The sequence below is a fragment of the Bolinopsis microptera genome, chromosome 6 (genome assembly GCF_026151205.1).
Source record: "Bolinopsis microptera isolate Bmic1 chromosome 6, MBARI_Bmic_1.0, whole genome shotgun sequence".
NCBI lineage: Eukaryota > Metazoa > Ctenophora > Tentaculata > Lobata > Bolinopsidae > Bolinopsis > Bolinopsis microptera.
The window spans coordinates 2,612,432-2,743,174 of record NC_087077.1 but is presented as its reverse complement, the minus strand read 5'-3'; the positions used below and the strand labels follow the sequence as shown (position 1 = coordinate 2,743,174).

General features: G+C 39.3%; 11 protein-coding genes and 1 long non-coding RNA gene across 17 annotated transcripts; 2 read left to right on the top strand and 10 right to left on the bottom strand.

Annotated features, from left to right (window-relative positions):
• Nucleotides 1-29,978: 29,978 nt before the first annotated feature.
• On the bottom strand, nucleotides 29,979-32,137 carry LOC134816694 (trifunctional enzyme subunit beta, mitochondrial-like). The gene has a single exon (XM_063825651.1). It carries the CDS (start codon nucleotides 32,113-32,115, stop codon nucleotides 30,838-30,840), a length of 1,278 nt encoding a protein of 425 aa, XP_063681721.1. The 5' UTR covers nucleotides 32,116-32,137; the 3' UTR covers nucleotides 29,979-30,837.
• Nucleotides 32,138-32,286: 149 nt separating this feature from the next.
• On the bottom strand, nucleotides 32,287-33,624 carry LOC134816391 (protein archease-like). Its single transcript, XM_063825220.1, has 2 exons — nucleotides 33,557-33,624; nucleotides 32,287-33,415 (listed from the first exon to the last, which is right to left on the bottom strand). Exons 1-2 carry the CDS (start codon nucleotides 33,561-33,563, stop codon nucleotides 32,751-32,753), a joined length of 672 nt encoding a protein of 223 aa, XP_063681290.1. The 5' UTR covers nucleotides 33,564-33,624; the 3' UTR covers nucleotides 32,287-32,750.
• Nucleotides 33,625-33,746: 122 nt separating this feature from the next.
• LOC134816390 (transcription initiation factor TFIID subunit 6-like) lies at nucleotides 33,747-57,084 on the bottom strand. Of its 2 annotated transcripts, none has more exons than XM_063825219.1 (11): nucleotides 56,946-57,084; nucleotides 56,658-56,791; nucleotides 55,749-55,842; nucleotides 55,208-55,310; nucleotides 54,788-54,875; nucleotides 54,395-54,560; nucleotides 42,367-42,481; nucleotides 41,522-41,698; nucleotides 41,278-41,347; nucleotides 40,845-40,970; nucleotides 33,747-34,045 (listed from the first exon to the last, which is right to left on the bottom strand). In XM_063825219.1, exons 1-11 carry the CDS (start codon nucleotides 57,072-57,074, stop codon nucleotides 33,952-33,954), a joined length of 1,296 nt encoding a protein of 431 aa, XP_063681289.1. In that variant the 5' UTR covers nucleotides 57,075-57,084; the 3' UTR covers nucleotides 33,747-33,951. The 2 variants fall into 2 exon arrangements, with proteins under 2 accessions (XP_063681289.1, XP_063681288.1); XM_063825218.1 differs by having other exon boundaries at nucleotides 33,748-34,045; nucleotides 40,797-40,970.
• A 774-nt stretch (nucleotides 57,085-57,858) lies between these two features.
• Nucleotides 57,859-65,885, top strand: LOC134816386 (dnaJ homolog subfamily C member 22-like). Its single transcript, XM_063825212.1, has 10 exons — nucleotides 57,859-58,006; nucleotides 58,202-58,302; nucleotides 63,019-63,122; nucleotides 63,408-63,543; nucleotides 63,714-63,851; nucleotides 64,266-64,385; nucleotides 64,585-64,718; nucleotides 65,005-65,135; nucleotides 65,459-65,558; nucleotides 65,726-65,885. Exons 1-10 carry the CDS (start codon nucleotides 57,864-57,866, stop codon nucleotides 65,849-65,851), a joined length of 1,233 nt encoding a protein of 410 aa, XP_063681282.1. The 5' UTR covers nucleotides 57,859-57,863; the 3' UTR covers nucleotides 65,852-65,885.
• LOC134816388 (peroxisome assembly protein 12-like) lies at nucleotides 58,388-62,950 on the bottom strand. The gene is made up of 2 exons (XM_063825217.1): nucleotides 62,751-62,950; nucleotides 58,388-62,513 (listed from the first exon to the last, which is right to left on the bottom strand). Exons 1-2 carry the CDS (start codon nucleotides 62,837-62,839, stop codon nucleotides 61,709-61,711), a joined length of 894 nt encoding a protein of 297 aa, XP_063681287.1. The 5' UTR covers nucleotides 62,840-62,950; the 3' UTR covers nucleotides 58,388-61,708.
• Nucleotides 65,886-66,517: 632 nt separating the features above from the next.
• LOC134816955 (high-affinity lysophosphatidic acid receptor-like) lies at nucleotides 66,518-67,273 on the bottom strand. Its single transcript, XM_063826014.1, has one exon. It carries the CDS (start codon nucleotides 67,271-67,273, stop codon nucleotides 66,518-66,520), a length of 756 nt encoding a protein of 251 aa, XP_063682084.1.
• A 272-nt stretch (nucleotides 67,274-67,545) lies between these two features.
• Nucleotides 67,546-80,819, bottom strand: LOC134816387 (sideroflexin-5-like). 3 transcript variants are annotated; one of them, XM_063825216.1, is made up of 9 exons: nucleotides 80,734-80,819; nucleotides 80,442-80,535; nucleotides 80,136-80,226; nucleotides 79,755-79,858; nucleotides 79,443-79,487; nucleotides 78,639-78,771; nucleotides 78,311-78,420; nucleotides 77,875-78,043; nucleotides 67,546-67,624 (listed from the first exon to the last, which is right to left on the bottom strand). In XM_063825216.1, exons 1-9 carry the CDS (start codon nucleotides 80,803-80,805, stop codon nucleotides 67,618-67,620), a joined length of 825 nt encoding a protein of 274 aa, XP_063681286.1. In that variant the 5' UTR covers nucleotides 80,806-80,819; the 3' UTR covers nucleotides 67,546-67,617. The 3 variants fall into 3 exon arrangements, with proteins under 3 accessions (XP_063681286.1, XP_063681284.1, XP_063681283.1); XM_063825213.1 differs by lacking the exon at nucleotides 67,546-67,624 and adding an exon at nucleotides 71,094-72,571; XM_063825214.1 differs by lacking the exons at nucleotides 67,546-67,624; nucleotides 79,443-79,487 and adding an exon at nucleotides 71,089-72,571.
• Nucleotides 80,820-82,052: 1,233 nt separating this feature from the next.
• On the bottom strand, nucleotides 82,053-84,366 carry LOC134817174 (uncharacterized). Its single transcript, XM_063826311.1, has 4 exons — nucleotides 84,290-84,366; nucleotides 83,969-84,098; nucleotides 83,539-83,707; nucleotides 82,053-83,143 (listed from the first exon to the last, which is right to left on the bottom strand). The coding sequence occupies exons 1-4, from the start codon at nucleotides 84,362-84,364 to the stop codon at nucleotides 83,011-83,013; spliced, it is 507 nt and encodes a 168-aa protein (XP_063682381.1). The 5' UTR covers nucleotides 84,365-84,366; the 3' UTR covers nucleotides 82,053-83,010.
• A 420-nt stretch (nucleotides 84,367-84,786) lies between these two features.
• Nucleotides 84,787-89,448, bottom strand: LOC134816232 (TBC1 domain family member 19-like). 2 transcript variants are annotated; one of them, XM_063824974.1, is made up of 10 exons: nucleotides 89,288-89,448; nucleotides 88,950-89,090; nucleotides 88,518-88,802; nucleotides 88,202-88,330; nucleotides 87,675-87,829; nucleotides 87,205-87,395; nucleotides 86,745-86,924; nucleotides 86,346-86,477; nucleotides 85,995-86,116; nucleotides 84,787-85,535 (listed from the first exon to the last, which is right to left on the bottom strand). In XM_063824974.1, the coding sequence occupies exons 1-10, from the start codon at nucleotides 89,438-89,440 to the stop codon at nucleotides 85,428-85,430; spliced, it is 1,596 nt and encodes a 531-aa protein (XP_063681044.1). In that variant the 5' UTR covers nucleotides 89,441-89,448; the 3' UTR covers nucleotides 84,787-85,427. The 2 variants fall into 2 exon arrangements, with proteins under 2 accessions (XP_063681044.1, XP_063681045.1); XM_063824975.1 differs by having other exon boundaries at nucleotides 84,880-85,535; nucleotides 86,745-86,915.
• Nucleotides 89,449-93,560: 4,112 nt separating this feature from the next.
• Nucleotides 93,561-107,025, bottom strand: LOC134816607 (uncharacterized). The gene is made up of 14 exons (XM_063825536.1): nucleotides 105,895-107,025; nucleotides 105,652-105,786; nucleotides 105,334-105,491; nucleotides 105,004-105,138; nucleotides 104,501-104,623; nucleotides 104,161-104,290; nucleotides 99,582-99,707; nucleotides 99,164-99,362; nucleotides 98,608-99,026; nucleotides 98,246-98,402; nucleotides 97,891-98,076; nucleotides 97,503-97,654; nucleotides 97,154-97,306; nucleotides 93,561-96,945 (listed from the first exon to the last, which is right to left on the bottom strand). Exons 1-14 carry the CDS (start codon nucleotides 107,023-107,025, stop codon nucleotides 96,823-96,825), a joined length of 3,327 nt encoding a protein of 1,108 aa, XP_063681606.1. The 3' UTR covers nucleotides 93,561-96,822.
• A 2,327-nt stretch (nucleotides 107,026-109,352) lies between these two features.
• LOC134816389 (uncharacterized) lies at nucleotides 109,353-110,886 on the bottom strand. Its single transcript, XR_010160402.1, has 3 exons — nucleotides 110,091-110,886; nucleotides 109,794-109,926; nucleotides 109,353-109,505 (listed from the first exon to the last, which is right to left on the bottom strand). It is a non-coding gene; the product is annotated as an uncharacterized LOC134816389 (long non-coding RNA).
• A 6,091-nt stretch (nucleotides 110,887-116,977) lies between these two features.
• Nucleotides 116,978-130,361, top strand: LOC134816462 (replication factor C subunit 1-like). 2 transcript variants are annotated; one of them, XM_063825314.1, is made up of 13 exons: nucleotides 116,979-117,506; nucleotides 117,651-118,049; nucleotides 118,241-118,378; nucleotides 118,499-118,661; nucleotides 118,803-118,893; nucleotides 119,024-119,119; nucleotides 119,242-119,379; nucleotides 119,602-119,762; nucleotides 120,232-120,382; nucleotides 122,840-122,991; nucleotides 123,118-123,388; nucleotides 128,488-128,649; nucleotides 129,311-130,361. In XM_063825314.1, the coding sequence occupies exons 1-13, from the start codon at nucleotides 116,990-116,992 to the stop codon at nucleotides 130,112-130,114; spliced, it is 3,243 nt and encodes a 1,080-aa protein (XP_063681384.1). In that variant the 5' UTR covers nucleotides 116,979-116,989; the 3' UTR covers nucleotides 130,115-130,361. The 2 variants fall into 2 exon arrangements, with proteins under 2 accessions (XP_063681382.1, XP_063681384.1); XM_063825312.1 differs by having other exon boundaries at nucleotides 116,978-118,049; nucleotides 129,311-130,359.
• Nucleotides 130,362-130,743: the final 382 nt, after the last annotated feature.

Genomic DNA, 130,743 nt, shown 5'->3' with positions numbered 1-130,743 from the left:
GTGCTGTTCAATAGCTTTGTTTTTTTAGTCGTATCCTCATAGCTGTCAAACTTGAGGCAGTGTACAGTACATTGAATTGATGTGATCCACCAGCTATGATTTACAGAACATGTGAACTCTACCCTATATCTAGCCCAGTTTAACTCCGTACTTTTGATTTAAATTAACAAGTCAATAGACATCCTTCGCCTCTTAGCGGGTGTCTTGCCAACACTCAACCTGTCGATGTGAAAGTCAGTAATGACTTGCTGCTCTTTGATAGCTCGCACATACTCTTGAACAGAGGGCTTTGGGCGATGCACTCGGGATTTAAATCCTCTGTGAAAGCCCTCAACCATCTCCGACAGTAGATGTTTCCATCAGAGTCAAGTAGCTGTTGAGATCCTGTCCGACCAGAGATGAATTTGGAGAAGGTAGGCATGTTGATAGAATGTAAGAATGCTGTTCTATGGCATCTCGAGCTAGAAAAGTGGCAGCCTGGGTGCTCAGTGCGTTCAAGTGCAGAAATAGAATCACAATGTTGACACTTTACAAGTCACTTATCCGAAGTCATTTAGACTTAGAGTACTGCTGCCCTCTGTGGAATACCAGTAAAATCTCAGACATCCAACAGATTGAAGGAGTACAGCGTACTTTCACCTCAAGGATTTGGGGTGTTCAACATCTTGACTATTGGCAGCGGCTCAAAGCACTAAATCTAATGTCGATGCAAAGGAGGAGAGAGCGTTATATTATCATCCACATGTGGAAAATCTTACATCAACGCTGCCCAAATGACCTTGGGATTATTTTTTCTACTCCATCAAGACACGGAATCAAGGCCACCATTCCAAGTCTCAGCAAGAGCAGTACTCAACGTCAACAGTCATTGTATGATGGTTCATTTGCAGTAATGGGGCCACGTTTATGGAACACCATTCCATCAGATCTTCACCACATTGAAGACCCACTGCTGTTCAAAGCAAAACTATCAGCATTTCTTAAACCGTTTCCAGATAACCCACCTGTGAGCAATTAAACCTGTCCTAATGGAAATTCTTTGCTGGACTGGAGTATGAATAAGGCAGCAGCGATGCCCAGTAGAGGAATCTACGAATCTCTCCAAAGTATCCAAAGTAAGTAAGTTAAAAAGTGACAGAGTTCAAACACAAGGAAAATTAATAACATAGATCGTAATAAGAAATATCTCCAAACGGAGTTTTCTGAGAGGGTGAGATGTTCTTTAATAGGTCCTAATGATTAAATGAGAAGGTACCTAGAGATACTAAATTAACCGGACTGCTAGCGAGGAGTCGAGAGTGGGAATAAAATAAAAGCGGAATAAATTCTAAGATAACGAAATACTGGTACAGAAAGTTTAAGTCCGATCACAAAGTCTAGGAAAAACCTGTGAACCAAATAAGCAGAATCACGTGGCGAGGTTATGCAACAGCAAAAATTATGTTTGCTTTGGTTCTTGCTCGATATATATATTACGATTAATCCACAAAACCATAATATTCACTGTTTTTCACATGACACAATTTATTTGGGGATCTCAGGCTTCAGTGTTCATATTGATTGAAGATATGGCGCGGGATTATGACAGACTAATAAAAGGCCAAGGCTATGCCTATAAGGGTAATACGACATTTGTCCGACAGCGACTATTGTCCGACCCTGCGACTCTTGTCCGACTAAGAAAAAACCGACATCTGTCCGAAATTGTGATCTATAAATTTCAATACGACACATTTATAATTGGAGACATGATCTGAACTATTACTAGCTACTTTGTATACTTAACATTTCCAATTCGAGATATGATCTATTGATCTGAGCTGAACTCTTAAACTCTACCATAGTTTATTTTCATTCGATGTCAATTAATTGGACAATAGTTTAAATTTATTAGCTAGAACGATCCTGTCCTCAAATAGTCAATCACTTATCGATGGATCAGATCAGCACTAGGACAGTGGGAGCAACTTCACAAGATTACCCGTGAGCTTGTGAAATACGAATGTGATCCGAAATTACAAATGTGATCCGAAAGTCGGACAGATCACAGATGTCGCCAAAAACGACTCCTGTCCGAAACCGCTAATTCGGCTGTCGCACAGTAAAACACAATTATAGCATATCACACTTTGCTTTGTCGCAGACTAAAAGTAAAAGGTACACCCCTCTGCATGGCTCTTACTAATTCGCTCGCCCAAAAATTTCACGTGACTTTGGTTTTTATGGTTTTGCAGCCGTACAAAACGGTTTTACATTTATTTTATAAAACCCTAATCCCAACCCTAACCCTAACCATAACCTCGAAGCTAACCATAACCCTTACCACAACCATAACCCTAACCCGAGCCCTAAACAATCGAATTCATGTTTTACTAGCCTGTCACGTGACCAAAACGGTTTTTTGCCCATAACTCTCCAGGGAAGCATTTTTACCCTACGTCATGGGGGTGATTCGGAATCAGCGTCCAAAAATACACCGATTCATATCAATTTCATACCCAAAGAGCCTTTTCACAAGAATTTTCTTAAAATTTGGGCGAGCGATTTAGTAGGAGCGCCTCTGCATAGTGCATACCCATCATCGCATCGGGCAGGGGGAGAGGATGCCCGGTGCACACGAAGCCGCACAAATACAAACTGAATTCAGAATTATGAATATGAGGAAAACCTTAACTTTGTCATTTGAATTGTTCACGAACTTATAATGGAGCATCAAACTACGGTCAGCAAATCGTTGTCCTCTTTGACCTTATTCAGTTCATGAAGTGGTCCTTTAAACCTGAGCTTTATGGCCAATCTTATGGCCTCTTTGTGTATTTTGAATTTTCAATCTATAACAAGAGAATAGGAAAGAAGAGTGATAATGTATTACTAATTGCTATTTATCCCTTAGGGGTTCCTTACGCCAAATGATGTATTACTAATTTGTTATGTATAACGAGATACAATACGGCACAATACGACACAATAAAGTTCCCATATTGTCATATTCTGGACAAAAAGTTCGAAGTGGACAAATTTTTGAAAAACATTCAACGGACTTTAACTTGGACGGACCTTAAATGAACGGACTTTATTTGAACGGACATTAAGATGAAAGTTAGGGCCTCCAGCGATCAATTAATATCCATCCAAATAAGGTCCGATAAGGTATACAATGAAAAATAATTATTTTTTGAGCGTGCTAAATCACTCTACAGTCGATCTTTGAGATTTTTCTAAAAGGGCCCCTCTACAGTCGATCACCCCATCGCATAGGGTTAAAATGCTCCCCTGGCGAGATATTGGCGAAAAACTGTCTCGATCACGTGATATGACCCTTTAATGAAGTTAGTCAAATTTCTCGTTAGGATTAAGGTTTCAGCATATGCTTTTGTTAGAGATTAGGTTAGGGTCAGGGTTGGGATCAGATTAGAGAGCTATGATTTCGAATAGTCATTCAGGGCCACCAAGATAACGTGTTTAAAAAGTAACGTGACAGTCGAGTGATTAATCATCATCCATTATTTTTATCAAAGCTTATGCTACCTCGACCGAAAAAACTCCCCTTTCTGGTAGCCCAGAAAAAGTTTACAAATAAATTTGTATTCCCGTGTTGTCATCCGAGTGGTGAGTCTCAAGTTCTCTTTTCCCCAGAAACTAAAACTGAGACAAATTTAAACAATATTTGCAAATTGATTCATTATCATAATTAAAGAATTAAATAGGAATTGCAAAAAGAATGAGCTACTTTTCTCTTTGATCCGCCCTTCAATGACGTCACATTTCCTCATCTCCTAATTCAACAACCCTCTCTACCTCTCTCTCTACCTCTCTCTGATCAGTCTGATCTCTCTCAACATGACAATTGGGACTAGCCCGACCTTGTCACATTAATACTGTTCTCTAACTAAGTAACTACTGTACTGTCACATCCTAGCTAAATTTATAAAGGAAATACAAATGTTAGGCAAAACGGACATGAAATAAAGTATAAATAAATCTTTGGAACACTATTAGTATTACCTTATCACTAAAATATGTGATGCTAGAACATAATATGGCCTGTGCCCTGTATATATAAAGTATTTGTTAAAATGAAATATTCTTACACATACTTTGAGATCAGGTTTTACAATAATAAAACCAACCAAAGCACTGATTTAAGATTTTTGGTCATTCCGTTTTTGCGACAAGTAAAAAATAAAAATGCACTTTTAATGGGAATATTCCTGAAAAAGAGCATTTTCATTTGTCGCTAAAACGTAATGATCAAACATTTTGAATCAGAATCATCACAATAAAGCGACTTACAAACAACTTTTCGATCCGGATATTTTAAAACCTCTACTCTTCAAAATCAAAACAAAGCAAAGAACCAACAGATACGTATGAACCAAGTCTATATAGTACTAAAGTAGTCTTAGACACTAACCCAGAGAACTGAGAACGTTATATTGTCTTGAACTGGTACGTATTGAATGTAGGGATTATTATATTGGGCAGGTGCAGGGTGGACCTTTACAAGTTTACCGACTTGACAATACGGGAATAGTTTAAGAGTTTTGTAAGCGCTGTCTGGATCGCAGTAGAGAGGCATTCTAGTAGAATTCCAGATTCCTGCTCTATCGTAAACGGTTTTACTAGCGTAGACGTACAAATGGTAGTTCCCAAAAGATTTATCACAGCTAACTTTTGGGGTTCTATCCTGGTACAGAGTAACACTAACAGTAAACTGATTTCGTCCAGATAATGTCAATAAAATTTCTTCGCCGAAGGTGGCTGCGGTCAACATTACATTGAAACTTTGTCGATCTTTCGGGATCTTACTGATTGCATTATACTGGTTTGGTAGAATTTGCAGCATATCAATAGCATTATTTATATAGACCGTGCAGTATGCTTGAACGTTTATGTTAATCGGTGGGTGTCCTGACCAATGATGAATAGCCTTTGAGAGAATTTTTTGGACAATATCCAAGTCAGAAGATGATTTATTGATTGCAAGCCAAGACAGGAGACACTCTATGACACAAAATTGGTCTGATTTATCTGTAAATGCTGTAGAAAGCACACACATTCCATCTGCATCAAGGATCTTCCAGCACGAATAAAGACTTCCACTTTCTTTCATGAATCTTAATGACTGTAACACGGTTATTTTTTCATTAAGTTTCATCTTATATCTGTTTAAATGCTTATATTCCTTCAATGTTATATTGTCAAAATCTTCCATTTTCTCAAAAAGGTCTTCAAATTGAGTGCGAGGACATAGGGACATTGCATTCGAAATTTCGGAGTTTTCAAACGAATCCAATAAAAGTTTGTAGTTGGACTGGTCTATAAGCATATTGACCCACGGAATATAATCCGGGATAAGATCTTGGTGAAGCAGTATAGTGAGTAGTTCCTTCTTGTCTACAACTCCTGAGATAACATCGTCTATGGCACTGTCAAGGTTTTTGTACCTTTCATCAGTGCCCTCTGGTACGATTATTTTGGGTAGGTGTTGTGCGAAGAACAACCTACACGGTTTGTAAATATCTTCTTTTGAGCACGTCCACTTGCCTTCAATGGCCTTGGTGGCAACCATAGAACCATTGATCAACAAGCTTGCATTGTCCAAATTCCATCTATTTTCGGACATCCAATCCAAGACTTGCTTTCGAGCTCCAGGAATGTCAAAAGCTACCATGAACTTGAGAATATCTTGGAAGTTTTCCTCAGTCAGACTGACTGAACCACCATAAAGAATGGTCAAACATTCTCTGACGTGTTTGTTGTCTGTAAGGAATAATTCATTGTCCTCTTTTATATACTCTCTGAGCACAGAACTATGTTGGGCTAATAACACTGCACTACATTTAATGATTTCAGATTCCGTTACAATCTGAACTGAATCATTAAATTCATCCTTTTCCAGGAAGTACGTGAAATCATTGTTGAACTCGAGCTTCACTGTCATCTCTGCAGCGGTTATCCAGATTTTTCTGCCTTCAATCTAATAAAGGACGGGATTATCTGTTAGTGTTACATTTAAAGATTTAATATTTACCTGATTGTGATATAATTTTGATGTTGCCACTATTTATAGTGGCAACACTATGACCATCATCACATCTACCATCACATCTACCATGTGACCACCATCACATCTACCATATTCACGATCACTCCACAATTAACAAATAATTTATAATTATTATTCATGATATCATACACGTTAAGACTTAAAAGTAGGTACTAGGTAGATAACAAAAATGACCACCCTTATAAAAATAAGATTAGGAAGAAAATCTGGAAAACATGGCAGTGGAGCCTATTAAGTATTACTATTGGATACGTATTACGTGATAGGTGCTCAGAATTACATTTACTCTAATGCAGCCAGTTTTAACTGAGCGAGTTTATACTTTTGCACCTTTCCTCTTGCGGTACAAAAATTCGGTACAAAAATTCGGTACAAAAATGGGAAAAATTTTAACGTTAAATGTTTAAGTGACGAACTTATACTGCATAAAGCTAATAGATGATAGAGCTTATTTCATAATATCGTGATTGAACAAATACTTTAGACTGTCATGCCAGTTAAATAATTAAATTTTGAATCAGAGTGAACATTTCAGAACAGCAGAAAATGTTTAACTCGCCGCGATTTTCGAAATTTAGCTAAATTGTGACTTTTGTACTTTATGGCTCAGTTTCAAAGGTACAGTAATTTTTTTAAAGGTACGTACCGTACGTGCTTCTCTTCTAAGGACTTACAACGTAAATTTACACCCAACCCTTGAGTTAGACCATCTACCGTTACGAGATCCGGGGCGGTATTATAAACAAAATTACAACAACAAAAACAAACAAGAGTAGATAGATAATACAAATGACTACCCTTGAAATATATTTGTTAAGAAGGAAACAACAAAAATCGTAGAAACTCAAACACAATTAAAAGTAAGAACACAATATAACTACACTGGTTCAACATCATTCCTTGCAAATGTGTGTAATTCGATCAGCAGCTCAATGTTGTATCACATCAGCCTCTTGTAAGTTTATACCAGTAACGTAAATAAGAGCCCTTCATTAAGATTCATGAAAGAATGTGGCAGATCATTGATGTAGAATGTAGATGGAATGTTTGCAGTTTGTGCCTTCTACGGCATTAAGGCATTAAAAACTATATGCCCATATTTGGGCATAAGCGCCTAATTTGATCGATTTTGGCCCATAAATTGGTCAAATATCAATATTTTTGAATCAAATCAACTTTATATGAAAGGTAAGCCTGAACTACACATTCTCTATGGTTGTCAGCTCAATATCTACCTAACTGTGGATTTTGTGTTCAAATAATCGCAAAAAATGAACAAAATCGCCCATATCTCAGTTAGTATGGACTATAAAATATCACAATGCTACTCGCTTTTGATTCAAACTAGTTAAAAATGACACCTCACTCCTAAGTCCTAAAGCAAGTAAGTTAAGCAGTGAAACGCAGTGCACTCTTTTAACTAGATTGACGATAACTTGATATCGTGTGGATGATGACAAACACAAAATCACAAAAACCTTTTAGATAGAAATGGATCCGCCCAGTTATTGGTCATTTTTATTTTCAGTGCTCAGCCTACTTAAATTTATTTTGGATATTTGTGTTTTAGAAAATGTAATAAATGCCATGAGTTGGCACAGAATTCGTTTCCCTGTCCAGAAATGTAATACCACTATAATACCAGACAGTAAATTTTACTGTCAGCACAATGAAGAGAACAAGATCCTGTTGGATTTTTAATTATACATCTCCCACCGGTAGTCCCTACAGTAAAATTTCTTCGTCAATCAAGGTGACTTTCCTGGCCTTGTGCTAACATCAAGAGAGGATTGGTCCTTCGTGATTCTTCATTCTACTGATAAGGATAGAACTGTATTGGTTTTGTGGGATTTTAAGCATATACCTACATGCCTCACGTAGTGTAATATTCTTTAACATTGTTCTTCTCCAGTGAGGGATAGCCTTTGAGAAAATTTTATGAATAATATCCGAAGTCATACTCATAGGATGATTTGTTGGCGACAAGTCAAGAAAGTAGACACTATATGACACAAAACTGGTCTGATTTATTTGTTAAAGTGTTAATATTGCCTACTGATTTGCTTGGTTTGGACAGGTTTATTAAAAAATAAAATAACTTGTGATCTTTCCTTCATTAAATACCAACAAATCTGAGCTGATGATGTTATTAAGCCCCCAATTGGTGTAATATATTTAAATCAACGAATCAAATTCGGCAATATTATTCGATAAATATTATGCTCTTCATAAATTCAATACCAAACCCAAATCTTTCAAGCTTCTGTATTCTATTACGATACTGATATTGGTATTTGATGAGACCAGGTGATGGTTATTGGTTATTGGTTAATAATAATAATATCCCTTTATACGATTGACTATCGTGACAAGTTTTATAGATTGTAGATGGCTCGAGCAGATTGCACGAAAGAAGAAAACAATTTTACCCTGACCATATGTTGGAAATTATATAGACTGTCTGTAGGGACATATGTTTCCAATTGCGAGATGTTTATTTCGATTATTATTGTTACTTTGTCATAATATTTTAAAATACAATTTGTAAATATCCCCAAAATCGAATAAGCAGGACCCCAGTATAATTCAACACAATTGCAGCAATAATTGACAAACTTGCAATAATAACTTGTTTACAATCAGCTGCCGCTATTTACTAATCAAACCCCAGAATCACAGTCACGCGCCAAAAAAATCTATTTACTGATTTGTGTATTGTTGAGTCACGGAGGATGATTTTTCTGTCAATTTAATTGCCAGATATCAATTGGTTTGTAGTTGAACTGAATAAAGCAATTTTTAAAAACAAAGGCAACAGAAACATTCGTTTCTTTGTATTTCTTTGGTTATTAGCCGCATCTGGTAGTCACTCAATCACTGGAGCCAATCAATCTAATCACCTGCAAACTTCAGGCTTTGTTGTTGCTACACTTTGCTCGAGTTATCATCTGATCAATTTATATCTAGGAGGGGTCGGATTACCAAGCATCGGTTGCTTCTTTGAGTTGATTCTGCGAAACGTGGCTCTGAGTATACGACTTGCTAGTCGGGTTTGGGACTCTAGAACGTGAGACTCTAGAGTTCGGATCCTATGACAACGGGCATTTAAGCACGAATGAAATACCACAGGTGCAACTATTTATTAGCTCGTATTTACTCATGCATTAGGCACTTTTTATGAATTATAACCCTCATAATTTTAAAACTTTTCCCGATGTCTGACCTCTGAACCAGTTCTACTGATCATTTGATTAAGTTTTGGAAGTTTTTCTCGGGGCCTTTGTTTATACTAGTTAGTTGATTGTATAAATGTATAGTAGTCATACTAATACTGTTCAGTATAATACTGAGCTCAAATATGATGAACTAGATCTATTTATATCGCAGTTATTAAATTCACTTTAGTTAATCCTCGAAACAACAGCCACCTAGGCAAAACACCTGTGTCCTATTGTTGTTTGAAACTTGACTATCTAACACTTTAGAGTCAGACGGATTTTAAGACGGACTGTCGTTGTAAATGAGCCATAATCATTGTACAACATCAAATGATTGAGTACTTCGCTGTTTATCAGTCTCATGATTTTTCATTTGTCCTTGTCTCTTCCAACCTGATATTATCCAACTATCAGCATTGTACAACATGGCGCAGTATAAGTGTTTATCCTAATCAAACCAAAAACAAGACATTCTTCTAATATAATTTAAATATATCGTTCAAAGTGTCTCTTTAGTCTTTGAGTTGGTAATAATTTGAATCGTCTTTTAAAAGTCTGACACATTATTCTGTCAATAAAAAACCCAAAACTTCAAATATCAGGAGTTTAAATGGCATTACAACAGTCTGAAACAGCAGATAAGATAATCGGTTATTCTCTTGCGATAATCCTTGGTGTTTCGTTGGTGGGCAACGTGTCAGCATTCTTCTACTTCTGGTCGAATAGACGCAAATCCCTCCCAAATAAACTCTACATCCTGATAGTTATTGTAGACATCGTCACCAGTATCTCATCTGTTCCTGTGATATCTTCGCTTCTGAACGACAGGAAACCATCGCTTTTTTCTAGCTCTGCTTTATGCTACACCTATACTATGGCTGCTAATTATGCGGTGAGAATGTCAATGTTCCTGGTTGCTGTTTTGAGTATCACGAGAACTATCGCTATTGTCTTTCCACATAAAGTCAAAGAAATCAAGACAAAGTTAGTGGTGATGGTAATAGGCGGCTATGCAGTTTTTATGATAATCATTGATGGGGTATTCCTTGCCCAAAGCTGGTTCACAACTGAGTACAACCAATTTACAGTTGGCTGCACACTGGAATGTACGGAGACTATCCCGCTTGGAGCTAGAAATTTGTACGTTACCAAAGCTGAAATTGAAATCTTTGCACCGTCGGTAGCTGTTTTTGTGAGTTTCATAATTGGAATAGTAGCTCTGATGAAAAAGAATGTTTCCCCAATTGCCTCCAACAAAGCTGTTACAACAGCCAAAATATCAAGACAAGTTTCCGTGACAATTGCTCTATTTGCAGCCGTATTTCTGGTGTGCAACACGCCTGCTATCATTGTCTACTCACTTTCATATTCGGTGGCAAAATACTCAGCAAAAGCAAGGGAATTCATTGGAGAAACAAAGTGGTACGGATACTTGATGATGTTTTGTTCCCCCTTGTTCCTTAATGCTGCACTCAACCCGTGTCTTTATCTGATTAGAATGCCGCGGTACAAGGACGTGACTAAACAGAGGATCTCCCTGTTTGCTCTTGGGGTAAGCAGTACTTTGATCGGAAGGCGTAGTGCTACTAGAGAGGGGAGGGACTCACAGCAGCAGGCTTTGGAGAATATTTGTACTTTACGGACGACTGGCTTGTACGGACAATCTCATTCTGGATCGGACAAGGTTTCTTCTTTACGAATAATTTGTTAATTATTGTAATTCAATGGGTGGTAGAAAGTGGCATAAGAAATAAGCATTGTAAATGATAAAGGCCAAAAACATTGTGGCTCAGTACTCGTTGATCTTTTGATAATGAAACAACAGTATTGACAATTTGTCTGGAAAGCTTATCCCAATGTTCAATAATGTACACCATAGTTGGTTCCTACGCACTTAACGCACTTTTAAAACCTCACGCACTTAACGCACGAAACAAGTCAAAAATACGTACGAATAAATACCGTTTTTACTTTTTAGAAGATATTCAATATATTGAATAATAACACTTTTTAAAAAATAATCTTAGGCTACCATACTACTACTTACTAGTAGTAATATTTGGTTTACACTATACAGTGTACATTTACACTAATACTGTCACCATGAAAGTCCATCTCTTATTAACTGATCTAAGGAGACTATAAAAATAGTGGAAGCTTATTGTTAGAATGTATTTACATAACTTACCTGCAGGGGACCCCAGGCTATAATGTTCATAAACAATAGAGATTCGGCGGAATGACCTAGGCTGAGCGCCGCCCAGTAATTACATGACAAGATAATAATAATAAATAATAACAAATGATAATAAAGATTATGGCCACATAGCCATCTCTACAAGACTCAAGTGGAAGCTTATTGTTAGAATATATTTACATAACTTACCTGCAGGGGACCCCAGGCTATAATGTTCATAAACAATAGAGATTCGGCGGAATGACCTAGGCTGAGCGCCGCCCTGCAGTAATTACATGACAAGATAATAATAATAAATAATAACAAATGATAATAAAGATTAAATGGCCACATAGCCATCTCTACAAGACTCAACCGAACTGCACTCAACTCGATTGCAGTTCACACAATAGTGTTTAAAGATATCTTTCTAGTATGGAAAGTAACTGTTTTTCATAACCTTTGTTTTTAATTTCTTGCTAATATTTTATGATCTGTTGTTTTAATTGTGTTAATGTGCCTCCGGAGAACGCACTTCACGCACTTTTCCCGAAAAAAAATGACACACGAACCAACTATGTTGTACATTTTTGAAATGTCTCCATAACAATGACGGCTAACAACTATTTATAGGAGACCGATTAAAAGTAGCTGTGTAAGTATAATTGATATCACGTAATATTTCGTGAAACAGGTCCTACTGCAAACCACGCATCCATATCACTATCAGTGATACCAAGATGTTTGTCATGTATATTTTAAATTTTGTTACTTGAGCATCGTAAACAGAGGGTTCTTGCTTCAAAGGGACAAGCAAAATCGTTGATTTATCGTAATATTAATGGCATGACTCATGATGATTTAGATTATTGATGTCATGATGATGCTAAATGCTAATGCTCTAATGGTATTGGTATTATCATGACAATACCAAACGTATAATTCTATTATAAAGCTTATTCATAGTCATTAGCATCGTCTAAGTTAATGGGTGGCACACAGCCTGTAATTCCGCCGCATCATCAATGAACATTAAGCCTGGGGTCCCCAGGTAACCATTAACTTTTTAAGCGACCCCATGCGTACGACCTCGTGAGGTTCAGAAAGCTGAATTTCTTACACTCTCTGAAGTTTTGTTAATGTGTTCACACAACGGTTACATTTTCATGTTCTATCACTATTATAATTCAGACGTTATTTCCTGTGTGGTATGTATGTCATTGTCTGTGAGTGTGACTGTGAGAGTGTCAGACTAGAAGTAGACTAATGGAAAACTGGATAATAGATAAAAATATTAAACTCTTTCACATTTACAGCAAAGTAACGCGCAGGTGCTGCAAGTGCATGTGCTAAGATCATTATAGTAGCATTCCTTTTTCTGTGATTGCTTTGTTATCAGTTTGTACTACATTTAAAATTTAATCGCACATATTATCAGTTGTGACGAGAGTTGTCTGATTCTGTAACATCTGGCTCCGAGGATACGACTATTCGGGTACGGTTTGGGACTTTAGATTCTGGTCCTGACTAGCTCGGATCCTATGACAACGGGCTTAATACCACAGTCCACATGTGCGACTATTCACTACTACTTGCTTGTTCTTACTCATAAATAAGGTACTTCTTATGGATCAGAAATCATCTGCCCTTATGATTTTTAAAAGGTTTCGCTATGTCTGGACTCAGTGCAATAGCCAATAGTTAAACTAATACTGTTCAGTATACTCAGTAACATTTTTGTTTTTCAACTTTTATCGCAGTAATTCACTACGTTGTGAGTAATTTCCTAAATCAATAAAACCTAGAGTCTAGACACTTGTGTTTTATTGCTGTTTGGATTGAATTTAGATTATCTGGAGCTTAAGAATTTCAGACGGTGGTGTTGTATTTTGTGTTTGCACAGTCGTTGTGCATGAGTTCATGAAGTAACTATGAACATGGAGTAATTATAATCAAACCGAAACGATCAGAAGATGTTTATCAAGTGAATGAGATATTTTCCTAATATGATTTAAATCTTTTGTTCGATCAATCACAAAATTGTCGAACTTTCTTTTCAAACTATGTTCAATAGCCAAATCTATCCATAACTCCAAATGCCTCTTTGAGTTGGTAATAATTTGAGTCGTCTTTTAAAAGTCTGATCCACTATTCTTTTTATCAAAATTACCTAAAACCAGTGATCGACCGGGATCCCGGCCCCGGCCCCGGATACGGCCGGGATTTGTGTTTTTTCCCCGGCAAAATAATTTTAAAAATCCCGGTCCCGGCCCCGGCCAGAGGCCACCAATCCCGGCCCCGGCCCCGGCTGTTTTTTGTCAATTTTTGCCGGGATTTCTCGTATTTTCTGCCTCAATTTAAACCGATAGATTATCAGAATCTATCTTGATTTTTAGACTTAAATTAAACACAAAATTTTCGGTAACATGAGATCGAGTGAAAAATCTAAATACGAGGACTTGACATCATTGTAATTATACTTAACATTGTGTAGCTGCCTTCTAGGTTGACCTTGAAGCTAGCTTACATTGATACGAGTTTCCGGAAACTTACAAAAATGTTCAAAATTAGATTAAAAAATCCCGGCCCCAGCCCCGGCCCCGGCATATTTTAGCCGATCCCGGCCCCGGCCCCGGCCTTGGCAACATTTCAAAATCCCGGTTAATCCCTGCCCCGGCTGATTCAACTTGGTCCCGGCCCCGGCCCCGGCTAAATTTCGTCCCCGGTCGATCCCTGCCTAAAACTTCAAATATCAGGAGTAGAAATGGTATTGCAGCAGTCCGAAACAGCCGATAAGATAATTGGAGCTCTTCTGATAATAATTCTTGTTGTTTCGCTCGCGGGAAACATATCAGCTTTGCGGTTCTTCTGGTCAAACAAACTGAAAACCCTCCCAGATAAACTTTACATCACAATAGCTGTTGTAGATATCATTACCAGTATCTCATCTCTCCCTGTGTTAACATCTCTTCTGAACAACAGGAAGCCTATGCTCTGTGGAATCCCCGCATTGTGTTCAACCTATCTCATGACAGTATTATTTTCGGTGAGACTGTCCATTTTCCTGGTTGCTGTTTTGAGTGTAACGAGGACCATCGCTATTGTCTCACCACACAGATTCATTCGAATCAAAACTAAGCTAGTGGCGTTTGTTATTGGGGGTTACGTTGCTTTCTTAATTTTCACTGATATAATATTTTTAGCCCAAGGCTGGGTTAAACCGGTATATCTGCAACTGGTATCAGCATGCGTATTGTCGTTCACGGATAAAAGTCCTTCTTGGGCAACAAATTTTTACTATACCACTTTCGACACAGAGTTCGCTGTGCCGTCAATAGCAGTTTTTGTAAGTTTTATTGTTGGTATTGTGGCTCTGATGAGAAAGAAGGCGGCACCAACCTCCAACATTGATGCAGAGAAAAGATCAAGACAGGTTTCCACTACAATAGCACTCTTCACAGCCATATTTCTGGCGTGCAACACCCCAACTATTGTGCAACTGCTCTTTTCTAATGTGAGATTAAAGAACTTACACTCAGAAATAGTGAAACAATTCATTGATGATACGAAGTGGTACGGATACTTGATGATGCTTTGTTTTCCAGTATTCCTGAATGCTGCACTCAACCCGTGCTTATACCTGATTCGGATGCCTCGGTACAATGATCAAATCAAACAGAAGATCTCGTTATCTAGGCTGCCAGACTTTGGGGCCGAAGTGATATGATCCACCATATACGTCATCAAGTAATTAACATGCAAGCTTGAAGCTTGTGGCGTATAATTAGTGATGTGATCCATGGATTGAATATAATTGACCTAGAAATGGGCTAGATCTGGGGTAAAGTTCATATGACAACTCTGCACACAGAAGCTACAAATTAAGAAGTGAACATGTTTTAAATTGAGACAATGTATTGGCTGGTTATAAAATGTTAAATCGATTAATAATATAATACTTCAGAATACAACAAATTACTCAATATTATTACCAAAGTATTTCGCAACAGCGAACAAGTACTCAATCTTTGTTGGGTATGTCGTGTAGAAGGAACAAAGGTCGTACAGAATACTGCTGGAAATCCTCTTCTTTTTGGAAGGAGTCTTTCCAACAGCAAGCCGATCCAGATGGTAATCTGTAACAACCTGTTGCTCCTTGATAGCACGAAAATATTTTTGAACAGAGGGCTTTGGGCGATTCACTCGGGTTTTGAAACCTCATGTTGAAACCCCTCCACCATGTCAGGATAGTTAGATTGGATGTAGAAAGTTATTTCAAAGAAAGCCTCCTCAACATCAGCTATTGGGACAAAAGCTAAAAAAGCAACCAGCCTTGCGGCTCTCGCAAAAATCTTATCCTTAAAATATCAAACTTTAAATTTTTTGCTGATGTTCTTCTGAACAGACTGACAGCTTTCTCAAAATCTATAAGAACAGTACCAGTGTCAGTTGGACAATTCTGGTCAAAGAAATACTTAATCACACTCAAAACATAACTATAGGTGTCTCCTTTCTTATCACCAGTCAAAATATAAACTAATGGTAGACATTTGTTTTCTATCACCGAATGTATGGTGTAACTTTGGGGAAATATCTTCGGAGCGACATAAAATGTCCCGTCAGCAATCCAATTGTTGTATTCTGCGAGGGTGTGAAGGTTCCTGTTGGTGGCGAAGGCTATGATTCTCACATCTCGGTCAGTCTTCCCATCAAAGAGGATAAATGGTTCGTCTCTTCTCGTAGATGTGCAGCTGGGAGGAAGAACGAATTCAAGAGAAGTCTTCGACTCGGTATGTTGGGCAGATCCGGAGGCAGAAGCTCTGGCTCGTTGGACGACTTTTCCAAGGGATTCCATATTAGGTAGCGTCTGGTTTACTTCTGTTGAAGCATCAGCAAGGACTTCTGATATCAGGTTCTGAGTCGCCGACAGGGGTTGTTCTGCAGCCTTCCTCTTGAGCGTTGTAAGGAGTTCGAGTCTCTGTGGGGTAGCCAGATCTGAATCGTGGTTGTGTGGTTTACTTCCAAGGGAAAGATTGTTGTCTGTGAGAGCGAGATAGCACTTGGCAGGACATTTAAGGGATTTGTTCTTCTGGCAACGCCAAGCAGAGGAGAGGACGGTGTCATCATTTTTCTTGCGGCTGTAGATATATCCGTCAGAATCAAGCACCTGTTTACATCCTCTGAAACCGTTGAGGAACTTGGAGAAGGTAGGCATGACTGTTGATAGAATTAAATGCGATACTACTACCTTCTATCACCCAATATTTATACCTAGAACACTAGATCGGCTCACTCCCCTTGCAAGCCTTTGACACGTACGTCTCACATCCCTTGATACGAGAACCCCCCTTTAGCAAGAGCTCCCGTCCCTTATGTGATCTACGAGTCGAGCAGTCAGATCATGTTTACTTCTTAATGAACAGCTATGTTGTACAGAATTGACATGTGAACTCTACCCAGTATCTAGCCTATTTCTGGGCCAATTAAATTCTACAGATGGATCACATCACTAATTATACGTCACTAATTGGTGACGTGATCTGACTCCTCTTTGGGGGCCGGATCAGTTTTCGGCCCCAAAGTCTCCCAGTGGTTATGGCTGCCAGACTCTACGAGTCGAGCAGTCAGATCATGTTTACTTCTTAATGAACAGCTATGTTGTACAGAATTGACATGTGAACTCTACCCAGTATCTAGCCTATTTCTGGGCCAATTAAATTCTACAGATGGATCACATCACTAATTATACGTCACTAATTGGTGACGTGATCTGACTCCTCTTTGGGGGCCGGATCAGTTTTCGGCCCCAAAGTCTCCCAGTGGTTATCTACTAAATGGGTAAGCAGTAGGTGGAACAGTATGCACAATACCATCGAAGATATAAGTGGAAGAGACTCTGAGCAAGCTTTGGAGGATATTTGAACTTTACGGACAAACTTCAAACTGAAAGACTTATTTGTTCGGACAATCACGATTGCTTTGGGTTTTTTTTGTGTGAGTTCAGATAGACTACGTTGTTATACATAATATGTTGTTATGCAACTTAATGATTATTTGTACAGAGCAATGCCAAAACATTGCAGCAATAATTTACGGATTTGTTGCAATAATTTACGGATTTGTAGCAGTAATTTACGGATCTGTAGCAATAATTTACGGATCTGTAGCAATAATTTAATAAGTCGCAGTACTCATTTAAAAATGTTTCCTCTGAGTTCTGAGTTCTGATTTTTAAAAGAAAGTGCACGACGTAAATTTCGACAGTAGATTTATATTTCAATACTTCTTCAACTATGTATACATTTTAATTCGAATGGAATCAGACATGTCCACCGTTAAGCAGCTTTGTACAAACATGCGATCTCTCTACCCCTCCTCGTCGGCTGATTACGTAATATGTGAACGACCCCTATTTTCAAAACCAGGCCCAGGAGCTCAAAAATCATATCATATCGGCACAAAAAACAATCCAATTTATACGAATTTACAGTTAAATGAGTGAGCTATTATGAGTATTTAGAAAACCCAGTTGGGCCTGAACCCTGAAGCAAGAGTCCTAGCAGTGCAGTGAACTGTCCTAGCAGTGCAGTGAACTGTCCTAGCAGTGCAGTGAACTGTCCTAGCAGTGCAGTGAACTGTCCTAGCAGTGCAGTGAACTGTCCTAGCAGGGCAGTGAACTGTTCTAGCAGTGCAGTGAACTGTCCTAGCAGTGCAGTGAACTTTCCTAGCAGGGCAGTGAACTGTCCTAGCAGTGCAGTGAACTATCCTAGCAGTGCAGTGAAATATCCTAGTAGTGCAGTGAACTGTCCTAGCAGTGCGGAAGCAAAACTTTCGGTAACTTGGTTACTAGGTAACGGTAACTTGGTACTTACTTTGATATTAGACTCTGATAACTAAGTTACCTCCACTATCTTGTCAGGAATACTTATCATTGTGCCCCTCAGGGTTGCCTTCTCCCCTTAATTATGTTGACTTTGAAATTATCTACATAATATACAAACGATACATGTAGATTATGGTTATTGTTAAATGAACTCCATTCCACAAATTTCCTTAGTTTACATTTTATGTTTAACTTCAAGTTCAAGTAATTTCAAACATAAATTACTGGTAATGTCCAAAACATCGATGGTAAATACGTCAAAAAATCGCCTGTAAATACGCCGTATTCAAAAATTCTAAGAAATACGTGAAATAGGCAAAATTTGGCGCTTAAATTCTTTGATGGTAAAATTTCTCAAAATACGCGCGTATCTCTCATTCTGAAAATCTGTTTTTGTTTTGCGTCAAATTTCTCTCTCTTCGTTTTAACACTAACAGTACTGCACCCCTTGTACTTGTAACTTGATGCCCGACCATATAGCCAAGGCGAAGACGGCCTACAATGAAATTGTCGATATATTGGATAGTTTCCCGACTATAAATAAAAGCAACAGATCGAAGGAAGACAGTCAAAAGGCGTTTGATAATTCAAAGCTGAAGATTTTCAACCTCATGAAGACAAGCATTCTGCCTGTTATCACTGATAAGGGTGCTACATCATACACTTACATTGTAAAGGAGAATGTGCGAGTATCGGCTGAGATCAAGGATTTTCAGCTCAAAATCAGAGAGTTACAAACGGAAAACGAAAGCTTGAATGCCCGAGCAGACACGCTAATTGGGACCTATAGTGACGTTGTTGGTGAAGTCAAGACTGTTTTGGAAAACTGGAAGCAAGATCTCGATGTATCAGGTATAGATATGAAGAAAGAAGTGAAGCAGGCCGTTAAAGATCACCTGAAAGAGATTATGACCGAAACTGTCTCCACGATAGTCAAAACAGACAAAATGACAAAAACATTTGCTGACGTTGTGAAGAATACAGAAAGTATTATTGGCCGCGAGACGAAGAAATGTTTCGAGAACAGTTTAGCCTCTGCGCTTAAGGAAAGCCAGTCTGAGATTGTATCTCAGACCACAGCTCGACAGGAAGCTGATGTGTTCGACAAAGAGAAGGGTATCAGGAACGTCGTGATCACTACTGTTCCCGAGAGCTCACTAACAGAGATAAAGGACAGGATCGCAGCCGACAAGCTTATAGCTGCCATGGTTCTAGATGTCACAATCGACCAGATAGAACGCTGCTACAGAGCTGGTCCCCCTCTCGGGTCTGGCTCTAATAAGGAAAGAACAAAGCCACGACCCCTTGTTGTTGTGCTTGCGACACCAGATCTTGCCCGTAGCAAGCACAAGTACGGAAATGGCTGCAAGGTTTTCAAGGATGGTGAGGACTACTGGATAAATCCAGACTTATCCCAGGCTGAAAGAAGAGCGAACTACGAGGCGCGGCAAAGAAGACGGGAGCGGACGAAGAACAGTGATTTCAAGGGACTATTGACAGGTGGTACGGAATCGGAAAACTCCGACAACGTTGCGACCGGTTAGCTGTCTCTAGTTATAACTCTAAACTAAGAAACAATGCTAGTCATTTTCTGAAAGTTTTTTATTCAAATGCAAATGACTTGAAGAATAAAATCAGTGAACTGCAAATTGTAGCCGAATCCAGCGACTGCAAGGTTTTGGGAATTACAGAAACAATGTTCAGTGCAGATGTGTATGATGCAGAGGTAGCATTAGCGAACTTTAGGCTGTATAGAGTAGATCGATTAACGGGGAAAGGTGGTGGTTCTTGTATATATGTGCATGATTCTATCCAATCTCACAATGTAACAATAAATGTACCTGATTGCATATGTGTCATGCTAAATTCTGATTGTATTGATATTGCGTTATTTGTTATATACCGATCCCCTTCATTAACAATCGATAAGTGTCAATCTATGTTATCTAATCTGTCCGTAGCGATTGAAAATCTAGCCCCTAATACCGAACTGATCATGATGGGAGATTTCAATCTTCCTGATGTTGTGTGGGATTTAGGTGTAGTTAAATGTCCGAATAATACAATTAATCAAAAATTCCTGATTCAACAGTGTTATCTTGACTTTTTCGCAAAACATGATCTCAGTTGGGTTATCGGAGACGATGTTAAAACTCGCAGAAGGAAGGTTTTAACAACAGTGCAATCGTCAACTCTTGACAATGTTATGACTTCAGACCCCGCCATATTTCAGGAAGTTCAAATAACCGCACCGCTGGGAAAATCAGACCATGTGGGAATTATCAGTAAGTGGTCAATTGCTAACCATGATGAATATGTGACTCAACAGAAGAAGAATTGGTCAAAAGCAAACAAAGACCTAATCATTGATACAGCAGGGCCGCTGCAATGGAGTGCTAATCATGACTTGACTATTGAAGAGCACTGGAATCTGATTCAGGCCAATGCCAACACCATTGCTGAAGCTGTTCCAGTCGTCAAATTGAGGATAAATCGTGCAGGTACAATAAAATCACGATCGGTCTGGGACAAACCATGTCAAATCAAGGCACGGAAGCTAAAAGAAAAACTGTGGTCTATTTTTGAAAGCGACCCGACATCAAAAAACCTGAATCATGCACTACATCAGCAGGGTGCTTACGAGAAGAAGCAACAGCAGCTCATGATATGCTATGAGAATAAAGCAGCAGCCCAGCTAAAAATAAATCCAAAAGCTTTCTACAGCTATATGAACTCCAAGCGCAAGATTAAGGCTGCAATATCTGGAATCAGAGATGCTAGTGGGGATGAACTCCACTCAGCACATGATATGGCTAACCAACTTGGGATTTTCTTTGAGAGCACGTTTGTAAAGGAGGATCAGGCCTCAATACCTGACCCACTACCCGGAGACAGCGCAAAGGAGACGATTCCTGACCTGAAATTCAATACAAGTGAAGTTCAAGATCAACTTCGTAAAGTTAACATCTGGAAATCCGTTGGACCTGATGATATACACCCCAAGCTTTTGAAAACACTAGCCGAAAACAAACAGTTTGCTGATTCAGTCACAGCACTGTTCCAAAAATGCTACAACGACGGAAAGATTCCCGAAATCTGGAAGCAAGCAAATGTCACTGCATTGCATAAAAAGGGGGATAAATCCCAAGCCAGCAACTATCGCCCTATTAGCCTAACGTGTGTTCTTTCCAAGATCTTTGAGAGGTTTTTAAGAAACCATATTCTAGCTCACGTATCCCCCATGATTGTGAATGAACAACACGGTTTCCTACCAAAAAGATCCTGCGTCTCGAACCTCCTGGAATGTATGGACATTGTCAGTGAGATACTAGAGAAGGACGGGTCAGCTGATATACTGTATCTCGATTTTCAGAAGGCTTTCGATTCTGTACCACACAAACGATTGCTGAGAAAATTGCAATCCTTTGGAATATCTGGCAACACCCTTGCAGTCGTGGAAGACTTTCTAACAGGAAGAACATTTCGCGTCAGGGTTGGATCATCATTTTCTAGAGTCTTTGCTGTAACATCCGGGGTCCCTCAAGGAACCGTGCTGGGCCCCCTGCTCTTCCTGCTCTTCATAAATGATCTCCCTGATGGAATTGAGAGCTTCGTATCACTCTTTGCTGACGATCTTAAGCTAGTAACGAGCACAGCTAAGCACAGTGTTGCACAAGATGATATACTGAAACTCAATGCGTGGGAGAAGGAATGGCTCCTAAGATTCAATGTGAAGGATGGCAAGTGTAAGGTTCTACATATTGGGCGTAACAATCCAATGCATGAGTACTTCATGAATGGGGAATGCCTCCCCCAAGTGAAGTCAGAAAAGGATCTTGGAGTTCTAACTACCAGAAACCTGGACTGGAGTGACCATATAGATAAGTCCGTGAAAAAAGCAAAGTCTGTTATAGGCTGGATCAAACGAAGCTTGATCTGCCGTAACAAATTTGTTATGCTAAATGTCTACCGAACTCTAGTTCGACCTCACATCGAATACGCTGTGCAAGTGTGGAATCTACCAGCAGAGCACGGAAACTGGAGGACTATTAAGAAGATAGAAGATGTTCAAAGAGAATTTACACGAATAATCGACGGGATTGGTATCCTACCATACGACGAGAGACTGAGAATCCTCCAGTTAACAACACTACTGGAGCGCCGTATGAGGGGTGATCTTATTGAAACCTTTAAAATAACGACGAGTAAAGTGGACTATGGACAAGATCTTTTCAGGATATCACGTAGTGGTACCAAGATCCTAAAAGATAAAAGAGGAAATCAGGTCCTCAGTAACCGGGTTGCCAATTACTGGAACAAAGTACCAAGTTCGGTTAAAGAAGCCAGTTCAGTAGACGCATTCAAAGCTCGACTTCAATGTTATAAAAATGAACTGATAGCGAGTGGAGCATCGTCAAAGGGTCACTTCTGGGATCTCAGCGAAACCTTGATGTCAAAAATAAATACATGTGAGCATGATTCATATGCATATTTCATGTCTAATAACCCATTGATTGCTAAATACCGAGGAATCAATGTATCTTGATTAATAAATTCAGAACTACATGTTAACGTCCTTAAAATAATTAATCATTACATGTTCCGGATAGGAACATTTTTCTTTTTGAAAATATTGTGCGAACTGCAATAGCGTAGAGTGCAGTTGGGTTTCAAGTTTTGTCGAGATGGCTATGTGGCCATAATCCTATTATTATTATTATCTCTTTTGAAATACGTGATTACAGATTAGTGATATTTGCGCGTGCGTCGCTGGCCCAGTGGTATATTAATATAGCAATACTGACAGTCGTTTTGGAGACTTCACGGTGCTCGAATGAAAACGCTGCAGCGACTTGCTATTCTTATGCTGAACTGCAACCAATCAGTCGGTCTGCTGCAGAGCAGAGCTTCTCAGGTTATAAAGCAGTTATGCCTCCCTCGAGGAATAGACTTTCAACCGAGACCCAGTTCCAGTGCATTTTTATCTATTACAATATTCGCAGACTAAGATCACAAGTCTCTCTTGCTTGAATTTTGAAACCGGTTACCGGATTAACACGGACTTCCCAGTGGCATAAGTTTAAAAAGTGACTAGGAATCCAGCCTGGAAAGAAAAAACGGCTATAATAGACTTTTAAAACGGCTATAATAAATTTTTCGGCCGGATGACGATTTCATTTCACCTTGCTAGTTATATTACAAAGGTATTTTTAGTTATTCATTAGTTATTCATAATTGCCAAAAAGTATGGGAAAGAATGATCCTATCCGAGTCTCGAACTCGCAATCTGCTGATATGGAGCTAGCGTATTAACCAATTAGGCCACGATTCCATATACTGTAATGTAATATTCATATATAGATGTTCGCGCGTTACTGCAACTTAATTTGAAATACGTAATTTATCATCGGGAAATACGTATGCGTAGTACCTAGACAGATCCTTGCGTCCACTGTCGTTGTAGGAATAAAATGTAAAAACACCGGTGGACCTTATGGCATCAAGGTAAAAGTTCAAGACGCTGCTGGTGAGGACGTCATAGAATCTCAAACTGATAATTATTGGAAATGCTCAAATGCACATCACGAGGACTGGTCAGAAGCAAACTTTAGTGAGGATGATAGTTGGAAGCAAGCTACTAACGTCGAAAATGATTTCTGCCAGCCCTGGCCGTCCATTTTACCAGATAAAAAGACAATCTGGACCAGCAGACCGACGGATGAAACGGGTTATTGCCGAATAAAATTACCCAAACCACCAGCAGGTAAAACGACAACCTTTACTTCAGAAATAGTTATGTTCGTTGCAGCTTACCTTATGTTTTTCTTCTGCCAATGAAATGCAAAATGGCGCCAAGAAGTGACTGTGGTGTCGTTTTAATTGATGCAAAAGATTTTTTAATAATTTAATTTATGCTATTTAATTCAATTTTTGTTCACCCCAGAATCGTGTTATGTTAAATTCTAGTACATTGTAACGGCATTGGATCCAACGTGGAATAACATGACCACTGTAACGAAGTTTCCGGTGATACCGGGGACAGTGCTGACAGTAAAGTGTGTAGAACCGGACCATGATATTGTGGGCAACAATACGGTGACTTGTTTGAACGATTCTCAGTTTGAAGCTGACCCGGAACCATCTTGTAAAGGTGAAAACAACAAATATTCGCTTATTTCATATTTGAAGTAAAATTCCTGATCCTCGACTACTTCTTAAAAAATGTTTTAATGTATTCACAAATCATTTTAAAGGATTTATCTATGACTATAGTAGTGTATATAAACATTTTCAATATTTTCTCAGCGAAGTGCACCGTAATGGATCCTTCATGGAAGAACCTGTCAATTACGGAACCTGAACTACCAGTGAAGCACGGCGAGACTGTCCAACTAAAATGCAAGAGAAAGCACACTAACCGAGACTGTAACAAGATTGAAATGAAAGCGACCTGTCAGAACGGGGGGCTGAATCTGACTAGCTGTCTCACCAACTCTGGTTGTGTAAAAACAGGTACAAACACAACCAGGTACAAACACAACCAATTAATATCAGATTAAAGAAAATAGGTCAGTTGTTTCCAGAAATGGTCGGGGTCCCCAACAAAACTATACGTTTCCCAACATGTATAACAAAGTTATTATTTAAATAGTTTATTAGTTATTAAGTTCATTAATTAAGGTGTGATATCGTGCAGCAAAACTCATGGGAATGTTTTTTGTTCACGATGTTGCTTTAACATTTAATTATTATCTAGATTACTCACAATTATGTTTTTTTATCGCCTAAAATCGTTATTAAAATAATTTACAATGTTAATTGTATCATGCTTAAGAAAAATGCAAGATACAATTAATAAATAGAAAATTGTAAATGGTAATCATGAACTACAAAAGCTCTGACGGGAAAAAAGGAGAACCTTTTAATTAATCCTGTCTCTATCTTGACTTCCAGGTAACAAAATTTTAAATAAGTGATTCTTAATCTTGACCATGGTTTCGTAATTATGGATTGGGGCAGATGAAGCAAACATCTGACATCTTCGATAAATCAACGGGCATTCTTTAAATAACGATACATCATTTTGCACTAAAATTTACTTATGACATTTTCCATCAGATTTCTGTGCAGCGCATGAATACTGAACCAACAAAACCACCAGAAGATCCGTCATTGCTCCTGCTCACGTAATATTCGATAGTCACAGCTTAAGAAAATGTATGCAATAGATTATTAAGTTTTTCAAACCTATTTTCTCCTGTTGCTGTTAGTGTTAGAACAACTGTTGTGACTCTTAACTCATAATATCATATCTTGTTAAGAAGTGGTCAACTTTATATTAAGCTTAATTTCCTCTGCAAATAGATCGGAAAGAAGAATTTACTCACAAATTCTACATGACATTACTTTGGTATTTCATTTACAGAGCTCTACTTCTTTCAGATATCGATAGTTGGCTAGAACGACAGAATATCAAACTCTTCCAACTGTAGACTGATTTTAGGATAGGAATAAAAGGAATATGAATTCCTTACTTTTTGAACGATAAACTGGAGTATAAACAATGAATTTGCCCATTGGCCATGTTTTATGGACCATGTCGGACTTGTCGGTGTTCAAAATGTTATTTTTCGCGATTATATTTTATAAATGGAGTTCATTTCCTACTTCTTTTTCAAGACACCGATAGACTTCGCCCTTTGGAACGTTTTTTCGTCATAATATCGCAATTATTTTCTAATGTTATCTCACCTGGGGACCTCAGGCTATTATATGTATATTAGTATTATATTTATATTTATGTTCATAATCATCGGCGGAATGACAGGCTGAGCGCGGCCCAGTAAATGTTATCGTACACAAATATTATTTTTTTAATATGATCTGGATTAGGATGGGAGGTTGGAGGTGAGACATATTTGTTTTGACACTTGACAGTGCTTCTGGGATTAAATTGGTCAATGAAGGAAGCTGATTCGATTTATTAATGCCAGTCACGTATCAGGAAAAATATCTTTATATTTATGGAAGCTTATTCGATTTATTAATGATTAATCGCTGCTACCACTACCAGTACCAGTCACGTCTCAGGAAAAATATCTTTCAATCCCCACCAAAATCCAGATTTATTGAGAGGTAACCAATAATTAAGGGAGAGTAGAGTTTGAATTTTTTTAATCTCACGCCTCTTAATTCATAATGGATATATTTATATTCTTTATTTTCATTTCAAAGTGCTCATTTTATTTTACAGTCTCTTAAATGCGACATTTTATCAATATTTCGTGATCAAGCAGCACTGATGATAATATATACCAAGTTTGACTTTTATGAAAATGTATATTGTATACCAGAGTTTAATTTCTACTTTTCTACCGACTTGAATGAGAAACTAGATTGAGTAGATTTGATAGTGATAAGTAAAACGAGCAATTTATCATAATTTTATTAAATTGAATATTATTAAACAAAAATTTAAATAAAATGAAATAAAAGTCAAGAGTTTTTATCCTTAAAATGAATATCAATACATCGTTGAAAATTAAAACCAAAAGAATATGTCAAATATCTATTCATTAGAGGAAACCATCTTAAATCTTAAGACACTGGGATGTGTGTCGCACTACACTACGGGGACTCTCTTAATGGATAAAGTGCTCTGTAGAGACGCTGGTAGTAAAGCCAAAGCTTTCTTCGCATCACCCGAAGTAATGTTGACGTGCGGAGCCATGCTTAGGAGGAGGGTCTCAAGCGACTGTGATTGAAGCACCTTCAACAAAACGCACACGAAGATAAAGGATCTGGTCGATGTTTTCTCTTTCAGCTTTTTTGATGTTATCTGTAGGTTCATCTTGGGAAACACTGACGTGAATAGTCTGTACTACAAAGTTCTCATCAGGATCAGTTTCAGGCCCAGGATTGGAGTTGTTAAATGTTTCACAGACCTTGCCAAACCAGCGAAGCGCTGTGGTGTTTCCAGACACAGCCGATAAAACAATGAAAGTGAGCACGTCATTAGTGAAGTAAGGAAGATAATTTAGTTCAATTCCATTACATACATCTGCAGATTTTTTGATAGCCGCTGTTAGATCAGATATCTCTCCTCTGTTCACGAGAAAATGGGTAAGATTTAGAGTTTCTTCGCTGAAGCATTCGTCCAAGAATCTATAAACATTTTCCCATTCTTTAAGTGATCGCGTAGAGATTTTGCTGAACTGTGTGAAAACAGAATCAGTAATAGAAGATTGGTTTAGATTAGAGAGTTTAAACTTAAGAGATGAACTGGAATATTTGGCAAGCTGTAGGAGACACAGAGCAATAGAAGCTGACGGTTCACCTCTCTCGTCCCTGAAGTCACCCTCTACAAAACCTAAACAGTCCATCAAAACATGAACACTCAAATCCAAATCTCCAACCATCTTTGGGAGCTTGATTTTCGGGCTCTTCCATTATTGATGCGAACCTCAAACCCGCCTTCCAACCCCACCCTTGAGTCACCATCTTCAGCATCAAGTACGCTTCTTTAGGGTAATCCATGATCTGAGCGCTGAGATCGTCCAGGATGTCTCCATCGTCAAGCAGCTCTGAACAGTTCCCGTCTAGATCTGGGGTAGCCCAGATTCTAACCAGCTCATAGAAAAGAGAGAAGTTGTAGAATGGTTCCCGTTGGAGGTATAGCTGCAGCCAGGTTAGAGTGGTGAATTGGTTGTCCTGGCAAGATTTTATGAGCGGTAGAAGAAGCAATTTAAGGATTGTTTGATGGGAAACGAGCGGTTTGAGGGTCTCAATGAACCCATCAAACTGTTTAACCTCCTTCAGCGTCTTGAGGAGTTGAAACTCTGTTTTAAGGGAAAGGAACACGACTTCTGAAGTAGGTATCAATGGATTTAGAGTAAAAGGTAACGAATCTTTCAGAAATACAGCCACCGAGGAAGACAAAGCTTTGTTGCGAGTAGCCTGACCGATCAAACTTCTTAATAGTTCGTCTGGCATTAAAGTGAAATAAGTTAGGAGTGAGTGGTAAAGTTTTTCTTTCCACTTTCCAGCCCCTTTGCTGCCCAGCTGGTTGATCGTTTTAGTCATATTTCCATTATCTCCGAGTATAACATCTTTGGTTTCAGGAGAAAACTGGTCGAGTTGAGAGAAAGAAAACCCACAATCGTTGTACAGAGATTTACTAAAACTTGAGAGGTTCTTCACAGAAGACTTCTTTATAGTGTCAATAATGTTCCGTACGATAAGTATTTTCTGTTGCAAGGGGATAATGGAATTGTTAGCCCCAAGAGTCCTCGAGAACATTAAAGCAAGTTGAGAAGTATTCAAAACATTCACTAGACTGATACAATCTTCTATCATATTGAACTCTAAATCAGTGGTGTTCATCATAACATCAAAACTCTCGTTTGATTTTGACAACCCATTCCGGACTTGGGTGACTAACTCTCTCCATTCCGCAGTAATCGGGTCAAAATTGAGAGCTTTGTAGATGGGAGAAGACACTATAATCTCCAAGCTCTCTTCAGGAACACTCTCCACCAGGTTCTCCAAATACTCTACATGTTCCGGTGTGTAGAGAGCACGTGACAGTTGGTCGGACAGCAGGTACTTGCTCAGAGAATACAGGTGTATCAGTTTATTTGGTTCATCATCACAGACACAGTGTACGGAGAGACTGTCCAGGAACAGTCTACCAGCGTCATATACCGGAGCAAGGTGAGTGAAGTGGGTGTTAAGGTTGGTAAGCACTTCGAAGTGACAGCAGGTTGATTTTGATCCGGTATGAAGTTCCGCGAAGACAGAGTCCGAGGGGTGAATCTGATCAAAAACAGAGGAAATGTCGGTGTCGTGAGATGAAACTTTGTCGATGATGTCGCAAGTCTCCGAAGTTGTCCTGATAACAGTCCCTGTGCCCGTGTAGCAAACCATGTAGGATATCTCGGAGACATGTTGGACTAGTTTAGTTACAGATGGTTCGTCTAGTGAATCTAACCGCTGGGTGGCATGTTCCAGACATTTAATTGAAATATTACCAGAACCAATACCTGTCTTACACTTTAAAGTGTCAACTTCTAAGATGTGAGGTACTAGTTTTACGAAAGCTTTGTTATTAATGACTATCTGAAGTATCCTGTTGGACACTTCCTCAAACAGAACATCTGGTAGTGATCGAAGCTCGGCGACGAAATATTTCTCCAGCTGAAAATCTCCGACAGCAGTCAAATAGTCTGACAGTTTTATCGGCAATGTAGCGGTGAATCCATGACACTGGCGCCAAACATTCGCCAGAAGTTTCGACAAAGCTACAGGATAGGTTTCATCCGACAGCAGGGCCGAGTAGAATATTTTAGAGTTGAAAGACGAGATGTGAGAAGGAGAATTCTTCACAGATAGGAAGAGCTCGTGGAAGTCTGATTGCAGGGTAGGGGGAGATTGTTCGAGAAGAAGTCGATCATACAGGGTCTCAAGTCCTATCATTCTGGGATATTTTCGGTGTGAATAATGAAACATGATTTCGGTTTGATTAGAAGAAACTTTCTTCTCATCTTTCAAAAAAACAAATTTAGGTATTTGCCACAGAGGATACTTTTAGATTGACTTTAAAAGACAACCTACATAGAATTTTGTACTGAACCATTATCCAAATTCGTTTAATTTGCTACTGTAAGTAGAATAAAAGCAGAGATACAAGTTTTGAGATGAAAATAAAAACCTTAAAGTTTAATTCCTCAAGTTAACACATTAAAAATTGTTTAAGAGAGGCCACGAATAACAAACTCCTATAATTCGCGACCAGAATGCAAAGTGGCACCACGGTACCATTGGCCATTAAGCCTCAAAAACATACCATATCTTAGCCATGGTCTTAATCATGACTTTCTTTGAACAGAAATAGTTAACATCTCACATTACATTGTAATAAAACTGGGACCATTACCATATCATAATCTTTTCGTTAGATAAATGGGTTATTTAGTATGGAAAGCCTGTAAATCCTTATTCAACCAATCAACCAAATTTGAACAGCCGTCATTTATTGACACAAACCTCCGTTTAAATCTCTGTTTAATCATTCGCTTTGGTAATAATGCAATTTTCCTATAGTCTAGTAGTCTAAACTCTAGAAAAATATGACACAGAATAAGCGATACTACTACTGATCCTACATAATGTAATAATAAAGGATAAGTTACTCATAAAGTATCAAAATCAAAACAACAAGCTACCCCACAAATTACTCATGTATAAAGGACAAAGCAAAGGTAAAGGTAAAAGAACTGCATCAGAATCCACTTCATAACAAAGTCAACACTCATATTTACATTCAGTTTACGAATACTTCAAAATCATTTTATGTACAAATAACCCAATCACGTGGTAACGTTTGGTGACGATCAATCAGTTATCATCATGGTTCTCCTGTGGCACACTGCTCACATAAAAGGGCCACATCAGGGCCTCTTGCTCCACAACTGTCGAGCAAGAGAGACTCTTATCCACCCAGTCTGATCCTGGTAACAGTAAATGCGGCTCCCTGACCGCCCCCAGCACACCCTGCCACCACCCCCAATTCCCCATCCTCTTCCTCCAGCCTCCCCACAGTGTGCAACAACAACCTGATACCAGTAGCTCCGAACGGGTGACCTAGTCCTATCGTACCACCCCACAGGTTCAGTTTATCAATATCAAGATCTGCTATACATGTGTCCTGACTGAACACGTCTTGAGCGTACTTAGTGCTTGAAAGAGCTGAGAGTTGGGATAAAACTTCACCTCCGAACCCTTCATAGAATTCTAAAACATCAGCTTTCTCGAGGTCTACTCCTTTTTCTAACTTGAGTCTGGCAAGAGAGTGAGTGGTACCCATGAGTAAGTCTGTTTTTGGGGAGCAAGCTGCGAACAACACAGGAGAAAGTTCCGCACGTGGGGACATATTAAGGCGCTGAGCCGCGCGCTCTGAAGCGAGGAGGCAGACAGCAGCCCCATCACAGGGTTGATTAGCAGTAGCGATGGTAACAGAGCCGCCGCGCAGTACGGGCCGTCTCTTGCTCATTTTCTCTCGAGTCCAACGTCTCAGCGTACCGTCTGTACTGACAGTTTCGTTAGTTTTAGAATGTTGTACGGCACAAATAAAGGGGAACTTCTCCTCTACTGCAGCTTTCTTAGAGAGGCGGTGAGATCTGTAGCCGTACTCGTCCTGGTCCCACCTGCTGATACCGAACCGGGCAGCTATCTTGTCGCCGTTGTGCACGAAAGTTTCTTTTGTTTGGAACTCGACCACTTTGAGGAAGTCTGGGGCCGCGTCACGGGGTCTGATTTTGGAGAGGAGAGCTAGTTTCTGTCTTCGGGTCAAGTCTGGGTTCTTACATTTTATGAAAGTCTTCCGTACCTTTTCGTTGACTAACACAGGTAAATCAGAGAGGTACTCAACACCGCCAACTAACACTACCTCAGCGTAATCTGAGTTTATCATCTCGATACCCTTCGCCAGAGCAGCCTGCCCACTAATGCACGCCATGGATAGAGAATGAGAAGGCACATTAATACCTGACGCCACAGCGGATACTGCCCCAATGTTAGGGCTCTTTATTTCGTGGAAAACATTGCCAACTACCATGTGGTTGATTTCGAGTTTGTCTATTTTAACTCGGGAGAGAAGGCGGCGTATGGCGGCTGAGAGGAGGGCGGCGCCTGTCATGTTGGCGTAACCGGTGTGGGGGAGTTGGAACGGCGTCCTGATACCGTCAATAAACATCGCCTTCGATACCATCTCATAGCACTACCTATACCCCTACAAAGATCAAAAAATTAAGATAATTAAAAATTTACCATTAAAGAATGTTGTTTATAATAATATCTGACTGGATTTTGTCATATCACCTTATTTATTGACAATAATTCATAAAAAGGAAAGAAGAAGATTTCCACACCAGATGATTGTAGAAATGTAAGTAAAACTAGCATATATCACAAACAATTACAGAAATAAACTTCAACACAATTCTAAAAATTGATTCAACCAATTCATGTGAAGTCCACTAAAATCTGCGTAAAATAATAAAAATCATCTAAGAAAGAAACGAGTCGCCACAAATAGTAATTATTTATCAAATAATAATAATCAAGATACAGTAACATAAAAAAGTGCAATGAACTTCTGTATAATTTATGTACGATATTAAGTAATTTTATTTTGTGGACTGGTAATATAACCTGCTTCAGTGCTTCTGAATCTGCCTGCTACATAAAACTTAACGGGTGATACTCGTAAAATATTTGTTCCAACGAGTCCAACTCGGCGCGCGTCCTGGTAGGTTATAAACCTACAACATAAAACTGTCGCTAACCCAAGTCCCGAGCTAACAAAACACCACCTTAAAAAATATCTTAAATATGTTAAATATGTTAAATATCCACAATAACGTACACTTCGCAACCCTTATCATGTTGTTTAATCTGCATAGCACTATAAGTTATAGCTTTCACTTCCGTCCCCTGGGGGTGCTTCTGAAGATCAAACGGCTCACCGTACCCCTCACACTTTATTTTAAAATTCGCCTCGTCAAACTCAAGGATATTGATCTCGTTAGGGGTGAAGTAAGGTTCAGCACTGAACGCGTACAACCACTCATCTAAGAAATGGAACAGTAAGGTGTCCATGTCATGCCCCTCAGCCTCCAAAGTGAAGGTATCTTTAGGTTCAACAGTTGTGAGATCTGTAATATACCCAAACATTCCCACGCAGCATTCCTCGAATGCCTCCTTGAGGTTTACTCCCCAGGAATGCACCTGGATATCTGCGGTGTGATCACAGTATTCGTAGCCGCGGGAGGGTCGGTTAGGGTCCTCCGGTCCAGTGTGCGGCAGCTGGTCGTCTGATTCAAGGGCCCGCCGGTTTGCAGAGTTCTCATTGTCAGCTATTTCTGTTGGTGGCGCGCATTCGTCCCCTAAATGTGAAACTGAGATGTTGGTTGATGGATGGGATGGGTTGGTATTTACGTGCTTCTTATATTCTGGTGGGGTATCTGACTCGCTTGTTTTGTGTCGTCTTTTCTCTGACCGCACCTCCTCTGAAAAATAATTGGCATGATAATTAGATATTGTGCTAATTTTAACCAAACGTTGATGGAAATAAGTCACATTTTGGAAATCATACAGTAAGTAAAGATGTTAAGAAAATATGTTTACTCCAATGAGAGTATATTTGTTACCTTCCATATTGATCTTTGTTTCCAATTAGTTCAAATCAAGTTAACATCTCCTAAGGTAAATTGTTTTAAAAATGCTTATTGATTACACATAAAGAATAGAGTATCGGTACAAATTTAGAGGATACTAAGAAAGAACATGGATTGATCCACCCACGATGGGTAAGTGAAACACAAATATCAACTGTGAATATGAACTGTGAATATATATAATACAATACGTCAAACGTTATGAAAAACATTCGCTCATAAATTTATCAAATATAGAGAACAGAGATGAAATAAAATGTTATAATTTAAAAAGGATAGCTCATCAAAATGTTGGGAATATTCAGTCCCAGAATCAAAAAATCTCTTTACGGCTGGCCAGAGGGAAGGAGGAGTAACATTCCTGTTAATTATTTCATCATTGGCATGTGAGAAGTAGGTCTCATGACCTTGTAAAACATTTCACGTCCTATGTCACCAAACTTCTGCTCGTAGTCGTCAACACTGGGATGAAATGTATTGATAAGTAAGAACAGACCGGTGAAGAGGGCTCACGCAAAAACCAAAAAAGGACCAAGTTAAAAGTGAATATGCTGATTAATTGCTAGTAAGCAATTTACCTGTTAAATAACGCGAACAAACTTGAGACAAGCACACCTGTGACCAGAGCACAGGTGCCAGCATAAACGAATAAACCAACAAATTGTACCTGAGGAGCTCTGGGAGATGTTCAAACGAACAGACCAACAAATTGTACCTGAGGAGCTCTGGGAGATGTTCAAACGAACAAACCAACAAATTGTACCTGAGGAGCTCTGGGAGATGTTCAAACAAACAAACCAACAAATTGTACCTGAGGAGCTCTGGGAGATGTTTAAACAAACAGACCAACAAATTGTACCTGAGGAGCTCTGGGAGATGTTCAAACGAACAGACCAACAAATTGTACCTGAGGAGCTCTGGGAGATGTTCAAACCAACAAATTGTACCTGAGGAGCTCTGGGAGATGTTCAAACGAATAAACCAACAAATTGTACCTGAGGAGCTCTGGGAGATGTTCAAACCAACAAACAAACAAATTGTACCTGAGAAGCTCTGGGAGATGTTTAAACCAACAAACCAACAAATTGTACCTGAGCTCTGGGAGATGTTCAAACGAACAGACCAACAAATTGTACCTGAGGAGCTCTGGGAGATGTTCAAACGAACAAACCAACAAATTGTACCTGAGGAGCTCTGGGAGATGTTCAAACGAACAGACCAACAAATTGTACCTGAGGAGCTCTGGGAGATGTTCAAACGAACAAACCAACAAATTGTACCTGAGGAGCTCTGGGAGATGTTCAAACGAACAAACCAACAAATTGTACCTGAGGAGCTCTGGGAGATGTTCAAACGAACAAACCAACAAATTGTACCTGAGGAGCTCTGGGAGATGTTCAAACCAACAAACCAACAAATTGTACCTGAGGAGCTCTGGGAGATTTTCAAACGAATAAACCAACAAATTGTACCTGAGGAGCTCTGGGAGATGTACAAACGAACAAACCAACAAATTGTACCTGAGGAGCTCTGGGAGATGTTCAAACCAACAGACCAACAAATTGTACCTGAGGAGCTCTGGGAGATGTTCGAACGAACAAACCAACAAATTGTACCAGAGGAGCTCTGGGAGATGTTCAAACGAACAAACCAACAAATTGTACCTGAGGAGCTCTGGGAGATGTTCAAACCAACAGACCAACAAATTGTACCTGAGGAGCTCTGGGAGATGTTCAAACCAACAGACCAACAAATTGTACCTGAGGAGCTCTGGGAGATGTTCAAACGAACAAACCAACAAATTGTACCTGAGGAGCTCTGGGAGATGTTCAAACGAACAAACCAACAAATTGTACCTGAGGAGCTCTGGGAGATGTTCAAACCAACAAACCAACAAATTGTACCTGAGGAGCTCTGGGAGATGTTCAAACGAACAGACCAACAAATTGTACCTGAGGAGCTCTGGGAGATGTTCAAAAGAATAAACCAACAAATTGTACCTGAGGAGCTCTGGGAGATGTTCAAACGAACAAACCAACAAATTGTACCTGAGGAGCTCTGGGAGATGTTCAAACGAATAAACCAACAAATTGTACCTGAGGAGCTCTGGGAGATGTTCAAACGAACAGACCAACAAATTGTACCTGAGAAGCTCTGGGAGATGTTCAAACAAACAAACTAACAAATTGTACCTGAGGAGCTCTGGGAGATGTTCAAACGAACAGACCAACAAATTGTACCTGAGGAGCTCTGGGAGATGTTCAAACGAACAGACCAACAAATTGTACCTGAGGAGCTCTGGGAGATGTTCAAACGAACAGACCAACAAATTGTACCTGAGAAGCTCTGGGAGATGCTCAAACGAATAAACCAACAAATTGTACCTGAGGAGCTCTGGGAGATGTTCAAACGAACAGACCAACAAATTGTACCTGAGGAGCTCTGGGAGATGCTCAAACGAACAGACCAACAAATTGTACCTGAGAAGCTCTGGGAGATGTTCAAACGAACAAACCAACAAATTGTACCTGAGAAGCTCTGGGAGATGTTCAAACGAACAAACCAACAAATTGTACCTGAGAAGCTCTGGGAGATGTTCAAACGAACAGACCAACAAATTGTACCTGAGGAGCTCTGGGAGATGCTCAAACGAACAGACCAACAAATTGTACCTGAGAAGCTCTGGGAGATGTTCAAACGAACAAACCAACAAATTGTACCTGAGAAGCTCTGGGAGATGTTCAAACGAACAAACCAACAAATTGTACCTGAGAAGCTCTGGGAGATGTTCAAACCAACAAACCAACAAATTGTACCTGAGGAGCTCTGGGAGATGTTCAAACGAACAGACCAACAAATTGTACCTGAGGAGCTCTGGGAGATGTTCAAACAAACAAACCAACAAATTGTACCTGAGAAGCTCTGGGAGATGTTCAAACGAACAAACCAACAAATTGTACCTGAGGAGCTCTGGTAGATGTTCAAACGAACAGACCAACAAATTGTACCTGAGGAGCTCTGGGAGATGTTCAAACGAACAGACCAACAAATTGTACCTGAGGAGCTCTGGGAGATTTTCAAACGAACAGACCAACAAATTGTACCTGAGAAGCTCTGGGAGATGTTCAAACGAACAAACCAACAAATTGTACCTGAGGAGCTCTGGGAGATGTTCAAACGAACAGACCAACAAATTGTACCTGAGGAGCTCTGGGAGATTTTCAAACGAACAGACCAACAAATTGTACCTGAGAAGCTCTGGGAGATGTTCAAACGAACAGACCAACAAATTGTACCTGAGGAGCTCTGGGAGATGTTCAAACGAACAAACCAACAAATTGTACCTGAGGAGCTCTGGGAGATGTTCAAACGAACAAACCAACAAATTGTACCTGAGGAGCTCTGGGAGATGTTCAAACGAACAGACCAACAAATTGTACCTGAGGAGCTCTGGGAGATTTTCAAACGAACAGACCAACAAATTGTACCTGAGAAGCTCTGGGAGATGTTCAAACGAACAGACCAACAAATTGTACCTGAGGAGCTCTGGGAGATGTTCAAACGAACAAACCAACAATTTGTACCTGAGGAGCTCTGGGAGATGTTCAAACGAACAGACCAACAAATTGTACCTGAGGAGCTCTGGGAGATTTTCAAACGAACAGACCAACAAATTGTACCTGAGAAGCTCTGGGAGATGTTCAAACGAACAGACCAACAAATTGTACCTGAGGAGCTCTGGGAGATGTTCAAACGAACAAACCAACAAATTGTACCTGAGGAGCTCTGGGAGATGTTCAAAAGAACAAACCAACAAATTGTACCTGAGAAGCTCTGGGAGATGTTCAAACGAACAGACCAACAAATTGTACCTGAGGAGCTCTGGGAGATGTTCAAACGAACAGACCAACAAATTGTACCTGAGGAGCTCTGGGAGATGTTCAAACCAACAGACCAACAAATTGTACCTGAGAAGCTCTGGGAGATGTTCAAACCAACAGACCAACAAATTGTACCTGAGGAGCTCTGGGAGATGTTCAAACAAACAAACCAACAAATTGTACCTGAGGAGCTCTGGGAGATGTTCAAACGAATAAACCAATAAATTGTACCTGAGGAGCTCTGGGAGATGTTCAAACGAATAAACCAATAAATTGTACCTGAGAAGCTCTGGGAGATGTTCAAACGAATAAACCAATAAATTGTACCTGAGGAGCTCTGGGAGATGTTCAAACGAATAAACCAATAAATTGTACCTGAGAAGCTCTGGGAGATGTTCAAACGAATAAACCAACAAATTGTACCTGAGGAGCTCTGGGAGATGTTCAAACGAATAAACCAACAAATTGTACCTGAGGAGCTCTGGGAGATGTTCAAACGAACAGACCAACAAATTGTACCTGAGAAGCTCTGGGAGATGTTCAAACGAATAAACCAACAAATTGTACCTGAGGAGCTCTGGGAGATGTTCAAACGAACAGACCAACAAATTGTACCTGAGGAGCTCTGGGAGATGTTCAAACGAACAAACCAACAAATTGTACCTGAGGAGCTCTGGGAGATGTTCAAACAAACAAACCAACAAATTGTACCTGAGGAGCTATGGGAGATGTTCAAACGAACAGACCAACAAATTGTACCTGAGAAGCTCTGGTAGATGTTCAAACAAACAAATCAACAAATTGTACCTGAGGAGCTCTGGGAGATGTTCAAACAAACAAACCAACAAATTGTACCTGAGGAGCTCTGGGAGATGTACAAACAAACAGACCAACAAATTGTACCTGAGGAGCTCTGGGAGATGTTCAAACGAACAAACCAACAAATTGTACCTGAGGAGCTCTGGGAGATGTTCAAACGAACAAACCAACAAATTGTACCTGAGAAGCTCTGGTAGATGTTCAAACCAACAAATCAACAAATTGTACCTGAGGAGCTCTGGGAGATGTTCAAACAAACAAACCAACAAATTGTACCTGAGGAGCTCTGGGAGATGTACAAACAAACAGACCAACAAATTGTACCTGAGGAGCTCTGGGAGATGTTCAAACGAACAAACCAACAAATTGTACCTGAGAAGCTCTGGGAGATGTTCAAACCAACAAACCAACAAATTGTACCTGAGAAGCTCTGGGAGATGTTCAAACGAACAAACCAACAAATTGTACCTAAGGAGCTCTGGGAGATGTTCAAACCAACAAATCAACAAATTGTACCTGAGGAGCTCTGGGAGATGTTCAAACGAATAAACCAAAAAATTGTATCTGAGGAGCTCTGGGAGATGTTCAAACGAACAGACCAACAAATTGTACCTAAGGAGCTCTGGGAGATGTTCAAACCAACAAATCAACAAATTGTACCTGAGGAGCTCTGGGAGATGTTCAAACGAACAAACCAACAAATTGTACCTGAGGAGCTCTGGGAGATGTTCAAACGAACAGACCAACAAATTGTACCTGAGGAGCTCTGGGAGATGTTCAAACGAACAGACCAACAAATTGTACCTGAGAAGCTCTGGGAGATGTTCAAACGAATAAACCAAAAAATTGTATCTGAGGAGCTCTGGTAGATGTTCAAACGAACAAACCAACAAATTGTACCTGAGGAGCTCTGGGAGATGTTCGAACGAACAAACCAACAAATTGTACCTGAGAAGCTCTGGGAGATGTTCAAACGAACAAACCAACAAATTGTACCTGAGGAGCCCTGGGAGATGTTCAAACGAACAAACCAACAAATTGTACCTGAGGAGCTCTGGGAGATGTTCAAACGAACAAACCAACAAATTGTACCTGAGGAGCTCTGGGAGATGTTCAAACCAACAAATTGTACCTGAGGAGCTCTGGGAGATGTTCAAACGAACAGACCAACAAATTGTACCTGAGGAGCTCTGGGAGATGTTCAAACGAATAAACCAACAAATTGTACCTGAGAAGCTCTGGGAGATGTTCAAACGAACAAACCAACAAATTGTACCTGAGGAGCTCTGGGAGATGTTCAAACAAACAAACCAACAAATTGTACCTGAGGAGCTCTGGGAGATGTTCAAACCAACAAATTGTACCTGAGGAGCTCTGGGAGATTTTCAAACGAACAGACCAACAAATTGTACCTGAGGAGCTCTGGGAGATGTTCAAACGAAAAACCAACAAATTGTACCTGAGGAGCTCTGGGAGATGTTCAAACGAACAGACCAACAAATTGTACCTGAGAAGCTCTGGTAGATGTTCAAACGAACAAACCAACAAATTGTACCTGAGGAGCTCTGGGAGATGTTCAAACCAACAAACCAACAAATTGTACCTGAGGAGCTCTGGGAGATGTTCAAACGAACAGACCAACAAATTGTACCTGAGGAGCTCTGGGAGATGTTCAAACGAATAAACCAACAAATTGTACCTCAGGAGCTCTGGGAGATGTTCAAACGAACAAACCAACAAATTGTACCTGAGGAGCTCTGGGAGATGTTCAAACGAATAAACCAGCAAATTGTACCTGAGAAGCTCTGGGAGATGTTCAAACGAACAAACCAGCAAATTGTACCTGAGAAGCTCTGGGAGATGTTCAAACGAATAAACCAACAAATTGTACCTGAGAAGCTCTGGGAGATGTTCAAACGAATAAACCAACAAATTGTACCTGAGAAGCTCTGGGAGATGTTCAAACGAACAAACCAGCAAATTGTACCTGAGAAGCTCTGGGAGATGTTCAAACGAATAAACCAACAAATTGTACCTGAGAAGCTCTGGGAGATGTTCAAACGAATAAACCAACAAATTGTACCTGAGAAGCTCTGGGAGATGTTCAAACGAACAGACCAACAAATTGTACCTGAGGAGCTCTGGGAGATGCTCAAACGAATAAACCAACAAATTGTACCTGAGAAGCTCTGGGAGATGTTCAAACAAACAAACCAAAAAATTGAACCTTAGGAGCTCTGGGAGATGTTCAAACGAACAAACCAACAAATTGTACCTGAGGAGCTCTGGGAGATGTTCAAACAAACAAACCAAAAAATTGAACCTTAGGAGCTCTGGGAGATGTTCAAACGAACAAACCAACAAATTGTACCTGAGGAGCTCTGGGAGATGTTCAAACGAACAAACCAACAAATTGTACCTGAGAAGCTCTGGGAGATGTTCAAACCAACAAACCAACAAATTGAACCTGAGGAGCTCTGGGAGATGTTCAAGAACAAACCAACAAATTGTACCTGAGGAGCTCTGGGAGATGTTCAAACGAATAAACCAGCAAATTGTACCTGAGAAGCTCTGGGAGATGTTCCTGAACCACGTGGGCACATTTCCGCACTAACAGTTCCTTTATCCTCTCCTTAGCATGCCTGTCTATAGGATCTTGGGAGGTGGCACACTTTAGTTCAACTCTCCTGAGACAGGTATATCAGTATTCAGTTATTATTATATCGGTTGTTATTATTGGTTATGATTCCTGATTAATATATAATCCAAGCGATTATTGCCGATACAATTTCTTTACTAAGCCGATCCAGAAGTGGTCTAGAAAAACAAAACAGATGAAGGATCCGTCGCAGTGTGCTACATCTACTTTCAGATGAGCTTATTTTACCCAACTCGGCTCCTGAACGCTGTGTATATTAATATACATACAGTAGAGACATTTTCTAATCAGAAACATATTTTTCTAATTTTGCTTACTATTACGTCATAGTGTACCTGTAAATGTTCCGTATCTCAGGAAGAACTATCGTGCTGATTGTTAACGAACCCAGCTCACACAAACCAGCTGAAATATATAAGGTTAGATTATTTTCTAGGGACTCAGCTCTCGTCATGTGACTGTTGAAGTCTGTACGATCCGTGAGAAAGTTATCATATTTCAATAACTATTTTATCATACGAGTTGATACTGAATACTGATAGGTAATATGATATGTACAATCTCCCGAACTCATAATACCTAGCACTCCGAAAGTGGATACGAGCCCAGAGTTCTGTTTATCCAGAGCGTGATGCAGCATCTTAATAACCCTACTCTGGATCTGGTTAGTTCCCAGGTTGTGGGACCGGACCAGTCCTGCTAGGATCCTGGAGGCAAACCCTCGTACTGACCAGTGGTCCTGTTCGAGGGGTCGACCTGGGAGGTTATTAGGTGAGGTTATTTTCTGGGGTTAGGTGACGTTTTTATATGAGTTAAGGTGAGGTTATTTTCTGGAGTTAGGTGAGGTTATTGGTTAGGTGAGGTTATTTTCTATGAGGTTAGGTGGATCTACTTTCTGAATTTAGCTGAGGTTAATTGTTTTTAACAGGAATATAACCTTACTTGTGCGCTTTTCATTTTGAAACTACATATTGAGAGTTTTCGTGAATATTTGATGTTCCTCATTTATTTCAGTGTTTTCGAACACACGTTATTGAAAAGAACTTATAATTAACTTTCCAGCTATGAAATTAAGTAAAAGCACCTCCACGATCCCTAAATCTGATAATCATCGGAATTGAAACTGAAAACCTGGATCTTTACAATTAGTTTTTAATGAAGCCTGCAAAAGTAGGGCAAAGTGTGCAAAAGCACGTCTTCTTACGATTTTTTTTTCTTCCTATTAATTTTTAAAAAGTTAACACAAACTGCGCTCAAATCTTAATGTCTTTACGAGATTTTGTCTAGTTCGCACTCTTGCTGATGTATCCAAAATTATCTTATCTTAACCACTAGTTATAATAGAAATCCAGCAAACTATCGCCCGAAAAAATGTACATATCATAATATATGCATTATGACCATCGACAAACCATTTGACTTACCACATATTTGGGTGCAAACCATACAGCTGATAACTGATGGAATGATATCGTGTAGAAACTTCTCCAGCCTTATCGCCTTGTTTTGTAGTAGATTATCCAGCATCTCTAACATATACTGAAAATATGTGGATATCAGAGCATATTCTACATCTTTCGTGCATTTTAGAGCTATAACAAGTAGTAACATAGCATATCTGTGACTCTAAATTGTTCCTCATTATTCATTCATTAGATTTAAATTTCGTAAGCCAATTTCTCACAGCTTACGTCGTCACATGACTACTTTTAGCGTTTGCTTTGGCTACTTCATCCCACCCTGATTACCACCCTAAAGTCACTTGGTGTGGTGGGACGGGGACTAAATCCCACAATTATTGATCACCTGTCAGCTGGACCTACCAGCTGGAACTGATCTGCAATTACATGCTTTGACGTGAACTATCCCACACGTCACTATCACAGTATCTGTACTTATATTTACCTGTAGTTTTACTTAGATCTGCGGTTATGCAGCACCATGTGTTGTGACTTATATAATAGGTTTAGGGTATGAAATGTGTGGTATGTGAGTATGGAGACCAACCAACGGCCGCTTTTGTCAGGATATCAAGATTCAGGTGATTGTAGGTCATTACAATCCGCCTGAATGGAGCCTAGGTCAGAGTCAGGGTGATGTCGACCAAAGGGATGGTTCATGCAGAGCGGACAACATCCGTCAAATTTGCTGTGGTATTTAGTCCAGTCGGGAAGTTTATATAAAGTGAGCTTGTCGTCGTTTTTGAAGCCATTTAAATTTCAACACTTCTTGAAACTTTCGTCTGCGTTTATTGCGAAGGATGTCGAGCGTTTTTTCAACCCTTATACTTTGGACTCCTCATTTTAAACTTTCATAACAAAAAAGGAAATTAACCTCTCCTAATTTAACCAGTCTTTCTTTCAACAGGTGTTGATTTTCATGACTACGAAGATTACTGGAACAGCCTAACAATTTCCCCCTAGTTTCCCACCACAGCAAACTCATCCCTTTCAGCTAATTCGTCTAACTTCTCAAAGTTTGTATTGTTTCAACAAACCAACTCAGCACCAAGTATTTCCTACAACATGGACCCAACCCCGATAACCTCCCCAGAGAAGTGGCTACTAGCAAGCTGGAACCTCTGCTCTGCCCTTATCTCAACAGTAGGAAACATCACCGTCCTGCTCGCCACCCTCAAGTACAGCTCTATAAAACTAGACGCCGTGTCCGTGATACTGATCACTAACACAGCTCTAGCTGATCTTGGTTTCACCTTCACCTGCATCATCCCCTCCACCGTCTACATCGTGGCAGAACGCCAGATATTTGCAGATATCATCAGCTCCTTCTTCAACCTGGCGGACGAAGTGTTCCTCTGCGCGGACATCTACCTTCTATGTGCAATGAACATCAGCAAGCTAACCAACCTGTTGTATCCCCTGAGGACCCGGGCCCGTTCCAAGAAAACCGGCTGGATTGTGGCGGTGGTGGTGTGGGTGGCAAGTGTGCTGGTGGCTCAACTGGTGCCCTACTGGTTGTGTAGTCCTCCGCAGTCCTTTGATTATGCTACATTTCAGTGTAACAGTAGTTATAGAGCTAAGTGCGATTGGATTGTAATTTATTTTGCTCTTCTCATCCTGTTTGGACCGTTTCTCGTGATTCTGGTAACTTCGGTATGGCTGCTGGTGTATGCTGCGAAGAAGAGTACGACCGGACTACAGATGCAAGGGGTTGTGACAATAATCTTAGTATCTGTCAATTTCTTTATTTCAAACATTCCATACTCGGCATTCTTTGCCGTGATGGCCACTGGAATTGATGTGCGGAAAATTCTTTATTTTCCTCAGATATACCGGTTTGTAGTTTACATTTTAAATCTGAATTTCGTGGCCAACCCTATCATTTACTATCTTTCTATAGCAAGTTTTAAACGTTTTGTTGACACTAAGATATTCTGTAGAGGGAATGGGACGTTAGCTAGAACAGTATCCAGTCGTAGACCAACCCAATTTAGTCGACCAGATACTCTTTCTTGATTTTATTTTAATAATATGGAAATTTTACTAAATTATTTAGATGTAGCAGATTGTAATTCCATAATGTTATTTTAAAATAATAGCTGTTGTTTGTTTTTCAAGATTGAGTCTTCTTTTATCAATTAGGATATTAAAACACACGCGATGATAATAATGGAAATTCCTAATGTATGCAGTGCATATTAATAGATCGATTAAAATCTATAGCGTACTGAATCCAAGATTGGCGTACTCCAGTTCGACATAATATACTTTAGTTCGACGACTAAAGTTCACCAGAGATAAACCCTGTCGAACTTCGGTACGTGTCGAACTAGAGTCCAGGTAGCGTATTCTAGTCCGACAAATATTTTCCCTCCATTTTCTGCTTGTGATCCAACGTGTCACGTCATGAACAGATCACGTGGTATTAATGAGGAGTGAGGTCTGATTTTCTACAGGATGCACACTAGAACATATTACGTGTGCGATTGTCGTGTCGATTACACATACAAACAGTGGCGAGTGTTGCAAAATATTCAAAATGCGTGTGAATACCTGATCCTGAATACCTGATCCTGAATACCTGATCCTGAATACCTGATCCTGAATACCTGATCCTGAATACCTGAACCTGAATACCTGATGGCTGATCCTGAATACCTTCTCGCGTCCAGGGGTGAACACCCTCTTACATAATTTTAACTCTGTTAATGTTTTTACGTTAACTTGTAGCAGCTGTGCATGTTGATAAGTGATCATGAAAGGCCCAACGTTTGCTGTAAAGTGTCATTCAAATTATTTCACGACTTATCCACGAAAATCCTATCAAACTAAGTCGGAGAAGGTAGCATTTGTTCGGTTGAAAAGAGCGCAATTAGATTCATTGAACACGAGTTCATGGCTATTGTTCACCAATTTGTTCGCTGCTGGATTTAGCGGATTATCTTTATCTTTATACCATACAAGTGGAACACTCGAGATAGTCTGACAAACGGATAGTTTTGAATGGTATAATCACGGTATATCAATGCTATAAAATACCAACCATCGATGCTGTGTTTTGATTGGTTTTGATAAATTCGTGTCCAATGAGAGTGCAGCGGGTAGTGTACCGTAGTTCGACAGTCGAAGTTATCGTGTCGAATTTCAGTACATGCCGAACTAGATTTCAGGTTGTGTACTGAAGTCCGACAGAGTCGAACTTTAGGGTTTGTCGAATTAGAGTGCATGTCGAACTAGATTAAATGAAAATAATTCTGGTGCGCCACAGGCAACATCTTTTTATTTTGAAGCTCGAAAATTGCTATTCGCGCTCTTTTGGACTTTTTTAAACAAATACTCTAATCATGGTCCAGATTCCTGGTTGTTTTTCCTGGTTTTCCTAGTTGAGATCTATTTTCCTGGTTTTCCTAATTTTCCTAATTTTCCTGGGCTACGGCGAAAGAGTGAAAAATCGAAAGTGTGGAAAATTAGATCCGCTACGCCAATACTTAGTTAATATTTAGTTTCGGTGAGCCCAACTTTTGAGCCAGTGAGTCAGAATCTAAGCCAAATTTTACACAGGAGTCTTGGCTTACAAGTCAAAAACTCAGACGTAAGAATTCTCTGTTTCGTAATTCGTGGCCTAGAGAGGAATGCGAAATAGAGCAATTATGGCAGTAATTCCGCTTCAAATTCCGCGCATGTGGTCAACGTTTAGAAGTATAATGAAGCAACTTAATTCTTTAATATTTCAAAGTGCGCTTATAAGTATTTGCTCCGATTTTAGTCTCCGGTCTTGGTATTGGTATGACGGTAGGGTGTTTTATAGCGTTTGGTATTTCTTTCAACCCACATGTTAAAGTTATACTATCTACTGTTCAAGAAAAATTAGAAATTTTCTTGTTCTATCAAGCAGATTTTTGTCAAGGAGAGAAGTCACAAGCTATCTCGTACTGTTTTTTAAATAATTGGAGATCATTATTCAAAGAAGTTGTTAACACTTATTCCGTAGTTCTCTATCCTTAGCAATATGGGAGAAATATGGGCCCCTTCCAAAGATGACAGTCTGTTTGAAGACGGGTGGGTTCTTGACAATGTAAACCCTGTTTTGGCCCGTTCACTCTTCTCAACAATTCTCCTTCTTGGTACACTGATTGGACTGACTGGAAATACTGTCATCTTAATAGCTACTAAACAGAGAGTAATTAGGGTGGGCAAGATAACAACTGCGCTGATTCAACACGTTGCAGTTCTCGACCTCTTGACTACACTCGTTATTCTCTTCCCCACTTGCTTTGCTGCCATCACGGACCGTTGGTTGTTAGGAGAAAACTTCTGTGCTTTACAAGCATATTCCAGATGGTTTCTGAGCTGTTCTACTGCTCTTTTGACTGCAACTATAAATTGTTCCAAACTAGCGTCTATCCTGTTTCCTTTCAGAGGTGCAAGATGGACTTATCGACAAGGACACATTCTAGCAAGCTGCATGTGGGCTGCCTCATTAGCCCTTTTATTACCTATTTTTCTGCAAAAAGATAAAATAAGCGTTAAATACTCTCATCAGCAGTTAAGTTGCGACCTGATAATTATTATGGAATTGTTTATTAAATCAGCAATCGTAGTATTCAGTGTAACACTACTCTGCACTGTCATAGTAGTGATTTCTGGCACATGGCTGATAGTGATCGCTGTAAGGTTGAGCCACCGACAAGGGAGATCAGCTAATCTTCAGGGAATCTTAACTGTAATCTTGATAGCAGTTGTGTATTGCACCAGCATGTTGCCCCTTTTTGGATATTATGTCCTGAAGGTGATTTATGATGGTAAACATAGCTACGTTAAAACGAAAATGTTTTGTAAATGTATTCCATACTTGAACAACATTGCAAATGTATTCATCTACACGGTTTCCATAACAAGCTTTCGGAATTTCATCAAAGCGAAATTCTTTGCGATATTTTCGTGTTTCGTGACCCAGAAAACAGTAAGAAGGAGGCAAGAGGAGGTAAAGGAACAGTTGCAACTCAAAGTAAGAATAGAAAAGAGGTTGATGAAACAGCTATGTAGGCACATATCTGGGAACAGACTGTTGAAGAAATGACTGAGAGCAGCTTTAAGTTGAGTGGCATGATAAATTTTTAATTTAATAGTAGTATTATCGTATAAATTTGACTTTTCTACCGTCCATTTATTTCTTTTTTGTCCTTTAATCTTTTATCTCTTGTCCTCGTCATGATACGTGATTTATCTATTTGTTTTCATTAGAACATTGTCATCACTGAGTCTCTTCAGAAAAAATCAGAAATTTTCTTGAAAGAATCGTCAAATGAGACCCAATAACACTACACGACTTAATCAGTCGAATAATTGTAAAAATAAGACCTCGGGTAAGTTTATCATTACGACACTTGTAAAACTATATGAACGCTATCTTGTACCCACAGCAAATATGAGACACCACTATCAGAAGTCTCTTAAAACCTCATCCCTGCCCCTATGATGGAGTAGATGTGTATATATATCTGATTGTCGATATTTCATATTATATAATATTGGTAGCATTGGACAATTTCCGTTACCTCTGTATTGTGCTCTGCCAATTGCAACACTTGAATTACTTTATCGTATATATACTGTTTGACACTTTTATATTTCCATCTTGTACCCACAAAATGTCTCGACTACTCTTTATCCACGACAGTTCAACCAATTTAAATCGACCAAATTAAATCATAGCCTTTGTTCACCAATTTGTTTGGTGCTGGATTTTAATACCATACAATTGAACACTCTAAATAAACCATGGTATAAAGATGGTACAAAATAACCAATCACAGATGCTTTGTAGCCACCTAGACAATTGACAATAAATTACCATCTAAATACCATCTATAAATTTGTTATTTGGGTCAAAATGGTGAGTACATCAGTACTTCTTTTATATTCACCATGCCCACTGATGGTCCATTGTCTGCAATATACTAATCTGCCAACTCAATATTAATTAATATCAAATATTGATTAGCCTCTAGTGTCTAGACCCATCACTCTCACCACAGCTCTTTGTTGTCGTATAATGGGTAAAGAGCTCCTTAACCCTTAGAAAAGCATATAAATAGAGAAGTATTTCCCCAGATTATCTTGTATCCAAATAGTCATCGTGCGTATTTTATTTGTGAAACTTGTTTTTGAGATGGCAGTCGACCAACAAACTAGGACCCTTGAACTGAGATAAGGGTCCTAGTTTGGTGTTCTTATGGCCCAGGGACAAAAGGATTTCGCGGCATGTACGAAACCGCGAAATTTCCCATTCTCCGCAACAAATCGCGATTTTTTACGTTTTCCGCGACAGATCGCGAAATTTCCCATTCTCCGCGTCAAATCGCGATTTTTTCAGTCCTCCGCGAAAAATCGCGCATTTTCCTTTAAATCTAAAGACCAAATTTGCGCATTTTGCTTTAAATCTGAGGACAAATTTGAGCATTTTTCTTTAAAACTGAGGACCAAGTTTGCGTATTTTCCATACAATCTGCGGGCCAAATGTCACGTTTTCTACAAGTATTAAGTATATGAAACTAATCACATTTACAGCCTTCCGTGAGTTCCGATTGTAGGTACATTCTCGATACATACCTCTGAAGGCGGAGCTTCCGAGCTTCCGGAGCTTCCGAGATCGTATTGCGAAGGGAAGGCCTGCCTTCCGAGATCGCATTACAAGGGGAGCCCTCGAGTCCAAAATCGTGTATCGAAGCGTATGTGTGACCTTTGAAAACCGAAAAATATATTTTCGGCTCATAATGATCAGGGTAGCATGAAAACTTTGAAAAATTTTGACTTAGAAGATTTTCGGTCCGAGTCATTCTCGATACGTATCTCTGAAGGCGGAGCTCCCGCTTCCGAGCTCGTATTGCGAAGGGGAGGCCTGCCTTCCGAGATCGCATTACAAGGGGAGCCCTCGAGTCCAAAATCGTGTATCGAAGGGTATGTGTGACCTTTGAACACCGAAAAAAATATTTTCGGCTCATAATGATCAGGGTAGCATGAAACACATGAACAAAAGTAGTTTCCAGAAAAACTTTGAAAAATTTTGACTTAGAAAATTTTCTGTCTGAGTCATTCTCGATACGTACCTCTGAAGGTCACATACCCTTCGATACATGCTCTACAAAATAGCTTCCCATTGTCAGCATAAAACAATGATTTGCCAAATTCAGCCACTCTCGTGGAAGCTGTTACATTGCCCTGTTTAGCCTGTTTCGAGCGTTTGCTAGACGAAGGTCCAGCCGGTTTGTCGGCAGGCCGTTTGACAAAGCGGTCCATTATAACAAGCGAATACAATACCAAGCGAATAACGATGACGAAATATCTGACAAGTGACGATTCAATAACAACACTGATTTAACATACAGTTCGATTTCTTAATCCATTGTATGTCTTCTGGTCAACTTTATGTCGTTTGGTCAAGTTTTTTATGTCTACTGGTCAACTTAATGTCGTCTGGTCAACTTTATGTCGTTTGGTCAAGTTTTATATGTCGTTTGGTCAACTTTATGTCGTCTGGTCAAGTTTTATATGTCTACTGGTCAACTTTATGTCGTCTGGTCAAGTTTTATATGTCTACTGGTCAAGCTTCCGAGCTCGTATTGCGAAGGGGAGGCCTGCCTTCCGAGATCGCATTACAAGGGGAGCCCTCGAGTCCAAAATCGTGTATCGAAGGGTATGTGACCTTTGAAAACCGAAAAAATATTTTCGGCTCATAATGATCAGGGTAGCATGAAACATGAACAAAAGTAGTTTCCAGAAAAACTTTGAAAAATTTTGACTGAAAATTTTCTGTCCGAGTCATTCTCGATACGTACCTCTGAAGGCGGAGCTCCCGCTTCCAAGCTCGTATTGCGAAGGGGAGGTCTGCCTTCCGAGATCGCATTACAAGGGAGCCCTCGAGTCCAAAATCGTGTATCGAAGGGTAGCAAACGCTCGAAACAGGCTAAACAGGGCAATGTAACAGCTTCCACGAGAGTGGCTGAATTTGGCAAATCTTCGTTTTATGCTGACAATGGGAAGCTATTTTGTAGAGCATGTAATCTCGTCGTAGACCACATAAGGAACAATCATGGGCTTCCCTCGGGATGTGGTTAGAAAATCTAGAAGGTTCGTGCAGGAGGCCGGGGTAAGGATGTCGTCCAGGTTGATGTAAACTTCAAGGGGTAGAGGTTGGATACTAGATGGGGATAGACTAGGATATGGGAATTGGATTGAAAAGTTCGTAGTATTCCATTGCTATAGTTGTGAAGTGTAGATGGTCGAATGATGATGTCTCCTGTCGTCTGTTGAAAGTTATATAGTATCGATAACGAGATATGTCATACAGTACGTATGACATTGCAACATTTGAGATCATGTCAAAAGTTATGGCAGCTCTTGTTGTTATGGACCCCCATCAGCCTGTATCAGATCATATGATGAGATCACATCCTCATGGGACATGTGCCGATCAAACAGAATAGTCAAAGAATATGTGAACTCTAACTAAGCACTGTAAATACATTATTTTTTGCCGCGTTTTTTCGATTTTTTTGCCGCGAATATGCCGCGATTTTCGAAATTCCCGCCGCGAATTAGCCTAGTTTGGCTTGTCGGGGTGCCGCGATTTTTGGCCAAAATAACCGCGAAATCCTTTTGTCCCTGTTATGGCCTTAGTTCCACCTATTTCGTTTTGCGGCTACCAGTCCGCCTATTCTGATGTTTCTTGGGGGTGAAACACAGTTATAACTGCGAACAAACGAACCACGCTAGTAATCACACCACAACCAACCAAACACCACACCAATCAAACTCCCAAACCAGCTACTCTCTCACCAAAACATCTCTCCCTCACCGGAACTTTCATCGGAATCATCAGCCACAAACCTGGTCCCCGTTTCGGGGCTTTAATCGCAGGACGGTTCTGTACCAGGCGCCCCAGCAGTCTGATCTTAGACCACTTTCCGACTAGGCAAACACTTGAAGATGTGATAATGTGTTATGAGGAAGAAAAGTGGTAACGCTAAATTTTTGTCAGGGAGCATTATCAAAACAGGTATAGCCATAGGAACAGCGAGAGACCACTTTCATTTCTCGTAATACGTTTCCGGCTCCACAGTTAATTAGTACACCTCTACGAAAATTTGGAATGACCTCTACGAAAATTTGGAATGACCTCAGCCCCTATGTATTCGAAATATGTGATGCTAATGTAGATGGGATAATGATCCCGGGTTCTTCCAAGAATTCAGACTTGTCAGCCTCGTCAGGTGTTATTAAATCTAACCTTAAAAAGCACTTGCTATCCCTCCAAAATCGAGATGACCCTAATACATGGTAACTAATTTATATTATATCTCAAATTCTAAATCCGGTACGGCTCTGCACACATGATATCTCTCTCTGCCATGAAACATGGCTAACCTTTTAAACTATAACTTAAAACTTAAACCTAAACTAAAACTCAACTGGGCTCTCCTATGTCACCAAACTAAACCAATAAGTAATTTTAGATTGTTATATTTTTCTATATAGTTTATATAACAAGTATATTGACGTAGTGGATGGTTGAGGGGGTTTCAAGCACAGGTCACTCTCAAATCCTAAAGATAAGCAGTGGCCTTCGGCACTTGAAACCTCTTCAAACCTCCCCTGATATATTTATTATTGATATTGTTTGATTGTGCCGTAAAAATAAATATTTGTTTTATTAAATATTTGTTTTATTAGTACTATATTGTATCATGCGCACGTATCACATTACACCCCTTCCTATCGGAACCGTCGTGCATTATAAATATAACTGATAATACTCTCTCACTCTATCAGGCCGCGCAAACACCCTCACTACGTTCGGGCGTTATCATGCGCGGCCCTCAGAGCGCGAGAGTATTATTATATTATAGCGTTTGATATTTCTTTCAACCCTTCCCACATGTTAACGTTATGATATGTACTGTTCAACAAAAATGATACATTTTCAAACAGAATTTTTAATCAAACATATTTTTTTACATTTGCTATGTCAAGGACAAAACTCACAAGCTTCGTCTTACGGGTTTTTAAATATTTGGTGTTCATTATTCAAAGAAGTTATTAACCCTTATTTTTTAATTCTGTATCCTTAGCAATAAACATGGGAGAAATAAGGGCCCCTCCCAACAATTACAGCCTGTTTGGAGGATACGCGAAGAACTGGTGGCTTTATCACAATGTAAACCCTGTTTTGGCCCGTTCACTCTTCTCAACGTTTTTCCTTCTTGGTACACTGGTTGGACTGATTGGAAGTTTTGTCATCTTAATAGCTACTAAACAGAAGGCGATTAGGGTGGGCAAGATAACAACTGCGCTGATTCAACACGTTGCAGTTCTCGACCTCTTAACTACACTAGTTATTCTCTTCCCCACTTGCTTGGCTGCCATCACGGACAGTTGGTTGTTAGGAGAAAACTTCTGTGATTTACAAGCATACTCCAGATGGTTTCTCTTTATCTGTACTGCCCTTTTGACTGTTGCTATGAACTGTTCCAAACTAGCTTCTATGCTTTTTCCTTTTAGAGGTGCAAGCTGGACGTGTCGACAAGGACACATTCTAGCAAGCTGCATGTGGGCTGCCTCATTAGCCCTTGTTTTAATATTAGTTGTGCAAATAGATAAAATTAAGGTTCTATACCGTGAACGTCAGCTAAATTGCGAACTGATGTTTATTTCTATTTTATTGTTTATTACATCAGCATTCGTGATATTGCTTGTAGCACTACTCTGCACTGTCATAGTAGTGATTTGTGGCATCTGGCTAATAGTGATCGCTGTAAGGTTGAGCCACCGACAAGGGAGATCAGCTAATCTTCAGGGAATCGTAACTGTAATCTTGATAGCAGTTGTGTATTGCATTAGTATGCTGCCCCTTTTTGGATATTATGCTCTTCAGGTGATTGATGGTAATCATAGCCTCTTTAAAACGGTAATGTTTTGTAAATGTATTCCATACTTGAACAACATTGCAAATGTATTCATCTACACAGTTTCAATACCTAGCTTTCGGAATTTCATCAAAACTAAATTATTTACGATATTTCCGTGTTTTGTGACCCATAAAAGAGTACACCCCATCAAAGGCTCAACAAACCACAAAATCGATACAAATGCATCTCAAAGAAGGAGGCAAGAGGAGGTAAAGAAAACAGTTGCAACTCCAAGTAGGAATGAAAAAGAGGTCGACGAAACACAAATGTAGGCCAATACCTGGGAACAGACTATTGAAGAAATTACTGAGAGTAGCTTTAAGTTGAGTGACGTGTTGATCCTTAATTTAAAGAATCATCAAATATCGTGAATTTATCTATTATGATGTAGACATTTAACCGAAATATGTTTGCAATCTTACAGATGTCAATGTTTTAATTGGTCTTGATGGAAATAATCTCGCTATCACTTTTTGTTGTGTTAATTTTTGTTTTGCTTTTACAACCAGATCCAAATCATCTCGAATAATGAAAAATCGTGGAAATTCACTAAATTTCTTAAATCCACTCTACCTGGCCTTGCCTAAGAGACAGGCAAGGCCAAAGAGGGGGAAGGGGCAGAGAGAAACCTGAGAAATCGAATTATATTTTTCGTTATCCCTCAACTCAGATATCTTAAACCCCATTATTACATTTTTACAGATTTAAAACAATAATGTACATTGTACATAAACAGGAACCACTTGCACCCTTTTACTCTTTTAGGGTGAACAGACCGCAGAAGCTTTCGAAAAAAGATTAAACCAAACCAACTTAATGCAAGGGTTATGACTTATGATAGAAACTAAACTAACTATAAAACTAAGTTTTAATACTTTCAACACTACTCAAATAATTTGAGCATGAATACGAAGTTGTTACTTTGAAACGTCTTTTATCCTAACAGTGCAGTATCATTTGTCGCAATAAATCAGAATAATCGGAAATTATTTGGAACTCCCGAAAACTGTCTATATAAAACTAACTTGAATATAGTACATCTTGCAGTCACCCAGGCCAACACGTATGCCCTCTATTATAAAGACAGTGAGACGCGGCAAGACTGCTGCCAGACCAGGGTCTGTGGACAGACTGTGAACTGCTTCGTCTCGTACTTGCTTCTCGTTTGATATACACTTTGTGGTCAGTTCTCTGGGGGGGGATGTTGGGGGTTAGGTGGAAATGGATGGGAATAGATGTGGGGGGGGGGGGGGGTATGTGGAAATTTTATTTAGAGTACTGTTGAAGAGTTCGTTGTTTGTTTTCATTTTTGATGTGTTTTTTGTTTTTAAGATAGAAAATAGAATGACATTTTGGAGCACGAGAGGTGAATATTTCTTTTCGATGATGTATGTAAAACAGATTTAACATTTTCTAACTTGAAATATAGTTGCTGTTCTCTGGAAATTTCGTGTGGGGCCACCGAGTTTACTGCTTCTACGTTGTCTATTGAGACTACTGGAGCGTCTGAAAATGTAACATAGATTATTGTATAACAGATGTATGGCGAAATCGAAGTTCATCACAAAGAGTGGGAGGGACTTATTTCTTCGTATTATTTCATCACTCGTCCAGTCCCAGTTCTGACCCGAAAAGTTTAAATTCCACGTAAATTGGACGGAAACGTCTTAAGGGGCCATCTACTTAGGACGTCCGGCAAATAGGGAGGGGTGGTTTTGGAATTTCGGACAAATCCGGGGGGGGGGGGGGGGGGTGGTTCGAATATCTGCGATTTTGCGGAAATCCTAAGTAGATGGCCCCTATTTGGAATGAAACAAAAGACGCATTTTATTTTTTACCGATAACAAGTTTGTCGTCCTCCATAGGCGGGTTGTCCGGAATAGTTGGGGTCGAACCTTCGATAGTCAGCCAATGCACCTTCACCTGCACATCTTGCGGTACCTTAAAGAAACTTGTCTAAATAAATCTCTAAATTCATGTATTTTGGCATCAACTGATATTTGAATGCATGCCATGTGATTCAACAAATAGACCAGTATAACAGCTAGTTCCACTACATGACATCAAATTTGTTAGATAATTTGCTAGTACGCGCACAAATAATCACGTGACTATCACAAGTTTTGCTGAGCGCCCGACGTTTATAGTAAAATTTGCCACACAGTAGGTGAGCCGCGCACACCGAAACTGGTGATTTTGTAGACGAAACGGTCCGAATGTTTGCACGTGTAAGATACCAAGTGTCGGACCTCGTTATGGTTTTGTTGCACATCACGTTATCAATCTGATTGCTCCTAAAATTCACGTCCTTTCACTCGGCAGAATATCACTTTGATTGACAGAATAACATTTAATCACGATAAAACTTGAGTCCTGTACCTTGGGTGGCGGAGCTGATAAGATAGTATCCAGATCGACTTCCTCGTCCTGAGCTCCGTATATCTCCCGACCTCTAGAGGTCGCCATACAGTATCTGGAAAAGAAGTGAAATTACGATATCAGATGTCAAAGAAGCTTGATTGCGGAGAGGAAAACTGATTTTTATTTTGAAAGTCAATAATTCCAATAGCAGCAACAGATTAATTTTGCACGAGCACAGTTTACTTTGGTTAGCTGACCACGGTAACCAATAACTGCCTAATTTTACCCCTAATATATTCCCTCCCCTCCATTAGCTATACTCTCTGGGCTCCTTGCCAGATACCGTATGTTTCATATCCCCGGCCGCGGCCGGTAATAAGAAATAGTAATTAAATTGGTAAGTTTTAATGAAAGGAGTTAATGCTGTTCTGCAAAGTGGCGAACAAAAACCCCTACACTAACACAACACGGGATTTGGGTAGTTTCTACTCTCTTTTAATTACTGTAGTTTATCATATTATTATTAACTATTAACTGTTATCATACGTGTCCACAGGTGGTCCGCGAATTGCGTGACGGCCGTAAAGATGCCCACTTCTAAACCTCTAAATAGGTTCAATAGGTCTCTACTTGTAGTGTTTAGTCTTTCGCTGAACTCTTGACGATACACATTTTGTTGGAATATAGTTCAGATAACAGACTCAGTTGCTTTATTTACTGTATCCCGACTTTAGAATTTGACATGACGTGAAGTAGCCTCATAAGATCACGTAGCATATACAAAATCACACAGAGATTGAGAGGATGGAATTTCTATTGATCTCAGAGCCAAATTTAATAAGTTAAATTACTTACAAACTTTTTCATTCTCATTAGCTCATCTACATTATTACAACAAAATGTCACAAGAATTTGCTGAGCACTTACTTCCTAGGTTTCTGGCCAGTAGAGGCGTAGATAGGGACAGGGCGCTTGTTAGCTCGCTCCATATGATCTGTCGTCAACTCTACCGAGTGCGTCATTAGCTTGTACTTGAGAGCATCTCGCAGTATCGTTCTAGCCTGTTGACATAACATTAGCCAACCCAAGAGATACCTGAGGCAACTATCAAATATCTGAATACTTCTGAATGTTCAAAAATAGGACCTTCCAGAAGAAAGTGTAACTTAACACATATTAATGTGAAAATATGATATAAGCCTTCTCTCCACATACCTGAAGAAGCGCCTGCTTGGCAAGATAAGCTGTGCAGTCCCCATTAAGATCTTTAACACCCACACTTTCAGCGATAGCTTTAATACTCTCACTGCCCAGTTCGTTGTCCTGCTCCGCGTGCTCAACCATTACTCACGCTATAACAGTCGGTGTCTTTTGTTATTGTTTTGTAATTAGATAATTATTAGTTTAATAACATTGTGTTTTCAAATTAAGGATTTAATTGATCATCATTTCAGACAGCAAACTAAACCGTATTCTTGTACTAGAACTAATTCAGAATATTAACACCTGGTTAACCAATGCACTGTTGTTTAGTCTTATTTGACTGAGTCTGATCAGAACCAATCTTGAAAGAATAATTCAAAACAGCTGGCTTAAAACTTTAAACGGCATGGTGTTTCATCACGTGGCTTCTCAGATAAGATGTTTTATCATAAAGGAGCACAGTCTCATGATTAACAAAGCTTTTATATATTATTGTAAAATTGTAGCACAAAATGCAGCTCGACTTTTAACTACTGAGTTTAAATCAGCAGGTACCAATAGTTGGCCAGCTGTTGGAGGTGTTATTTATGCTCAAATATGGAATAATTGGGGGCCGATTGAGCAAGAAAGTAGCTGAGCTGTAAGCCTTTAGGATTCCGGACACGTCAGTATACTTTGTTTTCTAAATCAACTTTGTTCCTGTTTCTTACTTACTTTGTCTTTACTCTTTTACTAAGTTTGGGTCTTAATTACTTTTTCTCTTACTTACTTACTTTGTCACCTCTAATTGCAGCAGGTACCTAACCTGTCGAACCAGACATTTTACCGTTTCATTGATTGTCATATTGTCACTTTACGGACTATTTTATCTGTATTCTGTAATCGGGAATAATTTCATTTAACTTAAGTTTTGACACGTTTTAGATTTTGATGGCGAATATCGACCAGTTGAAAGTTTTCAAAGATGACCCCTTCAAATATGAGAAGCGAAAAGAAAAAATGTCGGACAGTGAAAGCACTGATGATGAAGTCAAAGTTAAGGCCGAAAAATCAGTTTTCAAAGCTTATCTTTGGTAAGATAAGAGGAGATATTTTAGTATTCCGTATTGCACCATTTCCAGAAATACTTTCATGAATATTGTAAAATGATATATCAACTTTCTTTAAAAATAACAGCTCGCATATAACATGACAGTCACCATGATAACACCTTGAAACTCTCACAAATAACAACACAAGGGTGAGAACTAAACAAGTTTCCTTTACAGGTTAATATTTGGAGGATTTGTGGGGGCTCATCATATTTATCTGAATAACGACTATCAGGCTGTTCTTCTGATTGCTAGTGTAGGGGGCTGCTATGGATTGGGTGAGTTAACCGGATTGGGTAAAAATTAAATAGTTGGAATTTTTTTGTTATTTTAAGTGTAAGTTTATAAATCTTTTTTTTTTTTGCATAATATTATTGTAGTTATTAAACTATTGAAACAAAAAAAAGTAACAATAAATCGACAACACGAAAATATCTAGCAAACTTTAACTGCAGTTTGAAAACTAAAACACAGAATATTTTTGGAATCGTAATTTGTTGGAGCGCCTACATCAAAAGCTTAGGCAGGTTCACATTAACAAAAGTTACTTGACCGATGTACTTAAGTCTAAATCATGTTGAAAGATAACAATGATACAATAATATATTATAATGAAACGCAATCGTGCAACTTTCAAGTATGTTCAGATTTACATCGCATTATTAAATAGCATTCAGACGGAAGTTCTTAAAAACATCACAATAACCTAAAATAAACATTCCCAAACTTAAAGAAAAATAAAACAGAATATACAATATATCGAAATAAAAAGATCTGATATAAACCTCCGAACTAATACAAGACCACAAACTCTACGCTCTAAGCATTCATAAAGAATAATTCTGACGTAAAAAACACGTACTAAAGCAGAAACAATTTCCCAAACGGATAAAGTCACAGATCTCCAAGATCTTGAATCTTCCAATATTATTTAGAAATACTCATCTAATGTTCAACTTGATTAGTTCAGTTGTACCCACCGGGAGATGGGAAACAGGACACACCCCACTTTTTTGCACGTGCGTAAAGATACACACATAAAGACATAAAAGTGCACAATGCCCGTTGGATGGCACTGTGGTGGAATCTTCTCTTCTTTGCATAATGTTATTGTACTATTTGAATTATAAAACAAACAGTAAATCGACAACACAAGAATTTGTAAGCAAACTTTAACTTTAACAGAGATAAAAACTAAAACACAGAGTAATTTGTTGGAACACCTACAATACAATCTACATCAAGAGCTTAGGCAGGTTCACATATTTAGACCGAACATCGGAGGAATATAACTTTTCCGAAAATGAATAATCAGTAAACTTCACTTGAACAAATGGGGGAGATATTGAATCAAAATAATCCATTATCAGCGCAGAATCCTTGTTAATAAACATTTGATTTTGGAGGTAAATTTTCATCATGCTAGTTCTATTTAGTGTTTTACACATTTTCACAGCTTCAGCAACGAACTCGTACGGTTCACCACCATCTTGAGATTTCGCTGTCGTCAAAAATATTCCTTTAAATTTCGGACCAGCATTCTTCAGAAACTCAAATAATTCATGCCCTTGTATACGCCTATCCATGGTTGTATCAGTCCAATAGCTGTGAGTCAACGAAAAATGCTCCAATTCCTTCAAATGGGGGATAACAAAAGTTGCTATGTTCCAAAAACTGGCTGCGTAGTCATAACTTGGTAAATCAAAACACATCTCAATCTTTGATTGGCAATGGTCGAGATCTAGTCTCTTGAGAAATGATAATTTTTGTAAATTCACAAGTTTTTCGGCTGAAATCCAGCAACATCCCAGGAACAGTTGCTCCAGCAAAGGGCAGTGGTTCGCCAAAATTTCCACAATGTCAACTCTATTAGAGGTCAGATGTAAATTGTAGGTCAAATCTAGAACACGGAGATTTGGCATCAGTTTTAAAACTGATACAAGCTGATGAGTGCATCTTGTCTGATCTGGTTGTCCATTATCACCGATAGGAGTGTCCGATATATCGATAGGAGCAATGAACACTTTCATATTTACAAGCTCTGGCAGTGAAATAGAGCAGTTAGCAAGGCCCTGAAGATTTGTGTACGATAAATCTACGTACTCTAAAGTTGCAGCGAAGTTTTTGAAAATGAAACTCATTGAATCTGGGTGTAGATGACTGAAACGTTGAAAGCAAATACACATCAGGGGATTGTCCGTAGAAAAGAAGTCTGTTAAACAAAATTGGTTTGGATAATCATCGTCATCAGAACCAGTAATGCTCAAAAACTTCAAATTCCTAGCATCTTTTAGTAACAATTTCATATTATCCGCATGCCAACTTTGCACCATCAGGCACTCTAAGTTTTTAACGAACCTTTCCCCTATAACTTGAAAAAAAGCTTCATCTAAATCTAACTCCCAACAAAGTTCCAACTCCTTTACGTTTAGCAGAAAGTCTGCTATAGTGGACAGTCTTTCAGCATTCAGACCCACGACTTTTGACAATGATAAGGACTTGAGGTGATGAGTAAGACAAAGCACTGACATAACGGCATCAACAGAGGTAGATGCAAGGATTTCATATCGTTTTTGCCAATCAACATTATAATTTTTGAATGTTTCAGTAGAAAAATAGTTGCTGCAGGAGATTTTATAAATACATAAATTGTACCATCGTCTACAAACTAAACTGAGTTGAAATAACTCGACAAGATCGAAATAAGACAGTATCATGTCCAAGCAGTCATCATTCAGAACATGGACAGTGGGGAGATTGTCGTTATCACCACATGCATCCACCTCGGTAAAAGGCAGATGATGAAAATGTTGCAGATTCATCGAAGGCCTTTTTGTGCCAGAGAATTCCTCATCAAGCATGTCATATACTATATGGAAGATATGTTTTTAAAATATTACACTTTAATGATGACTATGAAGTATGATCTCATATCAAGAAGGTTTAATTCAGCTTTATAATTTCTAAGGAACTTAATTCATCTGAAGATCGAACACCAAAATTATCGTTAAGTACAAAATTTGACAAAGGTACTCCATATCTAACAAAAATAGCAATTCTCACGATACATGAAGCTAGATTAATTAATGTACTGTATAATAAAATTCTACGGACCATAGGCAATTTACCAACCAAAAAATAATTGAATAGAAATATCAAACCTTTTTTCACCGGAGATGACTAAAATTTGCTTGATATTAATTTGCTTGATATGAATAAACCGCATCACGACATTCAAAGTGCGTAGCTTACTAGAGCAAAATTGTTTACTCAATAAACAAGACAACACAAGTTACTTGACCGATGTACAAAATCATATTGAAAGAAAACACTGATACAGTATAATATCATAATGAGACGCAATCGTACAACTGTCAAGTATGTTCAAATTTACATCGCATTATTAAATAGCATTCAGATGGAAATTCTTAAAAACATCGCAATAAACTAAAATAAACATTCCCAAACTTAAAGAAAAATAAAACAGAATATACAATAAATCGAAATAAAAAGATATGATATAAACCTCCGAATTAATATAAGACCACAAACTCTACGCTCTAAGCATTCATTAAGAAAAAATTCTGACGCTTAAAAACACGTACTTAAGCAGAAACAATTTCCGAAACGGATAAAGACACAGATCTCCAAGATCTTGAATCTTCCAATATTAATTAGAAATACTTATCTAATGTTTAACTTAATTAGTTCAGTTGTACCCACCGGGAGATGGGAAACAGGACACACCCCACTTTTTTGCACGTGCGTAAAGATACACACATAACAGTACACAATGCCGGTAGAAGGCACTGCGGTTGGTATCCTGAACTTCTCATCACAGATCGGACAAATGTCGGGGGTTCCACCCCCTGTTTTGTAGGGGGGTGGGGGTTTGATGGTAGCTTCGTAGGGAGACACACCTTCAATAGAGGACCACTGTTTGATGAACTGAACGTAGAACATTGAGATTGGAAAGAGAAGTTCGATAAGTCCACGAAGGAGGCCCAGTTTAGTGCGGGTCACAGGGGTGGAACTGTTGTATTTTATGCCGAGCAGGGATGTTGCGATGGAGAAACTCTCAGTGTAGTGAAGGAAATACCCGAGCTTAATAAGAGCATTGGTGACAGTAACGGTCAAGTTCAAATAAGGGTACACCCGTGCCAGGACCTCTTTAACCTTGGTCAAATCATCACCATGATACTGATCGTTGTGAATGTTTCCTAGCTTTTGGTTTATAAACGGAACCAGGACAGTCTCCAAACATCCCAACACTTTCAGCACTTTTATCAAACGGACGGGCATAGCGTGAGACTTGGGTGTAAGGCTGTCACATGATACTGGCATTGATGATTTTGATGAAGGAGTAAGGTAGGAGCGGGAGACACCCCAGTAGTGCTCTGTAAGAGATGAGTTGTAGTGGTAGAGGTAGTAACTTTGGAGGATGGCTGATAGCTTTAGGTAGAGCACGTCTGATGTTAGTGTTGACAGTCTGAGATGTGGAGAATGTTGGGGTTAAAATCCAGTCAAGTTATCCAATAATTAATATCAAATTTTCAATATATATATATATTATAATCGGGATTTTTATCTAGGCGGTATTATTACAACACACAACTCTGCAAAATATTTTTTATGTTTGAGATTTGAATGATGGCACTGACATGTTTAAAATTATATTTTAAATGTTTAAAAAGTTATTATTGAAACACAAATTAAGGAAACGTACCCGAGACATTTAGTAAGATGTTGAAAGGCAGGGTAGAGTGCTTTGTTCATCTCATCCGCAGATATCAGGGATAATAATGAGGGCCCCATCTCGCAAAACTATTGGCTATATATAAAGGATGTTTGTTAGCAATATTTGGTATTGAATAAGAATTTTCATACTTAAGTGAGTCACTTAAATAATTTAACGCAGCTGAGGGAGCAAGAGTGTAAATTAAATGTAAAGTATTTCTAAAATATTTCATATTATTATTATATTCATATATCAGGACTTATAATGGATTTCTTCTACATTCCACGATACGTCGAACAAGCAAACAACCACCCTTATTTCAAAGATTTGGTAGAGTTGGAGAAAAAACACTTCAAAAAGGTTAGTGTTTCAGTATGTCAGAACTCAATGTGCTGTGAGTGTTTGATGGAAATTGGAAGTGTGTGATGAATAATGAGTGAGATGGAAGGGAGAAAAAACGTGACACAAATGATCCAATACATACAATTTTATATATAGCGATTCAAAAGGATAAACAAATAGGTTTATCACCTGATTTTCAACATATGGGCTGATAGTTAGCCCATTAAAAATCAGTCGATATCATTTCTCAATCGCTGATGACTGATCTATCAAGTTAACCTTACTAATTTCTTATTACTTCAGCCTAGGTTGCACGTGGGTATGATAATAATACAGCTAGTGATAGGAGCATACAGCAGAACTCTAGCGACCAAATCTATACCTTATAACGAGTACACAGTGTTTAGAAACTTCATACTACCACTGGCTTCAACTATCGGTGAGTTATATACGAGTAGTATTGAACTATTTTCACGACTGCAATTAAATACATTTATTGAGTATTATGTAATGGGATGGAAATGTTTTTAACTTTCCACGGTAAATCCGACCGTATCTAAAGCTTGTCTCAACCTGATAAGCATAACACAATCATCTCCCCGGCCCTAGGAGTATGGTTGGTAGGAAAGGTGTTCCACGCTAAAAGCAGTTTCAAAGCCACTCTTCTTGGATCCTACCTCTCATTCTTCGTGCTACAGTACATTCTACACATTCCCATCACATACTTCCCCTTCGATACAACTCTAGGTATGTGTCCTGACTCCATAGTCCACATGTTACTGATTATATTCATTAATCCTTGACGTAGGTACACGGAACACGCACTGTACGTGTTTTATCTATTTCAAGATAACAATAAAAAACTGGTTTCTGTTTACGACTGGAAAAACAAGTTTGACCAAGTTTGACCAAGTGAAATACACAACATATAATATATATGAACATGTTATTATAGCCGTCCACTGATACTCTGATTATTGAATTAGGCATTTTTCAGTTTGACAAGATTAAATATCATATAAAAAGTTTGAAGCCGAAGGTAAGGAGATAAATCTCCATTACCATTGCATACAGACTACCGCAAACCAAACTGTTGATTTCTCAAAATTGGTCCTAGATTCTTAGATTACAAGAATTTTTGAGCCGAAACAACAATTCCAGGAGCGGTGGTATGTTACGCTAGATATCAGTCGTATAACACGAGCCCGAGTCCTGGCAAAATACTGAAGCACAAGAAGAAGATATTCTTGGCAACACTTGTTGTCATGGTTTCACTTCAAGGTACGTGTTTCTTGATTATATTCTTCAGATAAAAATAATTAATTTTCATTATCAATCATTATATCATTTTATCTAGTAACTTTGTCATCCGACACTCTAATGTGTGGTATATATTTTGAAAATGTTCCTTCAAAAAAATATTATACGTCCCAAGTCCCAACCGGATATTTTCGACATAATAATAACTGTACATTGACAGGGTGTTACTACTACAATAACGCGACAATATCAATACAAGGAATAGATCTCCCTTTGAAGGATGTACTGATAGAGTTTTTCAACTCTTCAGCCTGGATTGAAGCTCGGATAGCACTGGGGCAATTTTATGAAGAGGTACAGCAGCTACTGCTAGTACACGATTCTGTCTTTTGATTTGATAATAATACTTTAATTTATTGCAGTACCTGCAATTGCCATTTTTTTTGCTGATTATTACCGAGTTTCTAACGAACATAAAACTAAAAGTATTATAACACTAGCATAAATGCCAGTTAAACGACACAATATTATTGGATTTGGTTTTGACTCCGTATTACTTGTAGGTTCATTTTATTACCGCATATTACTTGCTGGTAATGTATAATGTACAATGTATACTAGTATTCCATATTACTCGTAGGTCTGGGTGATAGGAGTAATGCCAGCATTGAACAGACTCCAACTCTTCAACACAGACTCCTTGTCGGAGGAGGCAGCCTATGTTATAATCGGAGTTGAGGAGAACATCACTAATGCCGCTCTTAAGAAGAGGTCAGTACTTGCTCTTACGGGTAGAATTCACATAATACACATATTGTATCTTCTGTTATTGTAATGATAGGCTCGACATGCCACACTGCCAGTTTAGTCAGATTTTTAGGAAATTGCTCGCTGTGAAATCGGATGTTCCTCACTTCTAAGAAGTGGGTTCCTCCTAGAAAACGCACCCTGATTTCCACACAGGTAACCAGTAATTACAAGTTATTAATAGTTATTACAAGTTACTACAAGTTACTACTAGTTACTACTAGTTACTACTAGTTACTACTAGTTACTACAAGTTACTACTACTAGCTACTAATTACATTGTCCAGGTTCAGAGCCCTGACACTGGAGTACCACCCTGACAAACAGTCCCCCGACAAGAGGGAGATGGCTAACAAGCACTTCATGGAACTCAAGGCAGCTTACGAGGTAAGTTAGAGTACTAATCATGTATAAAGATCATAACAGTTACATTGATTAGGGGTTCAAACAGTTTAAAACTATATCTCTGTTAGTAATGAGGAGGTAATCTATATGATCTGTGTGGGCTCAATATCTTTGATAATACGTTTTTAAAACTGATTATTCTACATCAGGTGATAATAAAGATGAGGTCCTATAAGACTAAGATTGAGGGTGCTAAGCTACTGAAAGAGATATCAGACAGACTCAACAAGTACGGGAAAAAGGAGAAGAAACTGAGAAACACTGTGGACCTGTAGATTCAGAACACTTTTTTGACTTTTATAAGATATTATAGTACTGGTGTCGGTTATATTACTATATTATATATTATATGTTGTTTACAGGGACATCTTCATTGTAACTGCGACACCAGATTTGTACACAAAACATAAAGTGTAATTATTTTGTTCATACTTTAATTACGATAGTATCATGATTCAGTTCTGATATTGAATATTAACTGATACGTTAATAAAAAGTCAGTTTTTTGCTTAACACTCAACAGATAAGAAACTGTTTCGAGACGAATATACGTACAAATCAAAGTACACAGATTTAAATAACAATAAAATTGGATAAGAGCTTACTTTCATTAGGAGCAAGTTCACCTCTCCTTTTTGTCAGCTTTGCTTAAGAACACAACAACATTAAACATCGCATCAGGTATCATAGGTAAGCGAATATGGCACAATAACTGACTTTCGAAATAAAATCGTAGCATTTGAATATTTCATTGTGGAAACATGCAGCAATACTCATAAACCACTGTCACTAGTACAATTGTGACAGTTGTGACAGTTAGTTGTGACAGTTCGATAGTTCGGTTCCCAAAACAGCAGTCATTCCAGTATCAGCCGAGGAAGCTGTTAATGTATGTCAATGTAACACATCAGTAAGATCTATAGATCAGAGGAAGAGTAGCTTTATTTTACAGGAGACTTAACATGGCCTCCCTCACTCCAGCAACTATCACCCCTGGTCCTGTTCAGCATGGGAACATGAACTGCAACTGCATTCACACTATTCCTCTTGTAGTCCGGATATACCAGCTGTGCGAACGCTTTCGTCTGCACCAGAATCTCACGGCGCACTGCCTTGAGCCGGAGCGCGTAAATAACAGGGTTGAGAGCAGGGGAGAGGTACTGGATCCACCAGACAGATGTACGGAGGTTGTACTCCACCAGGGTGTAGTAGAGAGGGGTGTCGGGGAGGAGGTACCGCAGGGTTGTGGCAACGTACTGGGGCAACCAGGTGCTCGTGTCAATACACATCAGAGTCAGGATTGTTGCTGTCATGATCATCTTCGTTTGTGACGCGTCCTTCGCTTCCCCCATCTGAGTTTGAGCTTTACGGCGGAGTTTGAGGAGAGTGAAGAAGGTGTAGACACTAGCAACAATGATGATGAAGAAGCTGACAGAGTTAACAGCCATGCTGGTCCAGATGATGAACTCAACATCATTAGCAGAGCCGTAGCTAGCAATGCACTGGTAAGCAGGCATCATGTAGACGGTGACGTGCTGAGAGAAGATCTCCTGAGCGAGGAGACAAGCTACAATAACCCAGGTTAGGAGCAGGACGAAGATACACCGCACGTTAGTGATCAGAGTCTCACTCTTCAAAGGGAACCTCATTGTCAGGATCCGCTCCATCCCTATCACAGCTACAGTGGATATAGCCATCTTGAAGAGAGGCTGTACCAGGAAGGAGGATATTTTACACCAGGTCCTGTTATTTAGGATCTGATGATCCCATTTCTCAACCAGATCACCCGTGATATCCAGCCATCTGCCAGTGAAACAGGCTATAGCTACAAACAGCACGTGGAAGAGACCGATGAAGAAGTCCACAATGGACAGGCAGCAGATGAGGGTAATGTGGGGCCTCTTCAGGGACCTGGCCCGGGACTTGAGGATTGCCAGGACGGTGATGAGGTTACCGATGACGGTTATGATGGCTAGAGTCAGGGTGACAGTACCGAGGAGGGGGTTGGTGATGGGCTCCACGGAGCTGGTCTCGTTAGTAATCATCTCCTGGTTTACTGGAGGTTAGTTTACTAGAAACTATAAATAATAGAGATGTTATTTAAAGCATTTAATAACCTAAACGTAGGTATTAAGTTAATCCTTTGATGGATGTTTGGATACAATTATACTATGTATTGAATATCGATAAAACGTTTTAAAGCCGCAAATTAGTATCTGACGCAAATGGCACGTGTAATTATTGAATTAACGTAATTTTGAACAAATTTATAAAATAAAACTCAACGTTGAACAGATGTTCCACGTCAAGCTTTAATATAAGCACAATCTAGAAATGATTCTGTTGATTACAGCAGCAATGACCGTAGTGAAGATTAAAACAACGCAGAGCTGCATGCTTATCTTACTAGATTAAAGCAGACCAAACCACAAGACTTAAACCTAATGATACAATGGCGGACCACAATTTCGGAGCAGCTCATATTAGAGGTCATGGGACAGATTGCGCTCTTAGGGGGCTTCTCTATTGCAAGTTCGGATAATCTTACTATGTTACATGAAGATAATCAAACTGAGTATCAAAACACAAGCTAGGAATAAAATAGGAACGTCCGCAGTCTCTGATGCATTATGAGGGTGTAATGTATCGCCTGCATCGTTGCACAAAATAATGATTTACAAGAACAGCATAAAATCACTGTTCATTAGGTACCAGGCAGAAGGTAACCCAAACGAATGGATGAGCTCGAATAATTTCCTTAACAACTTTCCTTAACAACTTTCCGGAACTCCGAAAATCTCATAGAATTTGAACGCTTAGTCATTGGAACAGAAATCAAGTACTCACTTACAAAGTTACAAGCTGAGTCGTGTAAGTGAGTTGTGACTATTTCATTCATATATTATATTGTTTTACGTATTCGTATTACGATATTTAATTTTGTGTCGATTTTTAATATCTAAAATAATTTATTTTGAGTAAAAATTGTCTGGTTCTACGGACTAGTCCCCAAGGAATCATTTGTAAATGTTACTGACATTACAAAGCGGATCTATGCAATATTAAAATGGCCCCCAGTTAGAGTCATTAGCTGTATGCTACTGGAGTGATCTATGTTACTGAATACTGGACTCCCAAATCGAGCGCAGTGATTTTACAATACCTTGCTCCCAACCATTGACCTGATCATTTTAGCAGCCTAAGCATATATTTCACAGTTATGCTATGTTTCAATCTTATTGTCGTTTGTATTTGATGAAAGTTTCAAATCAAATCTAGAGGATGGTGCAAGGAAAGCTTTATTTCCACTCTAGAGTCTAGATGTTATACGTGAGATTAATAAAGAGGTGGGTAACAACCTAGATATCAAGATTATGTAGAGAACTCTGCTGCATTGGGGGGGGGGGGGCCAATGACTACCAATGGAGACTTTTGGGGACTAATGGGGACTAAAAATCATGGGGACTAGAGGTCAACTCGTTGACGTAATTCACCATTTGTCCCCATAAGTCCCCAGAATTTTTGACAGTTATTTATGGTTTTCAAGTTAGTTTAATAACGATACGATCGAGATGTTTTGTCCAAGATAAGAGTAGGATAAATCTAAATGGGGACTAATGGAGACTTTTGGGGACTAATGGGGACTAAAAATCATCTAAATGGGGACTAATGGAGACTTTTGGGGACTAATGGGGACTAAAATCATGGGGACTCGGGGTAAAATCGTTGACGTAATTCCCCAAGTCCCCAAAAGTAGTCATTGGCCCCCCCCCCCCCCCCCCCCCCCCCCCCCCGCTGCATTTATACTACCTGCAAGAGAATTGCATAATATTTGGATTGGTACACTATCAAAATTGTCTACCGCTCATTTTGCATGCACACAGCAGAGAATTTCAAGTAGAATTTGCAGGTACGTCGACGCGACAAGATTAAAAGCATGATGAATTCATTTCAAACGAAACGGTTTGGTCTATTTTAATAATGACACTTTTACTATTTAATGGCAAAATTGGTTAATTTACTAGGAAACTAATCATGTACTTAATATACACTTCGGGAGTTAAAAATATCCAGAGCAAGTAAAAGAAGAGCAAAGAAGCCAAACACGAAGTTATAGGACCATTGAAGCAGAACCGCGGTTTTAAAGAGTAAAGAGTATTATAATCTACATATCAAATCGTAATGATCACTTAATTTTGATGATTCAGCAATCATCATGCATCTTATGCCAAAGCAGGATATGATAATAAATCACTAATCATTAAATTATCCCAGTTTAGTGTTTAATCTATGAAACCAGAAATCTCTATGTAAGATATTTTTATCACGAATTTAGGAATTAAGGAATAATTTTATTTGTCCGTCTTCGTCCGTCGAAATAAAGGTTGGTTGACAATTTTGTGGAATGAACCATTAACAGCAACCATTAACCATTAAAACAGCAATTACTATATTTTGGCATAACAGTAATTGTTGTTCATCTATCTCGGCAGTTATCATAGTTGCTTATTGCTGGATGAAAGTACAAGCCATGACCTATACTGACCAAATATTATGGGATTTCTATCATTATTCTACCCAACTTCTCAATAGAATGATTAAAATATTCTATTTATACGAAACCAGCTTTATCTATGGACTAAATAAAATCGTCGTATTCAGCGGAATCCACAAGAGGAATTATATTAGTAATTTCTAACCCGCAAAGCAGCTTAATACTTCAAATAAACGTGAACAATAAAGGAAACACAAACTGAAGTAGAACCAAACCATTAACTTTATTCACACTTCCTGTACAGTAATAGAAGCAAGCAGTAGTCTGACAATAGAATACAGGATGTGGTGATATCATTTCACTTCTTCATACATTTATTCAATATTTTGAGGTATTGTTATGTTTTATTTAAAAGGATGAACGTAGTACTAGGCACTAATTAGTTATTGTAGTCTGCTGATTATTTAGTATAGTAGTGATTGTGCTGGATGAGTTAAGCGATGGGTAATGTGATACAGTGTAATTATTGTGTAATTAGTGCAATTAGTGTGATACAGTGTAATTATTGTGTAATTAGTGCAATTAGTGTGATACAGTGTAATTATTGTGTAATTAGTGCAATTAGTGTGATACAGTGTAATTATTGTGTAATTAGTGTAATTAGTGTGATACAGTGTAATTATTGTGTAATTATTGTAATTAGTGTGATACAGTGTAATTAGTGAGTAATTAGTGTAATTAGTGTGATACAGTGTAATGGAGGTGATCAGAGTTCTGACCTCTGCCCTCTTATAATTGCACCTTCAGCTCCTGTTATTGGCCGGTTACAATGTAACCATATGGCTGCTGAATAAAGTAAAATGAGCATTTTAAGAACGTGATGTTACTGGTTGTTTGCTTATTAACTACGTGTCTTATTCCTGAGTCCTGGGTTAACCTTTTTATCTGCTTCTTGTCTAATCGACCGACTTGGCATAAAGCCAAACGAGCAATATGATTTACAGCAATAGAAACAACAAACTGAACATAATTTATTATAAATTTGAAGCCAATCTTAATAATTGAAATTACAAGTACACTGATTCAAGCAGTACATCCGGCGCACGAAATGCTGGCCCTAGATTTCGAGATATGAACGCTTCATTGCGGTTATTAAAAGTTACAAAAAGTAAAAACATTGACGATGAAACGCCAACAAATTTATCAACCAACTTAAAGTGTGATAACTTTTAAACGCGTACGTAGATAACAATTCCAGGGCAGTTTTTCGTGCATCGGATGTATGTTATAGTATTTACAATCGAACAACATCTAAATAATATGTCACAATAAATCAAAATTACTTGACTAAAACTTACTTTATACAAACATGGTGCATCATCAAAACCGTGATGAGTCTGAACTTAAGGAAATTATAAAACGGAAAAAGCAGTTTAAAAAAAGAGAGAACCCAAGAAAACGTATACAATTATTAAATCTAAATAGAGCAATGTCTATCTTGTCAGGATATATTTGATTATTAAGTACTAGTACTATCAAATATAGAAATATAATTAATTCACTCTATAATATAAACCTAAGAATCTAGAAATAATTGCGTTAAGTCTTCATAATGTATAAATAAAAGTCGAGGTATACTTTTCTAAAACATTATATTCTCCGATACAATGTAATTTGGAAAATCAAAAAAGCAAAAATTCACAATATTTATTTCGCAGAATCAAATCATTTTAATCGATTAGACTAGACACAAAAAATCAATAGACAATTATGTTTAATACAGACAATAAAACCTCTGTGAGGACCATAACGTGCAGTCTGGAAAATAACAACCGGAAACTATGTAAATGTATCTATTCTTAAACATAAAACGAGCAAAACCCCCGCTTCATGCTATAGTATTTTGTAGAGGACGGGCTATCACCAATATCCGTGCATAGAATGCTTCTTCAAGAATTATATTCATAATCACCTTAGTTCAGCCTTTCCTTCAACAAAATATCAATAGAAATGAAGATTCTAACAAAAGCCAAAATGACAGTACAAAACGTGCCCTGAATATCTTAACACTTCCCTTTGCTGAGAGATGAGCTGCAAGTTAAAATGTTTGTATAGTCTATACCTCCCATTATGTTAAAAACAATCGTTAATTAAAAGGTCCATGCTGCAGTAGAAACTGTGATATATGTGTGTCTCCCTAGCACCTCCGGTATTATCATAAACACAGTTTTAAAGATCAAACATTACAAACCCTAGCTATAATTACAATTGGGTTTCAGATCATCGCGTTACAAACCCTTGTTACGCGTTACAAACCCTTGTTACGCGTTACAAACCCTTGTTGTAATAAACAAAACTCCCGGTAGGGTTACAAGTAGGCTCCAGCTTGTCTACAGCTAGGATACTGGTTTGAGGGAAGCACGCCACTGCTAGCGGTATTCCAAGGTAGAGTCCTAGGGTTGACAGGGCAACGGTGATCGGGATACGAGTCTTTGGGAACCTGGGCGAATGGTGTAAATATATCTGGCCGGTTAAGATCTGGATTCTTGCGAGGGTGGACCTTTTATCATATTATCTGGTGTATTGACTCTGGTGTCTGGTTTAGCCAAACCTACTCTAAGTCTAAGACATAAGTGCTGTAAGTATTAAGTAAGTATACTGACGGGAGATAAGTATACTGACGGGAGGTAAGTATACTGACTGGAGGTAAGTATACTGACGGGAGGTAGGAATACTGACGGGAGGTAAGTATACTGACGGGAGGTAAGTATACTGACGGGAGGTAAGAATACTGACGGGAGGTAAGTATACTGACGGGAGGTAAGAATACTGACGGGAGGTAAGAATACTGACGGGAGGTAAGTAAACTGACGGGAGGTAAGTATACTGACGCGACCAGGAGGGTAGCTGTGTATCTGTGTATTGTGTGTGTTGTGTACTGTGTTTCTTTACGGTTTCATAATTACAACTAACGCCAATCAGCCTAAAGTGCGATGTCTAACGATAAAATTTAGCGCAACTCCTAAGAGCGCTCGTTTGTTCAACATAATTATTATTTTGGTGTCTCAAACTTTATTTCTAAGTTAAATGGTCTTTCACGAATGACATTTTATTGTTAGGGAGGGACACCAAAATATTGCGATGAAGACCTTAATTTATATCAGTGGGAATTTTCAAAGGTGAAAGAACAAACCCTACTCGTCCAACGAACGCGGCATAGAAATAAAGACTATGAAAATGTTACTTCGACCCAGGGAAATCCTGACTTGAAATAAATTGCTTTACCGCGGCCACTTCTGCGGAGTTAAACACGATGTGTCCCAATAAGGTGATTGAGTAGAACACGACGTGCTGAAAATGCGAACTTCTGCTGCGACATATGTTTGAACTTTTAATCATTCTAATCCCAGCTTGGGTGACCGGCTGAATAACATAATGAATAAAGTAATAAGAAGTTTAAAAATCCAATGAAATTGCAACATGAAGAGTTGTAAATATGATGGAGGCTCAAATAATACAATAATAAGTCGGACACAGTTCGCTCGGCCCGTGAAGCAATGATCATACAACTATCAGCTCGTATATACGACTTCATAACAAGAAAATGACATGTGATTAATTGAGAAGCCTCTCCGAGAGGGTGTTAATAAGTCAGATGAGGTCAGGGCGGACAGTGAAATCTGTTTGGAGTTGATCACAAGACTAAAGATTATCTGTCAGGGACTAGGGACTGCCCTGAACCACAAGACTAAAGACTATCTGTCAGGGACTAGGGACTGCCCTGAACCACAAGACTAAAGACTATCTGTCAGAGACTAGCTACTGCCACTTAAAAAACTGAGGACCACTTCAATCAATAGCCCAATAGCACAAATGCGATTATTCATGTCCTGGTTTAGCTGAACACCTAGAAGCTTCAGTTAGCGCAACATATCTAAACCAGGTATTTTAATGATAAACGATACTAATAATAATATTTATTTTATTAAACCGATACCAGAATATTGTGACCAAGACCATGATTCCTAGCTGTGGGAATATTTTAAAGTTACAGTTAAAATATACTACATGAAATGAGTTAAATACAAATAACTTTCTATTTATATTGTGACCACTTCTGAGAATATTCACAAGGTGGTCCCAATAACAGAAGAGTAAAGTCCGTATTATATAATCTGGAAAATTCATTAATAACAACTCCAGTGAAAATGTAAATTCACAAGCAATCTATAGTAGAGTACTTATCCCAGCTTGAATGACTGTCCAAGAAATACGTTAAAAATGAGTGATGAGGCGAATATGATCAAATTTGAGATATGAATAAAGTGACATTAAGGTGAATAACTAAAAAGTAAAAACACGTACTGAAAATGCAAATTTCTGCTGCAATATAAGTTTCGATCTTTCTAATGCCAGCTTGAGTGACCGGCTGAATAATATAATTACAAAAGTAAGTTGAAAACTTCAATAATATTGCTTGATAGAGAGTTGTAAATAAGATGGGGTTCCAATGATGCAATGTTAAATTAGACACATGTGCACTGTGTAGCTCTCCCGCCAAGCGGTGATCATCATCAGCTCGTAATATACGACTTCATAACAAGAACATTACATGTGATTAATTGAGAAGCCTCTCCGAGATAGTATAAAGTTAGCTGCTGGGCAAGAGATGTTATTAACCATTAAGATGAAATAATAGTGAGACAGTGAGATAGTGAGATAGTGAGATAGTGAGATAGTGAGATAGTGAGATAGTGAGATAGTCAAATAGTGAAATAGTGAGATAGTGAAATAGTAAAATCTGTGCAGGAGTTTTATATAACTGCACGTGTGAAGAACTACACGTGCGAAGACTAACTACCAGGGACGACCACCAACAACCATGATAACGTAAACCATGATAACGTAAACCAAACCCACTCAAAATGCAATGCTCGAACACTTAACGGTTAAGTTTAAGTCCTGACAACTCGGGTCTATAAATGAGCTGTATTTTAAACAGTATCATTAAAAGCCGCTAACAGATGAAATGGTCCTCTGAATTAGATTATATCCTATATATATGCAATACGCCATAGTATCACCCCAGAAACCTGGTCACTAAAAGGGTGAAACTGTAATAGAACTGCGCTGAGAGCACGAGATGTTGTATACTAGAACCCCCTCAAAGAATAAGGTGTGGTCAGGGTAGGTGTTAGCCGGTACGACAGTGAAATATTGAGACAGTGATATCTGTGTTGGAGTTGCTGACCCACTGAATTTATTCTTTTAAGACGTTTAAATCAAAAACTGCCATTTAAACCGAAGTTGAAGGTCATCTTATTTAATACCGAACGCTCAAATATTCAAAGGTCACGGTTTAGGTCAACACCTGAGAAATCTGGCCCACTGGCCTGGTTGTTTCAACATATTATTTAGACCAGGTGTCCTAAAAAATATCTTTAACAGTCGCTAATGAGTAAACCGACCCTCTAAGAATCTTACTATTTTATTAAATTGATACCGCAATATTGACACCTAGGTCTTAGGTCGGACTCTGACTATGAGTAGAAATATTTTAAAGTCAGAGTAAAAACGTACTACGTGGTATAATAATGGAAGTAAGGTGGTAGCAGGTAGATATCTGGAGACCACTTCTACGAAAATACTCAAGGTGGGTTACGACTGAAGAACGGCCGGTTATCCGTATAGTATTATAATCAGGAAACTTCTGTGGGTATTAAAAGAAGCCATTAGCCAATAGCCATGAGATTATGAGAATTCCTTCGCAATCTCTCTGAATACCAGCGGTTCAGCTTGACTGACCACAAAGTAAAGCGTTGAAGCCGACTGATTTAAAGGCGATCAAATCTCTTCGATGAGATGATAGAGGAAATGAAAAAGAAGTAACAAGGACCAAATAAATAACTCCTCAAAAAAAGTCGAAAGAAAAATCTTTAATGATATTGCAGTTTTTTGAAAATAATATGCAGGTTCCACTGATGCACGCGCTGCCGTGCTCGTAAATTCGTAAAGCAATGACCATATATAACACTTCAAAGGAAGAAAATTACAAGCGATTAATTGAGAACCCTTGAGAAGCACCTCAAAGATTGAGTAAGGTGCTTGGCAAGCAGTAGTGAGCGAGGGGGAAGTAAACCATTATTAGTGAAATCCGTGTTGTTACTGAACCACACACAAGTAAAGAAGACTCTCAACCCAGGCCACAATATCTCCACATCATTGTGAACTGATTGGATTACTTGAACCTTTTTCATCAGGTACTCGTTTAGCAACCACCTTAACGGTCAGGTACGGTGAAGAGGGCGTATTCACCGTATTGGCTCCTTATTTACTTTTCATATTATATTGTTTAGGGTGTATGAAATAAAACAAAACAGTCAACTCTCTCTCTCTCTCTCTCTAGCTTTGGGAGTTCTGCAGAGTGTTAATATGATTTGAAATACTTGGGCGACTTTTAGCCTCATACATCGTAAATATTTAGCACGAATAATCGCGCATTCTTTAAAATGTTCAAGATGAAAATGAAACGATTTGGCAACGGGTGCCAATCAAATTTATAAATAAATAAATAAATTCTAACATTTATTACACGCTTCGACATTAAAATATACCCAACAAAGATGTACATTTAAGTCATTCAAGCGAGACTTAGTGATGAAATACCAAGATTATGGACTTTTTATCAGTTCACATTTTATGAACAAATATTTGTAAGAAGTTCCCAAAATTATGCACTTTCATATCAATTCAGACTTTATGGACAAATATTAGAAATATTATCAAAAGCTAGGTGGAAATAAAACGTCTTTAGCGCATTTTTAAAACATTCTACAGATGATAATGATCTCACTGAGTAGGGTAGTTCATTTAATGATCTACAGACTCAGAAAAAGTTATAATATCGGACCACAATATGAAGTCGGACCGTAGAGAGAAGATAACATGATCAGAGTGATGAGCCGCGCGATAAGAAAAGATAAATCAGGAGACATATTTGATATTATCAAGTCTAGATGGGTACTCCAGATATAAGGCATGACACATGACGCGTGATCGCCTTGTTATGTGACAAACAAATTTACAACTATCTCAGCCACGCGTTGAAACATCCACGAAAGCGCCCCTAGATCAGTCAAATTTCAGTCCAGAAATAAGTTGGTGGCGTTCGACCCCGGACTTTAATATCAGCTCACGGGGAGAATATCTCGTGCTCATCAAGTTTAATGTGGTGATCTACTAATATATCCTGCTACTACTTGATTAGTAGACGTTGATATTAATATGATGAGAACCGGAGAGTCTGGTAAACCTCTCCAACTCGTGACAAATTACATGATCAGTATAAGATCCATCAGCTGTTAGAATAATGAATATATCAATATGTAACCCACTGTGAGCTAGGAGTAGTTTAACTACCCTAGCTATCAGTTCTGGCTAATTTCTGGATATATCAACACAGCAAACAAAAGATATACAACTGAAGTGAAAACGTCTTCATCTTGATTTTATAATGTAATCATATTATTGGAGGTCATGTACCGTCCTTGTTGGACTTGAGAGATATTTATTGATGGATATTCGAATCTCAGTGCACAGATAGTCAGTCGCATACCTTACAAATTAATCAATGATTTCCCAGATACAGTTCTATAAGTAATTAACTTATACACCTTGGTAATTAGTATAGGTTGCTCACTTGGACTCTCGCCTATTGGCTTTGAAACAGGGATTCACCTTAAAGAAAGGGTCAGGTCGGGAGCTTGTAATTAACAAATCATTTTTACACCTAAAATATCTCACTTCTTAAAGATGCTAGTAGTGCGCTCCAGAATAGCGATCCCAGCAGGTGGTAGGAAGAAGATAGGAGTCGGCATGACGATGCGAGTAAGAGCGGTGGTGAAGATAGCGTTACGAGCTGCTTTGTGGGATACCCCTGCACTGGTACCGTCCTCGTTAAACACCTCCACACCTGAGCAGATCATTTTATTAAATACTTTTCAAATTTTACATACCTGAGCAGATCATTTTATTAAATACTTTTCAAATTTTACAGAGTACAGCAATAAATCACCATAAAAAGTACGAGATTTGAGGGAAATTTTTTAAAAGTGGTACCTAAGGTAAAGAAGTAAATGGTTCAATCATCAATACTTGAATAAATTCACAAGGTTTAAATCAATTTATCACGCTGAACAATTTGCTAAAATAGTTCTTAAAATGTCGACTGATCACTCACCATTGAAAAACTCTCCGTTTCTCATGAGCACAATGTTGCATACGCTGGCTGATACAACTGCTGGGAACGGTAAGAAAGTGGCCAGTGTTCTTTTCATCGGTGCGCTTAATCTGAAAGCATCTGACTAGAATTATAAACAAAAATTGTATAGAAAAAGCACAATGTGAGAAGCATCATAATTATCTTATTATGAACATTATCAAATAAGTATTACTTTATTTAATGGTTATTATTTATTTAATGATTATTTACAATTAATGAGAAGCTAGTGCAGGTATGTAAAATACATAATCGAAAGTAATCGTCGCCGAAAATCCCGACAAAATACCTGGGATTGTTGGTGATAGCCTTCCGAAGAGTGGCTGCCACAGTGAGGGCCAGAGTTACTGCACCCACATACCCACCCACCATCTGGGTCGTGGTGGTCTCCTTACTGGCGTTACGGTTACAGTAGTTGAAACCTGCAGGAATTTGTTAATGACAACTCTACTTGTATGATCATGATTGGCACTCTGACTGTTGACCCGTTGAATTTAGCCAAAGCTTCAGAGGGAAAATGAAAATACAAAATAATACTGCACCTAGTTTAATATAACTGTATAATGGGTTTAATACATTCATCCTACCCACTACATTAAAGATAAATTACTATTCAGCAGCACACTGTTTTGTCAGCCATTGGAAGTATGGGGGTATCTAGAAACAGCTGCTAAAGCTGTGTACTCATGCAAGTAAGGATCCATATCATACACATGACACATGACACATGACACATGACACATGACACATGACACATGACACATGACACATGACACATGACACATGACACATGACACATGACACATGACACATGACACATGACACATGACACATGACACATGACACATGACACATGACACATGACACATGACACATGACACATGACACATGACACATGACACATGACACATGACACATGACACATGACACATGACACATGACACATGACACATGACACATGACACATGACACATGACACATGACACATGACACATGACACATGACACATGACACATGACACATGACACATGACACATGACACATGACACATGACACAAACAAAAAGTGCTAATATAATTATATGTGCATTAACTCATCACGGTGGGATTGTTAGAGTTGCGGTTACAGTAGTTGAACCCTGCAGCAATCGGTTAATAACATCTCAACTTGACAGATTTTCGTATTTTGTCCAGGTGACAAGCTGATGGACAATTTGAACTCGAACGCACCTCAATAATGAGCATTTAAAACGTGGTAATATTTGCAAAGGTGTCCACCGAAAGCGGTTTAGTATTCAATTACACGTTTCGGTAGGACCCATCGTTCTCATGGGTCGCTTTCTCGCAAGAGTCAAGTCAGTAAGTGTTGCACCAAAAAAAACAACAAAAAAAACACGTTCACTAACCTGCGTTCATAGTTTGATTGGCAACTTGGTAGAAAGACGCCACAAGCGGGCTAGTTCCAGGCATTATCATAAGAGCACATATCGGGATGTTAGCTGGGCTGAACCTGCAACGTACAACTTAATAAGTAAATATTCGGTGATTATAAATGTTTACTAACTGCAGCTTATTAATGACATCAAAATTAACGCTTTCAAAACATTTCTTTGATATTAACGCTTTCTGGTGGCACCAGGTCAAAACCCCTTTTACTGATTGAGGAGCACTACCCAGAGGCATTACTCGGCACTAACGCCTTAAAATCTTTAATTACAATCAAATATAAATATACATAATGCACACAATGCTAACACAAATTAGTGTTAAATGCACACAATACTAACCCTGTCATGGAGAAGGGGAGGGGTACCGCCTCCTTCGTATCAGGGTGTATTCTACCAAACACCGCATACTGAGCATTCCATAGTTCTTTGTCTTTAATATTAGGTGCTGTTATTTCTACAGATTAAAGAGAGCTAGGATGACCATACAAATTTTCCAAAATTAAAGAAAAGGCAGCACAGCCAATATCCCCAGTAAAACAAAGCTGGTTGATCCATATTTTTCTTGACAGAATCACAATATTATTAATATTTCTTTCAAAAGCCACTTTCTGCGAAACAGTTAAAAAAAGGAAAAGTCACACTTACTGGAATATTTCGTACACCCTTGCTGATGTTCCTCTATCATTTTAGTGCAGTCTTCAAGTTTGGAGTGGCTGTAGAACAGATATCTCAGATCAACCTGGAATTATTGATTAAATAACGTATTAATACGTTTTGAGATAAAGTCACTTTTTGTCATCACAGACAGTTATCGAGTAGAAAAGAAATAGCGTGCTAAGGACTTAAGGATTATAGAAGAAAACACATGACAGTGAAGGGGTTGTACCCGCAAATCAATCTACCAGTATATTAATTAATTAATTAATTAATTAATTACCTGTTTAAGAAAGTGCTTCAGTCTCCCGGACATTGTTGATTGATCCCATTTTGGTTCCCCCGCACGAAACATGATTTTATGACCTAGTTTCTTGTGTGATAATTAGTTAATTAGTAAATTAATTAATTACTTAATTAGTTTTGTACTAGTTGTGTAACTGTTCGAGATCATTCTTTCAGTTCGATTTGTATAATTAATTTGGGATAAATCACCGTGAAATGAAAGCGATATTTTCGACATCATATTGTTTGGAAACTTAAAATGTGGAAATGAGAAATGTTTTCCTACCTAATATCAGATTATTTTTAATATAAAGTCAGTTATTCAAAAATTGAATTTACCCAAACAAATGAAAAAACATTGTGAAATGCAATAATATATAATTTATGATAAAAATTAAATCAGTTTTTAAGTTTGCAAATTATATATTTTCATACTGCGTAGCATAATCTAACATGATTGAAAATTCAGTTTTAAAATTTATGTTCTCTCAAAAATAAATTTGAAGAAACCCGTTTAAAAATATTTCATTACTTAGTTACTAAAAGGTATAAAAAATATTGCATTAAGGGGAGATACACCAAAAACGTTTTTAATCCGAACATCGATTTTATTTTATATCATGGTTAAATAGACAAAAAGAATAAGATTGCACACCTTCAAAATTTTCTAAAAATATTCCCTCATCGAGAAAAAATATATTTTTCTTTTTCGAAAATTTTTAAAATTTGGAGAAGTCTGTCACTGTAATACCGATAGTTCGGCCATTTTAAAAGTGTTTTGGCTGATTTTGTTACTGAACATTACTTACACTCCGTACAAGACAACCCTATAAAGGATTATATAATTGAACAATAAATGACCAAGTTACAGACCGAACAAAGTGGAAAAAGAAAAATTGGGATTTTTGCCTACCGGCTACCACCAAAGTTGTACATTTTACCACTCGCCCAGGTCATCAGATATCGCTTCAAAAATTCTTGTGAGTGTAGTTGATGATCATGGAAAGCTTTTTGGAACAGGATTTCTCTCAATTTTGAGTTTTAAGCTATGAAATGTGGCCTAAACGACTTAGTAAAATTCATCGTAAAAAAGGGCCAAACATGGCAGATTTAAGGCTTAAAATGCTTATTACTCAAAAAGTATCAGTTTTTTTGAAATAATTTTTACAGAATCGTAATCAGCTTGGTAAGACGAATCTTTTAGTACCAAATTTATAATAGTTAAAGACACAAAATTTGTAAAAAAATGTGTACAATTTGTACAAAATTTATACAAGGGGGGACCCTTGTGTTCGAGCTAGAAAATTATTTAAGACAATTTGTCTTCTAAATCACCTATTTGGTACTAAAGATTCGTCTGATCAAGCTGATTACGATTCTGTAAAAATTATATCAAAAAAATGATACTTTTTGAGTAATAAGCATTTTAAGCCTTAATTCTGCCATTTTTGGCCCTTTTTACGATGAATTTTACTAAGTCGTTTGAGGCCACATTTCATAGCTTAAAACTCAAAATTGAGAGAAATCCTGTTCCAAAAAGCTTTCCATGATCATCAACTACACTCACAAGAATTTTTGAAGCGATATCTGATGACCTGGGCGAGTGGTAAAATGTACAACTTTGGTGGTAGGCAAAAATCCCAATTTTTCTTTTTCCACCTTGTTCGGTCTGTAACTTGGTCATTTATTGTTCAATTATATAATCCTTTATAGGGTTGTCTTGTACAGAGTGTAAGTAATGTTCAGTAACAAAATCAGCCAAAACACTTTTAAATTGGCCGAACTATCGGTATTACAGTGACAGACTTCTCCAAATTTTAAAAATTTTCGAAAAAGAAAAATATTTTTTTTCTCGATGAGGGAATATTTTTAGAAAATTTTGAAGGTGTGCAATCTTATTCTTTTTGTCTATTTAACCATAATATAAAATAAAATCGATGTTCGGAGCAAAAACGTTTTTGGTGTATCTCCCCTTAATATGGCAATAATAATGAGTATCAAGTAAGGTGAATAAAATCGAGACAATTCTAAGTTACTGAAATCAACATTGAATTGACCAATCATTGGTCATTTTTCTGCTCGCCGGATTAAAACTTTTAACTTCACAAACACTCAATTTAACGATCAATCTACAATCTTTGAGAAAACCTAATTCTGAAAATCCTACAAATAAAACCCTTTTTTCTTTCTGCCTATTACTATAACGTCCGTTAAACAGTGGTCAGTTACCTAATCAAGCCAATTAGCCTTGTTATTGTAAGTTTCTAGAGCTACCTCATCGTGCTTTGGCCTGGTGCTTTTCTTCTCTCGACTGATGGGACTTAATCCAGATGTTGTTGGCTTCATATCCTAGCCATGTGGCTAAAATGTGGCAAATAGTGGTGAACGTGATGTAACTTTCCTCCGCTCTGAAAAATTTCAAGTCAAACCAAACGAAAACGGCAGATTTGGGGGGAAATGGTTTGCAGTTTCCATAGAATCTACATGGAAACTGGAGACTAGTACTGCAGTTCGAGTTTGGGAATAATTTCAGGACGATACTGCTTACGTCATCGCATATATTAGATTACAACTAAGATTACTACACCCGATAAGGCGGTAAACTTCAGTAACATTTCTTGTGTTACTAGTGGTTTCCCTCTAACAGTCACATACAGAGATACAGGTCATACACAATGTGTATGGAAACGATTATATAGTTCTTAGATCTTTAGATAAGACACATCTAAGAACTATAATCGTTTCCAAGAAGAATTATTGAACCAATAATACATTCGCAGTACCACCTAGAACACCCTCTCACCTGAAGTAGTGGAAGTTAGCCCACAGATAGCTCCCAAAAGTAGCGAACACAACCAGTTTGTTGGTCAGCACAGGATCAGCGGGGGAGTGGACCCACATACGGTAAGCGAACCCCACCATAGCACACCACACCCCAGATATCCCTATACAGTGGATAAACATACACACACCTGGAGGGGTGGGGTGGAATTTAATTTTAGATATATGAGAGGAAAATGTTAATGTTACCATCTTTATCGTTAAGAACTTAGTGAGTCTTTCTTTAGAGAGAAGCTGGGTGTAATTTTAATTTTAAATATCAGAGGAGACAAAATATGTTATCATCTTTACCGTTACGAACGAAAAAACAGTAATTCAATTCATTTGTTAGTTTAAATGTTAACTAAAATATTTACAAAAAGTATTAGATAGATCATCGAACATTGATTTACCTATCTGAACTCCGAACAAGATGTAGAGGCAAGAGAAAGTAAACCAGCAGAAGTCCTTTATCGTGTTAAAGACTCGTAACACAGTGAAACACCAACAAATCGTTGACAGAAGCAGCATTCCATAGTTAATCTGGGAAATCATGGTATTGGGCGGGAAATCTGGGGGTTCTCAGCTCTCAGATCATAGGTAATATAATATATGTACTTGTAGAACATGGCGTTCATTAACAATCGTTTACAATCAAAGGACAATATCGTTTAGAAATCTAACAATTGAACTAAAAACTGTAATGTAACGATTAATATGCTTTCATAACTTACCTGAATGTCAAGCTCGTTGCCATTGTAGGTCAGTATGGCCTGAATCTGGGAGAAGTAGTAATCTGCTGACTGCATTGCTATCTAGAGCAGACATAGATTCTGGTTAATATTGGGGAATTGTTGCATAGATAATAGCTCTTGACCGCCTTGACTGATTCTATAAGATACGATTCTATAAGTGTTAGAATTTTATGAAACTTTAATCGCCGGACTATTATATTGCTGTAACCCTAAATAAATGTTAGTCGAAATTACGCTCGGAAGAGGTTGTGTCATTTAGAAATTGGTTGACTAAAGTCACATTTTGTCGTTAAGTCTACAGCTTCGTTATATACGGGGTCCACACAAGGTGAGGACACTTGACAGCAAATTACTGTCGGAAGTTCCGTATTGTTTTTCCATTTCATTTTTAAGAGTGCCTCAGAAGCAGAACTGGGGTGTATCCTCACAAAGATTCAGACCACTACTTTATAAGTCATCAACGGCACTAACCATGTGGAGACTGGTAAAAATATTAGTATTTCTAAAAAATATATTTCCTTGTGTTTCAAAATTGATATTAGGAAAATGGAACCAATTCAAACAATTATCAACATAGGAACAAATGTTTGTTATCTTACACTATTATAAATATAAATTACAATTTACATATTTACATATCTGACGCGTATAAAGTTTAACATAATATAAATATAAAATTTTTGATATTAAATGCTATGCACACCTAAACTATAAACAATCTGTACAACTCCTATTTTATTATTTTAATTCTAATATAAATATTAAACATTGGTCTCTATCATACTATCAGACTGCATACTGTATCTTTCTCAGAAAAATCGACTATATTAACTCAGTCAAAGACATAAACAATAGTAAGTATGTACTATAACGAAAAGGTGCCATCTGTTTCTGACTCGGCCTCTTTAAATGACAAAATCACTCTCTGATTTGATCAACATTTTATCTGTACATAAGGTAATCAACAAGATTCTGAATTTTAAGGGCGGTGGCGTATACGTCAACCTAAATTAAACGTGAGTAACGAGACATAAGATCCTAACATCTGACAAGTGTCACGTGACAATAACTAGTACTTCAGAAGTGTCGCGTAACAATGGTAACTACAACAATAACTTCAGACAGGGTGAAGTATCCTAGCATACAGACAGTATTGTAGGAGAGGTATTACTTTCAGACTGGACACGTCCTGTAAAACTGCCTCCGCTTCAGAGGGGGTTGTCACCTGAGTGTAGAAGTTCTCAAAAGTCTTACCTCTGGATCTTAGAGTAAATTTAATTTGAAAATATTACATATTGGTTCCTATAGTGGAAGTCAAATTACAATCGCATCTCAAATTGTATCACAACGTGAACAGTCACCAAGCTTCACCATCGTACTGTCCTAAGAAACAAGAGAGTTTCGGGCAACTACCATTGTTAATACTGTTTTAACATAACGTGTTACTTGGTTGTTAAGTCAGGACAACTCTTTAACATTGCTGGTTATTGCTAACACCTACCTCCATGAGATTGTTACGTCTGAAAGCAAACACAGCTACAGCCAACACGGGTAGTATCTCTAAAGTTCCGTAACCAATCACACGATCCCAGAGTAACAATAGTTGGGACGTCTTGTATTGGCCTAACAGTTAGTAACACCTAACAACACCTAGTAACACCTAGTGACACCTAGTAACACCTACCTCCATGAGATTGTTACGTCTGAAAGCGAACACAGCTACAGCCAACACGGGTAGTATCTCTAAAGTTCCGTAACCAATCACACGATCCCAGAGTAACAAGAGTTGGGACGTCTCTAGGTAACCTGGGATAGATTAGCTTTATTTGTTGACTGCAGAAGAGCACGTCTCTAGATAACCTGGGATAGATTAGCTTTATTTGTTGACTGCAGAAGAGCACGAGGTCACAGGTAGTTCCGACAGTCATTCAAAGAACTGAACGTTTCCATGTCATATGGTTTGCAGACACAAGATATTTAGGCGACCGCGAATCGAAAGAGTGACAAGGCAAATACAAAATGAAATATCCCTAACCTGCGAAGGCGTGCATGATCCAGTTGAAAGCGTGTTTGAGAGGATGAGATCCCATTTCTCGGAGATGGTAAAACAGCTGGGGCTGGTGGGTCTGTAACATTGTCTCAAACTGTTGGCACAGAGATAGGATACCTGGGATTAGTGAGCTGTAATCTCTCACTTACAAACGTATGTAGCATGTATGTATGTAATCCCTCACTTACTAAAGACATAATATATCGAGAGACGAGATGGTGGAAGAATTACAACAGCTAACTGGCCCTAATTGTATGAAGCACCGGTAAACTGCGTATTTTCGATTACGAAGATGACTTAAACATTTGAACTTATCTTGATTCTTGTTTAATTAAAAATGTATATTAAGAAAAAATCTGTAAAACCCCACTGTAATAATCTCACCTTGAGGATGGCTCGACAGAGAGTGAAGTCTGAAGAAGAACCTAGTATAAAGCGCTTTAAACACGTTATACAAGATCACAGGATCACTCCAAATAAAGCACATGGGAGCGATGAAGAGGGAGAACCCGTGGAAGGGAATGATGCCGTTAGGAGGGTACACCACTGTCTGATCTGTTTCACCTAGACACGGTACAGGGAGTTCCGGGGTAAGGTACCATGCAAAGGGGGTATGTCATGCGACATGCAAAACATGCAGCATTTAGATTTACAAATTCTGTAAAAGTACATGCAGTATTCCAGTATGAAATATTTAAACAAATTCATGCACCATTTGACTTCTCAACAAAATTTAAACTCACAATGGAAAACAAGTGTTTATAATTGTCGCATTCTAAAAATGCCTATAACTTGAGGGATAAAGTGCGTCTTACCGAAGGCTTAGCAAGAACAATTCACTCACCCATGTTATTCCTAGTGTACGCATGTGGTGGACTAGCAGACGTGCTCTTGAAGTGATCTAAGAACTGAGTATCTCTGCTAAAACATAGCAGTATTTGAACTACTAGATCCTCAAATACGAAGTAAGCTTCGTGGTTACCAGCTGTTAGACGCACGTCTTGCAGGAAGAGTCTGTCCACTAGAAGTTCATACCTACGGATGGTAAATACTAATTAGACTAATTAGATAAATACTAATTAGACTAATTAGATAAATACTAAATAGATATCGACCTCGACATAAAGAAGACGATCCATCATATATTATCAGAGAAACAAAACCATCGAAAGTTCATAATCAAAATTTCATTAACTGTTGGATATTGGTTGTTATAAGAATTACTACAAAACCATTATAAATAACTATAAAACTTATAAATAGCTATAAAACTTATAAATAACTATAAAACTTATAAATAGCTATAAAACTAACTTGAATACGCTGGCCCTGAGTTGGTTGTAGTACTGGTAAGACAGAGGAGATAGGTTCACACCGAGAGCCAGTAACCAGATATCACCTCGCTGAGTGGGGTAACACCCTTGTTGTAGGTACCTCTGAGCTGTTGGGGTGTATCCTAGCTGCACTGCCTGGGATAGAGCACGTGTAGAGCACGTGTTCTCTGAACGTGTTAATTTTCAGTACCACAATCGTGTCTTGTGCCATCCTCAGTGACCTTGCTAGATTGTCATTCAAGAAAAATTCAGTAAAAAAGTGAAATTTGGGCCGAGGAAAGCTGACATTTGAAAATGTCCTACCGGTAGGACATTTTCAAAATTTTCATTGCATCAAAGTTTTGTCCGGATAAACAGCTTCTAGTACCTTGATGGCGACTTTATCACTCTCGCCGACCTGACTGATTGGTCACTGGTCACATTTTTCTAATCAGATATTTAATGTTTCTGTGATAAAAATTGCATTTTTTCAATCAACAAAATATCATGTATCATGTAATGTGATACCTTGACACCGAGCCGCTGCCACTCCGGGTTAGGACCCTCAATATCATCAGCTCCAGTCTGGAAGTGATGAGTGGACAGGTTGCTGAAGAGCACTCTCAGTTGCTGGGTTGTGTTCAGATGTAACCTCACCTGACACAGTTAGGTAATTTATTACAAATTCCTAGAATGTTGTTGGAAAATGGTTTGAACAATGAACAATCGTAAATTGTTCTGACATACACCCTCAAAACGTTTACATAAATTGTGAACCAAAAGAAGGTATCTTTCAAAATAATAATATAATAATTTCAGCTTCAACATACTTCTTCTAACTAACCTGGATCAGACCCCACACCGATGTCCCTGACCTCTCATTGACATCAGAGTAATCGTATATCTTAGCAGTATAATTAGGAGAAGACAGTGACGTCAGGACCTCCATGAAGTCTTTAGGAGCATAAACAGGTCTGATATCCCCCATATTCTCATCACTGAACGTCATGTCCTTCCACTTCTGGGTAAAGTCGGCTTGTTCGCGGATTGTGCGCATGCGCGCTAGCGGGATGTTCTTCTCTGTGCACATGGTGTTGATGCTCTTCAGGATTCGTTTCTCCCAGCGTGCCTAGAGGTACTGATGTATATTTCAACTGGTTTTGTTCTTCTTAGAATCTATTATTTAAATAAGTAAATATTGTCGTGTATTGACTAATCTACTCACTCAATCAGTTTACCACAACAAAAGTAATTGAAATTAGCTGTTATTGTTAACCTGGGCGTTTCTGATGAAGGACATGGGTTCCTTAAGGGTTTCAGGAGGTGTGATAGGGTGAGGTGCAGGAATGTGAGTCATCAGGTACATGAACACTATGTTGCGCACTTTGATGTCCCATCCTGACTCCTTCATAAACACCTGGATGAAACACGCTGTTATAGAATCCTTCAATGATAAGTATTTTCATAATTTATGCAGAAATTAATAGAACCTTTTGTTCGACATAATTTTAGTGAGAATGAATAATGTGTGATCCATAAAATTCATACCTACTGTGATAAATTTCTTTTAGAAAATCTGATTTTTCATAATCAAAAATATGTAAATAAACTTACAGGCACCAGGCGTTTTATATCTTTGACATTTACAAAAGATTTGCTGAGTTCATCCTGAACAGCTCTCTTGAGAGTCCATCCCAGATCAGATGCCTGGATAACACTGATAATGTCCTTTACCACCGTGTCGTTACTTTGAGTACCTGCTACCATTCTAAAACTATTCTGATATTCTTGTTTAAGTCCGCTCTCAATACATTACATTTTTCAAAATTGAAATACAAGATGTTAAATTTATTGTGGTATGAAAAAAGACGAGCCCCTGACCATTTCTATATCGTTACAACAAAAAAATTTTAGGAGAGCCTACCGCTTAACCCCCAGTCTAAGAAAAGTAGGACACCCCTTTTCCTTCTAACCAGCTCTCACTGAAAAAGTGGCGGTCCTGCCATTCTTCCATCTAAAAGAAAATTTTAGGAGGGGTTTCTCTGCAATTTTTTTTTTTTCCAGCTCAATAAAAAGTAGGCGGTTTCTACACATTCTTTACCACTTAATGAAAAAGTAGGACGGGTTTTTTGACACAGTCTATATATCTTGAAAAAGTTGACAGTCCTGACACACTTTATCCCTTAACTGAAAAAGTGGAAGATCTCTGAAAATCTATATCCCAGTTTTAACTGAAAAAAGTGGAAAGGTTTGACCCAGTCAACCACTTAAACTAAAAAAAAGATTTTCTACAATTTTATATCCAGCCCAACTGAAAAAAGTAGGCCCCCCGAAAGTCTATATCCGTTCAACGGGAAATTTAAAGCCCTTTCCCCGTCTAAACCGCTCCAAACTAAAATTTTGGACGAGTCCCGGTTCATATCATTTCAATGAAAAAGTAGGGGTCTTGACAAGTTATTCCAGTTAATTGGAAAAATAGGGCGGTTTTTTAAAATTTTATATAGTTAATGAAAAAGTAACATCTCTGAAAAAGTAAAATAAATTCAATGAAAAAAAAAGTTCGGGAAAAATACCCGTTAAAAAAAAAAAATTTTAACTCATTCCACCTAAATGAAAAATAAATTCCTGAAAGATTACCTCAACTGAAAAATGGAAGGCCCTTGACACAGTCTTTCCCAGCCCAAACAAAAAAAAGTGGAGATCTTGACCAGTCTATATCCAGCTCTCAACTGAAAAAGTAGGACGAGTCTCTGACACAGTCTATATCCAGCTCTCAACTGAAAAAGTAGGACGAGTCTCTGACACAGTCTATATCCAGCTCTCAACTGAAAAAGTAGGACGAGTCTCTGACACAGTCTATATCCAGCTCTCAACTGAAAAAGTAGGACGAGTCTCTGACACAGTCTATATCCAGCTCTCAACTGAAAAAGTAGGACGAGTCTCTGACACAGTCTATATCCAGCTCTCAACTGAAAAAGTAGGACGAGTCTCTGACACAGTCTATATCCAGCTCTCAACTGAAAAAGTAGGACGAGTCTCTGACACAGTCTATATCCAGCTCTCAACTGAAAAAGTAGGACGAGTCTCTGACACAGTCTATATCCAGCTCTCAACTGAAAAAGTAGGACGAGTCTCTGACACAGTCTATATCCAGCTCTCAACTGAAAAAGTAGGACGAGTCTCTGACACAGTCTATATCCAGCTCTCAACTGAAAAAGTAGGACGAGTCTCTGACACAGTCTATATCCAGCTCTCAACTGAAAAAGTAGGACGAGTCTCTGACACAGTCTATATCCAGCTCTCAACTGAAAAAGTAGGACGAGTCTCTGACACAGTCTATATCCAGCTCTCAACTGAAAAAGTAGGACGAGTCTCTGACACAGTCTATATCCAGCTCTCAACTGAAAAAGTAGGACGAGTCTCTGACACAGTCTATATCCAGCTCTCAACTGAAAAAGTAGGACGAGTCTCTGACACAGTCTATATCCAGCTCTCAACTGAAAAAGTAGGACGAGTCTCTGACACAGTCTATATCCAGCTCTCAACTGAAAAAGTAGGACGAGTCTCTGACACAGTCTATATCCAGCTCTCAACTGAAAAAGTAGGACGAGTCTCTGACACAGTCTATATCCAGCTCTCAACTGAAAAAGTAGGACGAGTCTCTGACACAGTCTATATCCAGCTCTCAACTGAAAAAGTAGGACGAGTCTCTGACACAGTCTATATCCAGCTCTCAACTGAAAAAGTAGGACGAGTCTCTGACACAGTCTATATCCAGCTCTCAACTGAAAAAGTAGGACGAGTCTCTGACACAGTCTATATCCAGCTCTCAACTGAAAAAGTAGGACGAGTCTCTGACACAGTCTATATCCAGCTCTCAACTGAAAAAGTAGGACGAGTCTCTGACACAGTCTATATCCAGCTCTCAACTGAAAAAGTAGGACGAGTCTCTGACACAGTCTATATCCAGCTCTCAACTGAAAAAGTAGGACGAGTCTCTGACACAGTCTATATCCAGCTCTCAACTGAAAAAGTAGGACGAGTCTCTGACACAGTCTATATCCAGCTCTCAACTGAAAAAGTAGGACGAGTCTCTGACACAGTCTATATCCAGCTCTCAACTGAAAAAGTAGGACGAGTCTCTGACACAGTCTATATCCAGCTCTCAACTGAAAAAGTAGGACGAGTCTCTGACACAGTCTATATCCAGCTCTCAACTGAAAAAGTAGACGAGTCTCTGACACAGTCTATATCCAGCTCTCAACTGAAAAAGTAGGACGAGTCTCTGACACAGTCTATATCCAGCTCTCAACTGAAAAAGTAGGACGAGTCTCTGACACAGTCTATATCCAGCTCTCAACTGAAAAAGTAGGACGAGTCTCTGACACAGTCTATATCCAGCTCTCAACTGAAAAAGTAGGACGAGTCTCTGACACAGTCTATATCCAGCTCTCAACTGAAAAGTAGGACGAGTCTCTGACACAGTCTATATCCAGCTCTCAACTGAAAAAGTAGGACGAGTCTCTGACACAGTCTATATCCAGCTCTCAACTGAAAAAGTAGGACGAGTCTCTGACACAGTCTATATCCAGCTCTCAACTGAAAAAGTAGGACGAGTCTCTGACACAGTCTATATCCAGCTCTCAACTGAAAAAGTAGGACGAGTCTCTGACACAGTCTATATCCAGCTCTCAACTGAAAAAGTAGGACGAGTCTCTGACACAGTCTATATCCAGCTCTCAACTGAAAAAGTAGGACGAGTCTCTGACACAGTCTATATCCAGCTCTCAACTGAAAAAGTAGGACGAGTCTCTGACACAGTCTATATCCAGCTCTCAACTGAAAAAGTAGGACGAGTCTCTGACACAGTCTATATCCAGCTCTCAACTGAAAAAGTAGGACGAGTCTCTGACACAGTCTATATCCAGCTCTCAACTGAAAAAGTAGGACGAGTCTCTGACACAGTCTATATCCAGCTCTCAACTGAAAAAGTAGGACGAGTCTCTGACACAGTCTATATCCAGCTCTCAACTGAAAAAGTAGGACGAGTCTCTGACACAGTCTATATCCAGCTCTCAACTGAAAAAGTAGGACGAGTCTCTGACACAGTCTATATCCAGCTCTCAACTGAAAAAGTAGGACGAGTCTCTGACACAGTCTATATCCAGCTCTCAACTGAAAAAGTAGGACGAGTCTCTGACACAGTCTATATCCAGCTCTCAACTGAAAAAGTAGGACGAGTCTCTGACACAGTCTATATCCAGCTCTCAACTGAAAAAGTAGGACGAGTCTCTGACACAGTCTATATCCAGCTCTCAACTGAAAAAGTAGGACGAGTCTCTGACACAGTCTATATCCAGCTCTCAACTGAAAAAGTAGGACGAGTCTCTGACACAGTCTATATCCAGCTCTCAACTGAAAAAGTAGACGAGTCTCTGGACACAGTTCTTATCTCTCAACTGAAAAAGTAGGACGAGTCTCTGACACAGTCTATATCCAGCTCTCAACTGAAAAAGTAGGACGAGTCTCTGACACAGTCTATATCCAGCTCTCAACTGAAAAAAGTAGGACGAGTCTCTGACACAGTCTATATCCAGCTCTCAACTGAAAAAGTAGGACGAGTCTCTGACACAGTCTATATCCAGCTCTCAACTGAAAAAGTAGGACGAGTCTCTGACACAGTCTATATCCAGCTCTCAACTGAAAAAGTAGGACGAGTCTCTGACACAGTCTATATCCAGCTCTCAACTGAAAAAGTAGGACGAGTCTCTGACACAGTCTATATCCAGCTCTCAACTGAAAAAGTAGGACGAGTCTCTGACACAGTCTATATCCAGCTCTCAACTGAAAAAGTAGGACGAGTCTCTGACACAGTCTATATCCAGCTCTCAACTGAAAAAGTAGGACGAGTCTCTGACACAGTCTATATCCAGCTCTCAACTGAAAAAGTAGGACGAGTCTCTGACACAGTCTATATCCAGCTCTCAACTGAAAAAGTAGGACGAGTCTCTGACACAGTCTATATCCAGCTCTCAACTGAAAAAGTAGGACGAGTCTCTGACACAGTCTATATCCAGCTCTCAACTGAAAAAGTAGGACGAGTCTCTGACACAGTCTATATCCAGCTCTCAACTGAAAAAGTAGGACGAGTCTCTGACACAGTCTATATCCAGCTCTCAACTGAAAAAGTAGGACGAGTCTCTGACACAGTCTATATCCAGCTCTCAACTGAAAAAGTAGGACGAGTCTCTGACACAGTCTATATCCAGCTCTCAACTGAAAAAGTAGGACGAGTCTCTGACACAGTCTATATCCAGCTCTCAACTGAAAAAGTAGGACGAGTCTCTGACACAGTCTATATCCAGCTCTCAACTGAAAAAGTAGGACGAGTCTCTGACACAGTCTATATCCAGCTCTCAACTGAAAAAGTAGGACGAGTCTCTGACACAGTCTATATCCAGCTCTCAACTGAAAAAGTAGGACGAGTCTCTGACACAGTCTATATCCAGCTCTCAACTGAAAAAGTAGGACGAGTCTCTGACACAGTCTATATCCAGCTCTCAACTGAAAAAGTAGGACGAGTCTCTGACACAGTCTATATCCAGCTCTCAACTGAAAAAGTAGGACGAGTCTCTGACACAGTCTATATCCAGCTCTCAACTGAAAAAGTAGGACGAGTCTCTGACACAGTCTATATCCAGCTCTCAACTGAAAAAGTAGGACGAGTCTCTGACACAGTCTATATCCAGCTCTCAACTGAAAAAGTAGGACGAGTCTCTGACACAGTCTATATCCAGCTCTCAACTGAAAAAGTAGGACGAGTCTCTGACACAGTCTATATCCAGCTCTCAACTGAAAAAGTAGGACGAGTCTCTGACACAGTCTATATCCAGCTCTCAACTGAAAAAGTAGGACGAGTCTCTGACACAGTCTATATCCAGCTCTCAACTGAAAAAGTAGGACGAGTCTCTGACACAGTCTATATCCAGCTCTCAACTGAAAAAGTAGGACGAGTCTCTGACACAGTCTATATCCAGCTCTCAACTGAAAAAGTAGGACGAGTCTCTGACACAGTCTATATCCAGCTCTCAACTGAAAAAGTAGGACGAGTCTCTGACACAGTCTATATCCAGCTCTCAACTGAAAAAGTAGGACGAGTCTCTGACACAGTCTATATCCAGCTCTCAACTGAAAAAGTAGGACGAGTCTCTGACACAGTCTATATCCAGCTCTCAACTGAAAAAGTAGGACGAGTCTCTGACACAGTCTATATCCAGCTCTCAACTGAAAAAGTAGGACGAGTCTCTGACACAGTCTATATCCAGCTCTCAACTGAAAAAGTAGGACGAGTCTCTGACACAGTCTATATCCAGCTCTCAACTGAAAAAGTAGGACGAGTCTCTGACACAGTCTATATCCAGCTCTCAACTGAAAAAGTAGGACGAGTCTCTGACACAGTCTATATCAGCTCTCAACTGAAAAAGTAGGACGAGTCTCTGACACAGTCTATATCCAGCTCTCAACTGAAAAAGTAGGACGAGTCTCTGACACAGTCTATATCCAGCTCTCAACTGAAAAAGTAGGACGAGTCTCTGACACAGTCTATATCCAGCTCTCAACTGAAAAAGTAGGACGAGTCTCTGACACAGTCTATATCAGCTCTCAACTGAAAAAGTAGGACGAGTCTCTGACACAGTCTATATCCAGCTCTCAACTGAAAAAGTAGGACGAGTCTCTGACACAGTCTATATCCAGCTCTCAACTGAAAAAGTAGGACGAGTCTCTGACACAGTCTATATCCAGCTCTCAACTGAAAAAGTAGGACGAGTCTCTGACACAGTCTATATCCAGCTCTCAACTGAAAAAGTAGGACGAGTCTCTGACACAGTCTATATCCAGCTCTCAACTGAAAAAGTAGGACGAGTCTCTGACACCGTCTATATCCAGCTCTCAACTGAAAAAGTAGGACGAGTCTCTGACACAGTCTATATCCAGCTCTCAACTGAAAAAGTAGGACGAGTCTCTGACACAGTCTATATCCAGCTCTCAACTGAAAAAGTAGGACGAGTCTCTGACACAGTCTATATCCAGCTCTCAACTGAAAAAGTAGGACGAGTCTCTGACACAGTCTATATCCAGCCCTCAACTGAAAAAGTAGGACGAGTCTCTGACACAGTCTATATCCAGCTCTCAACTGAAAAAGTAGGACGAGTCTCTGACACAGTCTATATCCAGCTCTCAACTGAAAAAGTAGGACGAGTCTCTGACACAGTCTATATCCAGCTCTCAACTGAAAAAGTAGGACGAGTCTCTGACACAGTCTATATCCAGCTCTCAACTGAAAAAGTAGGACGAGTCTCTGACACAGTCTATATCCAGCTCTCAACTGAAAAAGTAGGACGAGTCTCTGACACAGTCTATATCCAGCTCTCAACTGAAAAAGTAGGACGAGTCTCTGACACAGTCTATATCCAGCTCTCAACTGAAAAAGTAGGACGAGTCTCTGACACAGTCTATATCCAGCTCTCAACTGAAAAAGTAGGACGAGTCTCTGACACAGTCTATATCCAGCTCTCAACTGAAAAAGTAGGACGAGTCTCTGACACAGTCTATATCCAGCTCTCAACTGAAAAAGTAGGACGAGTCTCTGACACAGTCTATATCCAGCTCTCAACTGAAAAAGTAGGACGAGTCTCTGACACAGTCTATATCCAGCTCTCAACTGAAAAAGTAGGACGAGTCTCTGACACAGTCTATATCCAGCTCTCAACTGAAAAAGTAGGACGAGTCTCTGACACAGTCTATATCCAGCTCTCAACTGAAAAAGTAGGACGAGTCTCTGACACAGTCTATATCCAGCTCTCAACTGAAAAAGTAGGACGAGTCTCTGACACAGTCTATATCCAGCTCTCAACTGAAAAAGTAGGACGAGTCTCTGACACAGTCTATATCCAGCTCTCAACTGAAAAAGTAGGACGAGTCTCTGACACAGTCTATATCCAGCTCTCAACTGAAAAAGTAGGACGAGTCTCTGACACAGTCTATATCCAGCTCTCAACTGAAAAGTAGGACGAGTCTCTGACACAGTCTATATCCAGCTCTCAACTGAAAAAGTAGGACGAGTCTCTGACACAGTCTATATCCAGCTCTCAACTGAAAAAGTAGGACGAGTCTCTGACACAGTCTATATCCAGCTCCCCCGAACTAGGCAAGTCCCCAAACTTAACTTCCGGGTTGTACGCTTCAAATGACTCTTTTAGCTGCTTCAGCACCTGTAAGATAGCGATATAATTATAAATGAACAATTCTGTAGCATTATTGTTCTTAAAAACCGAGTAAAGTTTTGACTGTAGCTGTGGATTGTGGAATGTGGATGGTGTGCAGCAGTTTAGGCAGATCATTCATCATTTCGTCTTGGAAAATATCAAAATTAATCTTGAATCAAAGAAATATAATTCCTACAAACTTCTTAGTTCTTACATCAAAAGAGTACATGAGGATAAACTGTTCTCTAATAATACTGTTCATCTCGTTCACATGGCACGGCAATGTCCAGAAACTGTCGTGCACAGCCGCAAAAGGTATTCCAGCGTGGTAACACTCTATAGCTGTCATCATCATGTGTGTAGAGTCCTAAAGGAGGGGAGTTTGTGAGAGATAACAATTGAGAGAGTATCGTTCAGGTCATAGTCTGATCGGGTTTTTACCTTTATAATTTTAAATAGATTTCATCTCAAGGTTCAACGAGAATAAAGATGATTTAAATGTTAATATTGTTGGCTCGTCAATCGTCATCAAACTTACAATTTCGGCTCCTTTATAATAATACCTGTGAGTGTATGAAGTTGGGCGGGAATGCAGTGCTCTGTTTCCGCTTGTTAACCGGCATCTCCGGCGAAGGCATCTGCAGACTGACTCCCTGTACAGGGGTCTGTACGTTGTACCGCTTGTTTTTAGTGTAGGGCTGCACACAGGGCAGTCCTGAGGGAAATACTGGTGAGGTACTGGTCGTGCGAAGATATACGGATAACAAACTGTTTAAAGGGGACTGGTCTATATTCTTCAGTTGACTGTTAGTTTAATTTAGCACACGTCATGACAGTCCTAAGAGTCAAGTACTTGTAATGTTCACAACAATAAAAGGATAATAAACTATTAAAGAGAAACTGGGGGCTCATGATGGTATACTTTACAATTTTCGTTGTTGATGTACTAACCTAAAGGGGTGCTCCATTTTACGGGTTTACCAGTCTCTGCTATTTTATAAGCTGACCCGTTTAACCATGCTTTTATCTGCTGAGCCTGTGTGAACAGCTGACCTACAGCATTAAACGTCAGGACGGACAGGTATGAGGCACATTCCATTGCATCCTCATCTGACATTCCTTTGTCTTGCAATCTTCCTGAGGGATGGTGGTTTGAGTTAGTAATTGTAAACTTCAGTATCATTATAGGTATTATCAATTAATTAAATATGTTAACCCAGATTAAGCCTGACTAACTAAACAAGTTAACCTTCATTTTACTAATTTTATTTATTTTCAAAAATCGTTTAAAAAAAGGCTACCTTACCTTTTATCTGAGCCCGGGCTCCATATTGAGTTACACCGTACACTTGTGTCATAACAGTTTGCTTGAGTGTCTTCCGCTCTATCATCCCTATTAGTTTCCGTGCTGTAGCATTCCCATCAGCTACATCGGCTTCTTGACGTTCTAGAACTATATTTATCTGAAAATAGTTGATACTTTAAATCATTGCATAATAATATAATTCACTCTTATAAGTCCGTCCAAGGATTTTGATTGTTTCTGCGATAAAAAAATCGTAGGTGAGATCTATCACGCTTAACTTGGTGATAGATCTCCAGTATTTTAGTCTTAACTACTGAAATATTTTCAACAATTACTATAATATTTTTATTCGGACGACTAACCACAGCGAGGTAAACATCCTCAGGCCTAGCTCTAGGAGAGGGAGCCAAACAAACTTTAACAGCACCCTCGTAATCTCTCCCTAGCGCTGCATAGTGCTGCAAACCGTTACAACTACCATCCATCTGTACGGGTAGACTGGTTACATATTGGGTAGGATCAGGACTGCGCAGCGCGGCAGCTATCTCTATACAAGTGGCGAGGCATTGCCAGGGATCCTCAGAAGACTGGGCCCACCACCCTCGGTTGGAACACAGTGTGTCCGCACTCTTCATGATGTTGTCCATGTTGTCGTCTGCGAATTGTTCCTTTTCTTCAAATGTGGCTTTGCCGAGGCCCCCGAATTTAGTGGCACAGTGGACTTTGAGCCAAGCTAGACCACTGTCTCCTAACGGTGCCCCCTCTGCAAACATCAGCATTCCTGTAAAGTTGATATGCTAACAACACAGTAATATTACACATGACAGAATTTAGAGGCATTTGACACGTAAATAACTCTGTAATCTGTATCATAATCATGTATAACACACCACATTTTTCAGTGAAAAGTCAGCATACCTCGGGCGGGATCCCCTAACATCTGGCTGAAAAGCGGAGCAACAGGGTAGACCCTGCCTCTAAAGTCCAGATTGTAACACTGCCAGAAGGGAGCGTCCACTAGAGAGTTAGCTAGGGTCAGTGTGTAGAGTTGGGTACAGCGGAGGGAGTGCTTCTCGTTCTGTTCTTTTTTCAGGGATTTGCAGGTGTGGTAGTAAGCCTGAGGTGTTTACAGTTTACGTGTTATTGTTAGGACAGGGAACATCTCAGGGAAAATAGGAGACTGAAGCAGTTTGGACTGAAAACACTTAAAATTGTAGAATTTTGTTCACCATGAGCTCAATAATTTGGGACATTAAATTGAATATTGATCAAATAGAATATTCTTTAAAATTAAATAAAAGTAAACTGATCAGATGATACAGTTTGAATTGCTCACCTTCAGCGTGTCATCATCAACTGCACTTTTATCCAGAAGTTCAGGAAATGTTTTATTGAACACACTCGAGATGGAGAGGTGGTCTGAACCACCTGTGTTGTAAAGCTCAATCTGTGTCTTCAAAACCTGACAAAACAACCGCTAGTACAATTACAATGAATCAGTCATATTATAGCTATGGAGTCATAAACATATTCAATAGAATAAGTTGTTCAGGGCAGTAGTACAATAAAAATTAAATACATAGATAAGTTTGACCATCGCATTCAGTTCCAGGTGATAGAATGTAATCAAACAACATGGTATTTCACAGAAGTAACCGACAACATTATTACGATTTTGGGTCTTTTAATGGGGGGGGGGGGTGTCATGTCCGTCTATGTCCGCCTATGTCCTGTCCTTTTTGGATTCTATGAGACAACGGACGTGTTTTTTGGGACATTGGCGGACACGGACGGACATTGGCGGACTCGGACGGACATTGGCGGACTCGGACGGACATTGGCGGACCCGGACGGACATTGGCGGACTTGGATGGACATTGGTGGACATTAGCGGACATTGGTGGACATTAGCGGACAAACATTTTGAGGACTGAAGAGTACTGAAGAGTACTGAAGAGTACTGAGGAGGATGGCTGAGAAGGATGGCTGAGGAGGATGGCTGAGGAGGATGACTGAGCGGGATGACTGAGGAGGATGACTGAGAGGGAGGAGAAGGATCAGGAAGACCCAGGAGGAGGAGGACCCAGAAGGAGGACCTAGGAGGAGGAGGAGGAGAACTGAGGAGGATGACTGAGGAGGAGAAGGACTCAGGAGGAGGACTGAGAAGGAGGAGGACTGAGGAGGATGGCTGAGAAGGATGGCTGAGGAGGATGACTGAGAGGGAGGAGGAGGAGGAAGAGGAGGAAGAGGACTGAGGAGGAGGAGGAGAAGGACTGAAGCTGAGGAGGAGGAGAAGGAGGACCCAGGAGGAGGAGGACCCAGGAGGAGGACCCAGGAAAAGGCCCCAGGAGGAGGAGGAGGACTGGGGAGGAGGAGAACTGTTGAGGACTGATGAGGAGGACTGAGGACGAGGAGGAGGAGTAGGAGGAGGACTAAGGAGGGGAGGAGGAAGAGGACTGGGGAGGATCAGGAAGACCCAGGAGGACCCAGGAGGAGGAGGAGGGCCCAGGAGGAGGAGGAGGACTGAAGAGGACTGAGGAGGAGGACTGACGATGACTGAGAAGGAGGAGGACTGAGGAGTACTGAGGAGGATGGCTGAGGAGGATGGCTGGGGAGGATGGCTGAGGAGGATGACTGAGGAGGATGACTGAGAGGGAGGAGGAGGAGGACTCAGGAGGAGGACTCAGAAGGAAGAGGAGGAGGACTCAGGAGGAGGACTCAGGAGGAGGACTGATGAGAAGGATGAGGAGGAGGACCCAGGAGGAGGAGGACTGAGGACCGAGGAGGAAGAGGTGGAGGATGAAGAGGAGGAGGAGGACCCAGGAGGAGGAGGACTGAGGAGGAGGACTGAGGAGGAGAAGGAGGACTGATGAGAAGGATGAGGAGGAGGACCCAGGAGGAGGAGGACTGAGGACCGAGGAGGAAGAGGTGGAGGATGAAGAGGAGGAGGAGGACCCAGGAGGAGGAGGACTGAGGAGGATGGCTGAGGAGGATGACTGAGAGGGAAGAGGAGGAGGAGGAGGGGGAGGACTCAGGAGGAGGAGGAGGACTCAGGAGGACTGAGAAGGAGGAGGAGGAGGAGGAGGAGGACTGAATAGGAGGAGGAGGAGGGGGACTGGGGGAGGACTGAGGAGGAGGATGGAGGACTGAGGAGAAGGATGAGGAGGAGGACTGAGGAGGACTGAGGACTGAGGAGGAAGAGGAGGAGTATGAAGAGGAGGAGGAGGACCCAGGAGGAGGACTCAGGAGGAGGAGGAGGACTCAGGAGGAGAAGGACTGTGGAGGACTGATGAGGAGGACTCAGGACGAGGAGGAGGAGTAGGAGGACTGAGGAGGGGAGGAGGAAGAGGACTGAGGAAGATCAGGAAGACCCAGGGGGAGGAGGAGGAAGAGTAGGAGGAGGAAGCATCTAAATGTTATTTCCATTTTTGTCCGTTTTTGTCCATTTTTGTCCGTTTTTGTCCGCTCTATTTTTTGTCCGTTTTGAAAATATAGGGTACCGAACGGACAAAAAACATGATCCCCCTATAACAGCAAAAATTGAACATTTTATTTAGCAATTTAGGTGTCCATTAATGTCCGCCTATGTCCGTCTATGTCCGCCTATGTCCGTCTATGTCCGCCTATGTCCGCCTATGTCCGCCTATGTCCGTCTATGTCCGCCTATGTCCGGATGGCTGAGGAGGATGACTGAGGAGGATGACTGAGAGGGAGGAGGAGGAGGACTCAGGAGGAGGACTCAGAAGGAAGAGGAGGAGGACTCAGGAGGAGGACTTAGGAGAAATGAGAAGGAGGACTGAGGAGAACTGAGGAGGAGGAGGAGGAGGAGGACTGAATAGGAGGAGGAGAAGGAGGGGGACTGGGAGAGGACTGGGGAGGAGGAGGACTGATGAGAAGGATGAGGAGGAGGACCCAGGAGGAGGAGGACTGAGGACCGAGGAGGAAGAGGTGGAGGATGAAGAGGAGGAGGAGGACCCAGGAGGAGGAGGACTGAGGAGGAGGACTGAGGAGGATGGCTGAGGAGGATGACTGAGAGGGAAGAGGAGGAGGACTCAGGAGGAGGACTCAGAAGGAAGAGGAGGAGGACTCAGGAGGAGGACTTAGGAGAAATGAGAAGGAGGACTGAGGAGAACTGAGGAGGAGGAGGAGGAGGAGGACTGAATAGGAGGAGGAGAAGGAGGGGGACTGGGAGAGGACTGGGGAGGAGGAGGACTGATGAGAAGGATGAGGAGGAGGACCCAGGAGGAGGAGGACTGAGGACCGAGGAGGAAGAGGTGGAGGATGAAGAGGAGGAGGAGGACCCAGGAGGAGGAGGACTGAGGAGAAGGATGAGGAGGAGGACTGAGGAGGACTGAGGACTGAGGAGGAAGAGGAGGAGGATGAAGAGGAGGAGGAGGACCCAGGAGGAGGACTCAGGAGGAGGAGGAGGACTCAGGAGGAGAAGGACTGTGGAGGACTGATGAGGAGGACTCAGGACGAGGAGGAGGAGGAGGAGGACTGAGGAGGGGAGGAGGAAGAGGACTGAGGAAGATCAGGAAGACCCAGGGGGAGGAGGAGGAAGAGTAGGAGGAGGAAGCATCTAAATGTTATTTCCATTTTTGTCCGTTTTTGTCCATTTTTGTCCGTTTTTGTCCGCTCTATTTTTTGTCCGTTTTGAAAATATAGGGTACCGAACGGACAAAAAACATGATCCCCCTATAACAGCAAAAATTGAACATTTTATTTAGCAATTTAGGTGTCCATTAATGTCCGCCTATGTCCGTCTATGTCCGCCTATGTCCGGATGGCTGAGGAGGATGACTGAGGAGGATGACTGAGAGGGAGGAGGAGGAGGACTCAGGAGGAGGACTCAGAAGGAAGAGGAGGAGGACTCAGGAGGAGGACTTAGGAGAAATGAGAAGGAGGACTGAGGAGAACTGAGGAGGAGGAGGAGGAGGAGGACTGAATAGGAGGAGGAGAAGGAGGGGGACTGGGAGAGGACTGGGGAGGAGGAGGACTGATGAGAAGGATGAGGAGGAGGACCCAGGAGGAGGAGGACTGAGGACCGAGGAGGAAGAGGTGGAGGATGAAGAGGAGGAGGAGGACCCAGGAGGAGGAGGACTGAGGAGGAGGACTGAGGAGGATGGCTGAGGAGGATGACTGAGAGGGAAGAGGAGGAGGAGGAGGGGGAGGACTCAGGAGGAGGAGGAGGACTCAGGAGGACTGAGAAGGAGGAGGAGGAGGAGGAGGACTGAATAGGAGGAGGAGGAGGGGGACTGGGGGAGGACTGAGGAGGAGGATGGAGGACTGAGGAGAAGGATGAGGAGGAGGACTGAGGAGGACTGAGGACTGAGGAGGAAGAGGAGGAGGATGAAGAGGAGGAGGAGGACCCAGGAGGAGGACTCAGGAGGAGGAGGAGGACTCAGGAGGAGAAGGGCTGTGGAGGACTGATGAGGAGGACTCAGGACGAGGAGGAGGAGTAGGAGGACTGAGGAGGGGAGGAGGAAGAGGACTGAGGAAGATCAGGAAGACCCAGGGGGAGGAGGAGGAAGAGTAGGAGGAGGAAGCATCTAAATGTTATTTCCATTTTTGTCCGTTTTTGTCCATTTTTGTCCGTTTTTGTCCGCTCTATTTTTTGTCCGTTTTGAAAATATAGGGTACCGAACGGACAAAAAACATGATCCCCCTATAACAGCAAAAATTGAACATTTTATTTAGCAATTTAGGTGTCCATTAATGTCCGCCTATGTCCGTCTATGTCCGCCTATGTCCGTCTATGTCCGCCTATGTCCGCCTATGTCCGCCTATGTCCGTCTATGTCCGCCTATGTCCACCTATGTCCTGTCCTTTTTGGATTCTATGAGACAAGCGGACATAGACGGACGTGACACCCCCCCCCCCCCCCCCCCCCTTTAATATAGTCTTATGAACTTTACCTTCGAATTTACTTTCCAAGGTAGTGTCCCCAAAACGTCTAATCCATATTTCATAACATCGATATCACCTTTTCTGTCATACTCATTCAAGATATCTGAGAAATATTTCTTCCATTCGAATCCTGCATACCTGCAATTAGTGTGAAAAATAAGTATTTTCATGATAGTAAACGATATAACAGTTAATGATGATTTAGATTGCACACTGCATCTGAATATATGATTAAATTCCAAATTAGCCAGTGAGTAACTAGAACAATAAATCACAAAAGAATTGCCACGATTCAGGAGATCCATAGATTAAGAAGTAGTTAAGAAGTTACAATTAACTATTATTAACCTGATGAACTGAACCCCTGACAGCAGCATGGGGGTGAGGGAATGATAACACCAGGGTTTTGGGGGACACAGCATGGGAACCTCAGTAGTCGCGAAGTAGAAGTAACCTCTTGTTTCCACATTCCTGGAGAAGAATAATACATACTTTAATAAAATGTGGTGTGATATATGCACCAATAACTGATATTGAAATGCTATTAATCGAACAGGTTCTTCTTCTCTATACTGGTACTTGTGTATTATCATAACTATAAAAGTAATATAACAAGAATTGCGCCCGTTGTTTCTTTTTGGCGGACGCTAGATTTCCATTCATTACAACTACAAGCTCTAATCATCTCACTTCATAATATGAACATTATGTTTTAAATAGGGAAACACTCAGTGATTCAGTTCAATTACCGTAGCTAACTTAATTTTTACAGTTTCTTCTTATCTACACTCGTACTTGTATATTATCATAACTATAAAAGTAAAAATATAAGGTATTTACAGTAAACTTACTTCATGATGAGCTCTCTCAGTACTGGATGACTGACAAATGTACCAATAGGGTGGGTATGCGTGGTGGTTTCTGAGATGTGGTAAGTGTGGGTAAAAACCTGGGTCTCCTCTTCTGACGGTTTCTTAATCTGAGAACTGATGGAATTTTTGAGTTATTTTCTAATCTAACAAAATATTCAATGATTTACTGGAAAAAACAATTAATGAAGTGCCCTGCTATATTTATTGCACTTTCCCAAACCATGAAACACAAAATCTTTAGCAATTGAGCATGAACAAAAATTAACAAAACAGGATGGCTCATATTGTACCAATATTATGATTAACTACCTATCTATATTGTTGAGAACATCGCTACATCCTTGCTTATCGAATTTAAAATGGATTCGAACCAAGTTGAGGATGAATCCTCCGATACTGTTCATGGTGTTGGTGCTCCAAAACGGTACAAACTGATGAAACTTTTGAGTGTTGTGCTGCTCCCAAACCTGAACAATAACAAAATAACTACACAGTAGACTTGTTACAATTATACAAAATCTGTGATATCAATATATTATTAAGGATTGTAGTTGCACATTTTCAACAACACACTGTTGCTGTAAGGATGCTATTTCATGTCTATTAATGTCTTACTCACTCACTTACCATCTGAGGTGATGAGTTTGAAGCTTTTTCGAGTCCTTGGAGGTATTGTTCATATTTGGCTTGATTGAAACCATGATGCTGTTTACAGTAGATCTTGTAAACTATATTTCCAAGAGCACTTGCTGATACAATAATCTAGGAAATATTTCTGATTAGATTTTAAACCCAACAATAAATTGACAATTATAAAGGCATAGAATCTAACAAAAAATGCATATTTGCTGGGAAAAATTATTTACTGACCTCGATTCCTTTGTACTGCAGCACCAATTGTTCACAGATGTAGTTTACAGTTTGATGAGCAACAGTTCGAAGGCAAACAATGTCCTCATCAAGAAAAGGGCAGTTATGCATTCTGAAGTCCCTGTGATCACCCTTTTTGTAAAGTTTTGATTCATTACACAATGCTTTATATAAACGATCTTCCCATTTCTTTTGTAACATTGCCTTGTATTTCCACACACTAGGGTTTTCCTGTGTTTCACAGGAGATAGATTGCAACTGAGTATATTCATTTTTCTCATTATTTAACTGTGACTTGATAGACGCTGCAGATACTCTTGAGGCATGATAAGGGAATTTGCTTTTGAGCTTGGGGCTTAGCAGATTCTTGATCAAGGGATATTTCTTCTTTAGATAATCAATGTCACGCTTCTCATTGGTTACACTGAACACCATAGAAGGATCAATTATTCTGATGGCATTTTCAAAGTCTCTGAAATCATTGAGATGGAATGAGTAGTTTGCAACTATCTCATCAATGAATTTCTGATTCACAGAAACATTTTTCAACAATGATAAGTTTCGTTGGTAGTAATGGCCCATAATTTTATCCACAACACTAATATGGTCAGGCAGTTCAGCTAGATGATGAACTCTGAAATCTTTCCTGCATCTGATAATGTACCTCATTAAAATAGATTGATCAACCAGATCAATTGAATTTGATATAGCTGGACTTCTTTGGATCAGCGATAAAAACTCGTCAAGTTCATTTTTATTCAAGAATACATCCAGGTAGGCATTGAGCAATTGTATTTTATTTGTTGAGGTTCCAGTGATGGGTCGGATCTTGCTCTGTCTGGATCTATTCTGCAATATTAATTCTTCATACTCAAAATCATGAAGTTCCTTTCTGGTTATTTTAACACCATCGCATTTAGCTTGCTGCTCAAGAGCTTCAAGAAGTTCGGGAGATGGTCGACCATTTGTCAATGCATATGCAGTCTTGTACAAATTCTTTACCTTGGTAACATTTTCGGCCGCTTCATCCCCAATAACTTGATTCACAAGAAAACGTTCATTGCTTCTTGTGCGCCTGACAAGTGAAAGCACCTCTTTTCTACACCTGGCATTCCGCAAACATATCATCATGTAGCTAGGCATAGTTAAGATGCATTAGAAACTGGATAATGTCACTGAAGTTATAAATTGGATACTGTGTGGAAGATTCCAAAAACGTTAAATTGTGTTTATTTTTGTTGAATTGATAGTCGGAAGTGACATATAATATAGGATAGAAACAAACAAGGACTTCGCAGTTAGTTGTCAAAATTGTAAAAGAAAATTGTAAATATTATATAAAATTTTACGGACAAAATGATTTCGGTGGCTGGGGAGACTCCCAACCCTCTGTTTCGGCGGGTAGTTGATGCACTTTTTACAAGCGGGAACTATTTTGGTCTACTTGCTGTTGAGGTGTCTCCGCTATATCGGTTGGGGGTCCTCCTTTTTTATTTCTTTATTTTAAACAATTCTTTCTCTGTTTTCTTGACAGAGGGCTGAAACAATACGTTAGATTGCGATGACAATAAATTATTCGAACAATATATATACACAAATAAATTTGAAGTGATTGTAATTGTCTAACTATAAGGTTAGACACCTAAAAATAAACTTCTGTCAACAAATCAGTAAATAAAAACGGAATAAATGTTTTGAAACCAGGGTTAAAACTGCTTTTGTGCACTGTTCAATAGCATTGACTGAGTTATAGCACTCCATCTCTGCTGTAGATGTGCAGACTGGACTACTTAGGCTGCACACTCTCGCAGGAAGTGAACCTATCTTTCTGATCTGGTCAGGCACAAATCCTTTGCCCATGATGACTGGTATAAAGTCTTCCTTGACACAACGCTCCAAGAGTTTTGGATGATCTACTTAAGATTACCCTCTCGTGAATAAGGAACGTAGGTTATTTGCGATAATGTAGCTTAAATTCTGCATTGAAATGATAAACCTACAAATACATGCTACTGGATTCTTAAACTTTGGCGATAAGTTTTCAATTACGCTAGAAATTTTTATTCAAACAATATACACATAATATAGCAATGACCCTATATAAAATCAACCCTTTAAGAATTCAAAAAATTCCCTTAACAATCAAAAATTTACCCTTGGCCTTGTGGCTCCAAGTTAAGATCTAGACTGTTTATATTAACAATGTTTTTTCTCGCACCTCTGTCTCCACGGAGAGAAATCACTGTTGTTCTTAGGATTTCAAAGCGAAGGCGCTTTCTTATGTAACCTACAGCGTCTGAGTACCTCTGGCCAGTGTGGTACTCCATCTTACTGGCCAGCTTCTTGACCAGTCTCTCAGCTTCACCACTCATTCCACCAGAAGTCGAGAACACTAAAGGTGTGAAGCTTCCTTTCTCCACTTCAAGAACCCTTGCATTGTAACATCGCTTTCTCTCATTTTCATGGGACTGGTACATTGCTGGTATCGGTTTGCTTGCATTGGAGGGGGCTGGGGCATGAAATACCCTTACATCAAAATATGCCCTCTCTGAAGCATTCCAAATCGATCTTGCAGAAATGTCCAGCCTGGCTTGGTCTCCTAGGACTGTTCCCTTAGGCAACTTCAGACCATCAACTGGAAGAAGAACTGGCTCAGTCTGCACATCCTTGCATTTCACAGTTCTCATTAGTTCAGCAAAGGTGTCTCTCAGCGAGTTGTGCCGCAGTGACACATATCCACCGAGTTTGCAGATGAGCGCATGGTTTGCTGAGTACTTTTGGCCACACGTACATGTCTTAGGGCTGTCCTTTAAGTTTAGGTTATGTATGTATGTATGTATGTATTTTGACACGGGGCAGCGCTAGACCCCATGTAGTGCCCTCAACCTACTTTTAGATTTGAAGGTCATAAAGGCGACAACAATGCCAAGAGGACAGCGCAAGCCGGTGAGCTGTACACTGGGCACGCGCGCGTAATAATAAAGCTCAAACAGGTAATAGACCCCGCGAGCATATAGAATCAGGATTTTACAGGATGTGGGCAGCCGGCCCTGTGAAGGTGATGGATGCATGCAAATCTGAGGGCTTGAAGCGAGTGTATTGTGGAGCTAGCGTACTCTGATAAGTGAAGTAGCCCGAACCAGGTAGCTCACCTGCTCCGCATCGCGGGGGGCCGCTCCAGTTTACAGATGTACATGCGGAGATATGTCGACGCTCGTGAGTGAATGGGGAATAGCTGATTTGTGCGAAGGTAATGTGTGGGTTATGATGGTGCTGTTACTTTATAAGTTCTAAGCTTGTAGAATGTGTTGCAAAAACCATCCTAATTGAGGTTTATTGGTTGGCGTATATAGTGAACTAGTGGGGTTTGACGATGGAAGAGCGCTAAGATAATTTTGGGAATGTAGTATGGGCAGTGACAGATTCAAGGTTGATGGAGATAATTAAAACAACGAATATAACTGCAATTGTAAAAAGTAATAGCAAATATTTGTAAGTGAATCTCGATTGTTTGTGAATCCTCTTTATCGACACTAGGCAGAGTATGATGCTGAGGCGAAGTTCGGGACTGATCTGGTATCATCTTCCTTGAGTTTACTAATCAGATCAACCTGGAGTGATGGAACGTTTCAATTATGTGGATTTGTCGTAATCTCGTGGATTAGTCGTAAGCTCGCGCGCGCGCAGGCTCGCGCGCGCACTAAATTTTCTGTTTAAAAAATGACGACTATTAGGTTGCTACGTCCTTGAGTTGTATGGCGTTCGCGCGTTACGTTTAATGCGGGAAATTTGAAGGACGGATTTAACCGGTTTGAGTAACTGGATTTGATTGAAGTTGTGTTTGGTGGAGCAAGGCGGTAGGTTCGTTTTTTAGGGGTGATTAGTGGGAGTGTTCTAACCTGGTGGTGGTGGAGGAACTGCTAATACCGGATGAAGGGGTACCCTGGAGGCAGTGATTGGATCTCTACTGGTTTGGAGAGTGGGAGTCCTTTATTTAGGTTGTTTGATGAATATCTGTGTCAAGTCGTCAATCTGGAATAACTCGAGTTTTAGTAATTTATAAAGTGGGCTGTAACATTGCGTTCTAGCCCTGAGAGGGAAAATAAACTAGTAAGAAGATGTAATTATTGGAAAATTGATGCAGATTACATTTATTGACTGATCAGAACAAGGAATAATGTTATGTGGAGTCCAACTTGTAGTTATTCATCTCATGTGATGGTTTAGCGAAGATTTCTGGATCGGAGTAGTATGATGCAGATATCAGATTTCGTAGTGCTGATCCATTGTGTCGATGTACTGCTGCTTAAACTGGTTTCCACGTATGTATGTCACAAGGGTAGCCGGGGTACTCGAATCCTAATTAGATCTCTAGCTTTGTGTTCGCCGTAGAGTGGAGAGTGGATATCCATAGTGCTGTGTACCTGTGTAGGGTTGAAATTCCAAGGTTGCTGAAATGATGATGGTGTTAGAGAAAGACGCAAGGTGTAACATGCGTTACACCGTGGTAAGAAAGGCATTATGGTAGCAGAGAATGCATTATGACAGGAGAATGAGCGAAAGTAATGCAAATGAAAAAAAGGACCGAATTGACGAGGTGATTGAGTGAGTGAGATGCTGCATTGCTACTGGCTGACTCGCCAGCAACAATGCAAGTCCAAGAAGAAAGAAGGAGAGACACTGTCCGTTATCTGGGTGAGCCACCACCGACAGTGCTCCCACTTATGTGGGGCTGAGGGTGTTGGCTCCAAGAACCAGCCGTGAGCGAACAGCGCCTGTCCCCCTCTATGGTTAACTTGAGAGTAACAGGACTATGATATTCTCCAGGCCAATCCGTTCAGTAACCAGCTGACCCAGCACCACCTCTGATGGAAGATGTGGTTCGGATTGGACTTCGCTAGGATTTGTCAGTTTTTCTGTAGACACTAATGCTCCCTCGAGGAAAGACATGAGCCCCGGCGAAACTGACCAAAAACGTGGCAGGGATTCTCACCCTACTAAGTTTAGGTTATATCTGAGTGCTATTGCGTCTTAGAACTGTTGTTTGTTCATCAGATATCCATACTCTTTTAAAGGTAGTGCTGTTAACCAAGCACTTGCCCCTTTCTCAGCAGCTAGTTGGAACATCAACTTTGCCAGTGGTGTTGACTCGAGCTCCTGGCGTATTTCCGCTTGTTTTTGTCGATAGAAGAGATTTCGTTCAGTTGTTATCTCAGTTTTCACTCCTTTGCTTACTCTCCAGTCCTCTGTGTAGTTGTCTACCTGCTTGAGAATAGCTTCTTTAAGGGGTTTTGTGGCTCTACATGAGAATTTGTACTCTCGGTCTGCCATGTCCATCATAACTGGTATACCCAATCCTCCATATCTTGGTGGTAGAGCCATTATGTTCCTTAGTTCATCAGTGCAGCTAAACAGCCTGTTGATGATAGCTGGGATAAACTCATCGCGTGTTACTTGTTCCAGAGGAGTGAGCCTATCTGCAACTCCTGGGGTAGTTCTGCACACATAGTTCCATCTTTTACTAAGCCCATACATGTATGCACTGTATGCTATTTGAGGTTCTCTTGATGCTATATCACTTAATTGTTTAAGATCACGACACCATTCTTGAACTTTTTCCTCGATGAAAGCCCCTTTTCCTTCATCAGTTCCGATAAAGCTGCCCAGATATCGTCGACCAATACTTGTCACATTGACATCTGGGAACAAGTTTCTTGCCTTCTCTTCGTGCTCAGGCTTGACTATCACCCATGTCTTGGAAGATTTAGGGTTGTAACCAAAAAGTGGTCCTTTAATGCAGAGGTTATCCCACCATTTCCTCATTTCTTCCAGTTTTCCCCCAGCAGCAGAGTCATCAGCATACCAGATCTGAGTCACTTTTCTCTCAATGTTTCCTGCATCAATCAATGGTATTGTACCACATGCATAAAATCCCATAGCAGGTGGATCACCTTGTGTTGTCCCTTCTTCACTAAAAAGATGTTCATCTTCTCCTGCAATAAACAGTCTAGCAGGCATTCTGTAGGTGTTCATAATGTAGGTAGCAACTTCTGGACATACAATATACATGTTGTTAAGAGCTGCCTCTCGGTTCAGCAAGTTGAATGCATTCTCTGCATCCACTAAGATGATGGCTTCAGTTTCAGGATCTTCAAAGCAGTCCCTCGCAGCATGAACAGCTGCTTCCACTCCTCCCTGAAGACCAGCACACACTTGAATAGGAGCAGTGGCACCAACCAGATCCTTCTGTAGGAGGGTCATCACTGTCTTCCCTATTATCCTTCGTAAGACTAGAAATTGCAAAAGACTGTTATCATGTTCACAAATAGAAGGTCAATGAAAAAATGTCTACTGTGTTGATTTGATGGAAACATCTGCTTCTATTCCATCATTTATAACTTTACTAAGTGCGAAGGATCAACCATAAGTTATTGATATTGTTAAATTATTTAATATATAATAAATGTATGTAATATCCTACTGAGGCACCTGCCACCCCATCAAGGGTTTACTTGTATCACGTGGTGACCCCCACGGTCGTTTCACTATAGTCGTTTCACTTCGTGCGCGGCGGGTCATACAACGTATGACAAGGGTTTACAGCATACAAGCAAATACTAGCAGTAGAATAACTTTTCATTTGTTAACCAGTTATATAATTTGACAAATACACCAAATTGTGTCATGTCAAAAGCTAAAAAGCGTTCGATTTTACTTAGCATGCTAGTCGTTTTTTCTACTCTCACGTATACTATGCAGGGTCTCGAAAAGAGCGCCGCGCATATGGACAGGCACACCTGATAACACTTAATTCTAATACTATGATTTTAAATAGTCTTAACATTCAAAGTTTTAAATGTGCGCAGTGTAACGTAACAGCTTACAAATGCACGCTGTTGTTTTTATATTAACAATTAATATTGAATAACATTCCGTTCAATCAGCTCCAAAGCAAAATACCAAATACATTTATTAACATTACATGTACAAACTTAAATAGCTTTTTTGCAAAATACCAATGTGAATGGTGTATGACAATTAAAAATGCAGTGGTTTACTACAGTTTTAATCAAAAATTTACTTTACTATTTACTTTTACTACCCGGCAAACGCCACTTTCGATGCGCGGCGTTTTTTCGAGTTTCTCGCGTATATTTGTCCATTGTTAATTGTTAATGGACTAGCCCGGCGCACGCTACTTCGTAGCACTATTATATTTCGAGAAGAAAGCGGCGCGCGCTACTTCGAAGAAATATAGACGAGTAACATCCGTCAAGCGTATACATATGATCATAATATATATGAGTATTGCTGAAAGCACAGTGTAAGGCCTACACGGACCGCCTCTAACTAGCCAATCCCTGTTTACATGCCGTGTAGCAGGGGACTAGAAAGAGCTAAACTAGTAAGCGGGGCATATATAGTAAAATAAAACAAGCTAGATAGATCAGTATTATGAAATATATAAAATTGTACACGCGCGTTCAAATTTAGGGGTTGTTAAATCATAAATTACTGATCAGTAGCGCAACAATTTCGAAACATTCCTCCCACTCGTATAATTACGTATTATGTTAACGACCCCTCAGCTCGTGTTCAAGCACTTTCTTACAGTTGTGGACAATTCACAGGTCCGTATTGCCGGATTTAAGTTACACAAAAGCCAGCGGATTGCTAGCGGAAGCGAGCGGGTGCCCAACGGAGATGCGCTAAAATGCAGCATTTATTGTTTATACCTAGCTGCTAGCGGACCCTGCGCTCAAACTAGCGGAGAATAGTACTAGCTTCCGTAAGACATCCGCTAGTTTCCACTAGCTATCCGATATTGCCGTTAGGTCCGCTAGTTTTTGTGTAACTTAAATTTAATCTTCGAAATCGGCTAAATACTTACCCAGTACTTACTTTGCCAGTGTGCAAATTACGAGACAATAATAATAATAATAATTCTATACTGTTACATAATTTAAAAATTATGGCCCCTTATTGTGGGCAGAGTATGTGTCTTTATTTAAGTGTCCTGATTTAAAAATCATCTGAGTGACTGCATTGAAATAATTTAAGGAGAGTACCATATAAACGTTAAAACAAAAGGAGTAACAACTAGAACATACTTATATTAATATCAACATTAGAACAAAATACAGTCACCTAATTCTCTTCTCCTACGGTTGAGTATAGAGGAACCATCTTTGGCGTGTATTAGGGACTTAGACCATTACAAATACCCTGCTGTAAGTTTGCAAGGTATGTGGACTAAGTGGGTCGAGATTACTCGACTTGGAAGTGGGTGTTGAGAATTCTCAACTAAACTAGAAGATAATGATGTCCAGAAGATGAGGCAGTAGATGGAGTAGTAAAGGAGTAGTAGAGGCTGAAGGGGGAGTGATGTCATAAGGAGATGTAGGACATGAAGGGGGATGGAGGTGAAGGAGCACTAATAAGTATAAGTATCAATTCTATGATAGTTCATCGATGGCGATCTGTGCTAAAGATCGGAAGGCAGTGATGCTGCCATCACTACCATCTCTTAAGATAGACCAGCATGGTTGGTCACTAGTGGAGTGCTCTTGAATGGTTTCTCTGTAGGAACAGCGGTACAGTGGACAAGAGAAGATTCGATGGTAATTGTTGTCCAACATCTGACAATTCGGACACTGAGGGTCGCAGTTGTTGGCAACCCTTGCCTTGAATGCTGTGAAGGTGATGTCATGGCCATGCAAGAGAGACATTACTTTAGTGTCTGTGCTCCTGCTTGAGTAGCGAGGAAACAACTTTTTGCTCCTCTCATCGATGTTATCCAGTATCTCACCCAGATTTATTCTAGGGTTCAGTAGGAGATGTTTATTCCAAGTGAAGTCCATAAAGCGGGTTATTTCGTCTTTTGAAAAGCTGACAACACCGTTGTGGACACTAGTCAGAAGGTCTGTTCTGCTTCTGTTGAGCTCGTTGGACCCCCTTGTCCACGTTAGGAACTTACGTATCTCATCAATATGGTGCTGATATCGATGGGCCTTTGCCTCCTCTAGCTGTAAGATGAGTCCTTGCATAAATGGGTCACTTGTAAGTGCTTTTATTATGAATTTTATAGTGATCATCTTGTAGGATATCTCAAGGGGTGGAATTCCAAGCGCGACAGATGTCAAATCTTTGGGAGGATGGTGAGTGGATCCACTTATTTTCAAGAGGACCCTGGCATAGAAGTCTTTGAAAGTGTCTAGGTTATCTTTTAGCCATATTGGAGCAGCATATAGAAGTTTTGTGAGTACTACTGTTTTGAAGAGCATTTTGAGTGAGCTTGCATTCAGGCCTCTGTGGCGGGTGGAGTTTTGAGTGATCCTGTACCAGGCAAACCAGCATTGTTTCAATTTAAATTTTGCGTGACTCTTGAACGTAAGTTTGTCGTCTATCCTCAGTCCAAGAACAGTTGATTGACATGTATATGTTATGGGTCTACTGCCGATAATGAGTGGTCCAAAGGCTGTGACATCAGGTGCAGATGAGGATGTTGGTGTGATCATAATACGAGACAGCATTGTCCACGAGACAGCATTGTCCACGAAACAGCATTGTCCACTTGTGAAATCACTCAACAGATGGCGGAGCTGGAGGAGGGGAAAGATGTTTCAGTAGATCAGGGCTACATAATGCATCATCCAATGACGATGTAGATACTGTAGAAGATTCTCAGCCTGGACCGTCAACAAGCATGAACATCGAAGAATCGATAATGCCGCTAAGACTTGAGGTAAATATAAATATTAAGTTTGGATTAGGTTCGACGAGTTCTTGCTCGAAACTTCACCTATCGATGTTTTTCTCAAACACAATAAGCTTCAGTTTACAAAAAGGCTGTTAAATGGAAGTTCCTCTACCGCAATAATTTGAGATCATTACATACATTATCCAAAACGGATGTCATGACTTGGCACTTGCGCTTCTTCATTTTATTGCCGAAGGTCAGAGTTGTAATGTCTATTGCGAATCAATTTATAATTGTTGTAACATATATATTCACAGAAAAAGAGGGAACTCGAGTTGGCGAGATGTAGGAAGCAGACGCTCCAGGTCATCAAAAGCTTGACTTACCTTATACATGAACTCCCTCTTGAAGAACTTGAAAAGTATACATTACGAATCAATGAGTTAGCTGAAGAGTAAGTTATGGCTTTTCGATTCGTTTGTTTTTGAATCATGTATCATAATAATATAATAAAACAAAAGTTACTTCTTTGATTGAAATAAATTTTCGTGCACATACAGAATGAATGGTTAATAATTTAATATATATGTAGACCAAGCTCTGTGCACGGGATGCTTCCTGAACTAAACTGATTATTACTAAAAATAAGATTGTACTGATCAGTTGAGTCCAGTTATTAGAGTTGAGCTACTTCTATTCATTCATTTATATGACAGTATTGTACCTCAGGATGTTAACAAGAGCAACAAAGAATAAGGGTCAACCTCCCAAAAAGAGGAAGCGTCAGAGATAAAAACCATTTCAATACTCCCTAGTTAAGTTGATAATACTTCATTCTTTTTAACCGTTACTAGTTAACATGTAACTTGATCAGAGTTTTTATTCATTACTTAAAAGTTGTATTATTTAAATATCGTTTGTGTAATATTTTATTTCCAATCAATTCGTTGACTGATAAAATGTTTTTAAACTGTTTCCTGTACGACTAAAGCTAATTGTATGGAATCCAAATAGAAATCTCTTAATGCGGGTTGTTTAATGTAACTTCAGGAACAACTGTGAAAATAGTTGAGAGAAGCTATGCGCATTAATGCTAAAATGTGTGGATTTCGGTGGAGATATATAAACTGTAAATTAAATTTATCCAGTCACTCAGTCAGACAGCCGAATTATTGGGAATATATTTTACCGTTTTATTGGTTTTTTACTTTCGGGGGTGCCCAACCTCATAGCTGGACAATGACCATATAATGTATATTGTTTGAAAGTTTTATTTTACTGAAGTCTGAAGAGATCATATTTCGTGGTAAATGAACAAAATTAATTCAAGCTAATTTTTCTTGACCGGTGCAAATTCTAGCAATTATAACTCAATTAAAATAAACAATTTCTAGTATGTCAACATCAGGTACATTACATAAGTTTTTCAAGCAACCATCTCAAAGTACAGACAGGCAACCAGCACCTTCTGACTGTATCGTTATAGAGGATTTGCTACAAGAATCAAATGCAACGCCATCTAGTTCTTCAAAAAGAAAAAGTGTTGTCAGTACTGGTGACGTTGGTAAGAGGAGAAAGCTCTCTTTGTCAACGCTTCGTGTGAAGCAAAACAACATAGCTGCTCTCCCTCCCATGGTTGTGATCCCAGAAGCTGAGCAGCAAACATCTAAACAAGCTGATAGCTGCACCAAGAGCCCAACTCAATCTGTGAAGGATGTTTTGTCATACTCTAAATCTAAAGTTAAAGAAGTGTTGCCAAAGGATGATCTAGATAAAGTGGTTAATGGTTGCACCAAGAGCCCACCTCAATCTGTGAAGGATGTTTTGTCATACTCTAAATCTAAAGTTAAAGAAGTGTTGCCAAAGGACAACCCAGATAAAGCTGGTCCGTCAAACTCTAAATCTAAATCTGGTAAGAAAAACGTTGTAAAACTGTTGCCTAAGAACAAAGAAAAGAAAGTTTTTGGAAAAAATCATGTAAATAAGGTTGATTCAATTTTAGCATCGAAAGCAAAAGATTGTCTTAAATTGTCAACCAGTCCTGTAAAATTTACAGATTCGCCTATCAGAGCCAAGTGTAAGAGCAGCAACCATTTAGTTTTATCAGATTCTGATGAGGAAATGGATAATTTGACTAGTGCAGAACCAGAAAAATCTGGAAGGAGTAAATCTCCAGAACGTGATGCTAGTAGTTCAACTTCAGATGATGAAGAGGCTGATGTCGATTCTAGTTTTGGTCGAAGAAGTAAGATGATGTTAGAATCAGATTCTGATGAAGAAATTAAAATCTCATCAGCTGTTGAATCAGAACATAAAAGAAGTAAATCCCCCACATTACAAGCTTCAACTGAAGATGATCATGTATCTACTATGGATACCAGTGTAACTGGTCGCAGAAGTGGGAGAACAAGAAAGCCAGTTGAACGATTTACTATCGATTTATCTGAGGATGAAGGTAAGCTGTGCTGCTTTTTTAAACTCTCAATTTTCAGAATTATGATTAAATTTCGCTTACAACTCTTGTCGAATATGATAATCACATGATCTTTGAAATTTTCTATGGCATATTATAGTTTCAATAACCATATTTAGTTCGTTCCAACATATGAATTGATTCTTTAGGTTTTATAATCAACTCCATTGTAGATGATACAAAACGGAAGAGTTGTAAAAAGAAGACCCCCAGCAAAAAGAAAGGGAAAGAGAACACACCTCCTTTAGAAGATGAGCTTTTTATAATCGATGATAAACCCAAGCCTAGACGATCCGTATCAGCAGTTTTAGGTAACCACACGATTTGATTTGGCAAATTTTATTCCAATGTTTATAAGATGAAAATCAACTTTTTAACTTCAAGACTTTAGTTATGATATGACGTACTAGTTTATTAAACTATTGCACTAGGTGGTAAAGGAGCTGACAAGAAGAAGAAGGCAGCAGAACCTGCCCGAATGAGTAGTTCCAGTCTCATGCAGGAAGCTAAGAAACTGATGCTGGTGTCGTCCTCCAACAGGAGTTCTCCAATTCACATGTCTAGTAGTTCTCCTACTCCTGCTTCTGCAGCCAGGTTTATTTGTTGGTCTGGCTTTATAAATTCCTAAACTATAACAATAGAATTGTTGCTTTTTACTTGGCAAACTATTGTGTTTGTAATGGGATTAATATTAATCCCATCGGAAAGGATACATAAATACTCAATGTTTTACAGTGCTCCAAAGTTATCAGATGAGGTCGTTTGGCCCAAAATATCACACTGTGGATTATCAAAAGAAATCATCATGTACCCTCTGTTAGAAGATGTAAGTGAATTTTACGATAAGTTCGAAATTGAATTTGTTGGTGAATTTGAGGGTAGTTTTTTAAAAACGTTACAGCAGAATCATCTCAGAATCATATTGTGAATAAATAGCCATCATAATATTATTTCAGGACCCAGAATATCTAGAGGACTTTGACCTTGATCTGGACGCCCTTAGAACAGGCTTCAGACACGAGATCCCTCAACCTCCAACTAACAAATCCCAGGTAATGTTGTTTTAACTTCAGTTCTTTTTATTCCTGCAACCTAAAATGCAACTTTTAATAAAATTCTAGTGATTATATCCATTTTGTCTAGAACACAAATGAATAATGATATTTTATCTCAGGTTTGTAGCAAGAGGTACGATGAGTGTGTTGATGAGCTGACCACTAACCACCCCAGTAGTAATGTAGAGAACATAGTTCAGCAGTACACTAACTGTAAGAGATCCCCCAGTCATCTCCTCTCGGAGGGGCCTAAAGAGGTTGGTGCATTAATTAGTTCAGTGTATCTTTCTCAAATTTAATTTATAAAAATATGATATGCAATAATTATAATTTCCTCTTGATAATTATTTAATATCGGCCCTAATTATTGAGGTAGTCATAAAATTTGACGTTCACGTTCGTTAACTGTTTATTCATAAAACTATAAAAGGTCCCGGAGGTACCACGTCTGACTAACTTTTTAACCCCATTTCACTTAGTTACAGCAGTGGGAGGATAGGACCTGGAATCAGATCTACTGCCCGGTGGACTACAAGAAGATAATCGGTAATAAGTCAGAAGTTAAGCAGCTTTACAAATGGCTGGACGGCTGGAGGGTTCGACTTCTTAATGAGAAAATAAGAAAAAAGAAGAAACACAAGTTAGTTATATGCCAGCGGGGGGATCATGTACCAAGTGCCGGACATCACGTCGACTAAGTGTAGTTTTGGATATTTTTCACAAGACCCACCCACCCCTTTGCGGTACTAACTGTTTTTTTGGATAATACGTGAGACACCCACCCCTTTTGCCGCCTTTTGCGGTACTAACTGTCGAAAAATCGTGGTACTAACTGTTTTTTGAAGGCCATTAAAGCATTTTACCCAGTCAAAAAAGTTTCAGTTGTATATCTTTTACGGTTTCTGCGGAAAGTCGCGTTAAAGTTGATGCCGTGGTGTCAGTAAAATGGCACGGATCCATATATACATCCATATATATATATATATATCGTCTCGCTTTATATATATATAGTAAGATATTAGCGAAATTATCTATTTATCTTTTTGTAGACGCTTTGCAAAACATTTGAAATTTATAAGTTAGAAGACTGAAGAACCCTTTATTTTCAGTTCGTACTCGGATTCCGACTCTGACTCAGAGTACGTTGATACAGACGGAGAAGAAATGCGGTGGTTAGATAATGTAGTTCTTATCACCGGGCCATGGGGGGTCGGCAAATCTGGGGCTATAGCTACTTGTGCTAATCAGCTAGGATACAAGGTAATATATAGCTACTTGTGCTAATCAGCTGGGATACAAGGTAATATATAGCTACTTGTGCTAATCAGCTAGGATACAAGGTAATATATAGCTACTTGTGCTAATCAGCTGGGATACAAGGTAATATATAGCTACTTGTGCTAATCAGCTAGGATACAAGGTAATATATAGCTACTTGTGCTAATCAGCTAGGATACAAGGTAATATATAGCTACTTGTGCTAATCAGCTGGGATACAAGGTAATATATAGCTACTTGTGCAAATCAGCTAGGATACAAGGTAATATATAGCTACTTGTGCTAATCAGCTAGGATACAAGGTAATATATAGCTACTGCTAATCAGCTAGGATACAAGGTAATATATAGCTACTTGTGCTAATCAGCTAGGATACAAGGTAATATATAGCTACTTGTGCTAATCAGCTGGGATACAAGGTAATATATAGCTACTTGTGCTAATCAGCTAGGATACAAGGTAATATATAGCTACTTGTGCTAATCAGCTAGGATACAAGGTAATATATAGCTACTTGTGCTAATCAGCTAGGATACAAGGTAATATATAGCTACTTGTGCTAATCAGCTAGGATACAAGGTAATATATAGCTACTTGTGCTAATCAGCTAGGATACAAGGTAATATATAGCTACTTGTGCTAATCAACTAGGATACAAGGTAATATATAGCTACTTGTGCTAATCAGCTAGGATACAAGGTAATATATAGCTACTTGTGCTAATCAGCTAGGATACAAGGTAATATATAGCTACTTGTGCTAATCAACTAGGATACAAGGTAATATATAGCTACTTGTGCTAATCAGCTAGGATACAAGGTAATATATAGCTACTTGTGCTAATCAGCTAGGATACAAGGTAATATATAGCTACTTGTGCTAATCAACTAGGATACAAGGTAATATATAGCTACTTGTGCTAATCAGCTAGGATACAAGGTAATATATAGCTACTTGTGCTAATCAGCTAGGATACAAGGTAATATATAGCTACTTGTGCTAATCAGCTAGGATACAAGGTAATATATAGCTACTTGTGCTAATCAGCTAGGATACAAGGTAATATATAGCTACTTGTGCTAATCAGCTAGGATACAAGGTAATATATAGCTACTTGTGCTAATCAGCTAGGATACAAGGTAATATATAGCTACTTGTGCAAATCAGCTAGGATACAAGGTAATATATAGCTACTTGTGCTAATCAGCTAGGATACAAGGTAATGTATAGCTACTTGTGCTAATCAGCTAGGATATAAGGTAATGTATAGCTACTTGTGCTAATCAGCTAGGATACAAGGTAATATATAGCTACTTGTGCTAATCAGCTAGGATACAAGGTAATATATATCATTATTATCTTACTGTAGTTCTGCACTTGGTACCTGTACAACTCTAGATCATTGCTATCTTACGGAATGCAACCCACTTCTTATGATATGAGATATCGCTCACAATCAGTAATCACGTACCCATATCTTGCCTTAATAATCATGTACGCGTCAATTATTAAGTTAGAACTGTAAACTAGACAATGCTATGCTGCTGACTTACCCTGTCCTTAAATAGGTAAACGAATAATATGCAAAAAATTATAAATAATAACGCAAAAAAATGAATAAAATGTTTTATAAATAATGAAATACCGCTAATGTTAAAAGTGTGACTTCTATTTACTTGAACTAATTAATTGCAATATAGTGAAATGTACTGGTTCCCACGTACCGGGCCCTGGTAAAATTCCTTATACGGGTAAAATATGTATCGTTACAAAGCTGATATGTTTGGTTATCTCTCTTACGGAATGGACCACAGTTATTATAATCATACGATAATAATACGATGTCCGTTGTAAACATGGAAAATTTACCGAGAACGGCTTCTCTAATTTGAGGAATTTGATTTATTTATTTCCTAGTATGTTTAACCAAATAGTCGGGAAAAGGCTCTAGAGTATTTTGAAGTTTGAAAACTTGAAAACCCCCAAACTAGGAGTTCGTTTGTAGTTAGATGCTTTGAAGCGAGCGGGGTGCAAAATGACTGCGAATGATGGTTTCGAAGTGATCGTCAGGGCTCAAGATATTTGAATTTTTGGACATTATTTATCACAGAATTGCTGTTTTATGCACGATTTTATTTTTTGATTGTATGCCGTGGATGGATGGATGATGGCCGTTACTAGCTTTAAAACAAGTCAAATTCGTGGACAAAAACATGATTTGCTGCTCCAAAAATGTAGCGCAGATAATTCAGTTAAGAATATCCCAGAAACCTACAAATAAATCAAATTAACGGCGAGAAGATTTGCCTTAATTTGTACCATAAAGTTATAAATCCCATACTATTGTAAAACCCAATCAGTCAAGACAGGCCCCATTGACCACCCTGACTACTAATTCGATACACTGTGACTATTCTGTGACACTCCCAACTACTGCAGGTCAAGGAGCTAAATGCGAGCTCGGAACGTACCGGGAAGAACGTAGCGGAGCTGTTCTCCGAGGCTTCACAGTCGCACTGCGTGACGGGAAAATCAGGGGCTGCAGACTTCACCAAACTTGTAGCGGACATATCTGCCAAAAACGCAGCCAAGTAATAATGATTTACGATACTCCAATTTGCAGGTCTGCGTTTATTGCGTTTATAGACTTGGCTCTGGGCCAGCTGGGCGAATTTCGCTTTCTAAAACTGGGTTTTTTAATTGTTTGTCAATTGCAGGCGGAAGAAAAGAAAGAGTGCTGGAGGACTGGAGAACTTTTACAGCAAGCCGAAGAAAACCGACAAGAATTCTTCTGAAATCATTAATGTGGACAAGCCTTCGAAGGTTCGGAAAAAGAAGAAGTCAGAAGAGGGGAAAGAGAGAAAGAAGAAGAATCAAGAAGGAAAAGGGAAGCTGAAGTTAGCGAAACAAAGTGAGAGCAATAGTGTGGCCGCTGTGCAGGAGGCTGGATCTAAAGTGGAAAAGTTGTCGTTGATTGTGTTGGAAGAGGTTTGTTTAACTTTTTGTTTCTTTTCTTTTCGTTAATTTTCTTTAATTAAAAATGCGATTTTTATATAATTCTTAAAAGAATATTCATAAAATCTACATCACAATTCACTATAAAATTTACACAATTTAAGTAATTCATGCTTTAAATTGGTTGAGGGTACGATAGCCTGTACTGCGAATACCAAAAGATCGAATTCTGCTACTCTCTTAAACGTTTATTTCTTATATCAGATGATGGCTAAGTTTAATATTTCCAGTGTTGATAGTAGATAACACCACGGTTAAGATAGCTAATTTACTTTCAAGATTAATGTTTCAAACTATCAAAATCTAATTCCAGTTCATATCTCCACAATGTTCATCATGTTCATTGTTCATCATGTTCCTCAACAGACCTCCAGAAAGAGTAACCACGGTCCTGGTTGATGGAGAACGCTTTGTTCTGATACCTTGTATCCTCCATGTACTCCTCCACAACTCCATCACAGTCACCGTAGTTCCAGTATCCCTGGTTATCTTCATCCATGTTGATGTAAGGGTTTCGGGCGTGTACCTCCCAGTCTACCTTCCATTTAACTTGCATGTCGAACCTTGGGATGAATACCACAAATCCGAAATGCCTCTTAGTTGGCTGGCATCCATCTTCGTCGCTACAGTAACGACGTGTGCTCTCTACTTCGGTTGGGCGGGAAAGACGTTTAGGGATCTGATGGACGTTGGGGTCTTTGATCCTGTAGAACTGAAGTTTAGTGACAGTGGCATTCCATTGTTCAAAATCATGGTGTCTTGGTGCAAAATCTGGAGGGAAAACAAGGTCGTCTTTGAAGCATTTGGTAATGTCCACGTTGATGTACCGATAGTAGGGATATCTGGGGTCGAGTGTGGTCATGCCACTGACGGAGCCTTTGCAGGAGACTTTACAGTTGGCATCCCCGCTGAACATTTGGTACATCCCATCCACCTCAACATCGTTATCCTCTGTCAGCATAGTGTTCCTGGGCAGAGGAAGTTCATTTTCTCCTGAGTCGTCTTCTTCCTTTTCTCTTGAGTTGTCCTGTTCCTTTTCTCTTGAGTCGTCACTTGAGTCGTCTCTTGAGTCGTCTTCCATGTTTTGGGGTCCTTCTTCATCATCGTGGTCGTCCTGGTCGTCCTGGCGGCTACTGACATCTTTGTTCTTGTTATTCTTGTTGTTTTTTCCTCCTTTTTTATTTTTCTGCGCGTCCAGCAGAGGGACCAGGAGAAGGAGAACGAGTATTACTTGCCAGGCTCGCATGGTGCAACAAAACTAAATCAGAGAAATGAGAAATAAATATTCTGGACGGAGTTATTACGGTAACCAGATTTCTGTAATTAGGTATGTGATTTCTTTGTGTACGTTGATGGCTATATGGAATTATTTCGAGCTTTGTCGGACTTTAGGTCTGGCGGATAATGCGATCATAATTCAGAAAAATTCAATTTGGGGAACTGTATTTCATACTACTGTTTGCTATAAGTCGGTTAGGCGATACGATTAGACAAGCTCCATAGTATTTTCCTAAATCTTCAGGTCAGGGCAGAGGTGTCTGCGGTTAGGAAGCAATTTGCAATTTCAACTCATTTCTGGACGCTTTTTATGATGAAATAGTATAGATTTGGGTGAAGGTCATAAAATGACACTTGCTTAATATACGGCATATTTGCATAATGCATAAATAATTCATGTCCAATTTTAAACGAACATAAACAATCCATCGGTGAAGTTTCTCCATGTTCCTGACTTATGACTAGTGAGAGAATTCTGGGAAATATCTAAGATTTCCCTGAAGTACAGTAGGCGTCGCTTGCATCTGAGATAGTTGCTTCAAAGTCCAAATTGTGTGAATAGATTAGGCTAATGCTAGAATTTGATTAACTAATTGTTGTCTCCGTACGAATGTGTCACAGGTACTTGCTGAGCTTACAGCATCAGTTCCGGACGAAGGGCTATCTTGGGGAATATTCGTTCATGGACCGAATTTCAAAGTTCATTTATAGAGATTTGACGAACGACCAATATAAATATAATACCCAATGAAGAATGGAGATGTATTGTCTATTGTTCATTGTTGCATGAAAGCACTGTGAAGTTTCCTATTGATAACAGATTCATGTTTAGCATAGTATTATTTGTGAATTTATAAAGAGAAAAGTTTGGACGTTTTCATCTTAACGTGTGAGCTAAATCGACTTTTTTTTTCTGGGAAAATAGCTGATTACTGACTGGGGGCTGCATCGTTGCTTTAATCAAAAAATATAATCACGATTTCGTGCAGAGTTAAATTCTACAAGATTATAAATGTTCGGAATTACAAAAATGTTGTAGATCAAAGGCTATTCAGACCGGTCTCCTTTTTTGCAAAGAGGTCTCATTAAATTGTTGAAATTAGGACATGTCGTGATTCCAAAAACGAGCTCATGCACACTTCCGTTAGATCCAGAGTCCCAGACTTCATCTTTATCCAGCAGCCCGACACAGCTCCTTGGAATTCCACCGAAACATATTTGATATTTCGGTGGAAGCAGGCTTGGGATTAGGGTAATATCCGGACTTCGATAGTAAACGTTTTTTAGAAAGGCTGGTACCAGGAACATCCATCTGTATTGGTTAGAGGGTATAATTAATGAGTTTTTTTTCCACAAAATCTCAGGAGAATTAGTGTTTTCAATAAGCACTACAATGCCATTACAATCTTTACTAACGGATTTTTATTTTGACTGCTTTTACCGCAAAGGAATTCCATCACATACGTGAATTTGTCCGAGCAAAATACTTTATTTTGATTACTGTTGGTTGGTTTGGGCGTTTGGCAGACTGCAAGGATTGCTTCTGGACAGCAGTATCACGTACATCCTCCTAACAGCTAGATTATTTAAAGATTCCGAGGATAGTTGTTAGTTGAGGCGGTATATCCTTTGTTCATTCCTTATGAGTATTATGAGTATTGCTGAAAGCACAGTGTAAGGCCTACACGGACCGCCTCTAACTAGCCAATCCCTGTTTACATGCCGTGTAGCAGGGGACTAGAAAGAGCTAAACTAGTAAGCGGGGCATAGCCAAATGTAATGTACTAAGAACCTCCACATGTTTTACTGGCCTGTGATTCATGCGGAATTTTCGACCAATCTTTAATACCCGATAGGATAGAGCCTTGAGGTTAATTCTAAATTTAGAATTAACTTCATGGGAGAGAGGGAAGTAGTACGGGTCCCCATCAGATCACATAGTTTCTCTGCTCACAGAATTAGTTCCCAAGTAAGGGGTCATTAAGGGAAATATAAATTAACGACTCGTTATTTTAACGAGCCTGGCAAGCTGACATCAGGGACTTAAAGGGATCACGTGATATCAAACTAAAAATGCGGAAATTTTCCCCAACATTTTTCACAAAACAGAAATAAATTTGAGCGTTCCTTTTGCCTCGCATTCTAGAGACAACGTGACCAGTAAAATAAAAAACCTTGTATCATCTTGAACAGTGTTGCAGGCATCAAGGCATGTTAAAATCAAAATATTCAAATATGCTCTGAAATTCTATTATCTTCAAACTGATATTCATCATCGGCGAAAATCCATTATCAACAACCCAAGTCGGTATTGCAGTAATTTTAATTGGGCACGACGTATATCACATATTATATCTTTGTATAATTTATATTGGATGTATAATGTATATATTGACATTTGACTAGAGGAAGTTTGTCAAGGGTAATATTTTTACGGTCATAGAACAGACAATGCTGGACGCTGGTCGGTCGGGCGCCGGTCGGCGGTAGGTGAACGCCGGTCGGAGGTCGGTCAACCGACCGACCAGCCTTGTCTGTTCTATGACCGTTTTTACTCCTCATTTTACTACATGATTGATGCTGCACTTACGACAAATTTTGTAGATATTCCAATGTTTTACCTGTAGATATGGTAATTTTCATCCGTCGCCAAAATTCACTTTCATCGGGTTAACGCCGACTCTACTTCAGACTCTGAAAAAATTTGTAGCAGTTTAAAATATTCGTTGTTATGCTTATTTTTCAATCAAAATAAATGTGAGAGATAACAACTCTACCGTACAATTGCCCCGTCGCATTTAAACTGAAAACGACATATTCTGAAAGATTTGTTAGGCATTTTTTGGCGTTTTATTGTCTTCAAATCAAATCAAATCAAAATATAATGACACAAACATCATCACACGACACACATCATCAAAAATATATCAATTAAAGTTTACAAATTATCTTAAATCTATTGGCCTAAACAACCAAGTTAAAATGAATCTAATTTACATACTTTCCACTATTATATAAGTTGATAAAGCGTTTTTTAGCAACATGAGGATTACACACAAGATATTCATTGTGCTTCTCTTTATTAGTAGCATAATTTAATCCCTCAATCTTTCCTAATACTTCGTCCGAAACATACCAAAAATGACTATCATTTACAGATCCGTTTAAAATAGTCTCTTTTTTGAAAGCCTCTAATCTTATTTTAAAACTTAACACAGTCCCACAATTCAGTAGTGTCAATTTCGTAAAAATTATATACTTTTGGTTTTTTTCTTTTTATACTTGGGATTTTAATAAAGGAAGTGATCATGGGTTGCTCCGATCACATGACAATAGGATAGGGTTATTTTCAACTTAATTGGAGTGTCGTAAGAGTCGTAAAACCTAACCATCTGTTCATTCGGAACCATCTTTAGCTTTGGTCATTGATTCAAGAAAATAACAAATATATCATAAATGTTTCGAGCGACTTCTCCAGCATTCTTTCGCGCCGAGCAAATTCTACTGGAAAACGAGATCTCCGAACGCTTTATTTGTGTGTGCGCGCTTGAAAACGCGCTTATATCTGTCTATTTTCAATCTGTTTTGCCGCCGTTTGCAGAGTCGTACAGTACGCGAGTGTATAATTATGTGCAACCTATGTCCTATACTATTATTCAAGATGCTGTACATCTCAGTGTTTCTTTCATAATTAAGACATAAAAGCAAGCAGCGGCACAATCTCGTAGAATCGTGAATTCAGGTCTTAAAAAAACTACGTCTTCAAAATTGATTTAAACTTTAACCTGTTTTAGATTGACATAGCATTTGAAGAAGATAGAGGATTCCTTGCTGCAATTGTAGCTCTGACACAAGTTGCCAAACGACCGATTATCCTAACTTCTAACAATCCGAACATAGCCTTGCCAACAGATTCGGATTTTTTGGTTCTGAAATTCAACCCGCCAAAAACAGAGGTAGGGATGGTTTTAAATTAGGGGTCGTTCACATATTACGTAATCAGCCGAGGGGGGAGGGGGGGTTTACAAATGCTTACGGTTGATTACCGGGGGGGGGGGGGGTTTCGGTCGTTGATTACGTAATCAAAATTTTCTTTTTTACCCTCTCTAGAATAATAACAATTTGACAATATTTTAATTCAAATTCCACTCAATTTCACTCTGATAGTGATAAAATTTAGAAATTGATCGAATATCCGGCTATAATAGTAAGTAGTTTAGAAGGTGCTTGGCCGGATATCATAACAATGATTTCGGCTCATCATGAAAATAATGATAGCATGATCAGGGTAGCATGAAACGTAGAGAAAAGTGTTTTCTAGGAAAAAAGTCAAGGGGGGGGGGGGGTAAAAATTGCTAAAATATTGATTACGTAATATGTGAACGACCCCTTAACGGGACTGAAATGCATTCTAATATTTCACCATTTTTCAATAACGCGGTTTATTTTCACGCAAAATGTACAACTTTGATTGATCGCTACCTTACCTGGGGACCCCAGGCTACAATGTTCATCTCTGTTCGCCGAATAGAGATTCGGCGGAATGACAGGCTGAGCGCCACCCAGTAATCCTTACCCAACTAAAATGAGTAGGTTAATATTTCTACTTTATTTCAGAGTGTTATGTTGAATATGGGGTGCCTGTCACTGTCCTGCAATAACCACATTGCACCATACCAACTCCAACAATACAGCCAGTACTTTAACTCGGATTTACGGCGACTGCTAGTCAACCTGGAGTTTCTAAACATTTCCTCCTCAAAAGGAAACTTAACTGAGATAGACATAGCCCGACATTTCTTTGGAGTTAAACGTTCTCTCGCGCCACAAAAACTGTTCCTTGAACAAACCCAGGCACTAAACCTACAGTTTGTTTATCTGAACTTGGGTAAACTTCTGAAAAAGAAACAGCCGAAGGGAGAAAGAAATAATCTCCTGGAGCAAGTTGTTTGCAGTGACACTTTCGTGTATCTAGATATGCTCTCTCCAAAAACACATTCCTCTGAATTAGACGTTTTTCCAGTGCGGACTAGCTCCTCTTTATTAGAGGATATAAGCCTTTTAACGGACTGCGGAGACGACTGTTTCATGCACAGGGTCTCCGTTGAAGACGGACTTCTTAATTTCCTCAATGTTGACAGTAATTCTCTCCTAAATACTCGGGTGAACTCTCACAAGTTGAAGGAATGCAAAAGGTATGCTCAAATCAAGGAAGTACAAAGGGGTATTCACGAGGCTGTGTCCCACGTGAATCTTGTTTCTCGGTCAGTAATGGACGAGTTCAGTGCATTGAGAGGGATTTGTAAGGTTGATAAGATAAAAGAGGAAAGTGGTGCTAAACGGAGGTTTAAACATTATTTGGATAATGATATTGGCATTAAAAACCGAGAACTGCTAGCAGAATATTGGTTGGGATCTTGATAGTTATTGATCTGATTTAGAATATGGGATTTTGTATCTGGCTTTATGCCGGTTTTATTAGAGAGCACAAATTTAAACTCGCTGACTTTGTGACAGTTTTCCATTTCACATTTGTTTCAGTGATATTTGATCTCATGATTTTGGTGTGGTAACAGAAATTATAGTAGTCTCGATGTAGAATTTTGAATTGTTTACGATTATTGCTGATAAAGTGTCTATATTTAAAGATGATAATTCACAAAGATAAGTATCGCTCTTTTACTTTCTATTCTCGCTGTAAAAGTGCATGTATACATGTGAACTGTGGGACTTTTCAGTCCGGAAATATATATTTAGTCCGTAAATATATTGTTAGGTGAAACATAAGCCCACTTTAGATTACACGCCAGGAGAACTACACATACCTATTATATGACATACCATAACTAGTATAATGTGATGATGAGGTAAGTTAGGGCCACAGAGCGTTCAATATGTACTGTCGTGCTTCACGTACGGTTGAGAAGGTTAACTGGTGGCAGGTAACGTTCAGATAGGTTCGATTCTGTCCATTCCTGCCAGTTTCTTAGAATAACATACCAACTAACTGGGCTTGAAGACATTATTAATCATCAATTTGAGGACTGTTT

What these genes read in the sequence shown, in the direction of transcription:
- LOC134816694 (XM_063825651.1), bottom strand. Translation starts at nt 32,115, where the DNA reads ATGGTATCGAAGGCGATGTTTATTGACGGTATCAGGACGCCGTTCCAA.
- LOC134816390 (XM_063825218.1), bottom strand. Translation starts at nt 57,074, where the DNA reads ATGGTTGAGCACGCGGAGCAGGACAACGAACTGGGCAGTGAGAGTATT. An exon ending in CCAAGCAGGCGCTTCTTCAG is followed by an intron (nt 56,792 to 56,945) that starts GTATGTGGAGAG and finishes TTATGTCAACAG; the next exon opens with GCTAGAACGATACTGCGAGA. An exon ending in GAACAGCAACTATATTTCAA is followed by an intron (nt 54,561 to 54,787) that starts GTTAGAAAATGT and finishes ATCCCCCCCCAG; the next exon opens with AGAACTGACCACAAAGTGTA.
- LOC134816386 (XM_063825212.1), top strand. Translation starts at nt 57,864, where the DNA reads ATGGCGAATATCGACCAGTTGAAAGTTTTCAAAGATGACCCCTTCAAA. An exon ending in CCCCTTCGATACAACTCTAG is followed by an intron (nt 63,852 to 64,265) that starts GTATGTGTCCTG and finishes CAACAATTCCAG; the next exon opens with GAGCGGTGGTATGTTACGCT. An exon ending in TGTCATGGTTTCACTTCAAG is followed by an intron (nt 64,386 to 64,584) that starts GTACGTGTTTCT and finishes GTACATTGACAG; the next exon opens with GGTGTTACTACTACAATAAC.
- LOC134816388 (XM_063825217.1), bottom strand. Translation starts at nt 62,839, where the DNA reads ATGGGGCCCTCATTATTATCCCTGATATCTGCGGATGAGATGAACAAA. An exon ending in CATCTTACTAAATGTCTCGG is followed by an intron (nt 62,514 to 62,750) that starts GTACGTTTCCTT and finishes TCCACATCTCAG; the next exon opens with ACTGTCAACACTAACATCAG.
- LOC134816955 (XM_063826014.1), bottom strand. Translation starts at nt 67,273, where the DNA reads ATGGCTATATCCACTGTAGCTGTGATAGGGATGGAGCGGATCCTGACA.
- LOC134816387 (XM_063825213.1), bottom strand. Translation starts at nt 80,805, where the DNA reads ATGTTTCGTGCGGGGGAACCAAAATGGGATCAATCAACAATGTCCGGG. An exon ending in GCTATCACCAACAATCCCAG is followed by an intron (nt 78,421 to 78,638) that starts GTATTTTGTCGG and finishes AGATGCTTTCAG; the next exon opens with ATTAAGCGCACCGATGAAAA. An exon ending in ACTACTAGCATCTTTAAGAA is followed by an intron (nt 72,572 to 77,874) that starts GTGAGATATTTT and finishes CCATTCGCCCAG; the next exon opens with GTTCCCAAAGACTCGTATCC.
- LOC134817174 (XM_063826311.1), bottom strand. Translation starts at nt 84,364, where the DNA reads ATGCAGTCAGCAGATTACTACTTCTCCCAGATTCAGGCCATACTGACC. An exon ending in GCAACGAGCTTGACATTCAG is followed by an intron (nt 84,099 to 84,289) that starts GTAAGTTATGAA and finishes ATGATTTCCCAG; the next exon opens with ATTAACTATGGAATGCTGCT. An exon ending in CTTGTTCGGAGTTCAGATAG is followed by an intron (nt 83,708 to 83,968) that starts GTAAATCAATGT and finishes CCACCCCTCCAG; the next exon opens with GTGTGTGTATGTTTATCCAC.
- LOC134816232 (XM_063824974.1), bottom strand. Translation starts at nt 89,440, where the DNA reads ATGGTAGCAGGTACTCAAAGTAACGACACGGTGGTAAAGGACATTATC. An exon ending in CCTTCATCAGAAACGCCCAG is followed by an intron (nt 88,803 to 88,949) that starts GTTAACAATAAC and finishes CAGTACCTCTAG; the next exon opens with GCACGCTGGGAGAAACGAAT. An exon ending in CGGTGTGGGGTCTGATCCAG is followed by an intron (nt 88,331 to 88,517) that starts GTTAGTTAGAAG and finishes TAACTGTGTCAG; the next exon opens with GTGAGGTTACATCTGAACAC.
- LOC134816607 (XM_063825536.1), bottom strand. Translation starts at nt 107,025, where the DNA reads ATGATGATATGTTTGCGGAATGCCAGGTGTAGAAAAGAGGTGCTTTCA. An exon ending in AAAATGGAGCACCCCTTTAG is followed by an intron (nt 97,655 to 97,890) that starts GTTAGTACATCA and finishes TATTTCCCTCAG; the next exon opens with GACTGCCCTGTGTGCAGCCC. An exon ending in CCAACTTCATACACTCACAG is followed by an intron (nt 97,307 to 97,502) that starts GTATTATTATAA and finishes CCCCTCCTTTAG; the next exon opens with GACTCTACACACATGATGAT.
- LOC134816462 (XM_063825312.1), top strand. Translation starts at nt 116,990, where the DNA reads ATGTCAACATCAGGTACATTACATAAGTTTTTCAAGCAACCATCTCAA. An exon ending in CGATTTATCTGAGGATGAAG is followed by an intron (nt 118,050 to 118,240) that starts GTAAGCTGTGCT and finishes ACTCCATTGTAG; the next exon opens with ATGATACAAAACGGAAGAGT. An exon ending in AGAAAAAAGAAGAAACACAA is followed by an intron (nt 119,763 to 120,231) that starts GTTAGTTATATG and finishes CTTTATTTTCAG; the next exon opens with TTCGTACTCGGATTCCGACT.